The 101,903-nt window shown below is 39.1% G+C and overlaps 5 protein-coding genes across 13 annotated transcripts; 2 read left to right on the forward strand and 3 right to left on the reverse strand.

The window, feature by feature from the left end:
• Nucleotides 1-10,328: 10,328 nt before the first annotated feature.
• On the reverse strand, nucleotides 10,329-11,632 carry LOC118816283 (carbohydrate sulfotransferase 12-like). The gene has a single exon (XM_036582808.1). It carries the CDS (start codon nucleotides 11,547-11,549, stop codon nucleotides 10,329-10,331), a length of 1,221 nt encoding a protein of 406 aa, XP_036438701.1. The 5' UTR covers nucleotides 11,550-11,632.
• Nucleotides 11,633-27,470: 15,838 nt separating this feature from the next.
• On the reverse strand, nucleotides 27,471-28,785 carry LOC118816284 (carbohydrate sulfotransferase 12-like). Its single transcript, XM_036582809.1, has one exon. It carries the CDS (start codon nucleotides 28,778-28,780, stop codon nucleotides 27,566-27,568), a length of 1,215 nt encoding a protein of 404 aa, XP_036438702.1. The 5' UTR covers nucleotides 28,781-28,785; the 3' UTR covers nucleotides 27,471-27,565.
• Nucleotides 28,786-46,229: 17,444 nt separating this feature from the next.
• On the reverse strand, nucleotides 46,230-47,532 carry LOC118816211 (carbohydrate sulfotransferase 12-like). The gene has a single exon (XM_036582731.1). The coding sequence runs from the start codon at nucleotides 47,504-47,506 to the stop codon at nucleotides 46,295-46,297; it is 1,212 nt and encodes a 403-aa protein (XP_036438624.1). The 5' UTR covers nucleotides 47,507-47,532; the 3' UTR covers nucleotides 46,230-46,294.
• A 12,621-nt stretch (nucleotides 47,533-60,153) lies between these two features.
• On the forward strand, nucleotides 60,154-61,356 carry LOC118816285 (carbohydrate sulfotransferase 12-like). The gene has a single exon (XM_036582810.1). The coding sequence runs from the start codon at nucleotides 60,154-60,156 to the stop codon at nucleotides 61,354-61,356; it is 1,203 nt and encodes a 400-aa protein (XP_036438703.1).
• A 4,765-nt stretch (nucleotides 61,357-66,121) lies between these two features.
• Nucleotides 66,122-99,288, forward strand: senp6a (SUMO specific peptidase 6a). Of its 9 annotated transcripts, XM_036582354.1 has the most exons (25): nucleotides 66,122-66,468; nucleotides 66,609-66,701; nucleotides 70,803-70,896; nucleotides 74,446-74,509; nucleotides 76,475-76,581; nucleotides 77,003-77,152; nucleotides 78,233-78,253; nucleotides 78,583-78,656; nucleotides 84,948-85,045; nucleotides 86,765-87,170; nucleotides 87,847-88,085; nucleotides 88,802-88,942; nucleotides 90,122-90,155; nucleotides 90,351-90,539; nucleotides 90,653-90,843; nucleotides 91,143-91,402; nucleotides 92,638-92,754; nucleotides 93,506-93,628; nucleotides 93,732-93,824; nucleotides 93,985-94,310; nucleotides 94,500-94,576; nucleotides 95,438-95,526; nucleotides 95,832-95,900; nucleotides 96,205-96,355; nucleotides 98,365-99,288. In XM_036582354.1, exons 2-25 carry the CDS (start codon nucleotides 66,671-66,673, stop codon nucleotides 98,593-98,595), a joined length of 3,375 nt encoding a protein of 1,124 aa, XP_036438247.1. In that variant the 5' UTR covers nucleotides 66,122-66,468; nucleotides 66,609-66,670; the 3' UTR covers nucleotides 98,596-99,288. The 9 variants fall into 9 exon arrangements, with proteins under 9 accessions (XP_036438247.1, XP_036438248.1, XP_036438251.1 ...); XM_036582355.1 differs by lacking the exon at nucleotides 66,122-66,468 and having other exon boundaries at nucleotides 66,516-66,701; nucleotides 76,478-76,581; XM_036582353.1 differs by lacking the exon at nucleotides 66,122-66,468 and having other exon boundaries at nucleotides 66,517-66,701.
• Nucleotides 99,289-101,903: the final 2,615 nt, after the last annotated feature.

Consider the following 101,903-nt stretch of genomic DNA (forward strand, 5'->3'; position numbering starts at 1 on the left):
GTCTAAAATATTAGATAATTACAGTATTGTGCAAAAGACAGACCATCCTTTGTTTATTTTCCAGTCAAAACAGCCACTAAGTTAATCATATTTCACCATCAGGAAAAAAGCAGAAAAATACACAGAAGCTTCAACAACTAAATATAATGTCACATTTTTCATTATTTACTGTGTCCGCTTCTTGCCTTTATTACAGGTTTGTTATTTTACATTGAGAAACATTATTCTTGAATGTTCTTTTTATACCCTATCATGTTACTGAGAGTCTTTTGTTGCCCCGTCCCAACTTTTTTGAAACATGTTTTTGGCATCAAAACAATTACATTTCTCAGTTTGAACATTTGATACGTTGTCTGTATACAATTTAAAATCAATACATGGTTTAAATGATTTGCACATTATTTTCGTTTTGTTTTATTTACATTTTGCACAGCATCCCAACTTTTTTGGAAACGAGGATGTATATTTTAATCATTTTTTTTAACTCCAGTTTTGGAAACTGTTTTGGATTACCTTATATTCAATTTCCATGGAAGTATCTCACTAATGGCTGTTTTTAATGGAAATAAAAGAAATGAAGTGTGGTTTCTGGCTTTTGTGCAGTGCTATGTATTAAAAGAAACATTAATAACTATTTACCAATGCTTTTATCTCTACTCCCAAGGTGCCGCTGTACCATATGTGTACTGAGCTGACCTCACCTCATAGGTCATGGATGAGGACTGCAGCTTTGTGAAATGAATGCTCTTCTGGAGATGAAAGGTTGCTCTCTCAGTCAGAGGTAGAACTGTCTGAACATAAAGTCAGTAAGCACTATGATTTGCATAAATAAAGCATAAATTAAGGACCAAAAACTTTTCTCCAAACCAAACCAGAATTGCCTGATCCACATGTAAGAATTTGAAGTTAAAGGGGCCAGACTTAGTGGAAAAGGAAGGAGACAAAGATAACTTGAAAACACTGTATGTATTAGTATTCCCCATCTCCAGTCCTCAACACTCTGCACTGCTTGATTTAGTATGATACTCTAACGCACTTGTTTTCAGTTGGTGAAGGACTTCTCATGAGTCGAGTCAGGAGTTTTAGTGCAGGAAACGCATTAAGTTGCATTGGTTGGGCACTTCAACACTGGAATGGAGAGAACCTAGGAATATACACTGTCCTTCAAAAGCAGTGGTGCCCTTGGGAAAGATAAATATGAAAGATGTGAAAAATATTTATTAGTTACATCTTAGGCTGAAAATTTTCTGTCCATTTATTGATGTAAAATGCAAAATGATGCCAGTAATTCTCCAGTAGTAAAATGTAGTAATCTGTCTTTTATGTTCAAGCAACAGTGCAGGTCGTATACAAAATTGATTCCCAGCTGCCTGGGCTGTCATTAAATGACACAGCAGCCATTTGGACATCTCTGTGGCAGCACTGAGTGTCTAGTGTTCTCTTCCACATATGCAGAGACATTTGCCAGTGTAAGTCAGTAAGTAATCTTTGTTTAAATAGCACTTTTCTAGACTGAGGTTACTCACTTCACAATGGAACACTAAATGAAAGAAGAGACAAGCGGATTAAATCACATATCACAAACTAAATATACACCGAAATCAAGTAAAAACCTTAAAACAGCAGAAAAATAGACACAAAACACATAAACATCAACCATGCTAGATACTGTGCTATTAGGAGTCCAAAAAAAGTTCTAAACTCTTTTAAAAGTGGTGGTTGAACCTGAAATCAAGGGGAAGCATGAGCTGCACATGCAAAGAAGTAAATAAGTAAAATTACTATTTAACATATGTGTCACTGTATGTCACATCACCAGTATGTGTGTGTATTTTCTCACTTTTCTTCGCCCAGAGCCTGGAATCACTAAACAGATCCTTTTTCCATTGTGATCAGTAGGCATTTTGCAATTTACTGCATCTTGCTGAATTAAAACCTACAATGTTGAATGAACTCCTACAGTGTTCATTTGAGTGCAGCAGTGCTTGAACACTAGATGCTTTGCTGTGTAGAGGAACTCTCACCTATGAAGTGCACCTTTCACACAGTATATTGCCAGACATGAGAGAGTGAGAACTGTATTATTGCAGGTTATTAAATGAACGCTGCTGTAGATTTACTCCTGGGTTGAGTAATGCCTGTTGTACATAACAAACTCAGCCAAGCTGGATAGAAAACAGATACGGAGAACTGCCGTTCTGGTTTGTGTTCTTTAATCAAAGGAGATGGTGCACTGTATATGGACAGATTGTTGCCTGGCGACAGTAGTCATAGAAACTGAGAATCTTTGTGACATGGACATTCTTCTACATTTTTACCTGTGATCTGCTGCTCTATAGCATGGTCGGACCAAACATGTTCCAGAGCAGCAGATGACAAGTAAAAATAGGACAGAGGAAGATTGACTGAAAGATACGGTGGTGACTGGGGAGAGAGAGTTTGATGATTTTGAAATATAATAAAAAATCATTTGTCTTAATTTTAAAGACCTTTTAGAGTGTAAATACAGGGAGTTTGGAAACTAGAGAAAAAGCTTTGAGTTGCCAAGAAACATGCACAAATGAATCACAATGCTTCCTCTCACATAATACTGTAGGTAATGGTATGAGATCACAGCGTGGACTGACCCTCTAGATGGAGACACATCCTTACCAATAAACCACAGCAAATTTGTTTCCTCAGATGTGCCTTGAATCTCATACACAACTCAAAGAAAATTAGAAGAATGGAGAGCGTCGCCCCCTTTAGGACCTAATAAAATACTTTTTTGTACAATATCAATGCAGGTTTTAATGTGTGTCGTGACAAGCTTCTCACAGTGCTTTACGAAGAGGGTGGGTCCTTCAGGACAACTGTGCTTTTCTATAAAATGTCCCTCATAAAATGTTTTATGGATGTTTTTATAGATTTTCATCTCTTCTCAGAAATGTGCCATTTAGTTGAGAGTAGAGCTCCAGTAATGGACTGATCTGTTTTCTTTCCTCGAGTTGTTTTGTGGTTAGAGGCAGTGCAGTAGCCATTTTAGGCTAATGCAGTTGGTCAATATGCTCTCCACTGTGAATCTGTAGAGACCAATGAGAGTCCGGTGGGACACATTAACTGTTCTCAGCCTCCTGTTTCTTTTTGAATTGGAAGGAAAACTGAAGTTCACAGTCACCTCGTTTGTTTTGCTACTTCATTTGCAGCATCGTATTACATCTAAAATTGATTGTATCTCTCTGTTTTTCTCGTGTTGGTGAAGCACAGCTATGATAAGTGCATTATCTGTATGTGCTAGAGTGTTTCTTCAGGGGATACTCCGGCCAAAATGAAGCGGTTAACCATCACTACATCTGTTGTAAAAATGCCTGTTTGCCTCTTAAAGCGGTGCCACAGTAGTCTCTAAAGCAAGATTTTCCTGGTTTAAGTAGAACCAAGAACCAGTAAAAACATCAGTGGTGCTTGCTACCATCAGTGTTATAGCACTAACCTCAATTCATCACCTTTTCTTTGTTAAAGGAATAATTCAGCCAGTTGTAGCATTAATTGCCAAATTTCCACCAAAAATCATAGACTACATATAGAATCTGTGTAGACATTTGCAGTTTGGTCTTTATGTAACTTGCTACTTCTGTTGTAGCTTTCAGTTGTGTCTGTTGAGCTGATGCTCCAGAGCCCATCTGTCCTTTAGTTAAGACATTTAGGCTGTGTTCAGATGGTGGAACATATTCTGCAAAAAGTTCACATCCGAACCTGAGGAAGTTGCCTGCAACAAGTTTTGAAAAGTGGAGAGGGAGTGGAATGTGGATCTACGGGTGGTGTTATGGACTGGAAGTTCGACACCACATGATACTTCACACTAGAAGGATAGAGTAAAGAAACTAGCGCTTATTGTGCTTCTTTTTGGAGTAGAAAGATGGGGGGAGAAAAAGTCTAGCAAGTTTTATTCTTCCTGCTCAGCCTGTGTGAATATTAGCAGCATTAGCAAGTACCTTGTAGACCACAACCAGCAAGGAAAGTGACACTAAAGTAAACTACTCACAACGATAGGTTGGTGAGGGATACTCATCGCCTTTTTCTCAAGGTCTTTCACAGAACGTCAGTGGGCCTCATTTACCAATATCTCCCTAAGTTTTTTCTTAAGTTTGTTCTTAAGGCCCTAAGAAAAAGTCTACGTCAGATTCATGGTGTGTTCTTAAACCACAGAGTTGTTTGCACCTTTGTGCTCTTGAGTGTGTGTAGATTCTGTTCTCACCTAAGAATTAATCCTAAATAAGAAAACATTGGTGAATGTCAGAATCTTTGTGAAAACTGCACAAGGGGGTATTAAGAAATTTCTTCTTAAGAACAGTTGGTGAATGAGGCCCACTGATGGCAATGTAAAGGATGGTTCATAGTACAGTGAATTAATATGTAGGATACAGTGATGGTTTAAGCAGAATATGCTCCGCTGTCCACAGCCTTAGAGGGCTGTTAAAATGAACGATCGTCTGAAAAAAAAATCACATTCAAACATAGAAAATGTTCAAATTTTGAATGTTTAAAGCTGCCTCTGCTGCGGATTCCAGTATGTTCCAGGCCAATTTGTAACTTACGACAAGTGACGACCTCCAAACCGAGGGAAGAACATGCCATAGCAATATAATAGAAACCAATGACAATCTATTTTGGTTTTATAGTTTTAAATAGTTAGCACTTTGTAGCACAGTAGGCTAATAGTCATGTAATTTTGTGAAGTAAGCTGCTAGTTTAGCTGCTACACAGATACAGCAGCCACCCGCAGCAGTTACAGTCTTTCACTACAGTCAGCAGCCTAACTTTTTTATCTCATCCACTCTCTAGCTTATGACAGCAGGACAACACTGGTATGGGAATTTTATGGGTTAGTCACTCTCAAAGATATGTCAGAATAGGCCTATGTACCATTTTGACAGCCCTCTCACAAGTCTTGACGCTCAGGTTGAGAATCACTGGTTAAAACACTGAGTGCCCCCTTGTGGATATAGCACAGAGTACATTTAATCACAATGGTTCTTGAGGTTTGTGAACACTTTAAAATCTATATTTTTGCATAAATTTGACCTAAAACATTCACACAGTCCTAATAGAAGATAAAGAGAACCAAATTAAACAAAACAGACAAAAATATTAGACTTGGTCATTTATTTATTGAGGACAATGATCCAATATTAAGTATCTGTGAGTGGCAAAAGTGTGTGAACCTTTGCTTTCAGTATCTGGTGTGACCCACTTGTGCAGCAGTAACTGTCAAGTCAAAGTTTATTTATATAGTGCTTTTTACAACAGGCGTTCCTCCGTACAAAACGACTTCAGCTCTGTTATGTTGGTGGGTGTCCTCCTATGAACTGCTTGCTTCAGGTCCTTCCACAACATTTCTATAGGATTAGGGTCAGGTCTTTGACTTGGCCCCAAAACATTAACTTTCTTCTTCTTTAACCATTCTTTGGTAGAGTGACTCGTGTGCTTAGGGCCATTGTCTTGCTGCATGATCCACGTTCTCTTGAGTTTCAGCTCACGGACAGATGTCCTGACATTTCTTCAGCGTTCTCCTGATGGTGGACTCGTGAACATTAACAGTAGCCACTGTGAGACAGACCTGTAGTTGCTTAGAAGTTACTCTGGGTTCTTTTGTGACTTCGAGGACTGTTACACGGCTTGCTCTTAGTGTGATTTTTGTTGGTCGACCACTTCTGAGGAGCGTAACAATGGTTTGAATTTGTACACAATCTGTCTGACTGTGATCGGTGGAGTCCAAACTCTTTAGAGATGGTTTTGTAACCTTTTCCAGCCTGATGAGCATCAACAGCTCTCCTTCTGAGGCCCTCAGAAATCTTCTTTGCTCGTGTCATGTTACACTTCCACAAACTTGTGTTGTGAAGATCAGACTGTGATAGATCTTTAAATAAAACAGGGTGCTCACTCACACTGGATTGCCGTCCCATTGATTGAAAACACCTGACTCTAATTTCACCTTCAAATTATCTGCTGATCCTAAAGGTTCACATACTTTTGCCACTCACAGATATGCAATATTGGATAATTTTCCTCATTAAATAAATTACCAAGTCTTAATATTTTTGTCTCATTTGTTTAATTTGGTTCTCTTTATATACTATTAGGACTTGTGTGAAAATCTGATGAAGTTTAAGTTCAAATTTTTGCAGAACTATAGAAATATAGAAAATTCTGAAAGGTTCACGAATGTTCAAGCACCACTATAAGCCTATAAATCTGGTGAATCTTACTGCAGTTGTTTCCTACTTATTTTTTGCTAAATAATGTATGTTTTAAGTAAAGTATTTAAAATTGGACTACATTTAAATAGTTCACAAACAAACAAGTGTTAAATTTGAATTTGATTTCTAACAGCCCTAGATCTCATTGACCATGCAGCTTGTGCAGCTTCCTCCCTAGCAGTTAAGGAACCATCAGTAAAATTTGCATTTATGAGTTTCTCTGACATGTTGATCAGTTTTCAGAATATTTACAGCTTTCTTACGCTCATGTTCATCAGCCTATCCAGGGTGCTGTCAGAGTGGAAGGACACTTGCTCATGTTGGGTTGTTCCAGAACTGTTAATAGTCTGCTTGCTCTGAGGCTCTGATGATTGTCAACATAGCGTTGACTACGGAGGACAGTTGGAGACCAGCACTGAGTCTCACTGGGAAATGCATGGGCCATAAGCTAGAGATACAGTGTCTGATTTTGATAAGCAGGAGCCCATATTTGTTTGCTCATTTCTCTGCACTAATATAGCCATCATAAAAACCATTTAGATCATTCTCTAACTTTCCAGTGTTAAATGTGCATAAAGTTGGTGCTTTGCACAGAGCCTTTTTGTTTTGAATGCAGTTTGTGCCTTTTTTGTCAGAATTCTGTCCACGGATCACTGATATCACTGTAAGTCATAGAGTTTGAGCTGGTGCTTTGTAGCCGAGTATGCACCCAACCAACCATATGTGGCTGTAATTACACAGTAAATACATAATCTGAGTTATCTGTCTTTGCTCTTGTAAGGCTTTATAGGCAAACAAATGACTTCCTTTTGCATCTGTTCCCTTTGCTGGCTTTGTGGACTTTGATCTCAGTATTTAGTCAAATCATCCATACTTTACCCACTGGGGAACGTTGTTCCATGGTTTTCAGTTATTCTTTACCAGATCAGATGAATTGCTGCTTTAATCTAGGGAAGATAATCAAGTGAGCGTCACAGCCCTCCAGCACTCAGTGAAAGAAGGACAATATGGGTGGAGCTCTAGAGAGTAAATATACTGTACATACACACACTATAGCCTAACGCCTTTTCATGCACCACAGCGAAAGAGAGATATCAAATTACCACTAAGAATAAAAATTGAACTATATAGATTAAATTAAGCAAAGATGTTTCATTTATTTTTTAAAAAGTTATTAAATAGCAAGGTGCTAGATGGCAGGCAGCTCTAGAGCTACTGCAAATCCTCCTTTTATCAGCCTAAGCCAGCATTGGCAGCACCTGATTTTGCTCTGGGCAAAATCTATTGTTTATTCTATTTTCTCTCTCCTACAGGAGTGTAAAAAGTACATAGATATTATACTTATAAGATATATAAGATTAGAAGATGTTGTAAGTGAAAGTTTGTAGCCTCTGGCAAAATCATACTCAATTAAAAGTGGAAGTATGTAGCCAAAATATGCTTAGGTGAAAGTCAAAATGTATCTGTATTTAAACAAAAGTAAAGTAAAGTAAAATAAATGTTTTAACAAATAAATCAAAGTTTTTTTTGCTGCTGTTTAGTAGAGTGTGATGTGGTGATTAATCTTCAGTGTCGGCCCTCGCACAGAAGCAAATAACATTGATTGTCTTGTAACAATGACAATATATTAGACAGTAAGTGAACAGTTGATTCTTGTAGTCTATGTGATGGATATGGGAGAAATGAGAAGGTGTGAAGGCCTGAGCGTCTTTAACAAGGGTCAAATCGTTATGACCAGACAATTGACTTGGAGCATTTTCAAGAAGGTGAGGCTTGTGACCGATCCCAGTCAGCAGTGGTGGGCACCTACTGTGGTCTAAGGAGGGACAAACTACAAACCAGCAACAGGGTGTTGGCCACCCAAGGCTCATCAATGTGTGGAGGCATCAAAGGCTGTACGATCTTGTCCGAAGAAGGGCTACTGTGGCAAAAGTCACAGAAAGTTTCGTTTACAGGAAGAATGTGTTACAACACACTGTGCATCACACTCTGTTGCATATGGGACTGCTTAGCTGTAGACCAGTGAGAGTGCCCATGCTAACTGTCCACTGTCGAAAGTTCCTACAGTGGGCACGCAAGCATCAGAACAGGAACTTGGAGCACTGAAAGAAGGTTGCTTGGTCCAGTTTTCATCAGTTGGATGGCGGTATGTTTGCAGTGTTTACCTGAAGACATAATGGCACTAGGGTGCACTGTGGGAAGAAGACAAGCTGGTGTGGGCAATGTTATAACCTGGGCAATGTTTTGATGGGAAACCCTGGGTCTGGGCATTCATGTGGGTGTCAGTTTGACATGTGCCAACTATTTAAACGTTGTGGCGCAGGTACATTGTTCATGGCAATAGTAGTCCCTGATGTCAGTGGCCTCTTTCAGCAGTACTCACATTGTTTGGAAATGGTTGAGGAACATATTAAAGAGTTCAAGTTTGGCTTGGCCTGCCAGTTCCCTAGATCTCAGTCCAATTGAGCATCTGTGGGATGCTGGAACAACAAGTCCGAACCACAGCGGCTGCACCTAGCAACCTATAGGACTTGAATGATCTGCTGTTAACATCATGGTGCTCAATATGACAGGACAGGGCCTTCAGAGATCTTGCAGAGTCCATACCTTGGCCGATCAGAGCTGTTTTGGTGGCACATGGTGGCTGGTGGACGTAATGTTTTGGCTCATCGGTGTAAAGTTATAACAGTTTTGTTATAACAGATGTTTTAATGAAAACAAATTCAAATGCACAGGAACACCACTGATGAGAGAAAAAGAGAATCTCCTGACCTTTGAGATTTGTAATGAGTGTTTTGAATATCTGAGTGAAAATGTAAGGAGTATAAATTATGTTTTCTCTTGGATATCTAGAAGTAGAAATATTCAGTTTCAAAAATACTCGAGTAAGGTACAAAATTTCCAAAGTAACACATAAGTACAGTAGCAAAGTACAGTCACTCAAGTATTTTCCACACCTGATCTCTTGCCTTGTACAGAGGCATAACCATAAGTTCAGTGTCACATTCCACATAGAAAAATAACAAGAAAGCATTCTGAGTAAAAACTAACTAAAAACTCAAGTATAATGACTCTCATAAAGAAATAATAACATAAAATAAGGAATTTTCTAACAAGGCATAAATTACAAGGTTTAAGTGTCAACAGGACACAGTGTTCAGGGAGACAAACAGGATACACTCCTTTTAAGATCACAAACAGGACACAGTCTGTTTGCAAACTTTAGGAGGTATTTAGCACATATTAGCTCTTATTTAAATAAAGACTTAAAAAGATATACAGCAAATATAAACCCTTTGTTGAAGAAGGACTTAAGGAGATATTCTGTTTAGCTTAAATATGCTTTTGGTTACGTAGAGGGGGAACGGCCCTGACCAAGCACATACTCTACTATTCAAAAGTGTGGGATTAAAGTTTTTAATGATATAAAACCAATTTGGTTGCAGATGAGGGTATACAATCATTCTGATATTTCAGTCCTGAGTAAGTTCACAGCTTTCAAGGAATTTGTAGGACACTAGGAATCTGTAAATAAACATTGCCAAATGTTAGATATATTTAAAATGAACCAAGCTGTCAAAGATTCTTGAATGAAAAAGCTGCATCAAGTTACTGTCCAAAATTATAATTATTAAAAATATTTCAAAAGTGGAAATAGGTCAGTAGGTACACACCTCCCTTCCTCAATCTCATAAATACATACCTTACATATAAGTTTAACATTTGTTTGCTGTAAAATAAGCCTTAGGATAAATAACAAACAGTTAACTCAACAAAATAGAAACAGCCTTTACCAAAGACATCATGTCATTTACTCTATAAAAAATCATGCATTGGAACTCATTCACAGGAATTACCACACCACAAAATAGAAATGCCATGAGCTTGCATTAGTACAGCTGTTGCTTAAGTCTTTTTTCTTAACGTTTTCTTTTAGACATTAATACAATATAACGTATTTACAAATTGCTTTGAGCAACTGTATGTCACCACAACATGTACCATGACGTATAAACTCTAAACATCTTACAGAAGACCTCCACACAATTCAAATCACATGGAAACCACACCAACAAGAAAGTGGGCAGTGTTTTATGGATGTAGAAGATATTCAGGAACTTGATATCCAAATAATTTGTAGTCTGTCTCAAACAGTTTGAACAGTTTCCTTCTCCACTCAGTGGTGATGTTGGGAAACCATGTCTTTACCCAGTTTTCATCTGTTCTGCCCCTTATGTTCTTTGGGAACTGGACAATATTATCTACGTGGAGCATTCGTAGCAGGTGAGCTGCATCTTCTTCCATGGTCTCCATCTTCCCTATGAAGTCATAATGGATCTGGCATGGATGGCACAGATGAGTCATCTGTCTCCAGTGCTCATCCAGCAGTTCATATTTCTCTGCTGGTAGGCTCAGGATATACTGAATGAAGTTGGAGAAAGATGGTGCAATACCAGCAGTGCGTGCTTCCTTTGCAGATGCTGGTGGATTAGGGATTTTGGCGAATCTCTTCAGTATAGGGACGGCATAGCGCTTGTAAAATGGCTGATTTTCTTTTTGAAACTTGTCTCTGTAGGCTGAAATCAGTCTGACAAAAGGTTCTCTGACAAACATGAACTTCTTGTATTGTTGAAGTTTGTGTTTCATCACCGTCCTGTTGTACCTGTTAAGGTACTGGATGCTGTTTCCATGAATTAGTTCCACAGGGATATTTGAAGGGTCTCTGTAAGGCACGCCGTTCACCTTAAGGCTCTCGCTCAGAACAATCATGACCCGCTTCCACTCGGTGCATGCAACTTTTGGGACGTAGCAATAGATTATTCCGTGTCGGTCGTCTACAAGCAGGTGTCCTAGTTCCCAGTTTGGAATGTCATCAATTGTCTGCCATTTCCCATTGAAGCCTAAGGTGCCGTTACTGTCACAGAGGTCATGAATGAGCTTCATTCGGGCGTACTGTCTGTGTTTGAGCTCCAGAGGAATCGGGCTTGAATGGATCTTCCACTCACATCTCCTGTTGTCCAGCTCTGGGTCCTCAAGCAGGTCGTTTTCTTCATCTGTCTCCTCATCAGAGGTTGCAAATCCTTTCATGACCAGGTTGTAGTAGTGATGCAGGTTTGACCCGAAGTAGCTGCTACTGGCAGTTTCCGAATGCAGTTCAGAATATCCATGTTCTGGGTTGAACAAAGAGGTGTTAGGTGAAGGTCTGAAAAATTCTTCTGCCTCACTTCTGTTCGTCCAGTATCTGTTGGCATAAAACAACAGAAAAACACCCCCTATGGTTAAAAGAACGTAAAAATATCTCATTTTCTTCATTTCAGTCAGAGAGAACGAGAAGTGTGAGAGTACCAGAAAATTCTGAGAAGCAGACAAGGGTGGAGATCAGCTCTTCAGGTGAGCTGAATGGTGACATTGTTAACTCTTTCATTGCCTACTGCTCATAACCTCCATTCATATTTTTATACTTCTCTTTTGCATGATCAAGTTTTAGGAGAATGTGCTTATCTTGAAATTCATTTTTTCCTCTACATTACAGTATGATGTGCTGACCTGTTTGATTCACTCACCTTTTTTTTCTTTTTTTTTCTGTTTACACCATTAAGATGTCACCATTTGGAGTGGTTTGATGTAAAATGCTTCATTCTAGAGAAACTTCAAGTCAGATTTTTTCATAGTGCCCTTCACAGAAAGTTATTACATGAAATGGTTACAAACACACTGCTTGATGCCAGAAATGCTGTTTTACAGTAGTTTTAAGATAAACATATGGCCAAAAATTATTTTTTTAAGCCATTTGTGGCAGTTTGGCATAATATGCAGGGTGTTGTAAGTCAAAATTCCTCAGATTTACCACTATTTTACCATCAACAACATTGACATAAAACATGATTAGATTATCTGTTGTTTCAGGTAAGAAAATAAAATGGCTGTATTTGTGTTGTAGAAATTGTGATTCCTATCACCCCCACAGTAAATAAATCTGAGCAAGTTTCTCTGTGTGAATTTCAGTATGTGAATTTCAGCAGATAAACAATAATTGTGCATTAATGCAGAAGTATGTTCTCTTTAGAGTATGTGTTAACTTAATTCACATAGAAAATCAACAAATCATGTCATTTAACCAGGGGAGTCCAAACGTTTGCAAATGACTGTGAGTTTGATTTATTGAGGCAAGTCTTCAACTCACTGTCCCAGTCCATGGTCAGTATTAGAAAACAGGCACAGTTTAGTTAGGAAACTCAGGAATACAGAACATCAAAAGATAGTATATCTTGAAATTTTAGCAAAGATATAAGACTTCATAACAACAATATAAACATAAACATAACTGGATGTTCCACACGGCTCGGTGACAGTGCTATACAAGGAAGAGCTTGGGGTGGGGAGGAGCATGAGAGTGATCCTCTGACAGTTCAGGAGGCAGTAAATACAGGGGGCATGATAGCACTTTTCTTTTCTGAAATTGACAAGGAAACATTAGATTGGACAAGGAAATATATTTGATTGGAGAAGGAATTTGTGAGTATCAGCTGATATTCAAGATTTTCTTGTTCAATCCAATATTTTTTTTCTCGAAAAAGTACTATGAATTATGAAAAAAATGAAATGTTTTACATATATTCATTTACATGCTCAGGCTACTTAAACACTCTCAGGGTTGCTGATGTCATTATATAACCTGCTTTACTGCTTTTTGTTTACATTTTGTAGTACCACAAGTAATTACAAGCAACACTATATGGTGTATGCAGATACTTAGCCATCACACTTACTTGAGCTTGTTGTACATCCCATTCCAAAACCATGGGCATTAATATAGAGTTGCCTTCCGACCCCACCCCAGCTATAACCCCAGCTGTAACCGCCTCCGTTCTCTAAAGATTTTCTATTCAGTCAAAAGTGCATTTGTGAGGTCAGAATCTGATTTTGGATGAGAAGGCCTGGCGTGCAGTCAACATTCCAGTTCAAGTGTTCAGAGGGGTTGAGGTCAGGACTCTTTGCTGCCCCCTGGAGTTCTTCCACACTAAACTCAGCAAACCATGTCTCTATAGAGCTTGCTTTGTGCAGTGGGGCACAGTCATACTGGAACAGGAAAGGGCCTTTCTCAAACAGTTGCCACAAATTTGGAAGCTTATAATTGTGTAAAATGTCTTTGTGTGCTGTAGTGTTAACATTATCCTTCACTGGAACTAAGAGGCCAAACCCTGAAAAACAGCCCCACACCATTATCCCTCCTCCACCAAACTTTACTGTTGGCACTACGCATTTCAGTAGTGTTCTCCTGGCATCCACCAAATTCAGATTTATCCAACAGACCACCAGATAGTGAAGCATAGTTCATCACTCAAAAGGACACATTTCCAATGCTACAATAATTATTCATCTTCACTGCTTTTTAGCATGGAATCTGAAGTGTGTTGATTTCAAATGGGTGTGTATTAACAAGGGTCAAACACATATTTCTGGAATATTTAACAAACTATAACCACAACTTTATTTTAAACTGTATTAGTGCATAAAACCATGCATATTATGTTAATGTCCTGCTTGTAGGAACTGGAATAGACAGATAAGCTACATCACAGTTAACAAATGTATTTTAGTCCCTTATAAAAGCTGGAGTGGTTGGCTTTGAATCACAAATCATGAGTCTTGTGGTGGCATGCTTTACACCACTCCAGCCAACGATTGGTATTGTACATAGTGATCTGAAGATTCTGTGCATCTGCCCGGCCATGGAAACCCATTTTGTGAAGCTCCTGATGCACAAGCCAGGAGCAAAGAATAGGCAATTTTTATGCACTTTAGCACTCGGCGGCCACGCTCTGTGAGTTTTTGTGGTCTGCTGCTTTGTGGCTGAGTTGTTGTTACTCCTAGATGTTTACATTTTGCAATAATAGCACTTACAGTTGACTGAAATTTCACAAACCGACTGACAATGATGGCATCCTATGTTTACATGTTTAAAGCCAGTGAACTCTTCAGTACAACCCATTCTACTGCCTGTGTTTGTCTATGGAAATTGCATGGCTGTGTGCTTGATTTTATACACCTGTTAGCAAAGGGTGTGGCTGAAACCCCTGAACTCAATAATTAGGTCCACATTTGTTTTGCCATGTAGTGTATTTCAGACTAGATTTGTCACAGAACTGGATCAGATTCAATCATTTTTTTGCATCTGATAGTCAGTCCAGCATTTTCTGCTGATATTGGCTTGATATCAATATCCGCGCAGTGCCATCTCTAGCAGTAAACAATTTCAGATGCTGTTTGTCATATCTCAAGGAAAAGGTGGTCAATGTGTAACCAGATGGAGTGGTAAAGCTTTGGTAGAGAGTAGACCACTGGCATCCCCTTGTGGGAGGAAATGTTCTGCACTGCCCTGTCTTTCTCACTACATGGACAATTTGATGTACAGTTGTAGTGATACCTGTGCAGCATCACATAAACTGCAAATGATGGGCTGTTTTTTGCACATAGTTTTGCATTTAATTTTAATTTTTTTTTACATGGTAATCTACAATCTGTCTTCACTAACAGAGGGGCCTGATAAACTGCAGTGATATTCATTACTGTTATACTGGGTCAGTATTTCACTCACACTTAGAAAAAAGCAGAGCATTGTGCTTTTAAAATGTGTAATACTTGTCTGAAGGCCAAGAGACTGGCCCATTGTACCTCCAAAATTGGAAAGACTGATGGAGCAGAAAATTACCAGACATGTTTGCCATAACAGAATCTGATTACTGGACTGAATCACTGCCAGAACTAAGCCAAGACTGCCAAATGACTAATTCTCGTCCTGGCTCTGCCTTGGCCTCTCCAACTCATCATGTCTACAGACGTCTTTGTCCACTGTCCACCTGTAACCTGTTTATTCTGTGAATCAGAACTTTATTTTTACTATATTTCTCTTGCCAAAAAACATAATTAGATACCATTGTCACATATCAAGGAGAAGTTGATCGTAGAGAATCTAGATGGAGAGCGAGATGTCTGCGCTCAGTTGTGCATTGTGCACACTGTTCATCAACCAAAAAACACAAGCAATAAATGTTGTGTAGTGTTGGAAGTATGGCCTTTCTGAGAAATCTGCAAGGCGTTTGCTATCCTAGTAGTCGTGTTGGTTTCTTGTTCTTTTTTTCCTCCTAGTTTGGTCCTTGTTTTCTGGTCTCCTAGATTAGACCCCTTTTGCCTTTTTGTTTACTTTCTTTACGCGCTACTTAGTATTGTGACGTCAGTTACTGCATAATCCCAAATAAAACATCTAATCTTCCCCATCTAATAGTCCCCAAACCTTCGTTACACAAACCCAACCCACTCTGGAACCTGTAACAGGAGAGGTGTGGCTTTTCTGCAAAAAGAAAGGTTTCTTATCAGGACCTAGGAGTCAGATAAAGTCCTTAAAGTATATTTATAGAAACTGTACCTTAGGAATGAAGATGAACCCCATACTGTACCATGATTTTACCAAAGTTGTGATCCAACAAGACAAGTTAGCAAATAGCCTTGGGCAATAACTTTGTTCTGTTTCACATGGCACATGATTTTTTTTATTGTCTCACCCTTTTTTAACCATTTTCATTTACAATCACTTGGAAAGATTTACAATGTAGGTTTTTAGTCTGGCAAAGAGATTTGCTCTGTGGTAGAGAGTACAATGGACAAGTTTGTTCAGAAGAAGAGTGCCAATTTGCCAATATTTTGGTTTCCAACCTAACAAACGCTGAGAACCACTAGTTTAACAGTGGTACATGTCATGTGTGCAGAAGAAATGTATCATTATAAATGATTAAATTCATCCTAATTCAAAATGTTTTTTACCATGTTAGTTCATGTCCTTGGTCATTTTAAGTGCAATCCATTGTGTCATATCATTCAAAAGACAACATGCTTACTTCTGTGTAATCTTTTATCAACGGATAGTGACTTTTGCCGCCTTTTAATGCCTTCTGATGTTTGGTTGCATCACTATGTTCCATCGACTAGAAAAAATAATCAAATAATATCTTAGCATGTTTTCCCTTCTCCACCCATCAACCTGACCCATCATCGAGAAAACATTCATCTCCCCTCCTGGCTTTGCGTACATGTTTATTCATCAGACATGTCTCTATCTAGTACTGAAAAGGAGATCTTTGACTCCTAGCAATAGTGGAACGCTTTTTGGTGCTATGTAGAACCATTTTTCAAAGAGTCCTTAAAAGAACCATATACAACTGAGTTTTTATTGTATATTCTTAAAGCTGGTTCTTCAAGGGTTTTTAATGAAAGAAAATGGTTCTATACAGAACCTTGAACACTCAAAGAACCCTGCTTTCAGTTTTTTAAAGAAATCTGCAAGGATATATTTCCACACCTCCAAAGCATTTTCTGCTTCTCACAATTCAAGTAATCCCAAACATATTCAGTGATGATGAAGTTTTGGACTCTTCTTTTGGTCAGTGCATTATTCTGAGAACACCAGCAGCTTCTTTGTTTGATTTGCAGTTTTTCTTCTTTTTTGTCTATTTCCTTTTCTCAGTAAGTGCTTCTTGACATCTACACATCCTTTCAGACTCATAGTGTTGAGTTGTCCTCTCACAATGGAAGGATGGACAGAAGCACATGTGGATTTTTTTCAGATCTGAAGCAAGAGTGGAGCTTGATTTTCTCCTCTCTCCCAAAGATAAAGGTTTTAAATGCTCTTTATCTGATGGGGACAGTTTTGGTGGTCTGTCAGATCTGGCACAGTTGTTAGGATTCCATTTTCTCTCCAGTTTGGAAACTCTTGTTTTTTGACTTATTTTCCTTTTACTTTCCTCTTCCTCATGGAATTGGATTATCCTATATCTAATCTTTTTAATTTTTCCAGAAAAATTACTAGCTAAGTCTTATTGGCTATTTTGACTGGGTGATAAAAGGTGGTCTCTGATTTTTGCACAGTACTGTGTGTCATGCATATACTGTATCTTGAAGCATATATCAATGTCTGATAGATACAAAACATAACAAACATTATTGCATGCCATATTTGAGAGTCTGTGTGCATTATTTTAGCATAAAAAGGTATTAAAAAGCATAGATTTTAACATTGATTGTAAAAATTCTGCACCAACTCTTAATGTCATCATAATACAATCTTTGTAATATACCCTGAGATGTCATATGTCCAAAATGGTAACTTTTCATGTGATAAAAAAACATTCTTAACTTGCAATATACAAACCCATTTCTACAGAAGTTGTGACGCTATGCAAAATGTAAATAAAAACAGAATGCAATGATATGTAAATAATTTAAAATCCTATATTCAAATTGAAAATAGTACAAAGACAACATATCAAATGTTGAAACTGAAAAGTTTTATTGTATTTTGAAAATAATATGTTCTTTTTTAAATTTGATGCCAGCAACACATTTCAAAAAAGTTGGGACAGGTACAATGAAAGACTGGTAAAGTAATGTAATGCTAAAAGAAACATCTGGTGGATCATTTCACAACTAATTAGGTCAATTGGCAACAGGTCAGTAACATGATTCGGTATAAAAAGAGCATCCAAGAGAGGCTGAGTCTTTCAGAAGTAAAGATAGAGAGGGGTTCACCACTCTGTGAAAGACTTTGTGGGCAAATAATGGAACAATTAAAGAATAACATGTCTTAATGTAAAATAGCAAAGAAATTAGGAATTTCATCATCTGTGGTACATAATATCATTAATGAACCTTTTAGCCAACAGTGTCTCAACACATCGGAATTAGACCTCTGCATTTAACCCATCCGTGCAATGAAACACCACATACGCACTAGTGAACACACACACACACTAGGGGGCAGTGAGCACACTTGCCCAGAGTGGTGGGCAGCCCTATCCATGGCGCCCGGGGAGCAGTTGGGGGTTAGGTGCCTTGCTCAAGGGCACTTCAGTCACGTACTGTCAGCTGAGGGGATTGAACCTGCGAGATTCCAGGGAAATCTCTGTATGCAAGGGACAAGGCCAAAAAACAACATTTGCTGGCTGTGATCTTCAGTCCCTGAGGACTGCATTAAAATACTGCATTAAAAATACATACGTTTCTATAGTGGAAATCACTGCATGGGCTCTGGACCACTTCCGAAAACTGTCTGTCAACACAGTTTGTTGCTGCATCCACAAATGCAAGTTAAAACTCTACCATGCAAAGAAGAAAATATATATAAACATGATCCAGAAATGCTGCCACCTTCTCTGGGCCTGAGCTCATGTAAGAGACTGAGGTGAAGTGGTGAAGCGTCCTGTGGCTTGACAAATCTAAATTTTAAATTCTTCTTGGAAATCACGCATGCTGCGTCCCATGGGCTGAAGAGAAGAGGTACCATCTGGCCTGTTATCGGTGCATAGTTCAAAAGCCAGCATCCATGATGGTATGGTGTTGCATTAGTGCACATGGCATGGGTGACTTGTATATCTGTGAAGGCACCATTAATGCTGAATGATATATACAGAACAACATATACTGCCATCTAGATGACATCATTTTCAGGGAAAGTCTTATTTCAGCAAGAAAATGCCAAACTGCATTCAGCATGTATTACAACACCATTGCTCTGTATTAAAAGAGTTCAGGTGTTAAACTAGCCTGACTGCAGTCCAGACTGCTCACCCATGGAAAACTTTTGGTGCATTATAAAAAGGAAAATACAACAAAGGAGACCCTGAACTGTTGAGCAGCTGAAATCCTGTATCAAGCAAGAACAGGAAAACATTTTACTTTCAAAACTATAGCAACTGATCTCCTCAGTTCCCAAAAGCTTACAGATTGTTGTTAAAAAAAAGCAGTGATGCACCAAAGTGGTCAACATGCCCCTGTTTCAACTTTAAAAAAAAAATGTTGCTGGCCTCAAATTCAAACTGGGCGTATATTTTTCACAAAACAATAACATTTCTCAGTTTCAACATTTGATATGTTATGTTTGTACTATTTTTAATTAAATACAGGGTTTAAATGATTTGCACATCATTGCATTCTGTTTTTATTTACATTTTGCTCAGTATCCTAACTTTTTCAAAATGGGTTGTAAGTTAATGGAAAAAGATTTTATTTCAAGCTATTTAGGTCCATTTCTATTGAGCCATTCATCGTGAAACATAATGTAACGGGCAATAGGTCATTTCAAATTACATAAAAAAATTAAAAATAAAAAAGATACAGGGTTTTCTGACAGAGACAATATGTAGAAATGAAACTAGAATTACAGAAAGTACGTAAGCAAATATATAAACAAGTGCTCATTTGAGCGCAGTATAAGTATCTGAAAAGGCTTTTAGATTCATTTCTAAATACAGCTACAGTTCATAAATGACCCTCCCCTCCCTGCTGCTGTTTGAACCCACTTCTTCAATTGTTTATTTACAAATTGACCACTGGTTAAGATGATGGTACACACTGTTCCACAGTTCTGAAATGACATACTGCTCTCTGCAGGCAAGTCTTGGAGGAATGTGAGGGCTTCCCAGGCCCTTAAAAAATAGAAGTACCTTGCTACATACTAATCAGCTGGCTATAAACAGGGTTGGGATGTAACATTGGGAATATAAACATTATGAATACATATTCAGAATACAGAAATTAAGTATCTAAATGCAGTCCATGTTACAGTTTGTAAAAGTAGTATTCAGAATAGTTAACTTTTAAATATTTATGAGAATACTGTAGAATACTTACCCACCAAATGTAAAAAATATATAAAAAAGAAACACCATCAATGCTTGTTTATTATTTATTTTAAAAATAAGCACACAACATGTAAAGACATACTCTAAAGAATTAATTATTTAAAAACACTAAAGTTCCAGCTAAAGCCTGAGTACACTGATAAATCAGTGTGATAAGCCAAACTAAACTCCTCTGAGCGATGGTGGAACTGAATTGTCTCCTCTGTAGAGGGCATGTTCATGAGTAATAAGTTTAGCACTAGTGTTGTGCTGGACTCGGATGTGTTTTGTGGCAATTTACAGACGTCATTAACTACAAATCACATAGCTACCCACTTTCTAGTCAAATTTGCAAGATTTTATTAATAGGATGTAGTGAATTGTTTGCTCATTTCATGAGATGACAGTGGGATTATAGAAGCAACAGTGAACCAAAGTAGGTTATAATGTTCCGAATTCTATGATTTTTTGTTTATTTATTGTTTATTTACTAAACATATTAACAAAAGAATCAAGAAATGAATAAACTGCCAACCATTAACAGTGAGAAACAGCAATAATTAAATAAAATTTACACCAGCACAGTTTTTTCCATCTGCCTTATCAATATGTAATGTGAATGTATGCCAAATATTTTCTGAATAGCTTTATTTTTACTGTCCTGTAATGGAATACATTACTGAATACGTTTAAGACAGTGTATTTAGCATTCAGCCATCACTACTTTTTTAAAGTATTTTGCCCACCTCTGTGTATGAAATGGCTTGTGGGCTTCTCTGCTGCTTGAGGTCAGTGCATTACTGGCACCTGTCCTGCTGTCTCTCTCTATCTCGCTCTCATATAATGGTAGCTGGTGTTATAAAATCACAGTACATGTTGATCCTCTAGGTGGAGACACATCCCTACCATTGACTACAGCAGTTCTGCATCCTCGGGTGTACCTTGAGTCTTACACTCTAAAGCAACACATTTTGTGTTATATTTAACACAACCAGCGTGAAATGGTGAATCTTTATTATTCATTATGAATTTGAATTCGTTTTTATCTCATCTAGAAGGACTGTTTACCAGTGTTTGTCATGCCTTTGCCATTTGAAAAACTGTTAAAGAGAAAACACCGTTTTCTTTTAGGTGCATGGAATCCATTTGTAACTGTACTACACTGTTGTTGCTTTTATTCAGCATCGAGGTACAACACCTTTCGTTTGAAAATCATGTGCAATTCACACAGAACATTCTGAAAATACTATTTTGGTTTGCTGTTATGAGACATATATCAGTTTATAAACAGCTGTAACGAAAATGGTAGTGTTAGCTGTCCCAGATAGCAAGAATATGCCACTGACTGTAATGCCACTGCTGATCCACCCCTGGACTACACAGATTATTGTCCTGCGTACAAGGTTTAACTAGATTTTAAATGCACACAGCCTTTTATTTTGATAAATAAACTAAGACAATTATTACAAACAATTGAGAGGAAAAAAATAAATAAATAGGCTTAATATAAAGTGAATTTGTTGAAAATGTTGTTGCTGACACTGTACTAGATTGATTACAGCTGTATAACCAACATTATTTATGATATTACTGTTAAAATGATTTACTAAATTAATAAATAATAAATTGGACTGTGAGTGCAAAATGATCGATGAAAAGTGCCATTTTATCTAATGTTAACCACTGATGGGCTGCCCAGAAAATGTTAAACTAGCTGTCAAAGAATACATACCAGAGGTAAATAGAAGTGTCAGGACCAATAGTAGAACTCATAGTTTGTCTAAGGACCCCACAAGTTCATCACAGGATCTGCGGGTAGCTTGTCACTGTTGATGTCAAAGTGCATGCATTTATAATTGGAAAGAGACTGCAAAAATTCATCCTGTATGTGTGGTGCACCAGGAGGAATCCTTTGCTGTCAAAAAAATACATTATGACAAGACTGAAGTTTGCTAATAAATATCTAGGCAAGGACCAGGATGTCTGAAATAATGAGCTTTGGACAAACAAGTCAAAGATAAAGTTGTTTGACCACAGTATCAGAAAGCATATTTGGTGAAAACCAAAGACAGCGTTTGATCAGAAGAACCTCATACCACTTTTAAAGCATGGTGGTGGATATGTTATGGTTTGGGGCTGCTTTACTGCCTCAAGGCCTGGCCAACTTTCAATCAGAGAATCAACTATGAATTTTGTTTTCATACCAGAGAGCACTTGAGTAGAATGTGGGGCCATCTGTCAAAAAGTTGGAGCTAAAGAAGTGAACCTTCCACCAGGATAATGATTCCAAATATACAAGTAAATCCACCAAGGAATGTCTCAAAAGGAAGAAGTGGAGGGTTATGGAATGGCATAGCTAAAGCCCAGATCTGAAACCAGTAGTGGGGGGGGGGTTTGCAGTGGGGGGATTGGAAACAGATTGTGCATGCAAGAAAACCTCTTAAATATTGTACAGGGGTGTACAGTATTTTAAATTATATTTAGTTGTGGAGGCAAATAAATAAAGAGTGACCTTTGTACAGAGTACAGAGAATACAGTCTGCATTATTGCAAGTTATTGAGTGCTGCTGTAGACTTAGATATTACTCTTGGGATGAGTAATGCCCATTGTATTTGACAAAGTCAGCCAAGCCAGATGGTAAACAGAGACATCGGGCCGTTCTGGTTTGTGTTCTTTAATCAAAGGAGATGTTGCACTGTATATGGACGGATCGTTGCCTGGCGACAGTAGTCATAGAGACTGAGAATCTTTGTAACATGGACATTCTTCTAGATTCCCGTCCTTTTCCGACCATGTTATATAGCAGCAGCTCACAGGCAAAAATAGGACAGAGGATGATAAGCTGAAAGATATGGTGGTGACTGGGGAGAGATAGAGTTTGACTAGAGTGTAAACTTTTTTAGAGTGGAGTTTGGAAACTAGAGAAAAAGCTTTGAGTTGCCTAAAGCCATGCACAAATGCCTAACAATGCTTCCTCTCACATAATACTGTAGATAATAGTATGAGATCGCAGTGTAGACTGACCCTCTAGATGGAGACACATCCTTACCAGTAAGCCACAGCAAATGCGTTTTCTCAGATGTGCCTCGAATCTCAGCAAACATACCCCTTTAGGACCGTATTTTTAAAGGAAAATACTACAAAGACAACATATCAAATGTTGAAACTGAGAGATTTTATTGTTTTTTTGAAAAATATATGCCCATTTTTAATTTGATGCCAACAACATTTTCTAAAAAAATTGGGACGGGGGCATGTGTACCACTGTGTTTCATCACCTCTTCTTTTAACAACCCTCTGTAAGCGTTTGGGAACTGAGCAGACCGATTGCTGTAGTTTTTAAAGTGAAATTCTTTCTCGTAATTGTTTGATACAGAATTTCAGCTGCTCAACAGCTCAGAGTCTCTTTTATTGTATTTTTCATTTCATAATGTGGCAAATATTTTCAGTGGTGACAGGTCTGGACTGCAGGCAGGCCAGTTTAGCACCCAGACTCTTTTAATACGGAGCAATGCTGTTGTAATACATGCAGAATGTGGTTTGGCATCGTCTTGCTGAAATAAGCAAGGCCTTCCCTGAAAAAGACGTCGTCTGGATGGCAGCTACTGTTGCCAAAACATGTATATATTGTTCAGCATTAATGTTGCCTTCACAGATGTGCACGTCACCCATGCCATGTGCACTAATGCACCCCTATACCATCATGAATACTGGCTTTTGAACTGTATGCAGATAACAAGCTGAGTGGTCTTTACCCCGGAGGACACAGCGTCCATGATTTCCAAGAAATAAATATCGATTCGTCGGTCCACAGGGCACTTTTCCACTTGCCCTCAGTCCGTTTTAAATAAGCTGAGGCCCAGAGAAAGTGGCAGCATTTCTGGATCCTGTTTATGTACAGTTTCTTCTTTGCATTTTAGAGTTTTAACTTGCATTTATGGATGCAGTGATGAACTGTGTTCACAGACAGTGATTTTCAGAAGTGTTCCTGAGCCCATGCAGTGAATTCCTCTAGAGAATCCTGTCTGTTTTTAATGCAGTGCTGCCTGAGGGCCAGCAAATACTGCCTTTGCATACAGAGATTTCTCCAGATTCTCTGAATCTTTAAATGTTATTATGTAACATAGATGATGAAAAACAAACGTTCTTTGCTATTTTATGTTGAGAATCATTATTCTTGAATTGTTGCACTATTTGCTCACGCAGTCTTTCACAAAGTGGTGAACTCCTCCCCATCTTTACTTCTGAAAGACTCAGCCTCTCTGGGATGTTCTTTTTATACCCAATCATGTTACTGACCTTTTGCCAAGTAACCACCAAGTGTTTTTTAGCATTACACAACTTTACCAGCCTTTTGTTGGCCCTGTCCCAACTTTTTCACTCAGTTTCAACATTTGACATGTTGTCTTTGTACTATTTTCAGTGAAATATGGGGTTTATATTATTTGCACATCATTGCATTTTGTTTTTATTTACATTTTGCACAGTGCCCCAACTTTTTTTGGAAATGCGGTTGTATGACAGTACTGGTAGTCTTAATATGTTGCCCTAATATTGTAGTGTCCGCCACAGGCTTCACTTTTCAGAAGGGGTTTAGGGACGTAGCATACACAGCTGCACCTGTACGTGCCTCCCCTCTCCGTTAAGAAAGGACATTTGTTGTTGTTGCTGTTTATGTTGTTGGTTGGTAATTAGAGATGTGCTGGCTATATTTTATCGTGTGATGTTGTGGGTTCTTTTGTGTGAGTTTAGAGTTACCATGGGGAGAAGATGCAGGGCTGCAATTTTAAAAATGATATTTCTTCAAGTTTTTCATCAGTCCAGAAAACCTTCCTCCACATCTCAGATGTCCAGTTTCTGTGTTCTAGTGCAAATGCTCTTTTTTGGCTTTTTTGTCTTTATCAGTAACAGCTTTTTGACAGCTACACATTTTCTCAGACTCATAGTGGTGATCTGTCTTCACATAGTAAAAGGATGGACTGACACACTTGTGGATTCTTTCAGGAGCAAGAGTGGAGCTTGATTTCCTCTTCTTTCTCAAAGATGAAAGCTTTAAGTGCTGTTTATCTGATAGACACAGTTTTAGTGGTCTACAAAGTCTTGTATGGCTGGAGTTCCACTTGTTTTTTGAAAGAAAGCACACAGTACATCAGCATAACTCGCTGTCATCCCCTGTGTTTGTCTAAATCTAGGGTCACGTTAGTTTGCAAGAAATTCCTGCAGTGTAGCAGTTCACAAGGAACTGAGGAATCGGAACCATTAGTTGGGACTCTTGTTGGTGTTCCTATTCTGAAAGTGTGTCGGGTTTCATTCAGCTCAGATCATATAGTGTGGGGACTTTGATGACTAACAACAAACAAAGGACAAAAAAATCTGTGAAAAACATTATTTCTGGAGTCTCTCACGTTTTCAACATTGGTTATGATGTTAAAATCATGTAGTGTGGGCCAGGCATAAGGAGATATTCTGTTTAGCTTTTAATTTCATAGAGGTGGAACTCACCTACCAAGACCAAGCTTATACACTACTGTTTAATAGTTTGAAATTGCTGTTCAAAATCCTGGAATAAAAGTTTTCAATGATAAAACCAATTTGGTTGCAGACAAGGGTATAAAATGATTCTACTATTTTAAGTCCTGAGTAGCTTCATGTTTCAAGTAATCACTAGGACAGTTTAAAGCTGTAAATACACATAAAAAATTATTAGATGTGTCCAAAATGATGAATGGAACTGTAGAAGATTCTAAAATGCATGAAAAAGCTGTATAAAGTTAATGTCCGGAATTCTTCATATTCAAAAAGGGAGTTCAAATCTAAAGGCAGATGAAATTCATGTAAACATGCTTGAAAGTTTGTGAACTGTTTAGAATTTTCTATATTTCTGCATAAATTTTACCTAAAACTTAATCAGATTTTCACACAAGCCTTAATAGTAGACAAAGAGTACCACATTAAACAAATGAGACAAAAATATTAGGTCTTTTATTCATTGAGGACAATGATCCAATATTTCATATCTGTGAGTGGCAAAAGTATGTGAACCTTTGCTTTCAGTATCTGGTGTGACCCACTTGTGCAGCAATAACTGCAAATATACATTTCCGGTAACCGGTTATTTAGTCCTGCTTCCTTTGTACAAAACAGCTTCAACTCTGTTATGTAGGTGGTGTTTCTCTTACGAACTACTTGCTTCAGGTCCTTCCACAACATTTCTAGGAGTTTGGCCATCCCAAAACATTAACTTTATTCTTGTTCAACCATTCTTTAGTAGAACGACTTGTGTGCTTAGGGTCGTTGTCTTGCTGCATGACCCCTGTTCTCAGGAGTTTCAGCTCCTGGACAGATGTCCTGACATTTTCCTTTAGAATAATTACCTGGTATAAATCATTTCATTGTTCCATCCTGGCCCAGATGCAGCAAAACAGGCCCAAACCATGATACTACCACCACCATGATGTTTCACAGATGGGATAAGGTTTTTATGCTGGAATGCAGTTTTCCTTTCTCCAAACATAACGCTTCTCATTTAAGCCAAAAAGATCTATTTTGATCTCATCATCATTGTTACAATAGCCTTCTGGCTTGTCCATGTGATTTTTAGCAAACTGCAGATGGGCAGCAATGTTCTTTTTGGAGAGTAGCGGCTTTCTCCTTGCAACCCTGCCATGCACAATATTGTTGTTCAGTGATCTCCTGATGGTGGATTCATTAACTCCAACAGTAGCCAATGTGAGACAGGCCTGTAGTAGCTAAGAAAGACTATTACACGCCTTGCTCTTGGTGTGATCTTTGTTGGTCGACCACTCCTGGGGAGCGTAACAATGATCGGGAATTTCCTCCATTTGTACACAGTCTGTCTGACTGTGATTGTGTAACGCTCGGACAGAAAACCAGACGTGTGCGGATGGTGAGTGCAGGTGGTTTAATATAAACCAAGCGGCCGTAGTCAAAAGGGGAAAAACAGAGATCGTAGTCAAAAAACAGTCCAAAAGTCAAAACACAGATCATACACACAAGCGAAAGTACCAAAGGAATAGGCAATAGGCAAAAACAGAGTCAAACGAAGCGAAAAGGTCAAACACGGTAAACAATCAGAACAGGATGAAAAACGCTCAGTAGTCTCAGAGAAACAGTACCTCGCAGTGATTCTAACTAAAGCCCGGGCTTATCTACTCTAATCTAACTGTCAGATGATCATCAACACAGGTGCAAGCAGTCAAAACTCAGGGGATTGTGAGCGCTGATAGGAGCCCCTGTGAGAGTCTGAAGTCACCTGAGACTCCATAGTATCCTGGGAAATGGAGTTCTTGTCAGAGTCGGATTCCGAGTGCGGCTGCTCAGTCACATGATCTCCCAGAGAATTCTGGGAGATGATGTCCGTTTCCTCCATAGAGGGAGCCGAATGCATGACAGATTGGTGGAGTCCAAACTCTTTGGAGATGGTTTTGTAACCTTTTCCAGCCTGATGAGCATCAACAACTCTTCTTCTGAGGTCCTCAGAAATCTGCTTTGTTTGTGCCATCATACACTTCCACAAACTTGTGTTGTGAAGATCAGACTGTGATAGATCCCTGTTCTTTAAATAAAACTGGATGGTCACTCACATCTGATTGCCATCACTAACAATACACTAACAGTTAAAGTGGGCAAATGTTTTATGGATGTAGAAGATATTCAGGAACTTGATATCCAAATAATTTGTAGTCTATCTCAAACAGTTTGAACAGTTTCCTTCTCCATTTAATAGGGATGTAAGGAAACCAGTTTTTTACCCAGTTTTCATCTGTTCTGCTGCTTTTACTTTTTGGGAACTGGACAATGTTATCAACACGGAGCATTCGTAGCAGGTGAGCTGCGTCTTCTTCCATGGTCTCCATCTTCCCTATGAAGTCATAATGGATCTGGCATGGATGGCACAGATGAGTCATCTGTCTCCAGTGCTCATCCAGCAGTTCATATTTCTCTGCTGGTAGGCTCAGGATATACTGAATGAAGTTGGAGAAAGATGGTGCAATACCAGCAGTGCGTGCTTCCTTTGCAGATGCTGGTGGATTAGGGATTTTGCCGAATCTCTTCAGTATAGGGACGGCATAGCGCTTGTAAAATGGCTGATTTTCTGTTTGAAACTTGTCTCTGTAGGCTGAAATCAGTCTGACAAAAGGTTCTCTGACAAACATGAACTTCTTGTATTGTTGAAGTTTGTGTTTCATCACCGTCCTGTTGTACCTGTTAAGGTACTGGGTGCTGTTTCCATGAATCAGTTCCACGGGAATATCTGAAAGGTCTCTGTAAGGCACGCCGTTCACCTTAAGGCTCTCGCTCAGAACAATCATGACCCGCTTCCACTCGGTGCATGCAACTTTTGGGACGTAGCAATAGATTATTCCGTGTCGGTCGTCTACAAGCAGGTTCGCTAGTTCCCTGTTAGGAATGTCATCAATTGTCTGCCATTTCCCATTGAAGCCTAAGGTGCTGTTACTGTCACACAGGTCATGAATGAGCTTCTTTCGGGCGTACTGTCTGTGTTTGAGCTCCAGAGGAATCGGGCTTGAGTGGAACTTCCAGTTACGTCTTCTGTTCTCCAGGTCAGGACCATCAAGCAGATCATCCTCTTCATCTCCTGTCTCCTTATTGAAGTTTGCAAATCCATTCCAGATCAGGTTGTAGTAGTTTGATCCAGTGTAGCTGCTACTGACAGTTTTTGACTGTGGTTTAGAATAATCATGTTCTGGTTTGAGCAAAGAGGTGTTAAGTGGAGGTCTGAAAAATTCTTCTGCCTCACTTCTGTGCGTCCAGTATCTGTTGACATAAAATATCATAAGAACACTCTCCAGGATTAAAACAAAGTAAAAATGTCTCAGCCTCTTCATTTCAGTCAGAGAGAACAAGAGATAAGTGTGAGAGTTATAAAACTGGAAAAACCTGAAAAGGAGACGTACGTGAATATCAGCTCTTCAAGAGAGCTCAGTGGTGACATTGTTAACCCTTTCACACCTTTCATTACCCACATTCATACCTTCATACATCTGTGTATCTTTTTTGTTTTGTATGATGATGTTCTTAAGAGAGCGTGTTTATCTTTGACCAACTGAATTACTGAAATTATTCTTTTCCTCTGCATTACAGTAACGGTGGTCCTGCACAGCCATGTGCTGACTTGTTTCAGAATAAATTCACTTTGGGATTCCACCTGTTTTTTACATTTCTGCACAACTACACTATTAAGATTTAAACATTCAAAGTGATTTGATCATTCTAGAGAAACTTACAAAGTTTGAATTTTTCATACTGGTGGTGCTTAATGCCCTACAATTTTGAGAAAAAGTTTTACATTTTTTAAAAACCATTCATGGCAGAGAGATACATGTAGGGTGTTGTAAGGCAAAATAGTACCCATAGAAAACTTTTTAGCAACATTCTATCAATGTCAACATTACAAATAAAAACTAAGAAGACAGATCTAGATCCACTGGTTGTAATAGTAAATAAAATGGCTATATTTGTGTGGTAAACATAGTGACGCCTGGATCCTATCACCACCACTGTGTGTGTGCCCTGGCCTCTCCAACCCATCTTGTCTTTGGTTGGGGTTTCAGGGTTAAGAGCAGCTTCTCAGTTAATATTCTCATATTAATTATTAATATTAATACTGATATTCACAGTACATTTCTCCTGTGTGTGGAAATGCTAATAGAGTTCTGGTAGCAGCACAGATGAGCTTGTTTGCCATAAACTTTGATGTGAACTTGGCATGTGACATTTCTGTGATCCTTAATACAAGCAATAAATGTTGTGTAGTGTGACAAGTTTGACAGTCCTGAGAAACCTGAAAGTCGACAAAGCATTTGCTATCCCGGAAGTAGTTTTTTTTTCCACTTAGTCCTCTGTGTTTTCTTGCACTTGCACTGTGACTTGTAGTCGATGTTGCTATATATGATGGCGCTATTGGGCACTGTCAAAAAAAGGAAAGACAAATTAAAATAAAACCTAACTTCTTTAAATAAAAAAACAAGATATCTTTACAAAATGAAAACAAAAAGCAAGACAACTTTAAATTAAAACTAATTATTTTTAAATAAAAATAAAATCTTTAAATGAAGAAAAATACATAAAAGCATAAAATAAACATACTTTACATAAAAGCATAAAATAAACATACATAAAATGTTCAAGGAAAATGCTTAAATAAGACATGCTTAAATAAAAGCAAGATATCTTTACAAAAAGCAAGACATCTTTCAATGAAAGCAAGACATCTACAAAAAAACACTTTAAATACAAGTTCACTGTTTTAAATAAAACCTGACAGCCTTAAATTAATGCACACATTTTTAAATAAAACCTGACATCTTTAAATTAAAGTTCACAGTTTTAAATAAAAGCAGACATTTTTAAATAAAAAAAATTGACAGTTTTAAATAAAAGTTGACAGATTTAAATAAAAGTAGTCATGTTCAAATAAATCAAGATATCTTTAAATGAAAGTTGACAGTTTTACATAAATCAGTAACGATATGTTTAGTGGACCTGACAAAGTGACAAATGAGTGTAAAACTCCAGTTTAGTTGTTCACTTTCCTTACCAAGAATTATTAGACTAGGCAAGTTCACTGTTGATTTAGGCCCTTCATGAAAAAATAAAATGAACATACAATGTAAAACCACAATGGAAAAACAATCTAATAGCAGCATCAAGCACAAACCCAATTCCAAAATTCCAAAAAAATATGGACAATATGTGAAATGCCAATAAAATGACAAAGCAGTGATTCGTAAATTTTGTTTTACCTGTATTCAGTTGTAAACACAATAACACAATATTACACAATATTTGATGCTTTATCTTGAACTTTATTGATTTTTTTTGTAAATATATGCTCATTCCAAGTATGATGCCTGCTACACATTCAAAAAAAGTTGAGATGTGAGCATGTTTACCACTGTGTTACATCATCTTTCCTTTTAGCAGCACCTAATAATAATTTGGGGACTGAAGATGCCAATTGATCCAGCTTTAAAAGCAGATTTTTTTTGCCTTTCTCCAGTTATACAAGTCTTCAGCTGTGCAGTCACATGGGACTTTTGAGAGTCATATTTTGCAGTTCATAATTAATGGAGACAGGCAGGTGAGTCTGGCACCTGCACTCTGATTACGCTGCCATGCTTTTGTAACATGTGCAGAATGTTTTTTGTGTTATGTTGAAATAAGCATGGATTTCCCTGAAAAAGATGGCATCTAAAAGGCAGCATATGTTACTCCAAAATATGTTCAGCGTTAATGAGGCTTTCACAGATGTGCAGGTTACACAAAAATACCCCCCTCATGCCATGACAGATCCTTGATTTGGAACTTTACGCTGGTAATCTGGGTGGTCCTTTTCTTTTTTGGCCCACGGAACCATTATTTCCATAAACAATCTGAAAGACTGACTCGTCAGACCTCAGAACGTTTCCTCTGTTTTACTAATATTATGCCCTGTAGAGGGTGAAATACCTGAAGTCCTTGCAATCACTTATTAAGGAAAGGTGTTTTCAAACTGACAGATTATTCTCTGATACATTTGTGGTTAAGTGGTGAGACTCGATCTGTCCTTGCTCATCACACAGTTCTTGTCATTCTGACCCGGTCTCATTCACCTCAACCCAACATACAGGCAGAAACTCAAAACCAACAAGCCTGTTGTCACAATAGTGAAGAGGTGGGCCAGTGGAGACATTGAAAAACTACAGGTATGATTTCAATCCACAAACTGAACTGTTTTTAAAGAGGCAAGATCCAGATGGGGGTGTATGATTAGACTCCACACTGACCATACATATATACATACATAGCTGCCATGTTGTCTGTTGTTCTTAGTTGTGGCTATAACTCTGTGCATCCTTTAGACTTCTTATTACTCAACCGATTTTAATCAAATTAGATTTTTTGTGTATTTTATAATTGTCAGACATTGCTGCATATTGCTGATTATTTAAGCCTATAAATTACATGCCACTATATAACAGCAGCTGGCTATAAAGAAACTATCAAAATTGAAGTAAGGAAACTGATAACAACCATAAACAGTGAGGTTATAAATAGTTTTACATTTATGTATTTATCTGATACCTGCAAGCAGTGAGTGAAGAAAATATAGCAGATCAAATACATGATAATCATACATACATAAATACATAACGTGTCAGGACTAATGGAACAGCTCAATCTGAAAATGTCATCACAGGATCTGCCGGTAGCATATTACTGTTGAGGTCAAAGTGCATGCATCTACCACTGAAAAGAGACATGGGAGGTGCACCAGGAGAAGTTCTTTGTTGTCAAAAAGAACATTGGGGCAAGGCTAAAATTTGCTAATTAATATCTAGGCAAGGACCAGGACTTTTGGAATGAACCAACGATAGTTGTTTGGGCACAGTACCAGAAGGCATGTTTGGTGAAAACCAAAGACAGCATTTGATCAGAAGAACCTCATACCACTTTTAAAGCATGGTGCTGGATATGTTATGGTTTGGGCCGCTTTGCTGCCTCAAGGCCTGGCCAACTTGCAATCACAGAATCAACTATGATTCCTTTTCCACTTCAGTAGAATGTGGGGCCATCTGTCAAAAAGTTTAAGCTGAAGAAGTGGACCTTCCACCAGGATAATGATCCCAAATATACAAGTAAATCCACCAAGGAATGTCTCAAAGGGGAGAAATAGAGGACTATGGAATGGCATAGCCAAAGCACTTAATGTACTTAATAGCCATTTTAACTGGATATTAAATAATCAAATAGGTGGTTTCTGACTTTTGTACTGTAATGCATACATAAAATATTAATAAATACCCAAATCCTCACTGTAGTGAAGAAAACCATGGGTGACATGCTGAATTCCCAGAGCCAGGAAGCATTTATCTGAACCCTTTTTCCATTGTTGTGATCAGTAAACATACAAAAAAAATTCCCATTGCTGAAATAACAGCTACAGTGTTAAATAAACTCTGACAGTGTTCATTTGAGTGCAGTGGTGCTTGAACACCTTTGCTGTGTAGAGGAACCCTCACCTATGAAGTGCACCTTTCACACAGTATATTGCCAGACGTGAGAGAATGAGAACTGTATTATTGCAGGTTATTAAATGAACGCTGATGTAGATTTACTCCTGGGTTGAGTAATGCCTGTTGTACATAACAAACTCAGCCAAGCCAAACAGAGAAACAGAGAACTGCTGTTCTGGTTTCTGTTTTTTAATCAAAGTAAGTAGTAGTAAGTAAAGTTTATTTATATAGCGCTTTTTACAACAGGTGTTGTCACAAAGCAGCTTTACAAGGAAATGAGCATTACAAAAGAAGTCCGGGTCCGAGCCCCCATGAGCAAGCCAGTGGCGACAGTGGCAAGGAAAAACTCCCTAAGAGAAACAGGAAGAAACCTTGAGAGGAACCAGGACTCAGAAGGGGAACCCATCCTCCTCTGGTCGACACCGGATAGTAAACATTGTTAGTATAAAGTATTATAGTACAAAAAACAGGGTAAAACGTGAAGGAAACAATTAATTTGAATAGTTCAGTTCATGCAGCAGAAGCAGCAGCATCAGTGGGGTCAGGTTGTGAGGGTGAGGTTTGCACGGTGAGCAGTGGCACCCGATCAAGGCAGCAGAGGCAGCAGCATCAGCAGCAGGATGGGCAGCTGTTCAACTCGGCAAAAGAAAGAGAGGAAAAACACAGTCAATGGGTGATTGATTAATTTGAATTAGTTTGAATGATTGATTGGTTCAAGTGAATAATTTTGAATAGTTCATGCAGCAACAGCAGTAGTATCAGTGGGGTCAGGTTGTGAGGGTGAGGTTTGCACGGCGTTGAACAGCAGGAGGCTCAATGTTGGTAACCCGGTCCAGAGGGCTGGCGAGCAGTGGCACCCGATCGAGGCAGAAAAGGCAGCAGCATCAGAACGCACAGGACGGGCAGCTGTTCAACTCGGCGAAGAAAAGAAAGGAAAACACACAGAGAGGAAAACACACAGAGTTAGTTCTGTAATGGGTGACCGATCACAAATTACAGTGTTAGCAGAGACTCTGGCAGGTATAGAACTAACAGGGAAAACTAATTACCAAAGGCTTGAATATACAAGTAGGTTTTTAGCTTAGACTTAAAGACTGAGGCTGTGTCTGAGTCCCGAACATTAACAGGAAGACTATTCCAAAGCTGGGGGGCTTTGTATGAGAAAGCTCTCCCCCCTGACGTAACTTTATTAATTCTGGGTACTAATAGTAAGCCAGCACCTTGTGATCTAAGTAGGCGGGATGGTTCATAGTGAGAGAGAAGTTCACTCAGGTACAGCGGGGCGAGTCCGTTTAGTGCTTTATAAGTCAGCAAGAGAATTTTATAATCAATCCGAAATTTTACTGGCAACCAGTGTAAGGCTGATAAAACTGGGCTGATATGGTCAAACTTTCTGGTTCTAGTAAGAACTCTGGCTGCAGCGTTCTGGACTAGCTGAAGCTTGTTAATGCTTTTGCTGGGACATCCAGCCAGCAGGGCATTACAGTAATCTAGCCTTGAAGTAATAAATGCATGAACTAACTTTTCTGCATCCTGTAGAGATAATGCATTTCTCAATTTAGCAATATTGCGAAGATGCAGGAAGGCTGTTCTAGTAATATTAGTTATATGTGTGTCGAAGGACAGATCAGGGTCTATAATGACACCAAGGTTTTTTACATATGAGCTTGATGCAACTGAGAAATTGTTAAGTTTAAGTGTTAGATTAGACAGTTTGTTTCTGGCTGCTTTTGGACCAAGAAGCAGAACCTCTGTTTTATCTGAGTTTAGAAGGAGAAAGTTACTCGACATCCAGTCCTTTATGTCTTGTATACAGTCTTCAATCTTGCTAAGTTTAATTCTATCATCTGGGTCGCTTGCTAAATATAACTGAGTGTCATCGGCATAGCAGTGGAAGTTTATGCCGTGTCTACTGATAATGGTGCCCAGTGGTAGCATATATAAAGTGAATAATACAGGTCCTAAAACAGAGCCTTGTGGAACACCATATTTTACTTTTGTGAGAACAGATGATTCACCGTTTATATTAACAAACTGATACCGATCAGTGAGGTAGGACCGGAACCAGGAAAGAGCTGTTCCTGTTACCCCTACAAGGTTTTCTAGTCTATCTAGTAAGATAGCGTGGTCTATTGTGTCAAATGCCGCACTAAGATCGAGGAGGACTAACAAGGACACATGATCTTGGTCAGAAAATAATAATAGATCATTTACAATTTTTACTAGTGCTGTTTCTGTACTATGATGTGGCCTAAAACCAGATTGGAATTTTTCATGTATTTGATTCCTATGTAAAAAGGAGCTTAACTGTTTTGCTACAACTTTTTCCAAGATCTTAGATATAAAGGGGAGATTCGAGATGGGTCTATAATTTGAAAGTTCGCATGGATCGAGGTTTGCTTTCTTAATCAGCGGTCTAATTACTGCTAGTTTAAGAGATTTTGGGATGTACCCAAGGCTAAGAGAAGAGTTTATTATTGACAGAATAGGCTTGGTTATTTCTGGCAGAATTTCCTTGAGTAAACCTGTAGGAATCGGATCTAGCATACAGGTAGATGATTTCGCGGAAGAGACTATTTTAAATAGTTCATTTTCTTGGAGTAAGGTAAATGATTCCAGCCTCTCTGCAGGAATTATAATATTTTCAAGGTTGAGGCTGGCATTATGGGGAAGCAGGTTTCTAGAGTTTAATTGCGTATTCTGAATTTTCTGCCTAATTTTTTCAATTTTATCACTAAAGAAATTCATAAAATCGTTGCTGCTATAGGCTGATGGCATCTGGGGTTCACTAACTGTTTTGTTCTCTGTTAGTTTAGAGATTGTGCTGAAAAGTAATCTAGGATTATTCTTATTGTTTTCTATGAGAGAGGAGAGATAAGCTGAGCGTGCTGTAGCAAGTGCTTGTCTATAGTCTGTAAGGCTCTCCTTCCAGGCGGACTGGAACACTTCTAGCTTAGTCAGGCGCCATTTACGCTCAAGTTGTCTGGCGTTCTGTTTTAAAGCCCGAGTGTTGTCATTATACCAGGGGGCGAGTTTTTTCTGCCTTACTATTTTACTTTTTAATGGGGCCACACTATCTAGAGTAGATCGAAAACTATTCTCTAAGAGCTTGGTCATAGCATCTAGCTCAGTAGGATTAGATGGACAGATGAGAGCGGCTGATAATTTAGGAAGGTTTCTAATAAAGCCACCAGCTGTGGAGGGAGTTATTGTCCGCTTGACACAATAACATGGTGATGAACGCACATTACCACTAAAGGTCCTCAGTATATGGACGGATCATTGCCTGGTGACAGTAGTCATAGAAACTGAGAATCTTTGTGACATTCTTCTACATTTCCTCCTGTTTTTGACCACAATATAGATAAAAGGTAAAATATAGGACAGAGGACAATTGGCTGAAAGATATGGTAGTGGCTGGGGAGAGAGTTTGACAGGTTTCCCAGCAAAATCATCTGGGCCAAATCCCACTTTACTGTTGGCACAGTTAGCAGAGTGTTAGATGCAGCCAGAAACCTGACTGTGCCGTAGTTGGGCTTGGCTAGTACTTGTAGGAAGGCCTCTGGCCCGACTCTGGCTGGATGGCTATGGCCCTGCACCTGCTTTCTAATATACTGGCAGTGTGGTGTACCGTTAACTCCAGCATCATCATAGCATAGCATCATAGAAAGCTCATGAATGCCACAGGAAAGAAAAGCGACTTTGCGACTCCAAAATTTAACTAACTATATATAAAATTTAACTATATATATGTATGTACACACACACACACACACACACACGCACACAAATGTATTCAAGCCCCTTCAAATTTATGAAACATTTTTGGATCACAAATGACACTAACCTGTGCTGTCTTATATTATTTTAAAAGACTCACCTTCAAAATGAATTAATTTAAGTGATATTGGTTTCATGAAAGGAAATATCCAGTGACAAGAATTATTATATTTTTTTTACATAATATATTAAAGATATTGCCCTAACAAGGACACAGTTGGCCCTAAGGAAATTAGAGCAATATACTGCAATATACTGCAAGACAACCTGCTTCAGTCTGCCAAGTGGCCAAGTCACAGTCCAAATGTCAACCCAATTCAGAATGTGTGGCACTATTTGCACATTCCTGTCCACAAGTGTCATCCAACCAACCTGAACAACCTGGAAGAAATCTGTCAGGATGAATGGATGAAAATCACTCCCAAATAGTGTTGGTAGAAACTCACCCCAAAAATAAAGCTGTCATTGCAGCAAAAAGTGGTTTTACCAAGTATATAAGTTGTGATTATGAGATACTAATTTCTAATTATGAGATTGTAAGTAATGATTATGACATAGTCAGTCATTATTAAAGATAATTAATGTCATACTAAGTGATACAAAGCTGTAATTATATGATCTCGTTATTGTGAGATTGGCAGAAGGACTCTCCAGCACTTCTGGATTTGGTTTAAACACCAAACACCACTTTGGGATCGACTTAGGAATCTAGCATTCACTGCAGTCATGTGTGCTATTTATTTATGTAGTCATTGCTAAATAAATAAGTACATAAATAAATGTAGCGTAGTTAAAATTGCAGTGCAGTCAAATATATTTGAACATTTCTTAATGAGGGGGAAAAAGGGGAAAATTTGAATTTGATTTCTGATTGTATCTGACAGCGCTAGTTCTCACTGCCCTATGCAGCTAGTCCAGATCCCTCCTTCAGTGAATTTAGTGATATTATAACATTGATGAGTTTCTCCAACATTCTGATCAGTTTTCAGCTTAGTGATAACTTCCTCATGCTCACGGACATCAGCCTATCCTGTCGCCCTCAAAGGGAAGGACTGGACACTCTCTCTCTGCGAGAGAGTTGGGTGGTCCTAGAAATGTTAACCTGCTTGCTGTCTGTTGATTGTCAACAAAGCTTTGACTACATGAGGACATCTGCCAACCAGCAAATGCAAGGTTATGGGCCATAACAGGGTGCTGCAGGATGTGATAAACAAAGCCCACATTTGTTTGCTCAGTTCCCTGCATCAGTATGGCTGCAATAAAACCATTTTGATCTTTCATAAATGTTTTGTTGTTAGGTGTGTATAAAGCAGGTACTTTGCACAGAGCTTACCCTTATAGAAATCTGATAGATGGGCATATATGGACATGTATCATAAAAGGTCAGGCATATATTTCAAATGTTCATATATGTCAAATATAAGTTGGATTTAAGGGAAACCAATGTATTATATGTCAGACATTTGATATCCATATATTACAATGTATCAGATTTCTGTGTGGGTTTGCAGAGTTTTGAGTGCAGTGTGAACATTGGGCTTCATTCACCAACGATTCCTAAGAAGAAATTTCTTCTTAAAACCCACTTACACAGTTTTCACATATTTTGACATTCACCGATGTTTTCTTATTTGGGATTTGTTCTTAAGTAAGAACAGAATCTACACACACTCAAGAACACAAAGGTGTGAGCAGTTCTGTGGTTTAAGAACACGTCACGAACCTCACGTAGACTTTTTCTTAAAAAGGCATTTAAGAAAACATTTAGGAAGATATTGTTGAATGAGGCCCATTGTTTTCTAGGCCTGTAAATTCTTTTAGTGTTGTGTTGCCGAGTATGCACCCTTGTGTTGCTGTAAAAACACGGGACTAAAACTGACGTCGGCTCGCAAATCACTTTTGGCTTTCATGTTTCTTTGATTGCTTTTGCCCTTGTGTGGTTTTATGGCTCAAATGCATTGTGTCTGGTGAAGCGTTGTTTATTGGCAATTATTTTTTACTACATCCAATGGATTACTTTTTTTTAGCTGTGGAAGAAAAAAGACAAGACAGATTCACTGACCTCTGGCAGTGAAAGAAGAATGTTCTAGAGAGTGAGACCACAAATAAAGAAAAAAAAAAATACACTCCTATGTTCACCTTATTTTTCACGTGACACTGTGTTTCGAGATTGTGGCTGAAAAATCTGGTTAGAGAACGTTGTTTGTTCGTTACCTTTTTTAGTGAAGTCAAAGGAAGTGTGCTTTCTTTTTATGCTATTGATTAATACCTTTAAATTAAATGTGTGTGAGGCATTCTGGGACGACGTGCAGTTTGGGGCTGTCAGTACAGATGAGTCAGGATGAAATCACAGTGAGAACAGCGATACTACAGGCATAAATAGAACAGAGCATCAGCAGATATGTGAATGTGTCTCCTCAAAAAGACACAGTTGTTAGAGTTGAAATCTGAACCCAGAAAATGCAACCAGGTGATGAACTACCAGTTGAACATCACTGTTTCCTCCAAATAGTTTCGCTTTAACCGTTTGACATGTGATATTCTCTTTATAACTGGATATATTTTGCCCACACTAGTAGGCTTAGCGGGTAGCAGACAGCTAACTTGCTGTCAGGTTAATAATAAAATACAGACGTCAAGCTTGCAAATAAAGTGTTGCTTAAAAACTGAGATATACAAAGTAAAGAATGTTACTTACATGATTGTTATGAGCTAAACCTATCTGTATTTACAGTAGAGCTGAGATTAAAATCCCATATAGTGCGAGAACCCTGCTAGCTTGTCGCTAACATAGTTAACTGCCATGGTGAAAATAAAAAATACGAGACGTATTATTGAAGCACTGGTTTAAAAACAGATTTCTGCATTAGACATTGCTGTGTTTGGCACGTGTATGCTTTATGGTTTTTGCCTGTTCCAGACTCTCAGAAAGAACACAATGAAATAGTTGTAGTGAAATTATTAGCATGAGTAATTGGTGTAGGCTATAAACACAATCGCAAAAGCTAAACAACTAAAGCATTTCTCTCACACAGGTTCTGGTTTTTGTTGATCGGTCAATTAAGCTACAAATGTCGGCACACAAGTATTGGAGCATCCGAATAGTGAGGATTATTGATATTTTAATTTGTTTTCACTTTTATATCATGTTAGGATGTTATAAGTATTCCATGTATTGCCTGTTTATGTTTTGCTGAAAGTTCTGTCCAAAAGTCACTCAATTAATTCATTAAAGACTATTTTGTTCGTCGAATATTCTATCGATTACTGAAAAGAATGATCAATTATTCAGATTATCAATTGCTCATTTACCAAATAACTCTTATGTAGCTATCAGATTTTAAATTTAGCTGCTGTTGTTTTATGCATTGGCTAACTAACAATGAAGACAATAAAGATGAATTCCGTATTGAATTTTTTTTAATGTTTTAATAAATTTTCTTGCCAATACAAAAGATAAGTTAAACAACAGTACCTTTTTCCTACCACTAGGATAGGCCCCAGCAACCCCCCGCGACACAGAAGGATAAGCAGTTTAGAAAGTGCGTGTGTGTATCTTTTTCCTGTCAAAATTTTAAATCAAGGATGTGCAAAGTAGCAGCAATGAAATGTAACAAAACCAAATCAGTTTTCCCTTAATCACACCAAAAGGTTCTCTGTGCTTCACCAACCACACAGCCATATCTACACGTAAACATTACCCAAACAATGAATAAAACACAAACATGAACGTGGATCGCTGCCTTCTCTCCGTTATATATCCCTATCCCACTTTCCGAGTGCAATACTCTTGAAATAGTGTAATTTTGGACAGTAACCTTATTTACAGTTTCTTTACAGTAACCTTCTTAAACTGCCGTTCCGTAATGGTACTGAGTGCACTCCAGCAGCAATGTTGAACGCCCCAAAAAGCCGGCGCCGACTACTCAGCACACGCAACGCAGCATCTATTTATGTATATCTATGAGCAACACATCTCCAGCCATAAACGTGAGTTGCGTTCAAATTCCGCAAGCAGAGACAAACATTTGTAGCAAATTTTTTCTCTATGAGCAATTAAATTTGAGTGATTCTGTGTAAACATTCCATTTCAATGGTAACTCTTCGTCCAGCTGGCCTGTATGCTTGCGAAGAACTACCTCCTGAAACTGTTTGCGAGTGGTGGCAAACATTCTCCTGCGTTCAGCGAATTTGAACGCACCTGTGGCCTCGACATTAAGACAACGATGCAATGTTTAAAACTGTAAACGATATTTGGAAAGTGAACAGGGTCACTGTGAATAATAGTTACTTGCTGCTCCGTTCCAACTCCATTAACGATTCCAGGGAACGTGCACTTCGAAATAGAAAACGTTACAGCTCATTACATAAAGCAGAATGGCTATAGCTAACTAGCTAGCACAACTGTCTTACCGAGATGAATCTTCTTCATCCAGTGAGCTGACAAGTTTCCTCTTCAGATGCTCCAGCATGGAGGATGTACTCCCATGTCAGCTAAGGTCGACTTTTGTTCACTCCCTAGTAAGCGATAATGTCAAAACATTCCTAGTTAGCATGAGAAACACGTGTGACGACGTCACCAACTAAACGACTATTAAAATAGTTGCCAACTAAATTGGTCATCGATTTTAGTCAACTAAGTCGATTAATCGTTGCACCCATAATAGCAGGAATGCATTTGAGCAGCATCCAAAAATTCACAGCCTTTGTTTTTAACCCCTTAAATGCTCTAAGAATAGCTCAACCAGTTTTCATTGAAGTCCCTGTAGGTACTGAATAATAAGCCTTTGTATGTAATAAATCTGGGATTTTGGGGTTAACGAAGGTCCACACCTGGGCGCTGCCACTCTGCGTTGACATGCACCAGTGCTCAGCAACTCAGTCTTTCAGGTAAACAGTTAATGGTAAATTACCTCAGCTAACGTTACTAGCCTAGGCTTTTTGAGCTCTAAAACAGCAAGTTTGCCAAGTGCTGTTGAATGCTTTATTTCATTCAATTTAAATGAGTAGAGCATGGAAATTAGCTTGAACCTGGCTTTTATCGGCTGCTAGTATTTGCTAGTATTTTATAGCAGCGCTATATAGTGTCTGCTACGTGATGCTACACTATGTGATGCAATGCTACGCAACATTTTGTGTCCGGTGTGTGGTGGCCTTTACAGCTTCGCCTCCCGCACACATTTCAGCAATAAAGTAATTCCTGAGCTCTGTGACACATCACAGAGGTAAATCAAAAAGAAATTGACACAGACACCCTATCTGACTCGTTTGTGTCACCAGAGTAACTTTGCAATAAACATGATACAGTGTACGTCATAGAAGGCAATATAAAGTTTATTGCATGCCTAAAGGTTACAAGAAGGTACTTGTGGATCCACTTCACTCCTCTCCGTACAAAAGAGCTGATTATATCTTCTTATTTCGTTGGGTTGTGAAAAGTACAGGGAAATTATATTTACAGTCATATGCAAAAATAAGGGAACAAACTTAAATATGACATTTTCTGCAAATATGAGTGTACAGTCTCTATTTGCTGGGTTTAACATATTGGTAAAAAAAAAAACTTGATATAAAATATGAAATGCGCCATAACTTTTGCACAGGCCTTTTTTTTTTACACCAATATGTTAAATTTAGCATATAAACAGAAATTGTGCCTTAAAATGTGCAGACATTTGTACTCTGTAGAGGACGTGTTAACTTATTTTCACTTCGAAGATCAACAAAAATCAGGGGTGCCCAAACTTTTGCACACCACTGTAAATTAATGTTTGAGGACTTTGACAAAATCATACTCATTTAAAAGTGGAAATACAGAACCAAAAATATCCTTAAGTGAAAGTCCAAAGGTATGGACAGTTAGCCTACACTAATATATACTGTAAGGGAAAAAAGTACCGTTTTATATTTGTTTTTTAATAACCGAAAAACCAAAGTATGAAGAACAATACCTAATTAACCTCCTAGACCTCCTGAAAATTCTCGGGGGTCCCTAAAAATAAACTTATTTTGACGTTATGCTGTCTGTTAGGGAAAATTAGACGCTCAAATACAAATTCAAGGAAAGGTCGCTGTTTAGCTGCTTCACCCACCAATCAGCAAGCTTCTGTCTTTGGTATTCTTAACTAGCTGGAGATGCAGCACTCATCTGCCTCACGGTGGCACTGTAACACCCAGTTGGTCCTTAACTGTAACTATGCCCAGGATACCTCTAAAAAACTTTACAATATGCTGTATCATATTTGCAAATCTGAAAACCTGCCCAACTCCAAGACAAAAGAGGAAATGTATAAGATCTCAGTTAATATGTGGAAGAGCACATTACCAAACTAGCATAGAGCATTTGCAGGAGAAGGATGGTTAAACCAAACATTTTGTTGCCATTGAATCTAGCATCAGCACTGCTATGGAGAGTGAGTGAGCAGCCGGCCAACGCTGGATTAGCCAGCCAACATGGGACCACCTGAATACCAGGGTGAGTTTTACACACTGGGGAAGACAACAAGTAGCAGTCATGGTGAAGGTAAAGGAGCTTCCTAAAGTTTTCAGGAACAACATTAAACAACAATTCAATGGAAAAACTGCAGAGCCAGTGTGACTGGTTCAGCAATATGTGATTAAAAAGTTTACAACTAATCGTCCCCAGACAGGTACAACATTTCACAATGCTCTCGCAGACTAATGATAAAAGAGAAGCCAGCAGTCACTCTAGAAGAGTTAAAGGATGTCCTGAAAGCAGCAGAAACAAAAGCAACACAGAGAATGGTGAGCAATGAACTGCAGAGATGCATGTCTAAAATTTGCACTCAAGCGTTTAGACAAATCAGTGAAGTATGAAGGTGGGAGCATCATGACATGGGGCTGCTTCTTTGCAAATGGTACTGGGGCATTACACGTCATGAAAGGAAACATAAATGGAATGAAGTACCAGGAGGTTTTAGAGGAGAATTTTATCTCAAGAAAGGGGAGAGGATGGAGGTTTCAACATGATAATGACTCAAACATACAGCCAAAATAACTTAAGACTGGTTTTCAAAAAAAGGCGACGGTGATTGTATGGTCTACACCCCATGTGCAGTTCAACCAACATAAACACCAAACGTCAGCTCAGCAGCTCAGAAACTGAGCCCAAGCATTAACGAACGTGCAGTAAAGAAAGGATACCAGGTGTCTAGTTCAAGCGAATAGGCAGGTTTAAAAGACTGAACACCTGGGGACATTTAAATTTCGAACATTTTATGTATTCATGATATATTTTGAGGTCTACTACAAGTGTCTGTATTTTACTGTGGATGTTTTTGCATTTTGAATAAACAATGGCCAGTTTGGGTTATAGCTCAAGAATAATAAAATAATCTGAAATAACAGCTATTTTTGTAATATATTGTAGCGACCCACTACTGAGAGCGCCAGACTCACGCTAAGAGAGACTTTATATAAGACTTACTGAGACTGTAAATAAGTTGTGGACGTTACTATACAATTGTAAATTAAAGTCTTCATTAACTCCAGCATTTCAGACCATTTATTGATAAAACTGTGTTGAACGATCGGCAGAGCTTTATTTTATTGCAACAGAGAAATATTTTATTTTTACCTAAAAATCTAATTTAGCTGTGGAGCCACAGCAGGGCAATGAAAGAGCTGCATTGCTGCTGACCCTGCCCTGTCTATCTTTGCCTAGTGCAGTGACCAGCCTAATAGACTGCTACGTTAGTGAGCTAATGGGTAAATCTAGTGCAGTAGTTCGTCATTAAGTTGAAATATTTACTTAGTGCTGCACAGTAACACATATCTACACCGATCAGGCATAACATTATGACCACCTCCTTGTTTCTACGCTCATTGTCCATTTTATCAGCTCCACTTACTATATAGGTGCACTTTGTAGTTCTACAATTACAGACTGTAGTCCATCTGTTTCTCTGCATACTTTGTTAGCCCCCTTTTGCCCTGTTCTTCAGTGGTCAGGACCCCCATGAACCCTCACAGAGCAGGTACTATTTGGGTGATGGATCATTCTCAGCACTGCAGTGACACTGACGTGGTGGTGGTGTGTTAGTGTGTGCTGTGCTGGTCTGAGTGGATCAGACACAGCAGTGCTGCTGGAGTTTTTAAACACTGTGTCCACTCACTGTCCACTCTATTAGACCCTCCTACCTTGTCAGTTCACCTTGTAGATGTAAAGTCAGAGACGATAGCTCATCTGCTGCTGCACAGTTTGTGCTGGTCATCCTCTAGTCCTTCATCAGTGGTCACAGGACGCTGCCCACAGGACACTGTTGGCTGGATATTTTTGGTTGGGGACTATTCTCAGTCCAGCAGTGACACTGAGGTGTTTAAAAACTCCAGCAGCACAACACACACTAACACACCACCACCACGTCAGTGTTACTGCAGTGCTGAGAATGATCCATCACCCAAATAGTACCTGCTCTGTGAGGGTTCATGGGGGTCCTGACCACTGAAGAACAGGGCAAAAGGGGGCTAACAAAGTATGCAGAGAAACAGATGGACTACAGTCTGTAATTGTAGAACTACAAAGTGCACCTATATAGTAAGTGGAGCTGATAAAATGGACAATGAGCGTAGAAACAAGGAGGTGGTCATAATGTTATGCCTGATCAGTGTATAGCATACAAATGAAAAAAAGGTCACCTGAATGTCTGTTACAAGCTTTGTTTGTCTGCAGTCCATGTGTAGACGCGAAACAGTACTGAACCTGGTGTGGAAAAAAAAGTTGTTAGCTTGTTGCTATCATATAATGGAGAATGTCGTTTCCCCGCTAGCAGAATTAGTATTCCCACTGCGAGTGCATAAACAGAGGCTGTTGTTATATAATGACTGGTATGACATGTTCATGATGATTAATTGATACAGCTCAATAAATACGCCATTTATATGTTGATGTGGTTTCAGTGCGCTATGACGGGTTCTCAACTCCAGTCCTGGCTTCTAACAGTCCTGTATGACAGTAATGTCAGTGAACATCTTTATGTGAACAGTTTTTGTAATGACTGTTTTATAGTAATATTTCATACATATACCTCTTTTAAAAATGACATTCAGAATGTATCTTTGTAACATAAACATACTTTAATGATGTTTTTAAAATCTATATATAAAGCAATATCATGATAATATAAACCATGGTAAAAGATTAGCTTAATATCATGATATTTCTTTTTATTACTGGTGAAAGCCTACTACCTCCACATTGGTCTTATGTGGTGAACAGAAATATAGAAAACATGGAATACATACCTTTGAAAAGTGATTCCAAACTTTAGGGTAGTGTATGTTTATTACTTTAATAGTTGTTACTGAAAAGTTCCAAGTCTTAAAAGTATTAAAAGAATACTAAGCCTGAAGTTTAAAACAGTAACTAATCATTCTTATCAACAAAACAGAACAAGCCTAAACCAAAAAAGTCATGTGGTGCCACACATTTACGGTATGAAAGGAAAATCATGCATTTGCGCTCATGCACAGTAACTACTACGTGAATGAAGAAAGTAATGTTAATAAAACACCCCACCCAGTTCCAATGTCTGAGCAAGTGTTTTATGGATGTAGAAGATATTCAGGAACTTGATATCCAAATAATTTGTAGTCTGTCTCAAACAGTTTGAACAGTTTCCTTCTCCGCTCAGTGGCGATGTTGGGAAACCAGGTCTTTATCCAGTTTTCATCTGTTGTGCTACTTTTGATCTTTGGGAACTGGACAATATTATCAACGTGGAGCATTCGTAGCAGGTGAGCTGCGTCTTCTTCCATGGTCTCCATCTTCCCTATGAAGTCATAATGGATCTGGCATGGATGGCACAGATGAGTCATCTGTCTCCAGTGCTCATCCAGCAGTTCATATTTCTCTGCTGGTAGGCTCAGTATATACTGAATGAAGTTGGAGAAAGATGGTTCAGTACCAGCAGCGCGTGCTTCCTTTGCAGATGCTGGTGGATTAGGGATTTTGGCGAATCTCTTCAGTATAGGGACGGCATAGCGCTTGTAAAATGGCTGATTTTCTGTTTGAAACTTGTCTCTGTAGGCTGAAATCAGTCTGACAAAAGGTTCTCTGACAAACATGAACTTCTTGTATTGTTGAAGTTTGTGTTTCATCACCGTCCTGTTGTACCTGTTAAGGTACTGGATGCTGTTTCCATGAATTAGTTCCACAGGGATATTTGAAGGGTCTCTGTAAGGCACGCCGTTCACCTTAAGGCTCTCGCTCAGAACAATCATGACCCGCTTCCACTGGGTGCATGCAACTTTTGGGACGTAGCAATAGATTATTCCATGGCGGTCATCTACAAGCAGGTTCGCTAGTTCCCAGTCTGGAATGTCATCAATTGTCTGCCATTTCCCATTGAAGCTTAAGGTGCCGTTACTGTCACACAGGTCATGAATGAGCTTCTTTCGGGCGTACTGTCTGTGTTTGAGCTCCAGAGGAATCGGGCTTGAGTGGATCTTCCACTCACATCTCCTGTTCTCCAGCTCTGGGTCCTCAAACAGGTCATCCTCTTCATCTGTCTCCTTATTAAAGTTTGCAAGTCCATTCCAAAACAGGTTGTAGTAGTTGGATTCATTGTAGATCCTACTGACAGTTCCCAAATGCGGATCAGAATATCCATGTTCTGGTTTGAGCAAAGAGGTGTTAAGTGGAGCTCTGAGAAATTCTTCTGCCTCACTTCTGTGCGTCCAGTATCTGTTGACAAAATACACCAGAAGAATGCCCCCCAGGATTAAAACAAAGTACAAATGTCTCAGCCTCTTCATTTCACTCGGAGAGAACAAAAGGTAAGTGTGAGGGTAATGAAACTGGAAAATACTAAGAAGCAGATAGGGGTGGAGACCAGTCATTAGCCAAGTGGTGACATATGGTGCTTTGTGATAAAACATCATAAAGTTCACGAACATGTCACAGGTCACATACAACTGTACAAGAATGGGCACAAATTGCAAACTGCTAAGCATTAATTATAACATAGATCTCAAATTAATACCTCACCACAACCTGTAGTCTGTGAAAGTGTAACTAACTGGAAAACGTTGTGCTCTCAGACTTGAACTCTTTATCTGTTTTACTTTTGCCTGCACGCGCTGTATAAAAGTACATTGCACGCGCTGTATAAATATTCATACAGGCATCACTGTGCACCATCAGTGCGCAGATCGCCATAAGCTTATCTAGGCCATATTGCCATGTCAATATTTTGAACACAGCCATACATTGAGACCTACCTTAAGGCCGTTAGGCTTTTGTTTACCTTATTGTTTTGGATGAAAATGTTTTGCCTGGGCATGTTTTGAAGAGAGTGTGTTTATATTGGGCCTACTGAGTTAATGAGATTATACTCTTCTTCAGCTTTACAGTAACAGTGGTCCTCCATAGCCATGTGCTGCCTTGTTTGTGAATGAACTCACTTTAAGGGGGCAAAACAGTAGATCTAAAGGTTCATGGTATAGTTCAAGGGTAAGCTATGTATCAGTAAAGATAAAATGTGGTAAGCCTCAGATGGAGATGTGTTTTCCTTTTTCCTTTTGCACAGTAACTGCAGATAACACAGGCAGAGCGATGCTTAAAGCAGGACAGTATGCAATTTTTTGAAGCTAATGGTGTAAATGATTAATGAACTAACTGTTAACCATCAAATAAGCACTTGTTCCTTCAATGGTATTGGTTATTGGTTTTACTCAGTTTCTCCACCAATTTATTCATGATCAGTTCCCACTCTGTAACTAGATCTCCCCATATTATGTGGAACCAGCCTACATCTCATAGTGAATAAACTAACTGCCGAATTTGAGTATTACAACTGTAAGTTGCTCCTTTTCCTTTCATTTGTTCTTTCCCCAGCCCCCCATTCTTCCATAAACTGCTATTACTGTTCCATAAACTGATTTGACTCCAGTTGTCCTGTTTAAGTTTATTTAATTAATCATATAACTATTTATTTATATGTTTATTTTTGAAGAATTAACCGAAAAAACTCCAATTCCAAAAAAAAGTTGGGATGCTGTGTAAAATGTAAATAAATCTAAATGAAAACAGAATGCAATCATTTGAAAATCTCATAGACCCATATTTTATTCACAACAGAACATAGAACACATATGAGATATTGAAAGGGAGACATTTTACCATTTCATAAAAAATATTAACTCATTCAGAATGTGATGGCAGCAGCGCATCTCAAAAAAGTTGAGACAGGGCCGTGTCTACCATTGTGTAGCGTCCTCTCTTCTTTTAAGAACGGTCTGTACAGTCTGTGAGACCAAAGAGTTTTGGGAGAGGAATGTTGTCCCATTCTTGTCTAATGTAGGATTCTAGCCGCTCAACAGTCCTGGGTCTTCTTTGCTGGATTTTTCGTTTCATGATGCGCCAAATATTTTCTATTGGTGAAAGGCCTGGACTGCAAGCAGGCCAGTTTAGCACCCGGACTCTTCTTCTGCGAAGCCATGCTGTTGTGATGGATGCAGTATGTGGTTTAGCATTGCGGAAATATGCAAGGCCTTCCCTGAAAGAGACGTTGTCAGGATGGGGGCATATGTTGTTCTAAAACCTCTATATACTGTTCTGCATTTACCTTTCCAGATGTGTAAGCTGCATACGTCATAGGCACTAATGCAACCCTATACCATCAGAGATGCAGGCTTTGCATCTGCGCTGATAACAAGCTGGATAGTCCGTCTTCTCAAGTCTGCAGGACGGCAGCGTTTCTGGATCGTGTTGACATATGGCTTCTTCTTTGCATGATACAGCTTTAACTTGCATTTGTGGATTGCATGGCGAACTGTGTTCACAGACAATGATTTCTGGAAGTGTTTCTGAGCCCATGGAGTGATTTCCAGTACAGAATCATGTCTGTTTTCAATGCAGCGCCACCTGAAGGCCCGAAGATCACGAGCATCCAATATCGACCATCAACCTTGTCCCTTGCGTACAGGGCTTTCTCCAGGTTTTCTGAATCTTTTGATGATATTATGTGCTGTAGATGGTGGGATATCCAAGGTCTTCCATAATTTTTAGACAGTTTTTCGCAGATTAGTGAACCTTTGCCCATCTTTGCTTCTGAGAGACTCTGCCTCTCTAAAATGCTCTTTTTATACCCAGTCATGTGAGTTAGTTGCAAATTTTGTTGCCCCTGTGCCAACTTTTTTGAAATGCATGCTGCCATCAAGTTCTAAATGAATTAATGTTTTTCATGAAATGGTAAAATGTCTCACTTTCAACATCTGATATGTGTTCTATGTTCTATTGTAAATAAAATATGGGTCTATGATAGCTACACTAAATGAAGTGCTTTGAAATTGATTTTATTTCATTTACCTCTCTCTCCTGCAGCTCTGTCCTCACTGATTACTGTAAAAGCACACAATAAACATACGTTATAAAGGGCTGTCTGTACACAACCCCAGCTAACGGGAAAGGCAGGTACTCATACAGTTAATGAGACAAAACACAGTTTAATGTACCAACTGATTTCTTCATAAAGTTAGCTACTTGATGCTATACCATCACTATGTTGGTTAAGAGTGAACTTTCTCTTGGTGGTTGTAGTATGCTATGTGTAGGTAACAGTACAACTTTAATTTCTCATCTGATGACTAATATAGCCAACTAGGGAGCCTGTAGCCTAAACTGAGCAGCTACTGGAGCTAGAATAAAACATGCTGATTTAGCCAGCAACATTACAAGCAGTCCAAACAAACAATGAAATGTGTAGTGTTTGGATTATACATTCTTAATGTGCTAATTTTGCTCATAAACTCTTAGCGAGTTACGTTTTTACCATAGCAATGCTATATGTTAGCCTATAGCATGTATACTGCATACCCCAACATCTCAAGAAGTCCATGTTACTCTGGCAGATGAATGGAGTAGGCAGTTAAGTCTATGGCCGAGCTGTTCTGAGGTCAGCTGAGAATCAGTCACAGTTCATTGGGTAGTTATGTCGCTTTTTTCCACACTGAATCTAATAAAATACTTCAGAAACTTCAGAGGACCTCGGTGTCCTAACAATAGTTACGAACATTATGGCCGCTGATAAAGTACTGAAGTAACTGCAGATAGCAGCGGTTGCTAAGCAGTGATTGGAGGGTTGAGGAAAATAAGGCAGAGCCTGGTAGATTTTGATTGATCATAATACAATAACAGCGCTCAAAGAACACAAATCAAATTTCATTATCATGAAAAATGTGTCATAATAAATATTCTGTTCCCATTTGGGTGGGTTTGTGACTCCGTGGCTGCGGCCCTGAGGGGACTACCACTTTATCATAAGGACGCTGTTTTTGCATTTAATCTCATGTATGGAGAAAAGTGAAAACTACTTCTGAAACTACCAAGGTCCGAACCTCGGTGTCCTCATAGCTAGTTGCAGCCATGCGTGAAACTACCAAGCTGGAAGTCTGAAGGCTAGCACATGCTTTCTCTGAGTCACATGAAGCACCACCGCACCTTTTTTGAAGTGCAGCTAATCTGCTCATTCTGTTGTATTTCAACTAACAACCATCCACATTGGCTAGCTATGTTCTGAGTGATGGGGAGAGCGAGGGCCATCCTACTTATCCAGTTAGAGAGACGCTAATTATGCTCTCTTGGACTCCCAGACACAGATGGCTGCGGTGTCACAGTGGAACGAACTAGCCGTCTCCTGATGATAGGGCCAATGCTTAAATGGTTGCACCACTCAGAAGTGAATTTCATTTCTAGTAAACAAGAATTCCTATCTGAATAGCGTAGTGTATTTTTCAAGTTAGCTTAATGTTTTTGAAATGTACTCTTAAGGACACAATAGGAAATTGGTCCCACTAGAAAGGCCTATTTAAAAATAGTGGTACCACTTTTCAAGAGGACGATAGCAAAACTACAATAATGTACCAGATGGAAAACAAACATATTAAAGTGATGATACAGACAACTATTTTGTGAGGAAATCACACATGGGTGTGTACAATTAAAGAGAAGGTCGTGGTGACGGTGATGGCTTTCAAGAGTTACTGAGCTACACTGAACTTAAGCTGCCCCAGTCATTGGCATTTATGTTCATTTGAATGTAGACTAGTGACGAGTGGTAAATATAACTTTACAGCTTTCCGAAGCCCATTATTTTATATTACATTCACTTTGTCAGCTTCATATAATTATGAACATATTATAGTAAGCTTTTTGTTCTTAGCCAAACAGGGTTTTTACATAGGGTATGTTTGATACACTTTGAAGCCTACCACGCTACCAGTACTACAATCCACAGTTCATACAAGGAACACTTTTTAATATCTCAGCACATTAATACAGAATGCAGGTGGTGTGTGCGCCATGGCCGTCTCCTGGCCTGGGCTCCCGGGGCTACAGCCACAAACCAGCCCTGAACCTTATAACGTTAACATTTCATGTTTCACGGAACACTTATCATATGTATTACTATAACATAAGGGGTTTCCCAGGAAACCAGGGACACAAGGAGACAGGAAGTAAAAGCAAGTGATGTGCTTTATTGAAGTCCTTAGATGACAGTGATGATAGGAAACATGAAGACAATGTGATAGAATCCAGGAAAAAGCCAAGCAATAGAAAACAAACGCAAGCACTACAAACATGACTGTGAACGATGAAACGCAGGAAAACTTGGAGCGAAGAAACAACCAAACCTCAAACCCAGGACAGTGATTCACAGTGAGCTGAGCTGAATGGGGAACATGCAGCGCCACGCTGATGTCATCCAGTGTAAATAAAAATAATGCCCACCATCAATAAAGTGACCACACCGTATTGATGTGTGGGAATGAGATCCTAATTCGTGGCCATGACTTAGTAAGGCATAAGAATGAGATAATTAAGTTGATACTACGACTTAGTAAGGCGTGGAAAAGAGATCCTGATGCGTGGTCATGACTTAGTAAGGCATAACAGCGAGATAATTAAGTTGAGGCCACAACTTAGTAAGGCGTGGGAAAGAGATCCTAATGTGTGGCCATGACTTAGTAAGGCATAACAGTGAGATAATTAAGTTGAGGCCACAACTCAACAGATGGACTACAGTCTGTAATTGTAGAACTACAACATGCACCTATACAGTAAATGGAGCTCACAGAATGGACAATGAGTGTAGAAATGACATGGAGCAGTGAAGCTTTGGTAGAGAATAGACCACTGGCATCCCCTTGTGGGAGGAAATGTTCTACACTACCCTCTCTTTCTCACTACACGGTCACTGATGATGTGGTGTACAGCTGTAATGATAACTATGCAACGTCACATCAACTGTAAATAATCTAGTGGGACCAAGAGGCTATTTCAAGGGGTGTGGCTTCTTGGGTGCATTGTGTTTCATTTGTAAGGTCACATAGAGTTTATGCTTTATTCACAATGTCAGTGTTACATGGTAATTCCCGGCCAGGCGACCAGTGTCTGCGTGGGTTTCCTCCCATAGTCCAAAGACATGCAGTCAGGCCAATTGGACATGCTAAATTGCCCCTAAGTGTGAATGTGTATGTCTGTCTGTCTGTCTGCCCTGCGATGGACTGGCGACCTGTCCAGGGTGTATCCTGCCATCCGCCCAATGACAGCTGGGACAGATGTGGTAATCTGTATACTGCCTTCATTAAAAGCAGATCCTTGTTATACCAAAGTGATCTTTCACTCACTCTGAGAAAAAAAAAAAAAAACACTCAGTTGTGCTTTTAAAATGTATAAGGTTTGTCAGAGGGCCAAAGTATTGCCCCCTTGTACTCACAGACCTGGAAAGAATGATGGCACAGGGATTAAGTAGACGTTATTACCTATGACATGTCTATTGTAACATTGTCCTATTATCTTAGAATTTTTGAACTCCAGTTTTGGGAACTTCTGTTTTTTTTCCCATTCCTTATACAAGTGGATTATCTTATATCTAAAATCCACAGAAACATCTCCTGAAAAACGAATAGCCTGTATTCAAAGGCTGTTTTGACTGTAAATGAATGGTGGTCCCTGACCTTTTTTGCACACGCATATCTCAAAGCAAATATGAATGTCTCTTAAATACAAAGCACAAAAACATTAATGCATGCCATATTTGAGCGTATGTGTGTTGTTGTATAGTGGAAACTGTATTTTTTTGTTTCTTTACCAAAGTATTAAAAAGCATTGAACCAGATTTTTAAAAGGCTGGAGCACTTCAGGAGTCAAATATATACTAGAAAGGGAGGGACTAAGTTGCCTAAGCTAATAATGTTTTAAAAGTTAAAAAGTTGCTTGTTTTTGATAACTTTATAGAGTTTATTTAGTAAGTCCAGGTAGTTGCAATGGTGTTGCTACGAGGTCACTAAGGTATTTCAGTTTGTTGTCACAGAGTTGCTTGGTGGCTGTTAAAATGTTGCTAGGCTGTTGCTGTGGTATTCCAGGTAGTTGTGAAGGTGTTATTAGGTTGTTGCTATGGTATCCCAGGGGGTTGCTGAGGTGTTGCTACACCGTTGCTATATTATCACCGGTGGTGGCTAAAGGTTTGCTATGGTATCCCATGTGGTTGCTAAATTGTTGCTAGGCCAGTGCTGTGGTATTCCAGGTAGATGCTAAAGCATTGCTAGGTCTAGCAACCCCTTAACAACCACCTAGTATTCCAGGTAGTTAAGGTGTTGTTAGGCAACTGCTATGGTATCTAAAGTGTTGCTAGGCCCTTGCCATGGTATACCAGATGGTTACTAAGGTGCTGCTAGACCTACCTGGATTAGGAATTGCTGTGCTGTCACAGGTGGTTGCTAAACTGTTTCTAGGCCACTGTCATGGTATTCTAGGTGGTTGCTAAACTGTTGTTAAGCCATTGCTTTGGTATCCCAGGTGGTGGCTAAACTGTTGCTTGGCCACTGCCACTGCTAAAGTGTTGCTAGGCTGTGGATGTGGTATCCTAAGTGATAGGCTGTAGCTATGTTATCCCAGTTGATTGCTAAGGTTTTGCAACTCCATTGCTATGCTGTCCCAGTCAGTTACAGTCTTGCAGTATTGTTTAAAATATCTGAATAGACTTTTCTTCATGTACTAAGTAGGTAAAAAAAAAACACGAACAGCTACAGTTCTGATAGGACATAGTGCTATCACTGGGTGATTTCTAGAAGAGTGTTAGAGTTTCCCAGAAAGAAAGGACCCTGCTACATACTAAACAACTTGCTCTTTACAGACACCTGCTGTATGAAATGGCTTGTGGGCTTCTCTGTCCCTTGTAGGGTCTCCTTCAGGGCATTACAGGCCCCTGTCCTGCTCTCTGATACTGCTGTAAAATCACAGTATGTGTTGATCCTCTAGGGGGAGACAAAACCTTACCAATAAACCATAGCAGGTCTGTATCCCCAGGTGTGCCTTCAGCCTTCGCAAACATACATAAGCCAAAGAACATAAGTATGGATCATGTTTAGGACCACATAAATAATTTCTGTATAGCATATATGGGTCATTCTACCAAAACTAGTTTAAAGTCAGAGTTGAAAACATTTCAGACTTTTAGCTGAGTTGGACTTTAGACTAAAATCCTATTGCTTTGAGTGAACTTATACCTTAATTATGTTTATTAAAATGACTGAATATTCTATTTTGTCACAACAAAACAATCATAACACCACTGACACTTTACCAAATGTTTCAGTACTGACAAAATGGAATGTTCAGTCATTGGTTTTAATAAACATAATTAGAATTTAGGCTCAGTCAAAGCAAAAGGATTTTACACTAAAGTCCAAGTCAGTTCAGAACACTAATGAATTTCAGTAGTGACAATTTTTTACTAATTTTGAGCATAATTGAAAAACGCTAGCCAATACATGGCTAACAAACACAGCTTTAAACAGTTGTACACACACACACACACACACACACATTTTCTAAGCCGCTTATCGTTCTGGGTCACGGGGGGAGCTGGAGCTGGGGAGCATCCCAGCGGTCATTGGGTGGAATGCAGGAAACACCCTGGACAGGTCACTTGTACACACATAAAATAATAATATTATTAATATTATTAAAACACAAAAAGTTGACTAAATTGCAGAAAATATGTATTTCGATAGTGACATTTCCTAATGTTACACACTGATTTTCAGGCTGTGGGACACATTTACTTCAAAAGAGAGGGATATAACTGCTCACCATGTGGCCATGAGGGACAGGGATGCAGTCTCACTTCCTGCTCTAAAATCCAGGGGTGTGGCTAAAAAAATTGCCTATGAACTAAAATTGTGTTTCAGTAGTGACATAAAAAAACGTCAGTTTTTTTGATTAAAGTTTATATAAAAATTTAACTCATGTTAAATTTAAAAATCTTTAAAAAGATTTTTAAAACAAAAACAAAAAAAATACCAAAAAAATGTGTAAATTTAGAGGCTAGGGTTTGGGACAGTCACCTCACAATAAAAAGTTATGAATTTGTATATATTTAGCTTATTACTATCTCTGTTATTGCCTTGGGTTTAAATAGATCATAATGTAATCATTGTAAATATTTAAGGTCTGAATAATTGTTTTTATAAATAATTAATTTACTGTGGGACCAATTTGAACTAATTTGGTAGCAATGTGTGTGAGTAAATTTAACTTGGCTCCAGAGTAGTGCAACTGCCCAGAGGACAATTCTGTTGCTTTAACATCACTCCTTTATGGCTCAGGAGCCTTAATGGTGATCTCTTTAAATGTCCATGAGAAATAGCAGTAGACAGAAAGGAAACATGAGATACAGGAGAGAGATGAGAATTTATATGCAGATAATAATGAACGTTATTATCTTGGCAAATCTGAGCATGATGTGTGACTTTATTTCGATCTCTACTAAACAAAAGTCTCATTTATTTTTCTCTCTAATCTCATTGTTGTCTAGGAGAAGCTACTGAGTTATTAAGAAGGTCTGTTTATTGCTTTTTCTTTGCTACAGGTGTCTGTTTCTCTCAGGAGATCATGAACTTGAATCCCAGGGAGACCAAGCACTCAGCTCTCACCCTCATGGGGGCATCATGTGACAGAGGTAGTCCTAACACTTAAAGGGGAATTCCACCAATTTTTCGATGTTTCTGAGTAGTTCAGTCCTTGAGATGTAAGCATAGTCATTCAGAGTGGTTTGATATGAAGTGGTTCATTGTAGAAAAGTTTACAGACTTTAATTTCTTTGCAATGATTATGCACGATGTTTACGACACAAACATAGCCGTTTTATTTATTATCCAAAACCACCAGTGAACCGACACTTGTATTCTGGGTTTTTTTATAAGTAATGTCGATGGCAAAATACTCATAAATCTGAAAAATAAGTTTTCTTTGGGGACTACTTTCGCCTTACAAAGCCCTGTGTGCACTCCTCCACCATGAACAGATTAAAATAAATGGATTAAAATACATTTTAAGCCAAATGTTTATCACAAAACAATGTGTCAGATGTCAGGCAGCATATATCTAACCATTTCATGTAATAACTTTCTGTAAGGGACCTTTCAGGGCTGGACGTCTAGTTCCTATTACCACCACTGTGAATAATTCTGACTTGGTATATACACCAATCAGGCATAACATTATGACCACCTCCTTGTTTCTACTCTCAGTGTCCATTTTATCAGCTCCACTTACTATATAGGTGCACTTTGTAGTTCTACAATTACAGACTGTAGTCCATCTGTTTATCTGCATACTTTGTTAGCCCCCTTTTACCCTGTTCTTCAGTGGTCAGGACCCCCATGGACCCTCACAGAGCAGGTACTATTTGGGTGGTGGATCATTCTTAGCACTGCAGTAACACTGACGTAGTGGTGGTGTTTTAGTGTCTGTTGTGCTGGTACGAGTGGATCAGACACAGCAGTACTGCTGGAGTTTTTAAACACTGTGTCCACTCACTGTCCAGTCTATTAGACACTCCTACCTTGTCAGTCCACCTTGTAGATGTAAAGTCAGAGATGATAGCTCATCTGCTGCTGCACAGTTTGTGTTGGTCATCCTCTAGTCCTTCATCAGTGGTCACAGGACGCTGCCCACAGGACGCTGTTGGCTGGATGTTTTTGGTTGGTGGACTATTCTCAGTCCAGCAGTGACACTGAGGTCTGATCCACTCAAACCAGCGCAACACATATGCATATATATGTATATATATATATATATATATATACACATGTATATATAGGTGTATATATATATATGAATAAAGCAATATATCCTACTATGAATGTTATCGTTAAACAGCATACAGACAAATGGCAATAGCGGTGCAAAATTAGCCAACTATTAAAGCTATCTGCTCCAAGAGTGCAAACCTACAGTTATTGTCCAGAACTCTCTGACTGAACAGTTACATTAGCCAACAGTATATCCACCAGCTGATGCCTGCTGTTGTAGCAAGCTACTACTAGTTTTTACCTGACTCAGTAGTATTTGCTTTTTTTTTCTAAGCCAAATCTGTTAGCCAATTTAATCCACTCTCTCAAACTCCCACTGACTTTGTGCAATGTGTTTGGTCTGGTTCGTGCTACACTGCTTAATAGTTACTGGGTAGGTTGCCATTCAATCCGCCCAAAGTAGCCAATGCCTTTAAAATTCTATTCATTTTCAAAGGGTGATCACCTGTCACCAGAGCAATTCAGAAAATGTGCAATATGCAAAAAGTGTGGGGGACAGAGTCACTTGACCAAGAGAGTGCGGGGGTCATGTTCCCTGTGGCCCCTACGTCTGCTATGCCCTTGTGTTATGCCTTAGGGCAGGGATCACCAATATTATCCACAAAGGGCTGGTGCAGCTGCAGGTTTTCATTCCAAGCAAGAAGGAGCTGACCTCCAACGAGTAACTGTTGAAAGAACGCTTAAATAAATCGGGTGAGCTCCTGCTTGTTTGGAATGAAAACCTGCAGCCGCACCAGCCCTTTGTGGATGAGATTGGTGGGTTAGATCCAAAGTCTGTAACACTTTACTTGACCGTGCCATAGAGTACTAAGGAAACCATGCCATAGACATGTCATGGCAGATGTCATATGCTGTCACGAGTGAATATAACAGCATAATGTTACCATCACCAATCGTCACAACAGTTGCAGTGATGTTTGATGTCATGATAGCTTATGTCACAAGCTAATTTTTGCTAAGTACACAGTATTTAGGCATCATGACATCAAACATATAATGACCTCCCATGACAATTAATGAAACAGATAAACTGACAGTTCAGAGATTGGTCCAGGACTAGACAGCATTCTGTATGAAGATTCTCCACTGGAAGGAAAATACAGTTCAGTACTGGGATTAATCCCTGTCAAACTGACCCAATGCCGTAGAAGAACACTTTTGGTTCCCTAAAGGATTGTGTTGGAAAAAGACATTTGTGATGCTCCATTCACATGTTTGCATTTAAAAAAGGTCATTCCGCGATTCATAGCGGTATGCAGCCGACAGCGGCACAAAGCCATGCAATCGCTGGCAAGGTGACAGCATTGTCACCATGTGACGATGGATGATTATCTGAAGGGAGCTTTAGCAGTGTATATTGGTTATTCTAAGGTGGAAAAAGGCAGGAGGATGCAGTCTTTCATTTTGTGTTCTGTAACCCTGTGTTTGTCTGAAGTTCAGCAGCGAGACCTTTGGCATCCATGACTCCCAAATAAATCAACATCCAGTTTATTCTACCATTGCGGTCGGCAGCAAAAGTTGGGAAACTTGTCAAGAGTTCGGCCAAGTTTTCCGTCACAGCTCCATTGAAAACAGTGGAATGTCTAGTTTGCCGTCGTTCATCTACCGCATACATGTCAATGCAGAATTAGCGTGAAGAACCTTCTAAAGGTCTAAAGTAGGGCTGGGCAATATAACAATATATGTTTTGTTGTATTGTTATTGTAATAAATTATGTCACAATACAATATTGTGCATATCGTCAGTTCATGTAGGACACTGAACAACTGCATGTTTCATTATAAAGATTTAGTGCAACAAAGTATGTGAACTATTGAATAAAAAGCACTGTGTTCACAGTTTTTGATAGTATTTTATTATAATATTATTTTTAAAATGAGGCACTCCTGGTTCTCCATTCCAACTGATCAGATGTCTGAAAAAATTAATATCGTGACATATCGTATTGCAATGTTATATTTTTTGCCCTATCGACCACCTCTAGTCCAATGAACTCTTAAGGGTTTGTTAAATGAACAAAATGCTAAGCAAAGACAAAACTAGAAACACAAAGCCAATGAGGGAAGAGAAAGTACAGGTAGATAGTAAGCGTGACTAGGCAGGAGAAATGGGAGGAGCCTGGAGAGTGTGGAGCAAGACAGAGGACCATATATGTGACTGGAACATTAATCTTTTTGAGCAGTTACATATCATGTTCAGAACCAGTTAGGTCAGCCACTATTGCTCATATTAATTACAAGTGATCCTATATGTCGCTGAGGCACCCTTTTACTGCTCATACATTTCCAGTGCATGGCGAAGTGATGAACATGCCAAGACTTTTACAGTTTTTCTTATTTCTGGTGTCTTTCTCATTGACCTTTGTGTATTTTTGGAGTTTAGATGTCAGAGAAAACAAGTTTTCTCTCAGCTCTGAGCATAGGACCAGTCTACAACGGTGTTCCAATCAGGCTGAAGACCAGCTTTCCTCCACTTATTGTCAGGACTGCTCCAGATATGGAACTCTTAGCAGGGAGTCCAGTGGTGCTGCAGCACCAAATGAGGATTTGGAGGGTGTTGATGCCTCAAGGTACGCACAGCTGAAGCTGCTGGATCTGCAACACAGACAGTACGCCAGAAAGAAGTTGATCCGTGACATGTGTAGGCACAATGGTGCCTTACGTTTTTCGAAAAGAGCCACCTTCAGTGACATTCCAAATGATCAGCTGGCAAACCTTGTTGTGGATGACCGGCATGGGATAATCTACTGTTACGTTCCGAAGGTTGCGTGCACAGAGTGGAAAAGCATCATGATATTCCTCAGCGAGAGTCTAAAGGTGAACGGCACTCCCTACAAAAATCACTCGGACATTCCCAGAGACCTCATTCACGGCAACAGCGTTGTGTATCTCAACAGGTCCCACAGGAACATGATGAAGTGGAAGATCAAGAAGTATAAAAAGTTTCTGTTTGTCAGGAATCCTTTCGTCAGACTCATTTCCGCCTACCGGGACAAATTCGAAAAGAAGAATGACTACTTTTATAAGTTCCTGGCTGTCCCCATCATGAGGAGGTACAAGAACCTGTTTCCACCGAGCAGTGCTGAGCAAGCTCACATAGCCGGCATACGTCCGTCCTTCTCTGACTTCATCCAGTACATTCTGGACCTTCCAGATGATGATGGCAGCTCCTTTGAAGAGCACTGGAGACAGGTCTATAACTTGTGCCACCCGTGCCAGATTGAGTATGACTTTATTGGGAAAATGGAGACCATGTATGAGGATGCCCAGCACCTGCTGCGTGTTCTTAAAGTCGACCACATCGTGCATTTTCCACCGGGTACCAGCAACAGAACGGAGGAGAGTTGGATAAAGACCTGGTTTACCAGCATCCCCATCGAGTGGAGGAGAAAACTCTACAAAATTTATGAGCCCGACTTCCAGCTCTTTGGATACTCTCTCCCTGAAAACCTCTACGATAATGCTGCTCCTATTCGTAGGGTTCTTGAAATAAGGAGGAAAGGTTAAAGTGCTATAATACTTAACAGTGCCACAAATGAGTAACCTATGGAGCAGTATATGTGTCCTCTATGATACAAGACTCTATCACATTATGATGAAATAGATTTATTTGACACAATATTACAGTTGAGGTCTTTTTCTAATAGCATTTGCATTCCTGTAATAATACATCTGTGTGGAACAGTGCTCCAGTACAATGCCATCTAAGAAAGTTCTGCAGTTTTCCAGTTAAGGATTTTGCTTTTTATTGATGTTAATTTTCCTAGAGATTTCTTATTTACATGGTTGTGGGATTTATTCTTTTTAGTAGTACACCAGCAGACATGAACGTTCCAATGTTTGCAGTTATCCTTAAAATGTTCTGTATTGACAAGCCAAATGATCCAGAGTGAATAGAGGAGGTAACATTCTAGATCAGGCCTGCCCAAAGTGTGGGCCACAGGCCAAAGCTGGCCCCTGAGGACATTTGTTTTAGCCCACCAGAAAGTTGCCATAGCCCCACCCCCTTATTTTCTGTTTAAAATTGTATTTTTTAAGTATTTTAGTGACAAAGTTGGTTGCAAAAACCTGAAGATAGATTTGAAACTGACCTACCTTCTTTATTTTTATATTGTGTTGTCTTTTTGGCCCCCAGCCCACCACAAATATTGCACTTTGGCCCCCTAAGACAAAAAGTTTGGGCACCCCTGTTGTAGATTTTCACAAAAATGAAACTCAGACATGGCACACCAACCAATCTCAGCTATCTCTGTTCTATTCTAATTGCATCATAATAGTTATGAGATCATAATAATCTCTGTTTAGAATTCTAGAACAATACTACAGTGAATGTCTATGTTTGTCTATCTTTAATGTCATCACAGTGCTATGCTAGATATGACCATCAAATGGAAATGATAACTCAGTTTCTGTTCTTTTTCCTTTTTTTACTTTGATTGAAACTCTTATTGTAGTCTTGGAAGCATCTCAGGTATCTAGCTTTCTTTGGAGTAACCTCACCTTCTCTCTCTCTGTTGCTTGGGCCATTCTGCTGAATGACGGCATATAGAAAGTGATATGGTATTCCATTAAAAGGTCACATCCTTTGGCAAGTCAGGGTACATATCTGTTTACCAGCATTTGAACTCCCAAGTGTTACAGTGACTGGAAAGTGTTTCATTTCATTGGACGGTGTTGTTGGAAAATTGTAATAAAATATGGAAATGAAAGAGTTCTTTACCAGTTTCATGGTGTACCTGCCTGTTCTGGTATTCAGACAATCGTCAGTGACCATTTTAATCAAATTTAATCAAATACGCATTGCAACTGTGACTAGAGCAAAATCATAGACCGCCTTTTATTTATTTAATTTCCCGTCAGAAGTACAAGTCCATTTTTCAGCACCACAAAAAAGCAAAAAAACATCTATGTAACAGAGAATGAACAGAAGCCTCAACAGTTTAATATAATTTACATTTGTTCAATATTTAGTGTGTCCACTGTTTGCCTTTATTACAGCTTCCATTCTTTTAGTGAGATTAGCTTTAAGGTCTTCAAAGAAATCTACATGGATATTTTTCCACACCTCCAAAGTTCAGTCTTGGAAGTTGGTTGTATTTTCTGCTTCACACAATCCAAGTAATCCCAAACACATTGAGTGATGTTGAGGTCTGGACTCAGTCCAACACCAGCAGCTTCTTTTCTTGATTTGCAAACATTCTTTTAACTTTTCTCAGTAAAGGCTTCTTGGGAGCTACACATCCTGTCAGACCCATAGCGTTGAGTTGTGTTTTCACAGTGGAAGGATGAAACACTCTTAAAGACAGAAGGTTCAAATACTTTTTATCTGATGGGGACAGTTTTGGTGGTCTACCAGATCATGGATGGTTATTAGGAGTCCCATTTTCTCTGTATTTTTAAATCATTATATAAACTTATATAAACTTTTATATAACAATATATAAAAAGTTTTGGAAACTGTTTTTCCACTTGTTTTCATTTGGCATTCCCTTTTCTTAGGCAAGTGGACTATCTTCTATCTAATCTCCCCTGAAATATCACCTGAAGATTGAATAACTTGCACTTAGTGGCCATTTCGACTGGAAATTAAATTAATGAAGGGTGGTCTCTTGCTTTTGCACAGCGCTGTATGCCTAGCAGAAGGTTCCAGACAACACTCACGGATGTAAAGCCTAGGCAACTTATCCTACACAAAACAGGCCTGAGGATTCTGGAGATAAACTTACAAAACCTCAGTCACTCATTGAGTTACATAAAAGGCTGTGCTATAATGATGAAATGAACAGGGGCGACTTTGCCCGCAGCACCACGGTGCTGGTCATCTTAACTGTTATTCAGTTCAGTTCAACTGAGTTCAGTTCAATTTGTTTGTTGTGGACTATGTTACACCATACACCGTAACAAAGGAGATTTAGAGAAACCTCAGGGAAGATACATTACCTGGAGTCGAGACTTAAAACAGGAATCCAGCCTCCTATGGATAACACGGAATAGTGAAGTTACAGATAAAATTTCCATACGTAGGATTAGAAAGAGCAAAATGGGACGTTAAGGCTAAGTTAAGTCTCACTATGTTAGATAGTATACGGGATGGTAGGCTACTGTTTAGATTGTCTCTGGAACATCCAGGTGAGGTTCATCAGTCTCACACTGAAAGAAAACTCCTATCTATCTAAAACAACCAGTTAACTTTTGGAGAATCCTGCAAAAAAAACAAAAACAAAAAAAAAACGCATAGACCAGCATTGCTGGTCATCAGCAAAACCAGCATATTGCTGCTGTCGGAACAAAACCTCATATCTCCAAAATGGTAACTTTACAGGAGAAGGAAAAAACATACTTTTAATGTAAGTCCATGGAACCAGATGTTTTTCCAAGTCATTTTGGGGCATTTATTTTGGTCCAATCGTCATGAAATTTACACACAATATAAAGGGCAAAAGGCATTTTCAAATCATAAAAGAAACTGAAAAACAAAAATGGAGATATGAGGTTTTGTTCCGACAGCAGCAATATGTTGTATTTTGGACGCTGGTATGCTGGTCAACCAGCTTGACAATGCTAGATGATAAGCTAAACCAGCACCAGAATCAGAATCTTTTTTCGCCAGGTACCAGGTGTACAGGGAATTTCTCTTGGTGTAGAGGTCAACATACAATTAAATCCATATATATATCTATAAATATAGAAATAGAATAGAATAGAAAAAGATACTATATATAAGCATAAAATAGGCAGTATGTTGGAGCTACAATCAAGTACTGGAGTACTTAGGTACATGTATACAGTGCTGAGCAAAATACTTTAAAAAAGTAGAGATGGCTAAATACTGAATACACTGCCGTAAATGTATTCAGTCACATATTCCATTACATAAAAAGTAACATATTCAGAATACATTTACAGTACATCTCAGTAAGGAAAACTGTGTTTTTTTCTTAATTCGTATGGTTCCTCGCTGTTACTGGTTGGCAATTTTCTTCATATAATTATTCTGATAATACCTTTCATGAAAAATTCCTCATCATTTAAAAAAATTGTTTTTCAAAAAAATTTCATTTTTTTCTCTTTCACAAACTTCAGTCCACTGCTTTTCCCACAATCCCCTAAGCAGAAACCCAGTATAACACTGATGCTAAACTCATCACTTGCAAACATGTCCATTACTGAGGAGACTAATAGTTTGATCATTCCTTTAACTGGCTCATCACATTGATTTATCAGTCTACTCAGGCTTTAGCAGAGCTCAGTAACACTGAGATTAATAACTGATCATCACATTGGTTTATCAGTCTACTCAGGCTTTAGCAGAGCTCAGTAACACTGAGAATAATAACTGATCACATTGATTATCAGTCCACTCAGGCTTTAGCAGAGCTCAGTAACACTGAGATTAATTACTGATCATCACATTGATTTATCAGTCTACTCAGGCTTTAACAGGAACTTCAGTGTTAAAAGAAGCAGTTAATTTTAGGTTCTTTTTAGAATTGGTCTAATGAACATGTTTGCTACATGTTGTGCGATGATTCTAACATAGTTTGTAAATAAGTATTGATGGTATGTATTTTAAATAATGTTTTTTTTTAGCCCTGTGATGGACTAGCTACATGTCAAGGGTGTGTCCTGCCTTCTGCCCAATGACTGCTGGGATAGGCTCCAGCACCCCACTGCGACCCAGAAGGATAAGTGGTTTAGATGATGTGTGTGTGTGTGTGCGTGTGTGTATTTTTCTATTTAGTTGGTAAGCATTCTAAAAGTACTCTAGTACAAATGTAACTATTCTGAATACTGCCTTTACAAAATGTAACTTGGACTGAATACAGATACTTAATTTCTATGTTCTAAATACATATTCCCAATAGTTGTACTCTGTTACATCTAAACCCTGCACATATACAGTATGTACATACGAGAGTATTGAGCAGCAAATATAACAGTAAATGTATTTATAATATATAAAATAGACCAGCATACATCAACAATTCGTTTTTTCAGCAAAAAATTGAAAAAATGGTGGAATTTCTCTTTAGTGCCCAGTCACAGGTTGTGGTGGTATAGTTTTATCTATGGAATGATAGTCACCCTCAGCTGACAACTGATGACGGAAGTCTGTGTTAAATAAAGGTTTTTAAAAGGGCACGGCCAAAAAGAGCCTAAATACAATCAGACTTGCCCTACTGTGAATATTTACTGTGGGTACAAATATCAGTTTAAATGAAACTCGCTTCTCTAGAGCCATCTAGTGAAGGAAATCTCCAGCTGCAGTCTATGCAAGAGCAGCAGACAGACAGACAGCAGGGTTTAGTAGAAATTAATAATATAGTTCATCAATGAGAATGAACTCAAGCAACCAGCTGAGAATCTGAGTTCCGAGGCTCTGTTAACGTAAATTCTTAAAGATTTACGTAGCCAGAGTGTACGTTATGTCTGAAAGGCTATAATATTTGATGAGAGAAAGCCATACAAGTGAAAATTTACAATTTTCTATCAAAATTAATCACCTATAACACTGCAAACGTTGGAAACGAACAGTTGGTTGAAACGGCTACTGATTATTTACTTTCAGCGGGCGTACGATATAGAGGTTTAGCCATATTTATCAACCACGACTTAAATGTAAGTGACCAGAAAAGGGGCTGTAATTATATAGCCAGTTTGGTGTTGTAAAAACTACGATAGTGACAGTTTTTTTTTCTTCATGAAATCCCACTGTTGACGACGCTGCGTCCCCCTGCTTCTTCTTGAGGTGGCCACAGCTCTCTCCCCTCAGCAGAGAGACAAAACAGCCTCAGCCCGATGATGACAACATGGAATAAACATGGCCCACAAGAAGAGCCTTTTTATTGAAGGTCAGTAGTTCTGCTGGAAGACGTTATACACTGTCTAATTCATATGCCACATATTAGCTAGTCAGTGCCCAGCAGCATAAAATTATTCGCATTAAAAAGGACCCGCGTCGTTGCTGGCAGAGAGTGAGGGCTTATTTTGTGTAGTTAGCCGTTTCGGCTAACCGCTAACGGTGCGAGTAGCTAGCGTTAGCCTGTTAGCTCGCTAGCCGAATTCCCAACGCTTTGCAAACATGGCTAGTCAGCAGGGTGGCCATTGATTTGTTTGCTTGCCTGCTGCCTCGACTGAGGTTATAAAAATGCACATTTTAGCTCGCCAAATAAATGTTAACAAATTATGGTTGCTGTGATTTGCGCATTAAATAATTACCTCACGCAGCCTAAAGCGCTCATATGTGTTTGACGCTTGCATTCCGGCTAGCGCAGTTAGCTAGCAGCCTGGCGCCCTTGTTTGGACTTATTAGAAATCTGCAGGCCCGACATTTTAATTGTAATTTCAGTTTAATTTTTAAGAATCGTGTCTTTTTTCAGCACCATACTCATAGGGCTGCACGAACACAGCCTCAGCGAGTTTATTCGTTGCTGGCTCAATCTAAAGCTAAAGCAAAAGCTCCAAGTAGCTGGAATAACGTTAGCTACAGGCCTTCAGCACAGCAAGACAGAAACGTCATGTTTTATACTAAAATGCTTCTCCCTGACGAGAGATATAAGCCAGAATTGCTGCAAAGGAAAAGGATGAACATATCGTTTATTGCAAGTCGTGATTTGAACGTTTTCTGAGTCAAGAAAGCTGTAAATTGTGCATGTAGGTTAAGTGCATGCAAACTGCAGCTTTGTCTACGAGCCTTGCTAGCTACTTGCACACATTGCTAGACTTTCAGAGCCTTTTCCTCAAAATGCATAGTGCGATTGAGTACACTGTGTTTGCATTATAGCTTCGGATTGCTAACTTAAGTGAAGGTTTTTGTCTTTTACAAATACGCTCATCCCTGTTGTTAGTTTCTTTAACCTAAGTTTGTAGCCCATGCTTTAACTGAGCCCCCATGTTGTCTACACAACTGGCAATGTTTGTGTGCTTAATTCCACCTGAAGGTATTCTTCTTCTGAGGAGTTGTGTTGTGATGCTGATTTAGCTGTGTATAGTTAGATGAGAGTCAAGTCTGCACAAAGGTGTGGAATGTAGCATCTGGTTACATGATGAGGCCTTTAGTAGAAGAGACCAGTCCAATGCATTTGGTTTGGTAACATATACCGATAGCCTGGTATGCGAAACATGTGGGTTATGCTCCTGATGGTTCATGCTCGTGCATAGGATCTTGTTTTTGCAGTGAAAAGGTAGCTTAACTCACTGGTTGGAGTGTAAATACATGTCAAGTGGAATTGCACCAATTTTTCAAAATTTCTGAATGATAATAATGGTCTTGAGATGTAAACAGAGTCATTCAGATTGGTTTGACATGAAAGAGAAACTTACAGACTGATTTCTGTACGGTAGTGGTGATAGTAACAAGAGGTTGCCATGTATACAACACACATATAACCATTGTGTTTACTATCCAAAACCACCAATGAATCTACACGTCTTTTGAATTTGGATGGATTTGAATGGATTAAAATAAAGGGATTCTGATACATTGTAAGCCAAAATGTCATCACAAAACTATCATTAAACAATGTGTAAGACAACAGGCAGATTATACCTAATCATTTCATGTAATATCATCCTGTGAGGTAGATTTCAGAGGCGTTGGACCCTTCAGGCGTCTGGTTCCTATCACTGGCACTGTGAACAATTCTGACTCTGCAAGTTTCTCTAGAACAGAGCATTTCACACCAGACCCCTCTGAATGGCTTTGTTTACATCTCTGTGAATTCAGCTGCTTTAAGGTGCACCCGTTGCTGAGACAAGTGTTCAGTTGTGCACTAACAGCTTGTATCTCCACAGAAAAGCTTTGCCAATAGACTGTGACGCTCTGGAGCATCAACACATAAGCCTGTGGTCAACATGCCCAATGCCAAGTATTGGCCAGAAGGGTATAAATCCCCCCTGCACTGGGCTGTGGAACTGTGTTCTCTGGAGTAATGGAGCTCCATTCAGTACTTCCGGGATGAGTTGGAACGATCCAGTGCTACATCAGTACCTGACCTCACTAACGCTCTTTTGGCTGAATGCAAACAAAACTTCACAGCAAAGTTCCAACTTCTAGTGTAAAGCCTTCCTCGAAGAGTAGAGGCTGTTGGTGTATCAAAGAATAGACAAATGCCCTAGTAATACCCATGAGGTGTCTGCAAACTTTTGGATATATTAGTGCCAGTCTTAATCTTAGTTTAGGCTAAATGTGGGTCTAGGAAACTGTGGCCCCTTAGTGTATCATCAGTAAATCCTAACATCAAATTTGAACTGTGACAGAGACTATAATAGTTTGTGTGATGGCATAATCAGTGTTAGAGTTGGAATGGTCCCAGACATTCATTACCATATAATGCAGGTTGGTATTCATTAGGTCACTTTTTTCACCCTGTTTCTTCCCTCACAGAACTACCCTTTAAATGCATGATATGTAAGTGTTAGGTTCTGGCTACAGTCATAGGCTCGCTGTAGATGACTGTCTTGGACACGGCTGAGCCAGCATTTGTTAACTGTTGGTCAAGGTTTAAATTAGGGGTTTGATTTAGGGCCTTCTTATGAGCTAGGTTTAGCCAGCTTCACTTTCTCTGTCAGTGAAACAAGCAATCATGAAGAAATAAGCAACAGAGTCTGTTATCAAAAGTCAGCTTCTTTTCATTTTCAAAGCAGAAATGAAAATGTATCAGATCCCATTCATTTTAAAAATGCATTTGTATTAGAGAAGGAGAAAGACTGTAGTGGAAACAATGTACTAAAGTGACACTTTGGTCAAAGTGAAAACTTTAGCCGTCACTACATTTGTTGTAAACATGTTTACTCGCTGCAGGAGAGCAGTGGTCTTCAACCCTGGTCCTGGAAAGCTACCACACGTCAGAGTTTAGTTCCAGTCTATATCTAATAGACTGTCCTGCCCTTTACCTAACTCATACTTCTGATCTAGCCAATCAGGGGCTTGATGGATTTAGGCTCTGCAGGAAGGTGGCTCTCCAGGATCAGGCTTGGAGACCACTGCTCTGGAATGTGATTTTCTGGTGAATACTAGAAAACCCCCTTCTGATGATGTATGGTGTATGAGGTGGTTGTTTTGAATTTTTTTTTTGTTTTTTTCATTAGCTGGTGAATGGAGAAGAAGGACAGATGCCTTATGTTACTGCTAAAAATCTGAATGTCTTAATGCAGGCATGTAACTGTGGTAACTGTGTTCATTAGAGTGGTGAGACTGGGATTAGTGACGATAGACTCTATTCTAGTCTTTGTTTAATGACTGAAGTAAGAATTACACGAATACTAGTTTTGTTTGTCTATAGATCAGTGTCTAGACTAGCAGTCAGGATTTGTTGACACCACGTAATGCATTTACATAGTGCATACTGGGCACTGTAGTAAAAGAACATTGTTTTCATGATTTCTTTTATTAATCTATTCAAAATTCAGATTGTGAATTGGGTCAAACCAATAATGCTAAGCCATCTTGCTGTGCTACAAAGTACTGCATAACATGACAAATAACATATTAAACTATAGTTTTAGGACTGATTGCCTGTTTAGTTGCATCATCAGATCGAACCACAGTCCTATACGTTAATCATGCCAGTTATCTTGTGCACAAGCCACTGTCAGCCACACCTTTTCTTGTATCTAAACTGTGTCAAATGGAAGAGTTTTTTTGGTTATTTAAGGAAGTCAGAAACTTCTGTGGTGTTCTGTGGTTAATGTGCTGTCACTTACAAACGAAAAGAGAGCACAGACATAATGCTCTTTGCATTTGTTCATGTTTGAGAACATATGCATTAAATTGAGACACCACCATTGGACTTTCAGTTATTAATGAAACGCTTTGGTTAAATGTTGTTGGAAATATAAAGCACACTGTAGCGAGTGAGCTTTAACTTATAGGTCTTGTGTGGCTGCATATCTGTGCTCTCACTATGCAGTAAGTTTTTGTTTTTTGTTTTTTTTTTCTTTATCTGTTTAAGCTCTAGATAGATCAGAGGCCAGGAGAGATGGAGGGTTCAAGCAGAGCTGGAGCTTTTCTTTCTCCGATGACAGTGAAGAGGAGAGGAGAAATGAGTAAGCACTTCTCCGAAGCTTGTTTCTGCATTCAGAACTGCCGCAGCTTTGCTCTTGCCTGCTTTTCATAACAGTGAGCGATGCCTTCCATTCCATCAAAAGTCACGGTGGAGATCCACCGTTCCGCTCACTAAAGCGTGGAAGTACATGGCCAGGGCTTTCTGCATGCACAGGAGAAAGAGCTGCAGTCTCAGGACTTTTGGCAGTGCAATCGCCATGTTGGATTCTGCATTCATTTTAGCTTTTTTGCTTGTGTAATAATAGTTATTTCATGACATGATATCTGTTAAGCCAGGTTTGCAAATGCTGCAGTTTAGGATGGCAGTAGGCAGAATGAGGGACAGTGTCCTCCTGAGGTAGATGTGTAGCTCCAGGCTCTGCTTCTATTGAGTTATCAGCGCACCCTGTTCAGCCCATTAAGCAGGCCTGTGTCATCAGCAGATGGGTTTCGGTTGCCAAAAGCATCGGGGCACAAAGATCATCTTGGGGCTATATGTAGGGATGCATCAGTACCCATACCAGTATCTGGTATCAGCCCGATACCATGCTCACTTGATCATGCACCGATACCAACATCTGATATCATTTGATACCATAGCCCAGCAGCATACACCAGGCTAATGAACAAACATCTCAAGCTGCTCTGCTCACACAGGGAAATGTTGCTGATGCCGTGAACGTTGGTTGCAAAGTCGTTGGTCACTTTAAACAATTCCCGTCGGGCATATGCTTGTTGTTCTTAGACAGAGTTGTCTGTAGAGGCTGCGTTTTTTGTAGCATGTCAGTCGGACCGAGAGCTTTTGTACATTGTCAGCGTGAAAAATGTAGTCTTTGTCGGTGCACAGTGATCTGTTTAAACATACGGTGTAAGTTACCAAACAACAAGATTTGTGAAACCACACAGTGTGTGCCTGGCTTTAGAGAACATTCAGCTACAGCTCAACTAGCCAACCAGCCAAGCAAAAGACTCCAACAAGACGTCAAACTCGACAAGACAGAGCTCTTTGGGTGCGTTAGCCTTGGATGTGATTCCTGCTGTTTCTTTGCTACAGAGGGTGTTGTTGAAAGAGACAGATGAGGATCAAAACTATGAAACATGCTTTATTTACAGCTGTACACGAGCGCTTTTCTGATGTGGACCAAAACCCACTTTTTTCCCCCACTACAACACTACTTAGTCCAAGGAATATAATGTAACATAGCTTGCTACTGCAATACATTTAAAATCAGCTAGATTTTAATGATTTAACTGTTGTGGTACTTTTGCCATCATTTACACTAATGAGTAGTTAATTTTAAGTAGGTTACTCGTTATAGTATCGGTGTTGGCAAGTACTGAAATGCATCCATACTCAGTCTTAAAGTGGTATTGATGCATCCCTAGTTGTAAGGCAAGAAAGACTTCAACTAGTGCTGGCCTCTAAAAAGTACTATAATCGAAAGCTAAAGTCTTAACCAGACTGGATTTTGTAATCAGTGGTAGGTACGACACTAGGTGGCCAATTGGGAGATTTAGGGTTTAGGAAAGACCTTCTAAGCACTGAAGTACATGAAGGCTCCTCTTCAGTCTTCGGTCACATATATTTGAGATGACTTTTGTAGGCTGTACTGACATTTCATGGCTTACTAACACAAGCAATGCAACATGTTCAAATCTTGCATTTAAAAACATTTCATTGCAAATTCTCAGCTGTTTTCTGCTGTTTCTCAAACTGTTTTGAGTTGCACGTGAAGGATTGCGCGTTATTAAAGTTTTTGAAGGACACACCAGTTCAGTTCTTCAATTTCTCAGAAACTAAGGGTGCGTTCGGCCGCATTCGAAGGATCCTACAAAATGAGCCTTCGAGTGATTTAACGACTGAGATATGCAGCCTTCCTCGGGTGCATTTTTGGCTTTGAGTCATGGCTAGTTACGTCAACAGCTCTTTACCAGTGAATATAAAATCTAGAATTCAAGGTCTGATGTTGAATGCCTCATATTTAGACAGTATAGTTCTTCTGGGAAATGTGCAATGCTTCAATTTAGTGATATTTTTGTCTGTTATGGTATTGGAAGTTTAAGCAAATGAGTTTCTAACGATGTTAGATCAGAGATTGAAAGCCAACAATAAACATCTCTACACTGGCATAATGTGTTGGGGTCTTTTCACACACATACATATATATGAAATACCAAATTAGGCCTTTTATTTCCTAGCTCTTGAGTTGCAGGACAGCAGCACTGTAAAATTAGTTTGGCCTATGTTTGCTGTTAGGTCTTGCTTATGGCAGCAGTGGAGTGATTAAATCTCGGATGATGATCTCGCTATTTCATGTATTGAATAGTGAACTACGCCTGGCCTAGTTCAGGGATCAGGGGCTATATTATTTTATATAGTATCTGCTTAGTCACCATGACAGCTTTAGTTATGACTGAATTTAGGACAAGAATTTATTGCAGAACAACATTTAAGTTCATAATCTTATCCTAACTCCAGATAAGAAAACAGTATTATAGAAACATCCGAACTAGGCAGAATTTCCTAAATTCTGTCCTAACTTTAAGACAAGCTCAGAGGTATCTTAAGTTCTGTTTTAACCGTCTGTTTCTATTGTTTTCTGCTGTGACTGGCAGCACAGTTCACTATAACACACAATGACTTTTATCTACACTGAAAATGGTGCTTTAACTTGTGAGCGTTTTTTTTCTAACCCCAGACGCTGCAGACTCGATCTCCACCGTCCAATCTTATTACCATCGATGAAAACTCGACAGATAAAATATTAGTGATGGTGGTGAAAAATGAGGAGACAGAGCTGAATGTGTGTCTGTTTATTAGGAGGAATAACGTTAGCGCGCTCGGCTAAAGCGTTTGGGAAGTGAAACTAGAGCGGCGACGATCTGATAAACAGCACGAAGCGCTGACACAATATTATTAACTTTCAGTTTATCACGCTTTAGTTTTATTTTATTATTTTTTTATCTCGGTAACGGTAGCTAACGTTAGCTGCCTGGCTAACTAACTTGATTACGTGTTTGCGTTTCATCTGTGCGCGTATGGTCGGTTGCTAGGTAACAGACATGACAGTTGATTGTCGTCTTCGATCAAGTAAATTAAGATTTCTTAACTTGAGATAAGGTGCTGTAAGATAAGATCCTTAAATCAAGATAAGATTTGCTTCTTTAATACAAATTTGTGTGAAATCTTATCTTGACCTGTCAGATATTAAGTTGAGGAGATGGGAAGTTTCTGTAATACGGCCCCAGGTTCCAAAACACTGCAGAGAAACAGACTGTTTAGTTGCTTTATCATCTTATGTTGATCTTTGTGCTGCAGTTCTGAACCAGGTGTCCTCTTTGAGTGGAAGTTCAAGTATGGAACAGTCCTCACTGAATAAGACCACACACTACTGGCCATCAACACTGCTGTGACCAAAATGAACCCACTACATCCAAGCTGACGTTCCCTCATGCAGTTGTTTGCCTAGCAGACCCATTTTTGCAGTAAATTGAGTGCAGTCTGTGTGGTTTGTTTCATTAATGTCTGTCTGCCTCCTTTTGCCTTTCAGCACATCCCTGGTGACCATGGATCAAGTGGGTGGTTGGCAGGAACTTTCCCCTGAAGGGATGAAGGTACTCCCCCACACACAGTCTCTCTCTCTCTCTCTCTCTCTCTCTGTCTCTCCCTTTCCTTTGCTTTCCTTCTGTCCCCATTTCTTTTTCAGTACTCCCTCCTCTGGCTCTTGCTTCATAACTGGAATTACTTAAATTGTTTTCACATTTATGTGCTCGTTGGTACTTTGCACCTTCTCTGCCTACTATCAGTGGCTCTTACTGTGGGCAAATTGGACCATATTCTGTCCTTACTGGAGTAAGCTGGGCATTTAGCTAAGCTAACAAGTTTCGATAATTTACAGAGAGAGGCTTTGGGTTTAAATATTTACTAAAGGAGTCACCATCCAAAGTAAAGGGTATGTTACTTGAATGCCTGTCATGGGCTTCAAATATCTACAGTTTACCTAGAGAGCTGCTATAAAATATAAAAGTCACCCTCATTAGCTTAATGCTAACGCAACAGGCAAATCCCTACTACCAGGCTAGCAAGATTAGCATTCTTACTTTTATAGCAAATTTGGCTGGCACATGCTCATGGTTTTGTAACTGTGCCTGATCTTTTAGCGTCAACAAGCTTAAAAGGTCTGACCTTGTTGGTCTGTGTGTACTGTGCTCTGCAGCAGCCGTTGAGGAGCTTAGGGCAAAAACACACCCCGTACTCTGTCCCCCCTACTGAGACAGCCAGAGAGAGCAGCAGTCATTAATATACAAAAACAACATATTTACCTGGATAGAACACGTCATACGAAGACCGAATTAAAATGTTATTTGTTTTATACTTCCCACAGTTGTCTTTTAAAGAGCACTGAGAGCAATATTAAATTAGAAAACAGTAAAATAGCTCTTTTGAGGGAGTGATGATTTCAGTACAACACTGAAAAATCGAACAAAGTAATTGTTTAAACCGTGTCTTGAAAACTGTAAAACTGTATCGTTGATAGGCTCCTCAGTCTCTGTAGCAGCTTGCATATGCCGTCTTTTTTGGAAATCGCTGACAGTAGTTAAATTTCCGTCAACTTTCTGCAGAAATTGCAAGCAATAAAATGAAAATGTGTTAAAGAAAAGTTAACAAAAGTTAATCCAGCAGCATGTTTGAATCGAACTGATTTTTAGTGATAAAAATACTTAATACCGTCGCTGTTGGAACAAAACCAACAAAATCTCCAAAATGGTGACCTTAGGAGAGAGAAAGAAAAACATGCTTATATTGTAATGGAAGTTAATGTAAAAAGATTTGGATTGGTCTGTTCATCATGCACTTTTAACACAGTGTAGAGGGTAACTGGAGTTTTCAAATTTTGTGAAGAAGTAAAAAAAAATAAACAGTATAAATGGCCATACACTGACAACATAATGATGCCAAACTGATTCATAGGTGCAAGATTTGTGCTTTTTCTTCTGAAGGCATTTATAAATTCTAGTTTAGATTGTTTGTTTGTTTTAAGGGCTTGTTTTGTTAGAGAGCAGAAAGGCATTGAAACGAATTTTTATTCGTCTGAGCCAAACTAGTCTGTGTAGTGTATAATCAGAGCTCTGTAGGGTAAAGAATGTATTAAAACATCCAAAAAACAAATCTCCAGAACCAAAAATCATGTCTAATATAAAAATGTGTATCATTTACTTAGGGATTGGTAAATAAAAACTGGTTGAGAATAAATCATGATTTATTTCAGTTTGCGTTTGAAATTTAGTTCACTGTTCTGCAGTTACTAGAACCTGATAAATTCTTAATAAGAACAGGAACTCAGCAGATGATTTGAGAGGCTCTGTCAGCTATGCAGTGCGTCTCTCCCTCAGGTTTAGGGAATACGGCTGCTGAAGTTGCTGAATAGGTGCATTCAGCACAGGAGCTGAGTTTGCTTTATCCTCTTATCCTTCATCTTCTTTTTTCCTTCACACATGCTTATTTCTCTCTCTCTCTCTCTCTCTCTCTTTCTCTTTCTCTCTCCCTGTCCCCTCCCTTACATCCCCCCCACTTCCCAGCAGGCTCCCCCACTGAGGCACTTTGGCCCTATGGAGCCTGTGAAGACTTATGAAAGACGGCCAAATCATTTCAAGTCCCTCAACAGAATGGGAACAGGCAAGCCCAGGTATTGTTTCACATGCTATGTGCATTGTGGCTCAGTTGATTGGCTTGCTAAAACTGGTTCCTAGCTAGCGTACTGGCATATGTGTAACATTCAAAAAGGTCCTTTATGTATTTCATGGGCTCTATAGTCTTGTTGAATTGTATATAACAGTTGAATTGGTTTTCCTGTCGTCCTGACTTACTTATTTATTTATTGTTTTTTGAACAAAATTTTCTAAAGAATTTTGCTCGCTGTGCTTTCTATTCGCATAACCAGCTGCCATTTCTGTAGGTTGTGATTAGTTTGGGATGATAGGATTAGGCATGAAATAGCATGAATTACGCCCCAGCATATGAGTTAGAATGAAAAAGAAGCAATTAGCTGTTGTCAGAGGGCTAAAAGAATTAAGCCTAATATAATACCCCAAATGTCTGCTTTCCAGTGAAGCACCACACCCAATGGCAATCTCCCCACTACCCAACAGAACCAATTATTTAATTGTGAGTCCAGCGCCCTCTCAAGGAGTGGTAGTTCAAGGGAGACTGTTTCAGCACACTCATCTCCCCAGTCCTGTTAGGAAGCCAGTCCAAAGGTAAGTCGCTTTGCATGCTTATTGTTATAATTTGTCTTCGACAATACATCCTGCGCTGTTGAACGAATAGACGCTAATAGCTAATTTATACCGTTACTTTTCTGTATCTGGACCATTAGTCAGTGTTTTTGGCTTATTGTTAGCAAATTGTAGAGGTAGAAAATTAATTATTTTCCAGGGATCAGTTATGTGCCTGAACTAGAGATTTCTGTGGAACTATTTGGACAGGATTAATTTTTCATAGACAGTGGGGTAATGTAATATTGCCACAGGACGTCTGCAATGTTTATGAGTGATTCACAAGGGATAGGAAATCTCTGCATAAGTTACAGAGATGGGAGCCACTCAATTTATGCACTGCAGTGACACAAAGTTCAATATACTTTATACACAATATACACAATAGAAAAGGTCCAAATATGTAATTTAATAGTAATTTAGTTTACCCTTACCATCTCCCTACATGTCTTAAGTGATTGCTGCGTGTCATTAGCCTTGTTGCCAGCAATCCATGTTGTCTTTTTGCATATTCTATTGCTTAGGGTTGTATACTTGTGGTAGGACAAAACATGTTGGCTTCATTTGGGCCACAGAGAATACAAGAAAATGTTTCTTCAGGTGCCTCAAAGCTTAAGAAAACCAAAGAACTCAACAGGATGTCCTTTAATATTTACAGTCATGGCAATTCTCGTGGGATTAATATAGTCTGGGGTCATTTCTACAGGTTATTTTATAAAATATAGACGTTGCCAGAAACTTTACTCACACAGGAGCGCATAGTCTTTAAAAAGTAGTGATGCGGTGAATTAGAGTGGGATGAAAATCAACACTGGTGACAGTTACGTTACCCCACCTACCTGTGTAAAACTAATCCTGTCCGAATTGTACTTTTGTAATAATGTAACCTTAATTGTCCAGAAATGGTGCTTAATTACCGAATGGACGTGCACACTGATATGCAGTAATTTAACATGGATTGTACGTCTTAAATAATACCTTGATTAATTCTGCTTTTTATACAAAAAGAAAATTGACCGCAGTGTAACTGTTCATTTATTCACATTCTTTCTCCATTCAAAGCAATCTTGACTTGAAAGAAAGGTAAGTTTTAGCCTGTTCCGCCTACCAGTGTCTGTGTGTTCTGCTGCTTTAGACAATGTAGTAATTCAGAATAATGTTAGCATTGGCAGCTGCATTCACTGTCTTGGCTATCCAGACGTCACCTTCCCTTTAGTGAGCCTTTTTTTTTTTGTTTGTTTGTTTTTGTCATAAATGTATGGAAATGCATCGCATAATAGTTTGCATGCTCTAAGCAGCGTTTCCATGACGTGCAGCTGCACCTTGTGTATTGTGAATTAGTTTTATTCTTCGTGTTATTTAAACGTATATACTTGATCTTACGTAAATGTATGTCTTTTTCCATCCTGTAGACCTGACTTCACCACCCAGCCAATCCAAAGAGTAGAACTAGACAACATTATTCTCACCTGCCCAGAAATATCAGGTAAGCCTAAGCATGTCCCTGGATTAAGCTGCATCAGCAATGCATAAGGTTTTTTTTTCCACTTAAGTTTGTGCATAAAGTCTTAGTCCCTAGTCAACATTATTTAGTTTCAAACTCTTCTCTTCATGTTTAACTACTAACAACAGATTCATGCATATAGAGTGACAAACACTACACCATCGCTTAAACATGATCATTAGAAATTCAGTACCAATTAATTAACGTGTGGCCGTAGAAACACAGGTGGCAGCTTGTGTTGGTTTTATGCCCTCCATGGAAAAAAGAACAATATATACATCCTTCTTTTTACAGTTGAACTGAATCAAATCAAATATTTGTAGCCTTTGTTTTTGTTTTGTATTTCCTCTTGACACATAGTCTGTCTCTCTAAGCATGTTAGTGTTCTCCTGTTTTACTTTCACAGAACTTGACAAATATAACCACAGTTAACACATTTTATAACAACAGTGTACAACTTTCATTGTTTACCCAGGTTTAGATACTCAAACTGTGATTAGAGCATAAATATGACATTTATGACGAACAGCCACTCACAGGAGTCGAGTGGCTCCTAAGAAGGAAAAAGACATCATACTATATAAATATGTAAAGCATTTCCAATGATAGTGACTCTGTCTGTACAGCCACTGTGTAGTACTTATTAGAGTAATAATTGCTTGATAATTGCTTCTCTTGAAGTCCTGTAAAAGCGATATTTTTAAAGTGATTAACGCCACCAAAATGGGAGTAGCAGAAGGTCTTGTTCTTGTGTTTGGAGCTGAAAGTTAAACTAATGTCCTGTTTGGTGTTTGAAGTAAAACCACAGATCACAGCATTTTCGTGTAACCCACCTGTACAAAAAAGTGGGTCATGTTTTGGTCTTCTTTGTGATGTCTTTGTGGTTCCTGTTGGTTTCATGAGCACTTGCACCTGCTTAGGGATACGTATGAAATGTATAGTAACTACGCTGTTTCGATTTAGTAAAACCTGACCCTAATGAACACTTGGACCCATTTCAGTAAAATATTAGCAGTTCTAGCGTTTCTGGCCAAGTTCTACAGTGCCTTCTGGGTTTGGTACAATTTGCTGCAAGTCTGATTGATGGCATACAGTAAATACTGCTGTCTGTGGGTCTTTGATTCACTGGTTTAAACAGCAGGGCTGCGGTGTTGCTTGAATAGTCTGGAAATCAAGGCCGGAGCTGCCCGACTCTGGATCAGTGCTCAAGGACGATGTGATATTTGGGTCAGACTATTCTGCATTTCCTCAGGATTGGGTCAGGGCGCGCTTATATGCTGGTATAGGGTCTGCTGTCCTTACCAAACATCATAACACGGCAAGCCTGGCCTTTATTCGTCATAAAATGGCACCTACTCAGAACATCCATTTCTGTAGCCTCATTTTGCCTGCAGGTCCCTGCTGACTCTGTCTCGCTCTGCTGTCTCTGCTTAATGGGAACGCCGTGTTCGTTCGCCGTTGATGTGCTTTTGCATGACTGAGAGAATGGAGGAAGGAACACAGTGTATCATGGTTGTGTTCTGTCCAAGATAGCGCAGCATGTGGGGAGGGGAGGAGTGTGTGTGTGTGTGCACGTTCCTGATGATTGAGGCAAAGCTCCATGCTGGTGTGTGTGTGTGTCTGCATCTCTGCACGCCAGAGGGGATTGCTGGCCTCTGATTAATCGGTGTGTCTCCCAGGAGGGGAGTGAGTGCAAAAGAGAAGGATAGAGAGGAGAAAAGGAGACGGAGGCAGACAGCACCTCAGTCCTCAGAAAAGAGGATTTCAAAAGATATGTCCTGTTGCCGTGGCAATGTCTGAATAGAATGCATAAATGGTCTTGAAAATATGCGGTTAAATAACCTTTCAGAAGCAGTGAGTCACATCTCTTGGTTCGGGAGGCTTTGCCTCCTGCCTCTGAGTTTCTGTGTGGTGGTCTCATAAGGTTTACGTGTTCTTAATGTTGTGATTTATCATTTAAGGGGCTTAAAAATTGATTAATTCTGTTTTCTTTGTTTAATGTTAAATGTACACCGATCAGGTACACCTTGTTTCTACGCTCATTGTCCATTTTATCAGCTCCACCTACTGTATAGGTGCACTTTGTAGTTCTACAGTTACAGACTGTAGTCCATCTGTTTCTCTGCGTACTTTGTTAGCCCCCTTTCACCTTGTTCTTCAGTGGTCAGGACCCCAATGGACCCTCACAGAGCAGGTACTATTTGGGTGGTGGATCACTCTCAGCCCTGCAGTAATACTGACGTAGTGGTGGTGTGTTAGTGTGTGTTGTGCACATTTTGGAGAAACTAATGGGTTAGTGTATTAGTTTATAGTCCACCATTGTTGGTGTTAAATAAAGTATCATTTTATAACTGTTAATTGTGTATTCAAATTAGTTTCACTTTTACAGATGAGGTGTATTTTGCGGTTGTGGTGAGTTTGTAGGCTGCTGTGATTAGTGCTTAGCAATTAGCAATTTGGTTACATGGCTGCTTCATGACGAGGCTGAAGTTGGCTGAATGTGACTACTGCGCCATTTAGGTGGAACAGGAAATTCAAATAAGAAGCTAACGTCAGCGTCATTGCTTCATGTTGTAGCACTGTTAAAAACTGTTCTATCATGCTGATAGGCTATAGGCTATTATGTTTTGTATAGATGTTGAACGATATGGGGAGGAAACTGGTCTCCCACCATTTAATAGGGGGCTTCTTGTTTGCCAGATGAGCTGCTGAGGCACTCAAGTTCAAGTTAAGAAGCTTTTTCGTCAGTGTTGTGCAGAATCCTGATGGTTTGGTTTGTTTGTGTGTAAATAATGGTTAAGCTTTTTCTTCACAACAAACAGCACAACAGGACCTAAAGCCAAACACAGAGTCTCCCAGTTACAGTTTAATCATTTAATGTAACAAAGACACTGGTTGTTGGTGCAGCACTCAGAGTATTGCATGCCTTTCAGCCATAACGTTGAGTATTGTAGCATCTTGTTGAAGAAGGAGACACTCGAGAGGCCATGATTCTGCTACAAGAAGTGCTACTTATGTACACCAGCAGAAAAGGCATATACGGCGCAGGCTGTCAGCAGAGAAGGTCACTTCTCACCTGCAGCTCACTGTAGACAGTCGCTGTTTACGGTGCAGCTTTGCATAACGCACCTCCTAAAGCTCCTTTCCCAAAACCAGATTATAAGAACACTGTGAGTACAGGATGGCGCACATCTCGCAGGTTTAATTCTCAACTATGGAGCCATAACATAGTTGCTAAACCCAAGTTCACAACTGACGATGTGATATTGTAGTATTATTTTTCTCTTCATTATTGGGGAAACACTTAGATTTCTTCTTTATTTTGCTGTTAAATGGCAGGAGTCCTGCAGGGGAGTCTCTTCCCCAGTATGGGTCAGTTTTTTTTGCTGATGGAACAAAGATACATCAAATATACAAACGCCTATAAAAATGTTATATCATCTCACAAAATATCAGAACTAGGCCTGTCTTCTCAACACTCATGCCTGATCTTTCCTGTCTCTCATTTTAACCTTGACCAATTAATTTCTGAGCTTCTGCAACCAAATATGCACTCTGCAGATTTATTTCCAGTTGAAGTAATTTTTAAAATTTTAAATTTGGCTAAATACAACCCTTTTTTCCATTGTTTTTAGTTTTTGGAGTTCTAGATTAGCATGTGAACAATAAAACAAAGCCATTTCTAGATTATCCACAAACAGTCACAGAATGAAAATAGAGCATTGACCTGTTTTTAAATACTGTTTTTGAAATGAAAATTGAATGACCAAGAGATACACGGATCTGTTGCATGTGTTTGTTATTCGCTGTTTATTTCTCTCAGACTTTCTTGTTTGTGCCTCTCTTGCTTGTATTCTGCCCAGCACTCCTGAAATATATGTCTTAGAAACATCCTTAACATTTATTTTCATTTATTCACTGTGTGCCAGGAAGGAGCATTCTTGTGAACTCTGCCTTTTCTCTGGTGATAAAACAAAACGGGTTTCCAACACAGCACGGTTCAGCTATTGTTTGTCAAAGAAATGTTACTAAAAGTGAGTGATTTGGGGCTTCGGCTCTTACGGTGACGAGGGTGAGTCATTCTAAGGCGTTTTATGCTTTCATGTAATCGTAGAATTGTTTTGTAATTGTAATAGTTTTCCATATTAAGTGTGAGGAAGAGCAGTGCTGATTCCGTAGTGTGTTGGCAAATGATGTTGAAATGCAGCACCTTTCTACTTTTCGATGACTATAACATTGTAGTAGTTTTCCAAATTAACTGTGTGGCAGTCTGGTCTATGCTGGCTGGTTATCACTGTAGTAACAAGCCTTGGATTTATCTACATCTGCTTTGTAAATTGTCTGGAGCATGTTATGTTTATATTTATGTCAAGGTTAGAAGTTTGTGTTAAGGTATTTTTTTTTCTTATTGAAACGAGGGGTGGGCAAGTTGTTGTAAATTGTCACAATACACTTCTCTGAGCATATCATAGATACCTTTAGTACTTAAAGAACACTGTCTAACCACATTTCATTACAAAGTGGACATAATTACTCCTGTTTAATTGGATTTAGTGCAGTGCAGTTTGTAAAACGTTGAGTAAAAATCATTGTAGTTGTAGATTTATTATTATTAGTATTATTATTAGTGGTAATATTTTTCTGTATGTGACACTACAGGTTCAATTTTGTTTGTTCCAAGTTAATAAATCTTAGAAAAATTATTGCGTTTATTGTGAACGTCTTGGAAGTATCGTGATATATTTTTGTCATATCGTCCCCCCTGTTTGAAACTGATTAATGTAATGAACTGAGGTGTTTTTGTGTGTTGCCATTTCTGTTTCCATTTTTGTTTAGAACCAGGCACCACTGTTTTAGTGAGATATTATAAAATTGTAATGATTGCAGGGTTCAGGCCTTATACGGTATGCATGAGTATTTTGGGAAACATCAGTACTAAATGTAAGGCAATCTTCCCCTGTAGTAGCTCTAGTTTTCTAGGCTACCTCTCTTGGTGATCTAACTGGAAAGTCCCAGTGTGTGGTCTTGGAGACCTTGCCTGTTTTATTCTACTTTTGGGTGTGGTTGTGAAAATAAACTTTTATGTTTTTTTTGCGGTTATTGTCCAAGTCTGTTTGCGTGTTGATAAAGGAGAGAACTGTTTGGTTTTGCTAGCATTCAGCCTGGCTACAAGTATTAATCGGTACTAGTGGCGTGTCATCACATCACAAACATGTTAGGTATATTAAGAGGTTAGTTTTGTGAGACTAAATGTCTTAGATGTGTCATGGCACTCTACGCAGGTGTACATGTGTAAGGAGCAAGCAGAACGTTTAATCTCTGAGGGGTACGGTACTTTAAAAAGGTTGGGAACCACTGCTTTATAATATCACAAGCTGTAAATAAAGCTTACACGGTCAGTTAGACAAGGGTACATCATAGTTCAGAAAGTTCCTTGGATATTATTCCAGATATTGTCACCAAATGTGACAGATCTGTTGTGACTTTTTTATTTTTATGAACGAATGTGTGTTTGTATTTATTTATTTATTTATTTATTCATTCATTCATTCATTCATTCATTCATTTATTTAGGTTCAATGTCAAATATCAGACTGAACCAGAGCTAAACTGTATCCATGTGTCGTTTTCTGCTTTGGTCTGGACCAAGACAGCCAAACTACAAATATGAATGCGCCCTCAGAAACGAAGCCTGATGAATACACCAATTTTTATACATTTTTGCCACATTGTTTTTTATTCATTTAAATTTCATAAAGTATTCATTTTTAATGAAGTTTAAAGGCTTCTTCTTCTGTATTGTGGAATGTTTGAAAGGCTGTATTTTTTTTTCTTATGCAGTTAAGTATATTTTTATTATTTTACCATTTTTAAAGGTCTTTTATTACTTGATTGTCAAAATAATTGCTCGATTATTCATTTACTAATAATGACAAGTGACAGCTCTAATAGAATAAGCTTGAATGGTAAGTGAAAGGGAGCACTAACAGCAAACCTTGAGCTCGGGAAATGCCTTTCTTTCTTACAGTGGTCTGGGAGACACTGCAGACTGCTTAATATTCAGATGTCGTGACTGGCCGTGTAGCCAGCTTTGTGACTAGGAGCAAATAAGCGACGTGCACCTCAGACAAAGTGCAAAATATAATTTATTGTCCTTTTAATGCACAGCTGTAAAGCGTTACATGTTCTCAAGGCTAAAGCATGCCTTATACCGTTTGTATCTTGAAGAAACAACCTGTGCCTACATTTCTTTTCTTCTCTTGTGTCCTGCAGACTCAGAGAATCTGAACATAAAAAGGTGTGTCCAGCAGAAACGGCGGTCAATGTTTGAGGGCATGGGCACGGTTCCTTCTTCCGGCACAGCAGTGGAGGTGAGGGTTGTTTTTAACAGAGACTGACCAGTAAAAAACTGGACACTTTTGCCCTGATAGATCTGCACTGAAGAGATGAACAGGTTTCTTTAAACATGCACATTGATGTAATTTCTTCTCTTATAAGAGCTTTTGACCGTATACTGCTGGTACTGCTATGATGAGATGAAGAAACGTGAGAATAACCATTTATTTTTTCACAATTTTTAGCTTTCACAAATGTTAATACTGCAACAAACTGATTTGGGTACATTTTAATGTGTTGGGTTGATGCAAAGGTATGTAAATTAAGGAGAAAATGCATTTGTCAAGCTTTGCCTGTCATCAGTTGGGAGCTATTGATGGCCTAGAAGAAAGATAACGAATCAGCCAGTTTGGTTACTTTAGGTTTATTAAGTTTGGCCTTAGGTATATAGAGTTTGTTAAATTAAGTGACACTGTTAACCGCGATTGTTTGACAGTTTGTCAGCTACAATTTCTAGCATTGCACTGAAATTAAAGTTTTTGTTCAAGGAAAATAAAATTCAGGACAAACTGGGCTAAGAACCAACACAGAAAACTGACTTTTACAGAAGTACAGTTTACATAAAATACATGTAATAAATTTATTACAGTGTGCTACATTATGTGCCACAAATCAAGTATTCTCAAAAATGGATCAGTTGTTCATCAAATGCAATGAATTCCATTAATTTTTTAGGCTATAATTCTCAGTTTGGCTGTCGTTTGTGAATTTTTGTATTATTTCAAAAACCTGGGCTGCAGATGGCATTAGTGCGCGAGCAGAGACTTCCCTTTCTGCTTCTGTTGTTTTACTATATTCTGCATATTAAAGCAAGATGTGTTTAAGTGTATTAAACCTGTAATGTAGAATTTCCTGGGCGCTGTTTCACCTCTTGATGTGTAGACAGTGATTACAAATGGCTCGTCTAATGACAGTCTTAGAAACCGTGAAAGGGTTTTACACAGCCTTTGTTTTCTGTGTTGAAATGTTGCTGCTCAGACTATTCAGAAACATCTGTGCTAACCTGTCTAATATTCCTTAAATGGTGCACCAGAATTTTAAGGGTCAATAGGGAAAATTAAACACTTATTTTCTTAACCTACTTTTAAAGTTGTTTAATAGGTAAGATTTTGACCTTGTTTTAGGCCTGTTTTGTTTTGTTAGGCTGTTTTCAGCCAATTTTCATCTCCTTTTTCCAAATTTAATGCATCCTTAAAAGTGTTATAGTTCTGACAGGCCTGATTGCACCCTAGATTTATCAAAGCATGCTGTAGTGAAACTCTGATTGTTGTGAGTAGGCAAGTGTTTCAATTAAGGATGCCCACTAACCACATGTCAAATTGCAGGCCTCCAGCGAACATGACTCGTGTTCCGACAACTCACCAGTGCTAGTGCAGTGGAAACACTGTGATGTGCAAACATCTGCTGCTGTTGTGGAGCAGGCTTCAGCATGTCTATTAACAGTTATTAACCAGTTAAGTGTGGGGAAAACTGTTAGGACCCTGCCAAATACTCCAGAGTGTTACGTTCATTCACAGTTAGCCTAGTCTGATTGAACCTTCAAGAGCATTGCTTCTGCATCCTAAGACTAAAGTGATCTGTTAACAGAGATTTTTGCCACTGACCTTTGCCAAGCAGTGAGTTTTCTCTCTCTCTCTCTCTCTCTCCCTCTCTCCCTCTCTCTCCCTCTCTCTCTCTCTCTCTCTCTCTATCAGCCTCTGCAGCCAGATGAGTACTTCACTGTGTGTGGAAACTGTGGCCAGCAAAGTGAAGACCACATCAAGTGCGATAACTGTGGGAACTCCCTACCTGCAGAGAACCACCTCCTTCCCACCGTCCCATCATCCCCTGCTCCTCGACCCCCCATCCGCTCCCAGAACTCTCCTGGCCCTACCAACATGCAGCTCAGCAAGAACTTCTACGGCCCCGCCTCTGGGGCGCGCTCTCCCCAGGTGGACATTGTTATGAACCCGCCCGCACGGATCACACGGGGAAGCCTGCTGCTCCCACACAACGGCAGGCCCTCTGCCACTTCGGCGGGGAACTCTGGGTCATATGTAGCCAAGCTAACCAAGGGCAAGAGACAGCCTCTCGCCAAACAGCATGAACTCAATGACCCCAGTGAGTAACAGCAGCGTTAATCAGCTGCAGTGTTTTATACGTGGTGTACACTAAACTAAGGTTTTACTAATGCAGTCATTTATAGACAGCATGCAGGCTAATGCTATCATGTCAAGTTTTTTTTATTTATATATTTTTTTTAAATAAACTCAACCAATCATTTCTCAACTACTCAGTTTGCTTAACTACCTATTGCAACTCAGGTTGTAACGGTGTCACAGTTTCAGAATGAGTCATGGCGTATGATAGGATGATTACCCGACTGTTGGCTTTTTCAGGATGCCGATTGTTGCATTTCTGTCCGTTCCTGCGCGTGAGGTGTAGATCCATAAACCAGAGGGTCGCAACCCCTTTGTCTCAGCTTTCCCTGAAACAGTGTAAAGCAGCCTCCGTCACGTTTCGTCTTGCGCATGGGAAGGGAACTCCTTAGCGCTTGTACACTGGCTCTGCAGTCCACATTTGTTGTAACCACATGTTGGTCATAAGTAAACCAAACAACAGCTTTGAGCTGAGGAAGAACACTTGTGTTTTTAGATTTTGTATAATACCATGATACTGTGAAACCTGTTCAGTAAAAAATGCAGCTCTGACACTGAAAACAATTTAAAAAGCGCCCACAAAATTGCATCTGTGCTCCATTGTACCCTGAAGTTGTTTTGTCTGTGTATATTTGCAGTCGTGTTGTCCAGTGATGAAGATGAGGAGGCAGACAATGCCAGCACAGGCAGTGTCAGTCGTCTGGACAGCGTTTCTCCGAGGCCAGCTGACTCGGCCCACTCATCTCCGGCGCCCTCTGGTGGTAGGGTGGAAGCAGCAGTTAAAGGTGTGGTAGAACATGAAGAGCATGCGTGTGAATTTTTCACAGACATGGACCACAGGAACATGGCACCCAGGAGGAACCGCATGAAAGATCCAGTAAGGGCCTGGTGATAAAATCAACTTAGATTAAAAAGTGAATGTTTTTGTTATTACTTTTTATGGAAGCATGTCAGTAGCAAAATTAAACTGAGAAGGTAACATGATGGCAGTGTATACTTATGTTTGAATTAAAATTTCTCACGATGAAATTTTAAACTCAAATTTGAAAATTCAAATTCAGTTTTACCACTGTGTTTTGTCATTTGGTACACTAGCATTGACATTTCATTTGCATGGTGGAGCTGGTGTAATGGTGTGGGTAATAGTGTTTTTGGCACACTTTGGGCCAAAGTACAAAATTGCATATATAAATCGGAAACCTAAATTCAAGCATAAAATTACATTGCCATTTTACATATTACCTTCTAATTTTAAGTTTACTACTGATATGCTTCCATAACATTTGGCTCTGTGTCTCAAATCCAGTGTTGGAGAACACATGGACTGTGCACAGTTTACTGTTTTTCTTTGCTCCAAAATTCATGATGCCATTCAGTAATTGATTATCAAGTCTAGAGCACAAAACATACTAAACTGTACTGTACAGTGCTGTTACTGTGCAATAAGCAATAGAGAATCCAGTTACAGCTTTGAAGCTTTGAGTCTTTTCCAACTCCAGAACCTCATATTAAATAACTGTATTAATGGGTTTATTGAATGTCTTTGTGCAGTACAGTATACGCTTCCTGAGCATGCGTTTTATGTCCCTGCAGTTTGGGAATGCCTTGTGTGAGGACCCATCTCCATCTAAGAAGCGTAAGGTGGGCCAACCGCAGAAACTGGAGAGCATTATTCTGGACTGCAGGAGTGTAAGGATAGGAAGTCTGCGCAGGATGGTTACCAAGCCAGTCATTGTAAGATTCATTATTCTTTTATTTCTTTGGTCAGTGAATGTCTTGTTCTTGTCTTGCAAGTTTAATGTGTGTGATTTAATTGGTCATCACAAACGATACAGAATGCCCAGTAACTAAGTTCTGGGTGCCCCCTTGTCAAATAACGTGTTTATTATTTTTTTTTTATTTATTATTTTTTAAGTGAAAACAAGTGTACATCCTCAACATTACACATTATCTATTTGCTGAATTTAACATTTGGGTATGGGTAAGGTTATGTTTGTTATATATATATATATATAGTATATATATATATATATATATATATATATATATACACACCCAATTATCTTCCCAATTTAGTCGTCTCCAATTCTACCCGCTAGTTAGGACTCCCCCAATCACACAATACTATCAATGCTAGAAGGGCGAAGGCTAACACAGGCTTCCTCCGAGACCTGTGAAGCCAGCCACCGCTTCTTTTCGAACTGCCGCTCACGCAACGTCATTGGACAGCCGAACGCGCTCGGAGGAAAGCGCCAACCGCCAGATCTGTTACGTCAGCGAACAGACGCTTGCGCTGACTAGCATCGCGTTAAGTGATGGCCCCTCCTTCTCCCCCCATCCTACCCACCCAGAGAGCGAGGTGAATTGTGCTCTCTTGGACTCCCGGCTACGGATGGCTGTAGCATCACCAGGGATCGAACTCGCAATCTCCTGATGATAGGGCCAACGCTTAGACGGTTGCGCCACTCGGGAGCCCCTGGTTTCACTCATGAGAGAATGATTAGTTGGGGGTGGCCCACTCAGTTGATCTTTGTATGAAATTTTATGGAATTTTAAGACCACCACACAGTTCAGCAGTGATGCAGGTATCTTAGCCATGTTTCTGTTTGTGGAAAAGAGTGTCAAACTACTGTCACTCAGCAGATGGTCAGCGCACAGCTTTGTTTGTTTGTTTGTTTACACTGGTGTTAAAATCATATGTTGTGCAACATTATGATTACAGAGATTTGTCGCTATTGAAGAGTAGAGAGACTGCATGAATATTATCTGTCAAAACAGGCCCAGAACATCTGGATTATCTATTACTCAGTAAACTTGCAGGATTTAAACCATGTGTGCTACATGACAACTGGGAATTTGCTGTTTATATATTGTTTGTGTTTTTTGATTTTATTTTTCTTTTTTCATTTTCAGTTCACAGTCGAATACATACAGCTCGAGACGGAAAGTAAGTTACTATAATTACGCTTTTTTTTAAAAGCTTTAAAACAAATTTAATGCTGTGAGTTTATTTTTTAAATTAAACTGCGTTCAGTTACTTAAAAAAAAAACCACAACCCTCCCAACCCCCCTCCATAAGTCTTCCTTGTTAGCTCTAAGAGGATCCCTCCCCAGGAGCTTTAACAGTTAAATCTGTGTGCAGGTCAAGAGGTGGACGTTCTGGAGAAAGTGCGTCTGAGGTCATCCGAGCTGACGAAGTGCGAGTGGTGCAGTGTGAGGAAACTGCCTGTACTCTTCTTCCAGACCAGCGACAGCGAGTGCCAGCGCCTACGCACCCAGCTCCAGATGACACAGGAGAGTGGTGGCCTGTGGTACGACTGCAACGGCAGCAGTGAGTAGCAGAACTTGACTCAGTGTTGCAGTTATGGATTTCGGATTTCAGGGTCGTTTGCTTTGATAGCATGGCAGAATTTTTGATATGTATCTTCTCTTCCTTTTCCCTAGATGTGGATGAGAAATACATAGTGTTGATTTTTGAAAACGGCCTGTCAATGCAGGAGCAGATGATTTTGGAAGACATTTTGGTGGAGATTGGCCGAAACAATAACCTTTCGGGCTTTCCTGCCAGGCTGCCCTTCGATGAGGCCAACATTAGACTGGTTCAGTATAACAAAGCATCAAAAGAAAAGGAGAAAGTGAGTGTTGTTTTTCTACACATACAAGTTTAAACATTTTGTTTTATTTCATTCATAGATGTGAATGGGATTACAATTGTCTGCAGTTATATGCTCTGAATATGCTATCCTATGAATAGTGTATTCTATGAATATCTTGAATAATGGAGTACTATGAAAAATAGCTAGTGAAATGCATGTCTTTTAGATGGTGGGTAGGACTTTTGGAATACATTGTACTCTGCATCACCCTGTTCTACAGCACAACAACATATAAAAGGTATCGGTTTTGTCATTTTACTTTTTTTTGTAAATTTTAGGCAAAAGCACAGAAAGCCAAAACTGTTTTGCCTTCAACAACGACATCAACAACAGCCGCAACGACAGTAACCGCCTCAGTCACCACAGCCACAGCAACAGTTACTGCAGTAACGGCAAACGCGGTAACGCCGACTCCCACTGCTTCAACAGAGACGGCGGTCAGGACGCGAATGTCTGCTCAGCTCCATGCTTTCTACGATGAAGACGAGGATGAAGATATGGCAGAACTGCATCCTACTTTTACAGGCCCTGTCATCAAGTACGGACTGCATAATGATGTGTTTGTTTTACGTAATACATGTTGCTACGTCCCTAACCCTGAATCAGGTAAAATGTTAGGTGGGAAACGCCCTCATTGGTTGTGCCAGATGCTGCATGTCACCTATTTTCACTAAATGCAAGTCATTTAAAAGGGAAGTTTTAGTTATTTTACTAATTGTGCTGAAAATTCTCTCTGTTACCCTCATGTTTAAACCTGAGGGTGATTTACGTTATATTGCATACCATCTACAGATAGCTCTGTTCAATTTCTTAAAATGATTTACCTGATTGAGGTCTCCAGAGTGGCCTGAGTTCAGTCCCCAGCAATGCCTTAGTAGTCCGTGGCTGGGAGTCTTAACAAAGCATAATTGTCCTCGCTCTCTCTGGATGGGTGCATTGGCCCTCCCACTACCCCATCACTGGGTGCTGTTAGCTGGTGCAACAAAATATGTGGTTACTGTTCTCCACCAAGTGTGCTGAGCTGCCAGAAGTCCAGGAGTCAAAAATGACCTGGCTGCACCTATTCACCAGGGTATATTTTGGTTTTTCCATCTGAATTTACATGATGAAATTGTAAGGCAAATTATTCAGTAATTGCATGAAATAAATGTAAATTTTTATTTTATTTCTTTATTTTTTTTATCCACTCAAATGAACAGAAAATGTGTTTTATGATCATACACATATTGCTATATGCTTACAGTTTACTGCCGAAAGTCAAAAATCTTAGATGCTCTTTGTATTATTTTATAAAAATAATTTTTACATAGCAGATCACTGAAGAGACGCCATCTGTTTATAGTTTATAGCCCAAAAGTTCAGCTTCTTTTATTATAAAGTTTAAAATTACATTACCCATCTATTTGACTGGAAAGAAGACAGTTACAGCTCTCATATGACACCCACCTTTTGAATGTAGCTTATGAAATATGAAAGTTATGAAGGATATGACCACCAGTGGTCTCAAGGAGTTGAAAAGGTTAATAATTAAAAGAACAATAATAATAATAATTATGATTATGGTATATTATTAGTATAGTTTATTGTTATAATGTTTATTGTACTCAGCTTTCATATTTGAAACAACAAACTTGGAATTAGTGAAACAGTGGCTAGAGGCAAAATGCATGTTGGTTTGTGGTCCAAATTAGAAATACATTTGACTCCTGGTTTCTGCTGCACTGTCATGCATTTAACACGTCGTCATTATTCTTATTTCTTATTCCTTTATAGATTAATGATGTATCCCCCTCCACCCGCTAAAGGTGGAATCTCTGTGACAAATGAAGACCTTCACTGTTTAAATGACGGAGAGTTCCTGAACGACGTAATCATCGACTTTTACTTAAAGTTAGTATGGATGACACTTTTGTGGGTTTTTTTATTTATTTTTTTTTCCTCCATGTACACTGTGTCGAAAATACTTTAAAAATCACACCAATACTTAATTCATGTGACCTTGTAACACACCCAAGCTCCATTAACTAGCCCAGCGGTTCAACTTTTTTCACCCCCCTCTAAAAATAAAAAAAAATCTAGATTTAGACCCCCCTTCATCTTAACTAACCATGCATCACAGTAATTTTCTTAATTTTTATCAGCGGAAGCAACAAGGACTTCTGAGCATTGCAAGGCAGGATCTGTAATCCACTTCTGCTGGCGATACAGTGTGCTGTATTACTGACTCTGCTGCTGTATTACATTTGAAGTTTGGAGTAGCAGGGATCGCATGGCATCGCTGACCATAAATGTACCAAACAACATGTATTTTGTCAGATTTCCTGGACAGTTCGTAGCGTTGTTAGTGAGCAGCACGCGATGATGCATATAAAAAAAAAAACAGTTAGTAAAGATGTTGCAGTTACAGCGGCAGTTTTCTAAAAATAAAAAGCTATAACAATTAATAATATATTGGTAATGTTTACAGAGCTGATCTGAATATCACTAGAGAGTGCTTTGGTTGAGGAGTACATGGACCCTCTATTGCTGGCGCTGGTGATGCATCGCAACCCACTGTTTCACAATGTTTTAAAGTATCTTTGAGTGGTCAATATATATGTAAAAATAATATATATTATATTTTTTTTTTGGCTACTTGCAGGTATTTGTTTATAGAGAAGTTGAAAAAGGAAGATGCCCACAAAAGCCATGTTTTCAGCTCCTTCTTCTACAAGAGACTCAATCAGAGAGAGAGAAGAAATGCACAAGACACAACCAACCTACCGTAGGTTCCTTTCAGTCAGTCATGACCAGTCTGACAAGTTTAAATTCAAGTGTTTTTGGCATTGTGGGACAGCTCTAATTTTCTTTTTTGTAACCTTGCCTAGGATACAGAAGAGGAAGCACAACCGCGTTAAAACGTGGACGCGGCACGTGGATCTATTTCAGAAGGACTTTATCTTCGTCCCCATCAATGAGTCGTAAGCCATTGTTTTCTAATCAGTAATTGGGGTTCACTTGTGTGACGTATTATGCAAACTTTAGGCTTTTGAACATTGTTGTGTAAAAAAAATAAATAAAGACAGTATAGCTAAAGCTCTCCATTTTTCTGGTTTTCTTTGTATTCTTTTACTCTATCAGAGCCCACTGGTATCTTGCAGTGATCTGCTTCCCAGGTCTAGAGAGGGTTCAAGTGGAGCCCAACCCTCTGTACCAGGCTCAGCCCCCATCCCAGCCCCGGGGAAATGCCCCACCCTCAGCCCAGCTCGGGAGTTCTGTCATGAGGGATGGAGGCCTAGAGGAACCCTCTCCACATACGGAACCAATTTCCTTCAATCAGTTTGAGGTTAATGCAGAAGAAGCTCTTTGTGAACAGCCTGCAAGCATGCCTCCCTGTGCCCACAAACCAGAGCACTCCTGCGCCCACGGGATGAACGGACAGGTCAAAGTGCAGCCACATTACACGGGTGAGTCGCAGAAGAGTCTGAGACACCATTATTTGGAGGAGCCTGTCTCAGGGACAGTGGATTAATAAAGATAATTGTTGTTGATATCATCATCATCATCATCATCATCATTATTATTATCATTTTTATTTTTGACATTTGTTTATTATTAAATCTGCATCTCTGAATGTTTTCTTATTGGTTTTGAAGATGCTTTGCACAGAATCAGTGTGTGTTATAGCACCGATGACACTGGCACCTTCTCTGATGACCAAAGCTCATGTCATGTAAGTGTCTTTGTGGATCTTTCCCCTACCCTTCTAGTCCAACAGTTATTCTGTGTCTTGTTCACATGCTTCTGCAGGTAGTTAGATTCCAGAGGTAAATACTGCAAGGTGTATTTATAACTTGCCTTGGGCTAAGCTTAAAGAGGAATTCCTGTTTTTTCAAAAATTTCTGCATACTAAAATAGTTAAGATGTAAAGTCATTCAGAGTAGTTTGATGTGAAAAGTTCCATTCTAGAGAAACTAGTCAGAATCACAGTGGTGATGAGGGGGACCAAATATCTGAAGAGTCTAATGCAACCAAAAAGTACTGTTCCTATTATGATTACTTTGCCTGATGCCTGAGACATTGTTTTGCTATAATTTTGAGAAGATTGTGACCTAAAATGCCTTTTTTTAAATGTCAGAGTGATGCATGTAAGGCAAAATAGTATCCACAGAAAATGTACTACAGAGTCACCATAGCATAATTTACCATAATCATCATTATATTCGAGGTGGATACATGCAGGGTGTAGGACAGTGTGGTTCCCAAAGAAATATTACCTTTTCTGAATTACCGCTATTTTACCATTATCAAGGTTCACTGGTTGTTTGGACAGTATATATAAAAGACTATGTTATGGATTGTAGACATCGCAGCCCCCATCACCACCACTGTAAAGACTTTTGAGTTGGCAGTTTAGTGTAGATTGCACCATTTTGTGTCAAACACTCAGACTGTTTACATTTTAAAGATTTAGTTATGCAGAAATTTAGAAAAAAACTGCTTTTTAATGTAGTGTTGACTCGAACGAAGCAACTTGGGGAACACTTCTGTACTGTAGTCTATTAGTGTTTCACTGTCTCGCTGCCTCTGTCAGGATGAGTGCAGTGAGGATGGAACACTGGCAGATGACACTGGAGCCTCAGAGAGCATGGAGTGGACTTCCAGACCCACCATCTGCAAACAGTCAGTATGCACCTTAACCGCTGGTTATTAAGTATCTTGCAATATGATTATTTGCCACTAGGTGGCAGTATAGTTTTAAGCAGAGTTCCTGGGTTTAAGTGGACTGTGTATAATGCATGTAGTACCTATAGGAAGAGAAAAACGTCAAACAATATCAGAATCTGGTCTACACTACATTTCAGTGTATCAATAATATAGTAATGTAAAGATAATGAATGTGTTTATTTTATATTTCGATGAATGAGAGGTTATGATGAACTTGCATGGTACCTTTACTTCCTTGTTGTGCGTTCCTCATTTCCCAGACCCTGTATTCTCATCATGGACTCCTTGCGTGGCCCTGCAAGATCAACTGTGGTGAAAACATTGCGAGAGTAGGTCACCACTTGGTTTGCTGTTTAGCCTGTGATTTAGCCCTCAGATAATTGATCTTAATGAATGTTTTACTCTGTCACTGCATGCAGTACGCAGAGAATTAACTTCCTGCACTGAGAACTGATTACACTTATTTAATACTCGATGATGGGATTAGGTTCCCAGTTGGAAGACATAGGCCTGTGATTGTATTGGATTTCCATTAGGATATGGGGAAAGTATAAACGTTGTTGCTTTACATTTGCCCAGAACAGTATGTACGTTTTAAAATGGGTATTTGTACATGACTTTGTTTTTACTTAGGTATCTGGAGGTGGAGTGGGAGGTGAAGAAGGGCTCTCGGAGGAGTTTTGGGAAGGATGTGATGAAGGGCTCCAGCCCACGTGTGCCTCAGCAGGACAACTTCAGCGACTGTGGCGTCTATGTCCTGCAGTATGTGGAGAGCTTCTTCGAGGTACAGTTGAAAAAATTAATTCAGTCGTGACAAGTCCAGCTGGATCTGGTGCAGTTTCAGTGTGGAATTGGCCCACAGTAATAAGTGCATATGGCTAACAGGTCTGTTACTGCATGCTTATGAGGCTAAACAACATGCTTGTAATAAGTATATTGTGGCTCATGTACAGAGTTAGTATCTGTATCATCTATACCAGCGTGTTCGTATTGGTGTTGCATAACAATCTTGGTAGATAACGAGCATCTTATCCGTGGTAGAGGGCTGCATGGGCATGAAATTGAAGTCTGAACCTGACCTGTACCCATGATTTTGAGACCAGGTCCTACCAACACTGCCAAATTTGAAACCTGACCCAAACCCGATCACACACAATAACAGATAAATTATCACGCACCCAGTTTCACAGCGCTTTCCTTTAGTGTTTGAGTTGATCAACAGAAAATATCTTGCTGAGATAAACTGCTATTTTCCACACTATCTCCCTCAGCTATTAGCTCCACTGCACTAAACTTCCTTCCTATTGTAGAAATGCTTAACACACTTGAGGCGAAGTGAAAAAGCAAGGGGAAAAATCTGCTGTCCTTTCTGCCAACTAAACACATCACTCTCATTATCCATTGTGTGACTGCTACCGATGTACTGTTTCATTCATTTCATGTTACCCTACTCCTCAAATTCAGGAGCTATTCCAAACGCAGCTATAAGCTGTAATGCCATGAGAGAGACGGTCTGTGTCTGAGAACCTTTCAAATAAAAACATCTACTTCAAAAAAAATTATTAGTAATTGTGAAATATCAGCCCAAAGCCAGCTCAGAACCCGCTATTTTGTCGGGTCCTGTTGGGCTCGGATTGGGTACCAGATAGGGATTTGCATTTCGACTTATTTTGATATTGAGGTTCATGAATGGATGTTTGGGAAGGAAAAACAGCAGGGGGGAAAAATCTGACTTTGGCCAAAATATGTAGGGCTGTAGGCTTACCCTTTTAGCTGACAGCACTGGTGTTGCATAAAAATGTAGTAGCACACAGAGGAATATACTTGAAAGCATGTTTTGTATTATCATTCAGAAATAGCCAAGGGAAATCAGTATGTTTTGGTGATGTTGGATCTGTTGGATGCTGACGAGGACTTGCAGTCTTATTTCCTCCTCAGTGGATGATGTGCCAGCATGTTGTCTGTCAGAGCAGTATATTGTCATTGGACCTGGCTAAGATCATCTAGAGTAGTTAGGCTTGTTAGAGATGCAGCCATAGTATCTCCACCTTCTCGGCCACATCGTTGACACGCTCTCACGTTCAGGCACTTGTATTTCGGTTTCACAGAATTGTTTTTTCTGTCTGTTTTCTGTTTTACCATGATGAAATGTAAAGAATACCCAAACAGTGATTTCAGCATTCGAATACTGCCATTTTAAATGGTTAAGAGTACTGGACCACCCCTGCACATCCCTAATAACAGACCTCTAATCCACAGTGACATGCTACTCTATAAAGTGTGTCATGTTGTTAGAAATACTCCTGTAGGGTTACTTGCAGTGCAGTTTTAACAGTCTAGAGCTGTACCAGGACTGTAGGACTTACAGCATAGAGTACCAGTACTTATATTAATTCAATACCACTGACATATATATATCAAATACTGAGATATGGTAATATATATTGAAAACATTGAGAGTAAAATTTACAAGCACTCACAAGCACTTCAGAGTCAATGTATCAAGACTGTTTAAAAGACTGAGAATAAAAGGTTTTTACTATAGTGTGTACACAAGGCCTGGTGACTGCTTATGATTTATCAGAAGGTCCTAAAGCTTTATAATAAAACCGTCTTAGTGTATACTTTGAAGGACAACAGGCACATGGTGCACATTCTTGGGTTGTGCTGCTTCTGTATGTAAAATAATGCTACCAGGCTGTAATACAGAGGTGTATATTTAGAAATTTTTGAATATGCTAATTATAATACATGTTAAATAATATCTTTTTTCTGTCTTTATCTATTTAATAGAATCCTATACCAAGTTTTCATCTCCCCATGACCTTATTGGACTGGTTCCCCCAGCAACGGATGAAAACTAAACGTGACGAGATCAAGGAGCTCATTCTGAAGATTCAGTCTGAACAGCAATCGGACAGGGAAAACTCTGGGCAGGCGGAGCCTTGTGACAGCCCCTGCGAAGACCTGGACGTTGGAGACGCCTTAGAGTCAGCTGATCTAATTCCACCAATCAGCTCTTGAGCTCCACCTCATGCTGCTATGCTCTTACTATGATGTGGTCCTGCTGGCCCGGCCTCGCGCAAAGCCGGCGGCCAGCCGGGGCCCTCTGTGATTGTACGCTGCTGGACGACTCCGCCGTTAATTCTTCTGAAAACTGTTTCCGTTCCTCCCTCATTAACAAAAGAGCAAGAACACTTTTTAATTTGTATTAAATAAAATGTACATGTACATACGCTGGAAGGGTTTTTTTGTTTGTTTGTTTTGTTTTCTTTAGCTTTCTTTTTGGGGGTTTTGTTGCCGCCTTTGTGGAACTGACGTCTCATCATCTCACGTCTCACTCTTGCGCCATCAGTGGGGTTAAAAAGTATTCGTTAATGTGATGACTTCATGAGGGGCACAGATGGCCTTGGTCACTCCGTAAGCCTGCAGGATTAGCTACAGTACTGTTTAATGTCCTGTTCGGTTTGTACTTCAACTCATGCTTCTGACTGTATAGAACAGTTTGCTGTTGTTTGTAGACTAAATATCCAACACAATCTGGAATTATTATTATTATTATTATTATTATTATTATTATTTTATTTTTTTATAAACATCTAATTCCTCATGGCATAACACAGTTGCTAGTCAGTGCCTGTCGAAGCTTTATACGATGTGACCACACGTAGGTGGACTTCATTTTCAATATTAAACTATTTGAGATGCAAGAGTGCACATCTGCCTTAGTTCATACAAATACAAGCATTTGAAGTGTCCGTAACAAGTTCTCTTTTCTATTCTTTATTCGTCTGCAATAATTAATTGTTATAATTATTTCATAAAGTAAATAAATAAGAAAATAATTACAGCACTTGACAAGAAGCTCAGACGAATTAAATGTCTTGTACAACTTTTCTTGACGATCAGCGGATCCTTCACACGAGATCCATCATGGTTCTTCACTCCACTGTATGAGCTACCCAACAATTAGCCATCATAGTGATGACTATACAAAAGTGGAATATAAACACTGCTGCTTACCTTATTGTTTACTTTATATCTTTACATCGGACAGGTGACCATCTGTAAACTGAAAAGATCTCCGTCCTTGTGTTTCTGGTGGACTATGAGGGTGCAGTCAGTATATTTTAGGTATGCTATTTACCTATAGACATAGCACTGATGACTGATACTGAAACCTTGAGAGACAGTGGCCTCAAAAATACTGACACTTTAACCATTGGTAATCTTTAATGATGTCTTTTTAGGTGACTTCAAATGTTTAACAAAACATTTGTTTCAGAGAAGCTTTTAGCACCACATCAACACAGACTCAGCTCTCGGTGTGGAGAAAGTCCAACCAGACTGCACTGCGGCTGCCATAAAGGTGGAAACAACAAAGTCTGGGGTTGTGGTGGTGGCTTGGGTGAGCTGGAATGCTACTGAAAAGAAAATGAGTGTTGGAATGGTCTGTTTAAAATTAGTTTGGTATTTTACTTCGAAAAACAACGAACTTAAATTATGTATGACACAAATGTCCAAATACTGTTTGGTGCTACTGTATTTTTAATTAACGCAGGTACCTGAAGTAGACTATCGTGCCACTTCTAATACTGCACTACAGGAGGAAATACACAGCTGACAACATGACTCACACAACGTGAGTGTTGCTATTTCAGGACAGGTTTGTTACAGGATTGGATTAGATTTTATTCCTTTTTTTCCCCGTCTAACATCCAAACCAGGATTTTCTGCGGATAATCGGACCGATGCATACCTAGTATCAGATTGCTTCTGATGCTGTTGTGAAAACATCTTTAACGTTTCATATTGACCTGTTATTTATTATTATTTTTTAATATACACGTCCTCCTGAGGGCATCATAGCCGCTAGTTGGTGCCTGTCGAAGATTTTATCGAACATGATCACACACAAGGCCTCTGGAAAAATTACTGAGAAGTTTGTTGATTGGAAATCTCATGGTAAACCTGATTCATTTATAAGAGAGCAGTTTATTTTAAGGCAGTGAATTCAGGAATTTCTCAGTGCTTGATGCCTGAAACAAATAACGAATGCTGAGGTGAGAGACGTTTGTTTGCTTAGTGCTTTTAATTCTTCACAGCTGTGATCCTTTTTCCAGCTTCTGTCATCACAGAGATACAGAAGTTCAGAGACGCCATAAGGTAGTTATAATTTTCTGGATTGTTATCTTGAGATAACGAGTTAACTATCTTGTGATCTCAAGATAACAAAGTTATCTTGACAGTCATTATGTCAAGATAAGAGTTATCTTAAGTTCATAATTAACTTGATATCTCAAGATACCTACGACTGTTATCTTGACATAACAGGTTAATTATCTTGTGATCTCAAGATAAGTTAAAAAACAAAGTTGTTATCCTGATCACAAGATAATTCATTAATAATTAATCAAGATAACGATTATAGCAACAGCTCGTGGCCTCTCCGGACTTCCATACAGATCCTTGATTCATTGCAGTTCTTAAATCTCCTTTTTTTGCCATATAATAATTAGGTGCCATCCATGATCTATATATTACAGCCACTCCGGCCACAGTGACGACTTACCCATCTCTAGATCTGTGGTAAACATGCCAACTTGCCTCCCACAGCTGCACCTCAGTAATCTTTAGAGTGAGATTTTCCAGTTTAAAGACCTGGAAGACCCCCTTCTGATGATGCACCTTGCAGGTGGGAGCAACTTAGCACCTTTTCAACCTTTGAAAAACTGCAACTGCTTTAGGGTGATTTTTGGGTGGGGGGTTATTTTAAGTTGAATGATGGAAGACAAGACCACTAATGCTACTACTAGGAAGTTTAATACCTTATTGCAGCTGTTTAACGTTAGTAGCTGTCATTACAGTGGATAGAACTGATTTCTCAAACAACAGAAATGACTCGCCAGATGAGGAGGACTAAAACTAAAAAAAAAAATTAAAAGCTACTGTTAGCAAAGTAGCTAAGTTACCTAGCTAGATACCGTACTTCATTTTGGCTTCATTTCTCTGGCTAAAGTGGTAAAAAAAAACTTGTTTTGGGTGTCAACCAAGCTAAAAGCTAAAGTTAAAAGATAGCTACCTGGCTGTACAGTACCTCCGTTTTCTCTTCTTTTTTCTGCCTGAAAGGGTAAAAAACTTGTTTCTGTTGTCCATTTTGTGCTGAATACAGATAGAATTGTCCTTCTTTATGATTCTGCTTGTCAACAAAGGTAAGAATTAGACCAAAGCAACCTTGGTTGTATTTATTAGCCAGTAGCTCAGTGGCTAGGCTAGCAGTCGAGATTGGTTGGCACCAGAGGGTTTTCCAGAGGTTGTGAGCATAGATATAC

This window comes from Colossoma macropomum, unplaced genomic scaffold (genome assembly GCF_904425465.1).
Source record: "Colossoma macropomum unplaced genomic scaffold, Colossoma_macropomum, whole genome shotgun sequence".
NCBI classification, from domain to species: domain Eukaryota; kingdom Metazoa; phylum Chordata; class Actinopteri; order Characiformes; family Serrasalmidae; genus Colossoma; species Colossoma macropomum.

Bases quoted from the DNA above. Each gene is read 5' to 3' on its own strand.
- LOC118816211 (XM_036582731.1), bottom strand. From the start codon at position 47,506: ATGAAGAGGCTGAGACATTTGTACTTTGTTTTAATCCTGGGGGGCATT.
- LOC118816284 (XM_036582809.1), bottom strand. From the start codon at position 28,780: ATGAAGAGGCTGAGACATTTTTACTTTGTTTTAATCCTGGAGAGTGTT.
- LOC118816285 (XM_036582810.1), top strand. From the start codon at position 60,154: ATGAACATGCCAAGACTTTTACAGTTTTTCTTATTTCTGGTGTCTTTC.
- LOC118816283 (XM_036582808.1), bottom strand. From the start codon at position 11,549: ATGAAGAAAATGAGATATTTTTACGTTCTTTTAACCATAGGGGGTGTT.
- senp6a (XM_036582354.1), top strand. From the start codon at position 66,671: ATGGCCCACAAGAAGAGCCTTTTTATTGAAG. The intron at 93,825-93,984 runs GTAAGCCATTGT...TTACTCTATCAG, and splicing joins TTCGTCCCCATCAATGAGTC to AGCCCACTGGTATCTTGCAG. The intron at 94,577-95,437 runs GTAAGTGTCTTT...TGCCTCTGTCAG, and splicing joins ATGACCAAAGCTCATGTCAT to GATGAGTGCAGTGAGGATGG.